At 41.1% G+C, this 118,753-nt stretch overlaps 7 protein-coding genes and 1 pseudogene across 10 annotated transcripts; 4 read left to right on the forward strand and 4 right to left on the reverse strand.

Moving 5' to 3' along the window:
• Positions 1–13,843: 13,843 nt before the first annotated feature.
• On the forward strand, positions 13,844–20,306 carry LOC145455481 (EF-hand domain-containing protein D2-like). The gene is made up of 5 exons (XM_080333459.1): positions 13,844–14,037; positions 15,265–15,390; positions 15,823–15,970; positions 17,203–17,334; positions 18,486–20,306. Exons 1-5 carry the CDS (start codon positions 13,880–13,882, stop codon positions 18,615–18,617), a joined length of 696 nt encoding a protein of 231 aa, XP_080189585.1. The 5' UTR covers positions 13,844–13,879; the 3' UTR covers positions 18,618–20,306.
• Positions 20,307–24,555: 4,249 nt separating this feature from the next.
• Positions 24,556–29,117, reverse strand: LOC145455478 (uncharacterized). The gene has a single exon (XM_080333455.1). It carries the CDS (start codon positions 26,229–26,231, stop codon positions 25,020–25,022), a length of 1,212 nt encoding a protein of 403 aa, XP_080189581.1. The 5' UTR covers positions 26,232–29,117; the 3' UTR covers positions 24,556–25,019.
• Positions 29,118–30,447: 1,330 nt separating this feature from the next.
• On the forward strand, positions 30,448–33,350 carry LOC145455477 (uncharacterized). The gene has a single exon (XM_080333454.1). It carries the CDS (start codon positions 31,665–31,667, stop codon positions 32,928–32,930), a length of 1,266 nt encoding a protein of 421 aa, XP_080189580.1. The 5' UTR covers positions 30,448–31,664; the 3' UTR covers positions 32,931–33,350.
• A 13-nt stretch (positions 33,351–33,363) lies between these two features.
• LOC145455476 (tetratricopeptide repeat protein 14-like) lies at positions 33,364–36,347 on the forward strand. The gene has a single exon (XM_080333453.1). It carries the CDS (start codon positions 33,364–33,366, stop codon positions 35,194–35,196), a length of 1,833 nt encoding a protein of 610 aa, XP_080189579.1. The 3' UTR covers positions 35,197–36,347.
• LOC145455482 (biogenesis of lysosome-related organelles complex 1 subunit 4-like) lies at positions 36,191–37,763 on the reverse strand. Of its 2 annotated transcripts, XM_080333461.1 has the most exons (5): positions 36,929–37,754; positions 36,800–36,865; positions 36,626–36,727; positions 36,437–36,565; positions 36,191–36,361 (listed from the first exon to the last, which is right to left on the reverse strand). In XM_080333461.1, exons 1-5 carry the CDS (start codon positions 36,995–36,997, stop codon positions 36,278–36,280), a joined length of 450 nt encoding a protein of 149 aa, XP_080189587.1. In that variant the 5' UTR covers positions 36,998–37,754; the 3' UTR covers positions 36,191–36,277. The 2 variants fall into 2 exon arrangements, with proteins under 2 accessions (XP_080189587.1, XP_080189586.1); XM_080333460.1 differs by having other exon boundaries at positions 36,626–36,865; positions 36,929–37,763.
• A 1,225-nt stretch (positions 37,764–38,988) lies between these two features.
• On the reverse strand, positions 38,989–43,239 carry LOC145455475 (putative ATP-dependent RNA helicase DDX46). Its single transcript, XM_080333452.1, has one exon. It carries the CDS (start codon positions 42,551–42,553, stop codon positions 39,275–39,277), a length of 3,279 nt encoding a protein of 1,092 aa, XP_080189578.1. The 5' UTR covers positions 42,554–43,239; the 3' UTR covers positions 38,989–39,274.
• Positions 43,240–64,534: 21,295 nt separating this feature from the next.
• Positions 64,535–69,378, reverse strand: LOC145456015 (zinc finger MYM-type protein 1-like; annotated as a pseudogene).
• Positions 69,379–74,000: 4,622 nt separating this feature from the next.
• LOC145455473 (ankyrin and armadillo repeat-containing protein-like) lies at positions 74,001–111,203 on the forward strand. Of its 3 annotated transcripts, none has more exons than XM_080333450.1 (31): positions 74,001–74,752; positions 74,813–74,885; positions 75,988–76,109; positions 79,794–79,917; positions 80,901–81,024; positions 81,358–81,510; positions 82,258–82,374; positions 83,037–83,206; positions 83,651–83,807; positions 86,377–86,519; positions 86,582–86,699; positions 87,350–87,543; positions 88,118–88,225; positions 88,297–88,411; positions 90,259–90,309; positions 91,594–91,795; positions 91,846–92,063; positions 92,567–92,722; positions 92,786–92,908; positions 92,965–93,134; positions 95,281–95,481; positions 96,581–96,754; positions 96,808–96,961; positions 99,757–99,921; positions 100,669–100,778; positions 101,077–101,199; positions 101,259–101,417; positions 101,480–101,597; positions 104,003–104,140; positions 104,200–104,386; positions 109,918–111,203. In XM_080333450.1, the coding sequence occupies exons 1-31, from the start codon at positions 74,667–74,669 to the stop codon at positions 109,940–109,942; spliced, it is 4,278 nt and encodes a 1,425-aa protein (XP_080189576.1). In that variant the 5' UTR covers positions 74,001–74,666; the 3' UTR covers positions 109,943–111,203. The 3 variants fall into 3 exon arrangements, with proteins under 3 accessions (XP_080189576.1, XP_080189575.1, XP_080189577.1); XM_080333449.1 differs by having other exon boundaries at positions 74,002–74,752; positions 96,578–96,754; XM_080333451.1 differs by lacking the exon at positions 90,259–90,309 and having other exon boundaries at positions 74,002–74,752; positions 96,578–96,754.
• The last annotated feature ends 7,550 nt before the right edge of the window (positions 111,204–118,753 follow it).

A 118,753-nucleotide genomic window follows, 5' to 3' on the forward strand; every position in this document is an offset into this window, starting at 1 on the left:
ATCAAATGGCATAAACGTCCACATCTACGCAATGCGAGATGGGGCTCAAGGACCATGATTGCGCACTTCCAAATCCCCAGGATGGAGAGTAACTCTGAAGATATCATGCTTATTCATCGCAAATGCGTGTCAGGAAGCCTGGTATTCTAACCAGATGTCTAAAGATGGAATATACTAGAGCCCGACCAATCCCGTCCAACATCGGTCGGACTCGAATGTCCTGCAGCGATAAAGTGCCTTAAAGTCCCATTGAAAGTCGGATAAATCCGTTGTAGATATGTCTCTGGCAATAACATAATTACAAAAAAGGAAGTCAAATTGATGGATGAACTTTACCAGAATTGCAACAGGACAAGTATTTGAAGATTAAATTTGTAGCAAAGAATAACCTTTGAATTGTAATTTTTGTCTATATTTGGACAAATGTCGAAGATTGAAGTTGGTTTGTGCGGAACATTTTTTTCGATTTGAAAAAAATAATTATAATTTTATACCAAAATGTTCATTAATTCCTGCTACAGGCAAATGACTTTTTTTCAAGTCAATACCCTAGTGGACATGCTCGACGACTGTGGGATAGCCGGTGAGCTGTTGTTCCCCACTATAAGTCCGGCATAATTGACAGAGCAATACGTTTTCTTGTATTCCGCCCTGATAATATGGCAGTTGTTCTTCGAGGATGCGCGCGTGTTAGTTGTGCGTTTTTTATTCCGAAGTGAAGTAGTCGTCGAAATTTGTGGGACTGTGACCAGCACAATGGAACTGATACATGGCAATTTCCAGCTTCCACATGTCTGCCATGTTTAAAACACCAAATCTGTTGGGTAACGATTTGTCTGTCGCACATCCAGGCCACCTTGGGACCTTGGCAATGATATGGAGAATCCGATGTTGCATTTTTTGCAGTGGGTCAATCGTATTTTTGAAGGCAGCACCCCAGCAACAAATTCCTTATTGTAACTTTAATTGTAATGAAGAGTTAAAGAGTATATCAACGGAGCCCGAATCGGCATAGAGTGACTAAGACGGTGGTTATTAACCTTTTTTCCTCCAGCGACCCTTATCAGAAATTTTCATGGTCTGCCACCCCCCTCCCCTCCGCCATATTTAAGGATTATACTAATCTGCACACCACAAATTCGATTGACGACACGTTGAAGTTATATTATTTTTGCTCTGTGGCTGCTACTAGTAAATCAAGTGAAAATGTATAGTATGGACTTATGCTCTGCTCACATTGAATATAGCTCGGTAAACTAGAAGGAACTGCACTAAGTTCACTGCATTCATGGAAACATATTGCTTACATTGTCGGCATATACGGAACGGACGTAGTATATTTTTTCCCTCTGGTCGTTTTTGCGGCATAGCCTATACACCGACTCATGATCATACATACGCACGATCTGTGCATATGCATAGCGCACACCATGAGTGCATGATGTGCTGTGCAATTATGCACCACTACATATGTTTCTATTTGGTCCGACCCGGTCGGAGATTGAACCCCAAACATACCGATCAAGGTGCTGGACGATCCGTCATTACGCTATCTTGACGGAGAAGCGTGTTGGTTTGATAAATATTGTATAAAGTAATTTTGCAACAAGTAGGCTACTTAGGAATATATGTAGAAGTTATACTGTGGAACTATGTATCCTTAGAGAAATACCACACTACCCACTGCTTCGGCATTTTTTCTTCAGTGCCCCTTATTTCCTCTGAGTGTTTTCGCTAAGTTCAGATACCTAATCTCTCACAGGGGGCGCTGGAGCCAAGGTTACGAATCACTGATGTAAAGCTGTAAACTATTATTTATAGGTTTGATAATAAAGCATTCCAGAGAAACAAAGGTGTGGAGTGGAAGTTAACACTTTGACTGGTCCGACCACCAAGCGATCAAAAAGCTCCGATCAAAATCCGCCCCAATCGACACGACGGAGCGCGATTCGATTCTAGGCAGTAGCAGTAGAAAAGGCAGCCGATAACGATCAAGATCGTTCATTTCAGTATATTAACAATTTATCCGATCAATGCACCACGAGAATGCGATCGAACACTGTTACATCGGGCATGCCATTTCAACATCCTCCAATCTTTCATTACGCTGCATTGTGTCTTGTGCATCGCATTCTACATGATACGTTTTAAAGCGGGCGAAGATTTTGCAATGATAGTTATATATTATATCGTGTTCTTCAAGAATGCGCTGATGATTATTTAGTATAGGCTAAGTGGGCGCACGTTGCTTCCGGTGACGACGAAGAAAGGGCGAGACCGAGCATGACCCGATGGGTGGACGCATATCATGTTGTGATATGGATTAGGATTATACAAATACTGATTGAAAGCTGCGGGTACAGGCCTAATCATTTGCTAGAAGAGCTAATGTAACGGAGTTGTCAAATTCAATACACAAAAGTTCAATTCTGCGAATTAATTATCTCATCTTTGAAAACGCCACACGATTGCGATACAACGAAATGATAGAGTCAAAACTACGTGGAATAGTATTCCAAACAAACACACCCACTTTGGCAGGTGTCCAGATGGTGTAGTCAGAAGGGATCACCAACGCGGTGCCCGTGGGCCCCAGGTAGTTTGCGAGGACCAGGTGAGTAGCCCTCGAGCCTGTTCTAAAAATATATCGAATAGCAGCATTTACCAATATTCGTAAGATTATTACCAGTGTGCATTTAAATATATAGATTGATTCATTTAGCTATTCTTGTTTGAATCACACTAACATGTAGGTACAAATGACAATACATGTATATAAACACTTAAAATGAGGATATCAAATATCCTCAATTACCATCAGTAATATAACGACATGTAATAGAATCACAAGATATCGAAAACGTAGTATACGGCTCACTGCCTATATTCAGTTCAGGCGACATGACGGTCTTCTTGAAATGGCGGGGGTTCCGTTATGGTAGCTCGACGTCCAGAACAATGCCAAAGTAGTAAACAACATTATTATTCGGTAGCAGTTAGCCGTGAAGTAGGCTATACTAGCACAGGGCCGGTCAACCCGTGGCCCGCGAGGTAACTTCTGAAATTAGGTATATTATTATCTAAAAATAATTACCCAGCACAGTGGTTCCCAACGTGGGCGATATCGCCCCCAGGGGTCGATTTAGCGGCCTAGGGTGGCGAAAATGGCGAAGAGGGCGATAGGGGGCGAAAATGGACAATGGGGGCGACAAGGGGTGAAAATAGCGAAGGGGCCATAGGGGGAGATGACGCGTTAAAACGGCTATATTGGAGTCAAGTCGTCCAAATGACTTTTTTTTTAGTCAACCCGACTATGGTTAGATTGTATACCGATTTTTTGGTTCGCGAAATCTGGGGGGCGATGATCGGCGTTGAGCTTGAAAAGGGGGCGATGAGGCGAAAAAGGTTGGGAACCGCTGACCCAACAGGTAATTTATTGTGAACTTGTAGGGCCAACCAAAAATTTGATTAGCCTGGCCGTGAAATTTGGGATGTTGATATCTAATATATCAGTTCCGACGCATTAGTGTAGCCATGGGTTACCCACATTTTTGTAGATCTCCGTATGTATGGCCATAAAGACGATAAGGTAATTTTTTTTAGAATTTCACGCGATTTATTGTCACTCGTTTTCTTGCATCAATTATTGGTACCCCCTCTCCAGAGTTGAATCTAACTATATTGCAATTATGAAAGAACGTGCCTTCTAACACGCGACTTCGCGTGTGCGCGCCCAGAAAGACCGTCGGCGATGAAGCCATAAGGCACAAAATGATTGACGCATGTTGGCCGCGAAGCTTTCGATATCGATAAGTCCAGGCGCCGAATAGTCCTGTCCTTACAAACCAAGCGCAGCGATAAAGTAAAAATATTATTGACCTAAAAACGCGTGGCTAGTGGCCCGCACATTGTTTCCTCAATTGCATGGAGACGGACTTTCAGCATTCCCGTGGCCACTTACTGGCCACGGATAATTTCGTGGCCGGCCACAGATATTCCGTGGCCGGCCATGAAAAGTGCTATTCTGTGGCCGGCCATGGTGATTTTCATGGCCGGCCATGAAATTTCAGTATGGCCGGCCATGAAATTTCCATGGCCGGCCATGTCAAACTCATTCTCATGGCCGGCCATGACTAAATTTCATGGCCGGCCATAGCCAAATTTCATGGCCGGCTGCAATATATCAAGTTAGTATCACTGTATGTGACCCAATCGTGGTCGAATGCATGATCAATTATGTTCTATTATGGACGTACAGTAAATAGAACTAGGTGAGAGCGACATTTTAGCTCAGTTTATATGCATTTTCACCCGAAATACCAGAAGAATAGCGATACAATGAAAAGATGGGAAGAAGATCAAACGATCTGAGATCGTCTCTATATATCAATTAGAAACACAAAAAATTATGTAAAGAATGCATTAAAAAGGAGGATATCCGCTAAATGAAACAGGAAATAATGGTATAGAAAGATAGAGGCGATGAAGACATTATCAAAACTGGTAACTGATGGTAAGTGTTAATTTGTATCTTTTTTTTTATAGAAATAGACTAAATATCCGACTGAAACTCGTCACAGCTAATCGTATGCAACTGCATAAAATTGGAAAAAATAATGTATACCAGATATCCGTCAGAAAATCTCTATAAGTTCCCCAAAAGCTGTGAGATTCACATGACATTTTGTGGCCGGCCACAGAACAGATAAGAGCTCGCTGTGGCCGGTGCTTCCCCCGTTCTGATATTGATTTTCAACCGTAAGATGTGGATTGTGCATTGTGCCGTTGCAGTTGCAATTGCAATCGATTGTATAGTTAGTTTTATTTTGTAAATATGCAAACCTACGATTAACAATATGATGATGATAAGGCCCTTCATTTTTCAACCATGTTTATCGTTTATGATGAGTCTGCGGTGCGAATAAGTAATACATATATATTTGATCATGCAGTTTAAGGATGTTTGTAGGGGCAGTTTAAAATCTTTCGTGGATTGCCCTGATGAATTTATGAATAATACAATACCGTACTGGGAATTTGTCTTAATTCACTGCCGATTTTCGATTTACGCTTAAGTAGACTCGACTATATACCTCCTTGAATGCATAATCTGTTCCATCGAGATACTGGATCGGTCAATATGCCGTCATTTTACCTGTTTTCTTGTTTTCAATACTAAATACCGTAATGAAAGTACCCGAACGAAACAATTACGGGATCAAAGAACCAAGAATATGTGGAAAATCTGTTTCAAGTTCCAGAAAAGCTGTGAAATCCACATTACATTCTGTGGCCGGCCACAGAGCAGCTCGCTGTGGCCGGTGCTTCCCCCGATCTGATATGTCTTAGTTGCAAACAATTCCATAGTTTGTTATCTTTCGTATAGCTCAATAGCTGTGAATTGGATAATGCCAGGCTGATACAATCCTTCCTTTCTGTATCAGGTCTATGATGAGTCCGCGATATACGGTTATATACATATTTGATTATCGTACTGCTCTACAATACATACGACGTTCGAGATCCTCAGCATCAATAGAGCTTGCACTCATTTGCACGATGAGAGTTTTGTCGATGAATCTAAGAATATTTCTATGCTGTAGCAGCACATGAACTTGACACACTGCAGATGTGCTGTAGATGTAGAATAAAGGCAACGATGTAGCCTAACCTTCCGGTCATACTGGTAAAATGTGGGGCTTTGTTCCCAGAAATTTGATTTTGGTCACGTTTCCGATCCTATATAATTTGTATGTATAATGTATATTGTATATCCAACTAGGTGCCGTTCTTCCAGGTCGAAGCAAATAATGTACGAATGAGATGCATTTCGCAGTCACTAAAGATGCCGTGTATGCCAGAGGATACTTGATTACTTGGGTGCAAGGATCGTTTTGTATCACATGTCGTTGTTAGATCAAGCTGCTAACCGATGTGGTGGGCATAAGACGTAAATGTGCCTGCTATATAATTAAATTACTGTTATAATAATAGATAACTTCTGATACTTTGCGTCATCTAAAGCAGCATCATCGATCGATGCGACATCAAATGCAGCGCCATCGATCTATGAAAAAATGCCCATGCCAAGCCTGCGAATTGAGCAATAGGCATGATATATTTGTGGTTGATGCAGGGAACAATGTGCAATTCAGCGAACAATCTTGATGACACAGACAAGTCCCAATCGTTCATTATAATTCGACATTTGAATGCAGTGCAAATACTTATCGCCGTGTAAAGTGTATCAGATCTCTCGTGCCCCTGCTGGGTGTTTTCTGTGAAAAGCGTGTACTGGACACATTGCATTCACGCAACTACTTGTATATGAATTGTGAATGATTGTAATCATAGCTTCAATTGCTTCAGATCTTGTGAAATTGGTAACGGAATAAACAAACTTTTTGTAGCAAAATATGACGGTTTCTTTATGTAGAAAACGAAAGAGGGGCAGGGAGTCAGATTATCTACGTTTGCATCACTAATGGGCTTGGGCGATGGAGATACGAAGAAACTGCGAGGCTATCGAGTCTGCACCACGGTTTTATCTTTCCACGCAATCCCATTGTGTTGATCGCCTGGCATGAAATCTGTGTGAACACCAGTTTTAATGTAAAGACGTTCGTCTGACCGAGCAATAAGATGTAGGCTACGCAGTACGCTCATACATTACTCTATCAAATATTTATCTAGATTCTAGAACGTTCAAGGAACGTATGTTTCGGTGTTAGTACAACGCACCGTCCCAGAGTACTTTTTCAATAGTCAGTGGGAATTAAATTCATTTCTACAGCGAACAGAGAAGGTAACACGTGTAAAGCCGTGCAAATTTTGAACCCATCCCTAAACTACTCAATAAAGTGGTAATTTAACTTAAATACGTGCGATAATATAGTGGAAGTCGTCTATACAAACCTTGCCACCAGCAAGTTCGTATTGCAAATGAAGAAGATCTACTTGACTATTCTCAAATTGGATGCAAAGGGCGGATTTTGATCCAACTAGATGTGACAAAATCACGAACTGGCCATGAACCAGTGATGAGCATCGGAGCGGAGTCGGAGTGGATTCGGAGCGGAGTTTTGCCGATTTTGTGACAGTCGGAGCGGAGTCGGAGTTTACTACAGATATTTTTTCGGAGAATTTCGGAGCATTGTAACTTTTGTCACTCCGATATCTTTGGATAGCTCTGCCAAGAATACACTATTGATTATGATTACAAACCAAAGCACAGACAGTTGACACCTTGTAAAGTTGTAATATGACAGGTAACCTGCAAAAATGATTGCCAAGTACTAAAAATCAGCCATCTGCATTGCAATTGGGGACTGGAGAGTAGACAATACTATGAGGCCAATCATATTATCATATTAATTTAGTAAAATACATTACCAAGTGTACCATGCTTGCCACTGTTTCGGATACTTGACGAGATTCGTCGGAGCATAGTTTCCGATAGTCGGAGTATCTCGGAGTCTGGGATTGAGCTGTTCGGAGTCGGAGGGAGTTTTCCTCAGACACTAAAGTTGTCGGAGGGATTCGGAGTCTCGAACAGCACTATCCGCTCATCACTGCCATGAACTCGTGGCCGGCCACGATGAATTCTTATGGCCGGCCATGAAATTCACTGTGGCCGGCCACGAGACAACGCATTTTCATGGCCGGCCACGAAATATTCGTGGCCGGCCACAAAAATATCTGTGGCCAGTAAGTGGCCACGGGAAAGCTGAGACCCCTACTGATTGCATGTGTCCCTTTGGCTGAAAAGGTTGGTCACCCCTAGCAGATATTCAATGGCTGTATTCCCATTACGTATTGCATCTTTTGTAACACAGCTTGTTTCTCTTATACTCAACGCAGCTTAGTAGCCTACCATGTTTCTAACTTTCTGTAATCGTTGCTGCTGTCCGGTTTAATGAAATCTGTCATGTCTGGATGCTGAACAGTTGGAGATTGAAATTGTAACACTGCAAAATGACGCCCACCTCAAAGCCTACCCCGCAGCAGCAAACTTTGGGTGCCTTGTTGACACGGAAGAGTACGGTGGTGTATGCGCATTGCGCAGCAGCTATGAAGGTTGCAACCGTGTTTTATACAACTTATCGTTGTGAATCTGCCTTTTGGGGCATGATCTTCATCAACAACAAACAAATAACACCCTTCACTAATGCGCATCTGGAACACTCACTCGTAGTTGCAGTGTCAAGTTACATATCTGAATACAGGGCATTAGGCTAGGCAGTGGTTCTCAACCGGGGTTCCGCGGACCCCTAGGGGTCCGCGAAGCAATTTCAGGGGGTCCGCGAGACATAAAAATTTGCAATGTGATTGAAAATCTAATATGTATTTTTCTAATGTGGGAAAACATGAGGCAGTTTCGCTCCACAACTACTAAAACCTCATGACTCACATCATCAGAATAATCGTCTGACATATGTCATATCATAGGCCTACTGTGCAAATTCATTTTGATTGCCAAAATGCCAATAACCTACAGATACAAACACATTGCCGTTTAGAAACGTTTTGGGGGGGTTTGTAGAAAAAATAAAAACATGGAGATAGTAAGGTCAATCAGGGTGACTTCGAATTGGCGAAACCTTTTCGCTTTGAAGTTGTCAGTCTCATCCAATTACTGACCACTTACCAGTCGTTTCAAATAAAAATTCCGAAAGTATTTTCGCTATTTTGTCCCAATGAAGGAAGGGATTGAAACGTCGCCACGAAATTAATCTCATCCTGTGTAAATAACCACTATTGCGGAATAACTTCCGGATGAAACGCTAGATAAAAATGAATGTGATAAGTTCATTAAAATGTGTTTCTTCATTTTGCTGCCATAAATGTTGCGAGCACACCAAAAGTGTCGTCGGAAGCGTTACGCGTTCATATTACTATCGAATGTTAACAGTAGCTTTCAATCAAGACCAGATTCAGTAAATTCTGCGCTCTGAAAGATAACTTTTGGATTGACAGAAATCCTAAAGTCGCTTACGCAATATAATTCTGGATCCATAGCAGAGATGAGCATGGATTAGGATTAGGATTTGAAAAAACAGGATTTGTGAAATTTTGTCGGATTTGGATTGGATTAGGATTAGAGTTTTTTTCTGAACGGATTAGGATTTGGATTGGATTCACCGATTTTCTTGGAGATTGATATGTCGTGTGGCGAATGGCGACAGACTTTATTCAAATCAGGTACTTATGGTTACTAAATTATCTTGAATCAAGGGTATCGTTGGTTGTGATAGAAAAATTTCTAATTCCTCCGTTGCATTTATTAGCATTTTTCTCAATTTCCAGTTGGAATCGGATTAGGATTGGACATGGACTTGAATATGAAAAAGGGGAGATAGTGTAGTGGTTACGATAAGCGCCCTGCACGCAGGCGAACCGCGTTCGATTCCCGTCGGAGGTTTATCTGGGCTCCTCTTCCCCTGCCGTTGCTGTTCTTACGGCGACAAAAAAGCCCAGAAAAAGACCCGACGAAAGAAAGCACTCACAAAGAATGGAAAAGAACTAGAAGAAAGGGCCGCGGCTTCAAAGAGATCAACATCGAAAAAGAACTGTGACATCGGGCACTCTAGGCCGAGGTGGATGTTAGAGATCGCTACTGATGCGTGTCGTTCTACACCCTCCTATCTGTTCATGACATCGCATTGTGTCTTATCGCATTGTACATTGTGTGTGACTTGTTCAGATAAAAATATAACCGAACCATGTTATGTTATGTTATGTTATGGATTAGGATTTGGATTTAGATTTGAAGGTTCGGATTTGGATTGGATTAGGACATAGAAATTCCAAATCCGCTCATCTCTGATCCATAGCCACAGCGAAGCGGAATGACGCCGCAAAATAGGTCGTTGCCATTCTATGTTTACATTCGATAATATTACATTAGCCTCCATCTACATGTGTGGAAATATAGTTTCGGCACTCGTTCATATCAAATCTAAGATGCGGATTTTCAAGACACGACCACGCACTTCAGGACAGCTGCAAAATTAGCTTTGACATAATAAAAGTCTCTCGAATTCCTACATAAATAGTACGGTGTTATTTTCAAGAAAGGTCATTTTTTGCTGTTCAACACAAGCCTATACAGTCCATATTTGCACACGACAGATGACGGTTGCACCATAATTGAGCCAAATATGAACTAAAACTGGAGGGGGTCCACGAGGGTCCGTAACGGTCCAAAGGGGTCCGCGAAGACAAAAAGGTTGAGAACCACTGGACTAGTTGATAGCATGCAATGCCAGTCTTCCCACTGACTGATATAGAAACAGATAACATTATGTCCGGTCTAAAGTGTGACATGATTTTAAAATTTGATTTGACTACTGTTGTGTAATTTATACCAACATGGTGCCAAGTAATTCATGATTTCTTACAAAATCTTAGTGGGTAGCTATAGTTGAAATGAGATGTTTTGATTTAAAAGACTCTCTTAGAAGTTTTATCGCACTGAGTCTGGTAGCCTACGGGTAGACGGAGGGAGACAGCAGACTGGAAGTCACGAAATAACATCATGTAACGAAGTCATATCAACGGGTACGCCCGCCCGAAGATGTTTAATTATTATTTACGGGCCCTCCCGTTTTCAAGACACTTCATTCAGCTCTACCGGTAAATCTAATTACGTGAGTAGAGAGGACAATAAATTGATAGCATAATATATATGCAATCGCCGATCTGATTGACCGATTTAATTATAAATTATCGAAAATTTTCGCGCCTCGCACTGGCTCACAATACAGTAGCCTACAGATTCTTTCGTGACAAAAGCGAACAACGTGATGGAGGGGTCGTTTCATCACCCTATGGGAGCCCAAGCCCCCCTTTTTGGGGGCCTGCCGAGGTGCGGTTTCGTTCCTGCCAACGGGTATACGCCCGAAGATGTTTAATTATTATTGAGTGGCCCTACCTCTTCAAACACACCTCACTCAGCTCTACCGGCAAATCCGATTACGTGAGCAGAGAGAAGATAAAAATTGATAACAATACAATTCCCGATCATACTGGCCGATTCAACCATGAATTCTAGAAATTTCGCGCGCTTAGGCGACAAAAGCTGATTCACTAAACAAAGTCCTCACGAATATGATAAATAGCGGTAAACAGGGTATCGCCGAAGTTCGGTCTATAACCCTATGGGAGGCCCAAGACTATGCTTACCATACGTCCCGTTTTAGGAGGGATAGCCCCGCATTTTAACGTCTTGTCCCGGCGTCCCAATCAGTCAGCCAAACGTCCCGCTTTTTAAGGCCATAAGGTACTGCTGAACTAACAAAATTTTCCAAATTTTTTTTATTGCAGAATCCTAAAGTATGAAACTAGTTCTTTTCAAAAATGTATTGCTTTTGTCAGATTTCGAATTAGAAGCATGCCAAAATACGATTTGAAATCAACCATTTTCGTAGAAATGCACCCCCCATACAAGTTCATTTATTTAAACTCACTCAAAATTGTTATAATCCCTCTGAGTCAGGAGTTGCATCGCTTACCCTACGATCGGCTCACGATCACTGTTTATTTGGGCGGGAGGAGGCTGAAAAAGGTGGCTTCGGCCCTAGTTATAACTTACAACACACAACCACACGCTGCTGGACCGGATCGTGACCACCTCTAGTCGATAGACCAGGGGTGGGCAAACTTTTGAGCTTGCGGGCCGCATTCAACATCTGAATCCATTCGCGGGTCGCACCATATAAAATTGGGATTATAAACCAAAACGCAATATTGATATTTGATTATATAGTGAGGACATGAAGATAATATATGTGCTTATTTAAAACAAACCAAACATTGCTCTGATGATATCGTACCTGTGTCAAAACAAAAACAAACAGTGGGGAAATTTCATAGGCTGGCGGACCTCAATAACCAATTTGTCAAAACTATGAGATGAAAGTCGGTTGGCCCGATTTTTAGAACAGGATTGAAATTTAAATCTGTGAGCAGCGATATGTTCATAGATTGACTAATTCCACTTTTGCTCCATTTCCAGGACACAATGCTTACAGCATTATAACCATGTTAGCTTCAAACACGCTTCTACCATGTGTAGATAAAATATAAATACCCATACGCATACAGACAACGAATCTACCTGAGGCACGCCCGAATCGTTTTCTAAGCACATCACCGAAATAATCAAAAAAGAAGTGCATGGCCAATCTGAAATCCCACTCGTCATCCAAATTATGTCAATCTTGTTGTAGCTATCCCGCTCTGATATTATGGAAATACCTTAGATCAGTGTTTCTCAAACTTTTCAAGACACCCCTCCCTCATGATGGTGAAGATTTCACGCCCCCCTATCGTCATATCACAAAACGCAACCTGGATGCTAGCAAATCTAACGGGTAGTTTGATGGCATAGAAGGTTACGTACAAAGGTTAAGTATGAATTGGATGTATATCACGCGAAGCGCGAAACATTTTTTCAGTTGAGTTCAGCTTCGCGCCCCCCTTCAGATGCTTTCACGCCCCAAGGGGGGCGCCCACCAGTTTGAGAACCATTGTGGAATATACTAAGAAAAAGTTGATCGAATCCCTGCATTATTTCGATTTTTAGTTCACATTCTATCAATATTTTTGAAAAATTTCTCCAGATTCTCGCGGGCCGCACAGAACGGTGTTGCGGGCCGCATGCGGCCCGTAGTTTGCCCATCACTGCGATAGACAAAGCTTTGCCAGTGTGACGTCATTCCACAATGAGCTCATATCTCATTTTGAAATCCGCTAGTGGGCGCTAAAGAGCGTCCCGATTTTATGTCTCAAAAATATGGTAACCCAGTAACCCTAGCCAAGACCAAACTTTTTTGGGGGGCCTGACGAAGTTCTGTTACGGCCCTGTTGGTGACCCCTGGTGTAGTGTAATCCTCAGCTGCAACACTAATGGGTTGCGGGTTTAAGTCCGACAGAGATCGACTCCTGAATTCCTACCTAAGTGTTGGAGGTTTATCTAGGTCGGCAGCTTCATCATCATCATCATTGGTTTATTAGCAATTTTATCAGTTCAATACACCACAAAAAAAATGCGATACAATGAATAAAATGAAGAAAATTGGCATGATGTAAATATAAAGTTGCATGCATACGTTATCCATTACAGTTTCGGCCTGAATCGTCGGTTATTAGTTCATCTTTCTGTTCTTTGCATATGCCTTGTATATGTGCCCGACCCGTAGCAATTTACCAGAGATGAGCGGATTTGAAATTTCTATGTCCTAATCCAATCCAAATCCGAACCTTTAAATCCAAATCCAAATCCTAATCCATAACTTTTACATATTCAAGTCCATGTCCGTCCAATCCTAATCCGATTCCAACTGGAAATTCAGAAAAAATACCAATTCATGCAATGGAGAGATTCGAAAATTTTATTTCACAACCAACGATTCACTTGATTCAAGATAACTTAGTGACCTTAGATACATTAATACCTGATCTGAATAAAGTTTGTCGCCATTCGCCACACGACATTTCAATCTCCCAGAAAATAGGTCAATCCAATCCAAATCCTAATCCGTTCTGAAAAAAATGTCTAATCCAAATCCAATCCAAATCCGAGAAAATTTCACAAATCCTGTTTTTTCAAAACCTAATCCTAATCCATGCTCATCTCTGCGTAAATCGTAAATCGACTACCAGTGGTGTAAACATTGTAGGAAAAGCTATGCTTCAATGAAGACATCCGGCGCGCCTCTGCTGTGAAGCACCGAGAATACAGTAACAGCGCGTCTTTTTATATTTCTTCATTACGGAATTGTGGTACAGGCTGTGTTAGTCATGCTCACCCTACACTGTAATTTGAATTATCAGTGTTCTATTAGTTTCACAGGTGAATAGCAGTGAAATATTACAGATGGCTGATAACGAATTAGCAAACATTTTAAACAGAAGAAACAAAATCAATGACGGTGAAGAAGCACCTCCCACAGAAAATGTGAAAATCAAGAGCTACGAAGAAGAGCCGGAATTAGGCGGGGATGCAAGTACAGAGCTTGCCAATAAGCTGAATAGGTACTATGAGTAATTATAGTCGGATCTCATGCTCACAAACATCTTCAATTTTATCAACTATTCACTCACTATGGATCAAGGATCTTAATAGTGTGGGCTAGGCAGTCGACACACATAAATATGCACGGAAAGACCAAACTCTTCATAATTTTATCATGCATTGAAGCTTGTTGGGTCATTCCACTTGCAGTAAAGAAACTGCACGTAGTCCTATGACGTTAAGTCCGAGTCTGCTAGAAAAGGGATTTTCAGTGTAGGCCTACCAGCAATTTCATGAAATATTTGTAGACAAATCATCTGTCACACGGTCATCGTTATATCTTATTGTAGCCCAGAGTGGAATCGGTGGCAACGGCACGCACAACGTCACGCGAGTATTTATATCTGACGTCACAAAGCGATACCAGAGTCCAAATCCATAAGGTGCTTGGGTTTTGAATTGAACGCAAGTAAGCGTGGCATTTTCGCAACAGCGAATATACGGCGTAACCCTAATCCAGCATATACCAGGTCTATTTTGGCACATTGTGTCGTTTAATAAGTAATTCAGTATTGAATCAGAGTGAAAAATATTTCCGTCACGCGGATGAAATTCTCCAATCACACGAGAAATTCGTTTGTCGCGCACAACATGTTGTCGAAAACAACCACCGATTTCAGTCTGGATTGTAGCAAGAGTTCAGACAAAATCTTGAAGTCAATTGTAATTTCCTATTCAGTCATACATTATACCTGAAGGGCTGTAGCATGACTCTTGTTTAATACAATTTTTTAAGATGTAAAATTTAACCTCAAAGTCTCAAGTTATTTTGATTCCAGAGTAATTATTTTCTTTCCTACAGTGGACAAACTATTGGACGTCTTGAGTTAGCGTGCGATGCTTTGAACCTCTTAATGCTCGGTTCTGTCCAGCACACTTAATGCGCTGGAATTCTTGGAAATAAATTTCAAACCTCTATCCTTATACAGGACAACTGATCGTAGTGAAATACAACTCGTCAACAGATGGATCGTGGCTCCAACCACACTCGAAAAATGCCAGGCCATATTGATGTGAAGTCAAAAGTCCTTGAAATTTTCGCCTATAATTCTTGGCTATTGAACTACCATACTGAAATACATGTTATCACGAAATTAAATCTACTGGTGTAGTTATTGATGATGAAAGTGTCACCATGCAAGACGTGTTTGATGTCTCATTAATTGCTGTTGCTCACAACATTTTAGGCAAGCAAATATAAATGACGGCATTGAATCTGGTGAAATTCGGTCGACAAAAGTGTTCAATCCATACACGGAATTTAAAGAGTTCACACGGAAGCAAATCAAAGAATTTGAACAAATTTTTAAGAAGTGAGTAAACTGGAATTCTATATTTAATAGCTATTACCAGGGATATCTAGACTTCTAGATCTCTGGTGATTACGTAAGTGGTGACATTCTTCCAAAATACTCTGCAACGTGAATGGTGTTTAGTACGATGGTGGCGTAGCACCTGTGAATAATATCTGAAATGCAAGCCATTCACATACTTCGCCTGGTGTGTCCATCCAATGTATTTTGTATGCGTTTTGCTATATAATTGAAATATTCATATGCTTAGTTTCAATTCCTGTTTATAGATTACAGAACATCATCCGATAATGGCAGAATAAAACTTTGCAATATGCAAATAAATAAGAGTTCTGGGCCCATGATGTCACTTTGCATTGTTACTTAGCTCAAGGGCTGTTGAAATAATTATGAATGACATGCATTTGTCAACGTTTCTTCAATCTCCGGCAGATATGATACCGGAAAGGATGGATTCATTGATTTGACCGAATTGAAATTGATGATGGAGAAGCTGGGTGCCCCACAGACGCATGTCGGGCTGAAAGCCATGATAAGTGAAGTTGATGAGGACATGGACAAAAAAATGAATTTCCGAGAAGTAAGAAAATATTGTATGTGGAATAGCCGAACTGTTACGATTTTAAAGCATTAAACAAAATCACCCAAAGATGTTAACATGGGATACTTCAAGAGAAACTCTTTATGCTAGTTCAAGAAATATCATTATCAGTTTAGTGGTTCTCTCTGCTTTGCGTTGTCTGATACTTCCATCAAAGGGTGCCTTCTCGAGGGTAATACAAATATTTGAAAACCTTGTTCTGTTAGTAATACACACAGCATGAAGAAAATAAGATACTTAGACTCATCATTCTGCTTGATTTGCCATGTTTGTAAGGCTCTAGTTGCTGAGTAAAGCCAATATTTGCTTCCATGAAACCTGTTTTTACTGCCATTATTGTAGCTTATATTTTATGACAGTGTGTTATTTTTGTTGGTTCAGCTAGATGAGCTATAATGGCTTGATAGGTAAACAAGGAAATCGCAACTGTTGTAGCAGATCAATGGCGTAATTCAATCGAAATGATCTTACCGGCTGTTTGAATTCATCCCTGTCCATGGAACTACTGTAGTTTCAGAAGTTATAGTACTTCAGGAAATGACTAATATGCACTGAGACATTTGCAATACCGGTGCTCTTATGCTGTCTCATTGACTTCGCCCCTTCAATGAACTGGTCGCATTGGTTATGTTGTATATATTCTGTGGACTATTGTCCCTTGAATATGATATTTTCATTTCAATCATCTCCAAAAAATTTCGTTCTGTTGTGAACTGGGATTGACATTTGAAGAGACTCTTTGGGGTACAGAACTTTAATATACATTTTTATAATATATTCATTGCAGAAATAGATTAAAACCCAAAGCTTTTCGAGCTGACACTCTTCAAGGGCAATCGTCAGCAAATAGAGAATTTCAAAAACATGCATCTAGCTACATTGCATACAGCCAATTATGACGTCATAGAAACAAACAACATGAGATACATGATTGCCCTGGAAGAGTGTCAGCTCGAAAAGCTTTGGGTTTTAATATATTTCTGCAATGAATATGTTTTTAAAAAGGGATTGAAATTCTATGATTTCTATTTATATAATTTTGGAATAAGAACTATTTTCCCTTTGGTACTGTCATATCTTTACTCATAATATGCCTACTATGTTTGACCAGTCCTTATCCTATCCTTATAATTGCACGGCTTGAGGTGCCCACATGCACTTGGACATTTTGTTTTTCTTGTGATTCAGTTTTGCCATATTGTTCTGTGCAGTTTCTTTTAATCTTTCGGAAAGCAAGCCGTGGAGAGTTGGAACTGGAAGGGCTCCAAGCGATTGCAGATTTATCTGAAATTGATGTAGGTGAAGCTGGCGTTGGCGGGGCAAAGAATTTCTTCGAAGCCAAGGTATACATGATAGGCTACTGGTGATTCTTAATCTCAGATCGCAATGGCTTCATTGTAAGAACTCCCAAGTCTTTCTTTGTGCTATGGCATTCTTTCCATGGACTTCGGTTTTATAACATGGGCATATTTTGTGCTATCTGAAATGACTCTGTTGTGACAATAATGTATTATCATATTGTTTATTTAGTTAATGGTCTGTTGTCATTTCTTTGTTGGCATTTAGGTAATGTAATCTTAGTCAAAAATATTTGATGTGTGGATGATTGAGAAATGCTGAAAGTATCAATTGTTGACTTCTATGGAATAATTTTGATTGCTCATTTGTGTAATGCAGTGAGCTCGAGTAGTGGATTTTTTTCTGTGTGCGATTTTTCTGTCTTCAAAACTGCTATCTTGTGTTATTGTGGTAGCCAACATTTATTTGCTTGTGTATTGCTCTTTTCCCAAGTAGAACTGGTCTAAGTAGTTGCTGACAGCCATGAGAATTAGCTGTCCAGACGTAAGTACTTGTTGGTCTGATTTATAGAAGCAGTACCGAGTGACACTTGCAGACTTTTCACACTGGTTGGAAGACTTCTGTGATTTTTCACTCAGACAGCAGTGTGGCAAACACCTTTCAACTCATTAATGCCTGATTGTCCCCTATTGATAGTCAAAGATTTCAATCCATCTCAGACTTGGATTGAAGTGAAAGTAAATGAAATGTAAGTGAAAGTAGTTGATGATAATCTGAGTAAACACAGGTCACCAATTTTGGAGCTAAAATATAGTGAAATCATTGACCAGCCATCTTACATTTCACGATCACTACCACAAGACGTACGGGAAGTTGATAGACCTACTTGTATAATGTGCAGTGCCATAACCTGATTGAAAGTGGTTACATACTTGACTTCCAGTGTATTATTTCAGCTATTTGATTACTTTTCAAAGCTTTTTGTTTATACATATGCCAATATATCTAACGTACTTATGCCCAGTCACGGATATTGCTACGTCTGCTTGTGTGTCGCGATAGCTACTACTTTGATCACCTCTGTGGATCAGGATAAAGTGCACAAATATTTCTCATGTGACGAGGTTGCGAATGAGAGGTTTTGAAAACCCACTGACACTTCCGCGTACGCCGTACAGTCGTGAATTTATTGCAGGCGCAAAAACTAAATCAATCCAGCAAGTTTGAGGAGGAGATCAAGGCGGAGCAAGAGGAGCGACGAAAAGAAGCGGAGGTGAAGAAGGCGAGACGACAGGAATTCTTAGCCAAAGCGAATATGTTCAAGTGAATGTCTGTTCAAGATGCAAATAACGGAGACACTATCCAAATCTCCATATTATGCCTACTTTTGTACCAAGTAACATACCGATTACGCCGTGTTTTGGAATAATATATCACAAGTGCGCCATTTAAAGTATTAAAATAACCTGTCCTTGTATATAGAAACCACTATCAATGTTTTCATAGCCTGTGACTTGATTTGAGGTCAAGACTTGTACCATTGCGTCTCTAAACCCAGTATCTGAAACATCTACATCTGTCAATATTATCACAGATTAGTACTGCCTACAATCGTATCATCAAATAAAAGATATACACCCGGAATTTAGAAACGCACGAGATGAGCAAGTCTTTATTTGAACCTTTCGCTATTACAAGTACAATCCACAAACTGGAATAGATCTGCCTGATGGCAGTGTGGTTATGATCCATGCCTAATAATAATACCAACATGTTGTGATTAGGGCTGGGCAAAATCGAGTACCTGGGTGATTCGATTCTGCATCACGCAATATGCTTCGAGTCAAGTAATCGAGAATCACTCGTCATGACGTCATAAAAGAACGTAATATGGCTGTTGTCCATCACATTAAATATACTTTGGTATTTTTTCGACAATACCGATTTCATTGCACTTGGTGACAGGGTTGCAACTAAGTCGCAAAGCTCCGAGTCAATCTCACTCATAGTTTTGATTCGAGTCAAGTCATTTTCAATTCAACACCGAAACAAGTCTGACTCCAAGTGTGAGAGTAGAGGGTCGACTGCGAGTCATGGTAATATGACTTGAGTCTAAGTCATTGTGTTGACTGCTCATTCTCCTCAGTTTCCAGTTAAAGTCTTGTTAAACCTACTTTATTTAAATCTATTTGGTGATATCGAATGGTTTGCAGTTATAATATACCAATTCTCACTTTTGGCAGTTTCTGGTCGCATTTTCAAGTACCAGTACCAACAGACGAAATCCCAACAGTGCGGTTGCTTTACAAGCCTTCGAAATTACAATGCAATGTCGGTCTTGGCCGTCTGAGCCTCGAGTCAAGCGCAATGACTTGAGTCCAAGTTGAGCCAATACACGATTGACTTGAGTCGAGTCAATTCTGTATTTTGTGAAAATGACTCGAGTAATCAGAAAATATTGACTCGAGTCGTTACAACCCTGCTTGGTGACAATGTTGTGGGATGTGAAATGGGCCATTTCCAGTAAAGTTCCCAGCTTTGAACTTTGGTTCGTATGCTACAATATGGTCAATCAAGGTTTCAACACGGAATATTCATATCGAAACTATAATTCTCGATGATAAATAAACTTCCAGTGGCGAGCGGCGTATAATTTCAGTACTCGACTCGAAGCATTCTGCCCAGCCCTAGTTGTGATATTATGTGTTGGCAGTTAATATGATTGTAATCTGTACCTTGCCTTTGCAATACCACTGAGTTCCTTATGAGATATCTATTATAACACTGCTCCTCTGTAGTCCACACAATTATTGTATTACTCATACTTAACACTTATTGTCAACTACTACTTGTCTTCTTTGGTATGGTCTCATTGTAATTTTCACCTTATATGATCAATGATCATTTGTCAATCAGGGTTTGCTCTTGACCAGCAGTGTCCTAATTAATAAGATTTCAGTGTGCCTTTGCTTGCTATGCTAATTTTATATATATACATCTATATCTGGATGCACAATATTTTAATTCATTTGTGTTGTACTGTGCGCGGGTGGCAAGTGCCAAGAATTATCCAAGCTGTCCAATTGGACTCAAACGTTCATCTGAACTGAAAGAGTACCAAGTTCATTTTACAATGTAGGAATATTTAAACCTGAAGGCGACGAATTGTGTGAAACTAGGGTATACTTCATACTTGGTTATAGGCGCCGACTTTTATTTTTCTTACGAGGTGGCGAAGTCTTATGGCGTCATCGTCGCACTAAAACGCACTTTACTACATGCCGCTGGTGTACGACTGTACGTGTAGCGTTTACCCATTCGTGTGACGTTTTAATACCAGCCCTGCACTCATATCAAACCATGCAGTCGAGTTATTAAATTAAATCTTAAAACGGTCATTCGAAAGTGTAACTGCGGCCTGCGCTACCAGTCCGTCAGACGGAATGCATCGATAAACTGTCAAATTAAATCTTAAAACGGTCATTCGAAAGTGTAACTGCGGCCTGCGCTACCAGTCCGTCAGACGGAATGCATCGATAAACTGTCAGAATTTACGTCACTGAGAATCTGGAATTGCATCGATGTTATTCACGCGCAACACGCCGTGTGAGTAACGAAATACACTACGCACTGGTCTGCTAAGTAATACACGACAACTCTCGAATATTTCTAGCATACTATAATGATGATTACAAACGCGAAATCGCGCACCCATCAGTAATTGTCTTCTGCGCAATCGCGTTGACCAACTCGCATCGCGGCAATTATTTGCAGATTAAAAGAGCGATTTGGGCGGCATTGGTGCATTTCCGATTTACGTTCGCGAAGTATTTCGGGAGTACATCGGTCATTTCGTAAATTCTATTTGCATGTCGACGGCCGCCAACACATACTAATTGACGTGTTGACGGCCGCAGGTTAGCCACCCCTGGGCTAGAATTAATTCCACTTCCGGGCGCATGCCGCGATCTTATCAATAGAAATCCACCGTATTAAGTAGCCTTCGTCGCGACAATTGTTTTCTCATTATATCGATGTTGAAGCAGTATTGCTGCATTTCCCGAATAATGTCACTGGCAAAGCATTGATAGAGAACCTAATCTACGCTGAAATGAATTCCAATTTGCAGGCACACGCAAACACACCCTCCAATTTCGCGCTCCGATTACCAAGACTATCACGAAGCTAGTTAGCTCACGAATGGTTTTGTAAACGAATATCGGCGCACGTTTTCAAAAAAGCACTGTCTGTTTGGGCGCCTGATCGAGAGAAGAGATCAAGGGACAAGGGTGGTGCTTCTCAGCACAGGCTAGGCGCTTAGCCAGTCGAAAAATTAGGGGGAATTAGGATTTTTTTTTTCAAATTTACCAATATAGCATCAATTAAATTCGGGTCAAGTACATGTGCATGTGCATTGTGCAAATGGCGATCATCTAATCTCTTCGTATTGACGATTTTAGGCGTATGATAAGCTTGCCAAAGAGTCGGGGGAGTGCTGTCAATTAGCGAGTCCATGATCTCTGGTGAGCAATTAAATACGCGCGCGCATTACGCAGTCTTGGTGACAGTTTTCGCAAATCAAAATGTCCGAACTTGATGGCAGCGAGTTCAAACCTTTGTCGTCTTTCAGAACTCAAGTCATGAGACACATCTTCTGATCGTTACGTTAAAATCTTAGCGGGAATAAATTTCGCACGTTAAAGTCTGTTTGCGGCGATTTGATGATTCAGTTTCGCGATGTCGCTTTTTAATCCATATGACATAAAACAATTATTAGCGTCAACTCGACCGCATTGTCTCCAAACCAGCGAGAGATAAGAGCCAAAGCATGCTATGCCCGAGACGCGATAGTTAGGCCAGCAATGATATCTTTCACACCAGGCCTATTTCAGATACTATTGTGGAAGCCAGCGATGATATCGTACACACCAGGCAGAAGCCGTAAATGCAGATGCGATTGCGAAGGCAAGCGATGATATAGAGTGAACTGGGCCTATTGCAGATGCGATTGTTCCAGCCTGCGGAACCAGGCTTGTTCGAGACGCGATAAATCAGGCTAGCGACGATTGCCACGCGCAAGGGAATGAATGACCTAATTTCGTGACCATCTCAGCGGGAGATCATCGCAGACTCTCCGCAACACGTTTCTCGCAAATCAGCCGCGCGGAACACTGATAACACAATTATTGAATTGCGACTGAATATTAGAGTTAGAATGTTCAATTCAAAATGACTGGGTTTCGCGTTTCAAATAGTCCGTTCACACGCGCGTATTGATATCAAGGACGTCTCCAACGAGATCGCGTCGATTCGCCTGATTTATAATTCGGGCTGGGCAAAATCGAGTACCTGAGTGATTCGATTCTGAATCACGTATTATGCTTCGAGTCGAGTATCACTCATTATGACGTCACAACCGAATATAATATGTCAAAGTTCAAATATCTACATTTTATGCCACCACAAAGAATGTAATATAATGCCTGTTATTAGTGGTGGCATTTGGGGTGGGCGGTCGCCCGGGGCCCCCTTATTTGGTTTTAGCGCTTTTTTCAAGGGTCGTAGCGAATAGACGTGGAAATCCTTGTACCAATCAAGAAGATGATCCCGTTCAGATGCATGAGTGAATAATGAAATCTCCGCATGTTATAGAAGTCCGATATCCTGGCAATTGAATATCGATTCAGATTAGAGTGCTCGAATCATTGTGCCCAGCCCTATTAATAATTACTAGTCACAAATCACTTGGGCGTTTGAGCATTTTGTACGTCGCCGCCTATGTCGGTTATGTTTATATAATTGCCTTTGGCAAAAGATAAAGAGTCGCACATATGAGCATTTTGTACGTCGCCGCCTATGTCGGGTATGTTTATATAATTGCCTTTGGCAAAAGATAAAGAGTCGCACATACATCTAGATGGGTGTAAATAGGATGCAATCAGTCCTTTAATAAGAAGTAAAAGTGAAGGGGGAGAGGAGTGGTATTTTGAAAACAGACAATGGCATGGATTCTAATAGATCAATCGGGCTTGAAGGCGCTCTAAATTAGTCTTACCATAATTTGAAAATCTAGAAAGAGGACACTTTTTCAGAAATTTCACACTTGCAAAACCGGAGAAGAATTCTCAAAAACAGGTGAATTTTTCCCACTTTATAATCGGTTGACTTGAAAAAAAAAATTTTTCGATCATAAAATCTTTTCGATCAGAGCTCAAAATACCGTGTTTCTCTCCACGTTGCCAGGTGGATGACTAAAAAAAAAGGGTCATCTTTTTGCTCAGAGCTAAAATCACCGTTTTTCACTCCGAAACACCCGCTGGACTGCCGGAGCTTCACTTCTGTGCTAATTTCCAGCATATCACTCGCAATTTGCTCTGAATCTGACCTAAATTTTCAAAAAAGAGGACAAAAGAGCGTCCTCCGAGGACACTTTCATAAAAGTCAAAAAAGAGGACAAATCCTCTTGAAAGAGGACGTATGGTAAGCCTACTATAAATATGATGTGGTCTCAACTTGAAGCGTAGTTCGAAAGAAAATTTATGGCGCAATATCTTCAATGTCACACTTGCTTGACGCGACCTTTGTATTGTAGCTCAATTTCTTTATGTGGTAAACATATATGATGCGTTTGCATCCACATGATACAACAGCATGCACTCTCAATGCCACTTGCAACATAAGCATCATCACGATGCTGTCGAGGCTATGTTGTAGGCCTACGTACACTACCGGTACCCTGCTGTGCAAATGCCGTCTGATCTATAATGGGGAATTAATGTAGAATTGTAGATGTATGTATAATTAGTATATTAACAAATGCACAATTCACTATAAGTATATTACGAATGCACAACTCTCAAAAATGATGTAACGAAGGTGTGCAGTGTGCACTGTGCAGGTTGTGCCTCATCACTATGTAAAACAGGCCTGAGCAAAGTGCGGCCCGCGAAAGGTTGCTTGGAATTCAAAACATACAACTTATTAAACCATAGGCTGTATAAACTGAAATGGAAATTAGTTTACTTCCAAGTCAGTTCATTACTATACCGCGATTACGCAGCCTACATACCTCGTATGCGTAATGCAGTTGACTAACATGATGGATATTAGACTCAGCAATCCCATGAAGTTTGTTTGCGAGACGATACTTGCAATTCTGTGCAACATATTGTAAATCTAACGTCTCAATTTGTCAGTGCCAGTACCATAAGTCCACTGCTGGTAATAATACTAACACCACCCCAGAACACAACATAAACGACATCTCATTCCAACGGAAAATATTATAAGGAACATGTGGAGTTATAATTATATACAATAGAATTAGAAATTAGAAAAAAGAATATCTATATTACGAGAAATGATGGTCAAAGATGATTCTTAGACATGGCAGTGCCACAGGTGGCATTTCATCGGCACACAAAGAGGCAGAGTATTTTAACAAGGCAGTGTCATAGAATTTCAAAAGACACTTGGCAATATCAAAGCTAAAGACTAACACCGCTACCAGTTTTCATTTTCAATCACCATATCAAGATAATCACTGATTGTGCTTATGATTAAGCAACTACTATCTAGTTTCAACTTCTATACTAACAGGAATAGGTGGTTTGCAGAGTACTGCATGACACTGTACCGCGGTCTGAAGCAATCTTCGGTACAACAACAGAATTATTTTACATGGAACCATCATATTCATTGTTGTATATCGGCGGAATGCCCAAGGTTACTAACGAAGTATGCAATGAAAATAACGTTGGTTACTTGGTTTCAGGCTTTTTGAATCATTGGTGTGAGTGACTTGTATCGATCGCAAATACCGTTTGGCAGCGAGGGTCATTGCTTTTTGGTCTTCCGAGTGTCCACAAGCGACACGAACTAACTTGTCATTCATATCCGACAAATATTTTCCCTCGGCGATTAAACTACTTGACGACGGCGGTGGTTGCTGTGAAGACCTTTTCGACGCACAATCGTCAGAGAGCAATGCCGAGCTACCAGCAGCATGGCAATCAGTTCCTTCGTACGAGCTGTCGATCAAGTTTGAATAATTCATGACCGATCCGTCTAAGTACCTTGTATAGAAACTCCCATTTTTCCAACCCGATAAGCTATTTCCGCAGAATTGATTTCGGTACATGTAAGGCCGATACAACTCGGCTGACTTGGTTGTGGGACATGATTTTTCACCTGCCCCATGGCAACTGCCGTCCATATTCAATGCTTTTCTCGCTTTTCTCTTGTACGGGCAGTTTTCACGCACAGGGCTTCGGCATTTGAATCTCTTCTTTGAGAATCGAGTGTATGATGGCTCGGCAAAAACTCGATCGTTCGTCTCGACGGTTTTGGTGAATGAGTTTTTGCCAAACCGGAATTTGAATGGAGTGGGGGTTCTAGGTCCGCTTTCATTTATAAAGCGACGAATAAGTGGCGAACGGAAAACGACTCTATCAGGGGTCGTGCCCGTTGTCTTTTCTTCAAATAGAGAATCGGGTCCGGAGAAAATGCAGGTTTCGCCAAGCCGAGAGACTTCAAACGAATGCTCCATTGTCAGTATAGATTGTTGCTTTTTCAATTTTGGGGTTGAGGTAATCGCGTTCGGAAATTTCTGATCAATATCACAGCTAGAGATTTCAATTCCACTGTCCTCGGTTGTGCTGATGCATAACGCTTCGTCCTGTAATCCTCCGCTTTTGCAGGACGATGCATTCGTCATGCGATTTTTGCTGTTGTTTAAAAATCGAGAAGGTGAAAATGGCAAATTTTTGATAGGACCATGATATGAGTTATCTCGCTTCTTCAAGATGTTGGGCTGCGGCTTATTGATTGATGCAAACGCGTTGTCAGAAAGACCAGATGCATTGAGCATGCCATCAGAAAGAAAGCTTTCGCTGCCGACCGTTTGTGAGGCGAAAATGCGAGCTTCCATGACTTCATTCATTTTTTATGAGTTTTTGTGCTCACAATCTTCTGGTAGCAGGTTTACTGGGCAGTTCATGCTAGCATCGCTCAGCAACTTGGTTGATATACTTCAATCGAAAAACAAATCAAACCACTATGGAAAAGTTCAACTAAACAAAGAAAAATATTTCAAGCGGGACACATAGGCATCGACTCACTCCAATTTTGAATAGAAATGCACATGGCAAAGAGATGTATCAGGCAAATGCGTACACTCCACTTGTCTTACACATTGGAATGATAACTTAAGAATTCTATAGTACCATAGCCTATAATTAAGAACTTGATACGGTATACACAAATCACACATGTATATACACAGCAATCAGGACATTAAACAGAGATCGGGACACAATACATGCCAAACCTATGTGGTCAACATTCACAAATTAGCAGGTTTTACAACACGAGACGCAACTTCGTAAATCAGTGTCAGTCCTAAACCACTGTTGCACCGTCATTCTTAAATATAAATATTTCTCTGACCATCAATCTACTCCAAAAAATTGCCAAGGTTTATGGAACAAAAATGCAGAGAAAGAGAAATCAAATGCAGCGCAACAAAACAATGCGCTGTCTATGTTACGTACAGCACGTAACGTTAGCACTTTATCAACTGTTTTGGCAGATCCTTTGTCTGACCATTAAGCAGTTTATATCATAGGTCATGTCAAAAGAGCCAGGTGAAAATGTCACCTTAAATATATTGTAGAAGAGAAACATTGAAAGACTATAGCAGGGGGGTAGAATTGCCCCCTGCCCACTTTTCAAAGTTTAACTGCACTCCTTTTAAAAACCTATGTTATCGTTATGTCGTAGCTATTGCAAATTAGGCGCTTCTTCGTTATACGATCAGAGAGAGTGAGTGCTCCCCATGGTACCGATAAACAATGTTCCCATTGAACATGTTACAATGTGACGTGTTTCACATGATATCAAGCTGTGCTGCCCCTGAACTCGATATTTTTTTCCACGCAGGCGACCTGGGTTCGATTCTTGCCAGTACCCTCTTTCTGAGAGTCGCTGCTTGGAGATCCGGTGATGGGCATGGAGATTTAAGCAAATGAGAAGCAACAAGGATTAGAGTCTGAATGACGATAACCAAAAGACTTATTTTTATATTCAATGAACACACTGTGAAAGTGGTTTTTACTCGTATTTCGCATAGTCATTATGCTGTAAAGATACATTAGCATCGTATTGGAAGTTCGGCCTTGCTCACACGATCGCTAGTCATGTCGGCTGATTAATTAAACTAATTAAATTCAGTGGTTCAATCACACAATTTGCAGTTCAAAGAGACATTTCGGGTGAAAGTTGTAGAGAAGACAGAAGGAAGTATATGTGCAACAATACTGTGACAGATAGAGTGACCTGTGACTCGGACTTGAGCCGCTGGTGAATTCTTTAGAGATTGACCTGCGACTCGGAACCTTCTGACTTGGTCACGACCCTGGTAGATTGGGTAGTGCAGTTGTTCTCAACCTTTTTCTTATATGAAGGTTCAAGTTCAAGTTTATTCATAAAATTTCAACACTTCAAAACATCACAAAACTGCAATACAATGAATGATAGGAAGATGCCGAAACGGCTAGGAGTAGTCTTAAGATCAGACACCCACCTGGGCCTAGGCGAAGTAAAAAGGAGGCAGGCAAACTGAATGAAAGTAAAATAAGATAATATAAAGTGGCAAGTGACAGAAGGCTAAATCGGTATGTCAGGTCGTGGTCGGGTAAATGGTGAGGGCTGACTAGTATTCATTCAGCAGAAATTGCTTGTATTTCGTAGATTGTTGCTCCCAAATTTAAATTATAATCCTGTTCTAAGAATCGGGACCACAGACTTTCATCGCCATAGTTTTGACAAATTGGTGATTGAGGTCGACCAGCCTAATAAATTTCGCCACACTTTCTGACGCATGTACGATATCATCAAATAATGCTTGGTTTGTTTTAAATAAGCATCTCCAGCATGTCATTCAGACTCTAATCCTTGTTGCTTCTCATTTGCTTAAATCTCCATGCCCATCACCGGATCTCCAAGCAGCGACTCTCAGAAAGAGGGTACTGGCAAGAATCGAACCCAGGTCGCCTGCGTGGAAAAAAATATCGAGTTCAGGGGCAGCACAGCTTGATATCATGTGAAACACGTCACATTGTAACATGTTCAATGGGAACATTGTTTATCGGTACCATGGGGAGCACTCACTCTCTCTGATCGTATAACGAAGAAGCGCCGCAAATTATTTCGTATTCCATAATTGAATTATGGTATCTATAATTCAGCTTAACTTCAGCATTGTCATGTCACTTTACAACTTGGAACCGGAACAAGAACAACCAATGCGCTTAAAATAGTTCGACAGCCACGAGCAACATTGCCGCCAATTTAACATATCGATGCTTTAAATTTGATAAACTTTCATGCCTTTCAAGAGCTCGGAGGTACACAACTTCAATAATTGAACACGGTAGTTTCATAATGCTGCTGAAATAAACAAAAATATTTTCGGCTAACACTCGTCAGGGTTAATCGTCAGCAACTATAGCAGAAAATTTGGAAGAACATTGTATATCAAGAATCGTATCACCAAATATGGCATCACCGCCCCTCATCGGCAAGGAATTCCGAATCATCGGGCCGCCGAGATAGAGGCGAACGCACCGATATCATGATACTTACGACACCAAGAGCTATACGAAACTGTAGAATATATCGAGTAACACCTATCAATGTAGAAGACATTAAAGCATATTTCATTCAATTCATTTATAAACGGAGATTTGACGGCTACATTACAAGTACAACGCCCGCGGTTGGCGGTTCCAGTAAAAACCGCCTTTTCTACCGAACTGTTTCCAACTGGATAACCAAATACTCCCGCAATTCCGTTGATCACGTGATCCCGGATTTATTTATCACGGTTGATTCGTTCTTCTGATCTTGGCCGATTCCAATGATAATATCATAGTCACTATAGCAGCTGTGGGTAGCCAGATCTGTAATAATCAACAATAGACAGATTGTATTTTCATCTGATCAAGACGCACACACATTGTACAATGCGATAAGACGCAATGCGATCCGACAGTCGTCGAGCATGTCCGCATTCAAGTCGAAATACAAGCAATTTCTTCTGAATGAATACGAGCCCGTCTTCTGGACTACCGGGGCGGACCACGACCTAACTTCGACCTCGCCCTCCGCCACATGCCACCTCATTTTGTCGCTTGCGTATTATATCTTCTGCATTACTCTTCATTCAGTGTGCATGCCTCACATTTACTTCGCCTAGGCTAAAGTGGGTGCATAGCAATTTACATCGTTGTAAATTGCTATGGTGGGTGTCTGATCTTAAAGGCTACTCCAAGTTGTTTCGACACCTTCCTATCTTTTCATTGTATCTCAGTCTTGTGATGTTTTGAATCGATGAAAATATTAATAAACCTGATTGATTGATTGATGAACAGATATGAGGATAGCGAACGACCAGCTGCGGTCTCGTAAACTGGAATCCACCTCGACCTAGTGCACGATGGCACAGGTGTTTTCGATGATAATCTCTATTCCACGCCTCTTTCTTGCTCGTTTCATTCCTTGTAAGTGCGTTCTTTCGTACGCTCTTTTTCTTGGCCTTCTCGTCGCCGTAAAAACAGCGACGCGGCGTGAGAGGATCGCAAATAAACCTCCGACGCGGAATCCAGCCCGGGCCGCGCGGGTAGCAGGCGCTTATATCGCCACCACTGTGCTACGACATGCTTCTAGCGAGTCATAAAGCGACCTACGATTGATGGAATCGTCCCATCACTTCGATACAGCTTTGTATAGGCATCATCATCATGTATCGGGCAAATCTCAGTATCACATCAAAACCCCACAAAATTGCGATAAAATGAAAAGATATGTTGAGTGACTTTGGATACGACCGGAGTCGGATCGGATTGCTAATCAACCGAACGAACGAGCGAAATTTGTCCCATTTTGGAAAGGACGGATGGGATTCAGATCCTGCGCAGTTCGTAATGACTTTATGATATATCAATTCTCGAAACCGGATCGGATGCGGAGTAGAAACGGAACAATACTTTCTGGCGTACCGGATTCGGATTCTGAAATCGCGAAATCCGCACGTCTCTGTTTCTACTGAAGTGGTCCTGCTCATGAATCATGATCCAGATCCAGTATTCCAGTAGACAAGTGGAGCAGTAGTCGCAACTTCATGAGTTGGTTACTGTTACTGGACCGTTAGTATATAGTATAAAGTTAATATAATTTTGCCTTTTGCATACTGGTCAAGATCACTTAGGGAAATTTAAAAATAATCAAGTTACTCTCTTTAATCTTGAGACAGATTTCTTGTCTGAGCTGCAATCAATTTGCGATGTCGAACGCTTATGTTTTTGAGGAATGCTCTGCGAAAAAAATCCACTTTGAAACTGTTCTGCAGAGCAAAAGATGGCCTACTCCTGCAGTATAGAGTACGGTAGCTGTATAGCAGTACCGGTAAATAGCTGAAAGCTCTTCGCGTGCGTGGAAATTGAAAGGCTGCACAATGCACCGTCTTGTGCGGTCGTTATTATTTCTCAACATTGTCATCTTGCGGACCGATAAAATAAAATCCAACAATCAAACTACGACTGAATAAAATATGCTACTCGAATCAAAGATTGGGAACTGCATTTCATGTAATGAGAAATTTCTGCTGTCCTGTTAATATTTCATATCAAGTTTCTGAGGCATAGTCCTGCCTTGTAATATGGAGTAATTAAGTTAGTGAGGTTTTATGAGAAATAGGCCTAGTAATCAAAGAAGTGTTATATTGTATAGGACTAAGTAGTATTGTTTGTATTTTGTATATTGGCTTGAACACCCAATCGGGGACTAGTGCATACAATATTCTACTCACTGTACACACGGTGTCACATTGGGAATAGCCTTAGCACACCTAATGTGTTGCGCTTAATGTACCGAGATTCTCACCCGGACGAACATTATTGAAACACTGCACACCACTTCATCGGTTAACTAATTTTCAATGCTAGTCTGGCCAAATCTGTGGTTTGCATGCGTTGTATGTGCGCCGTGACCTCAGCGGTTTCAATTTCAGATAATATGATGCTGAAATTGTACCCAAATTTTCCTGTTTCATTTTGCACTTCAGTTAACTAATTTTCAATGCTAGTCCAGCCAAATCCCAGCGGTTTCAATTTCAGACCATATGATGCTGAAATTGCACCCAGATTTCCATGTCTCATTTTGCACTTGCGACGTCAATGTATTCCTACCGGATATCTCTGATTATCTTCCAAATGGAAGCAGTTGGTGGTATGTTCATATGAATGTTTTTCATAGCACTAATACTTGGAATTTTTTTTCATGTTTGGACATCGTTCCAGGTTAAATTAGCACACAAATGAATCAGGTACCAATAATTGTAATTAATAGTAGTGATGAAGAACAACAACAACCGGAAAAGATCAAAGCAGAACTTGAAACTAAGCCAAAAATTATGCATCAATCTGATAAGGATAAAAGGACGAATGAGGTCTTCCAAGAATTTTCTTCTCTCTGCAATACTTTGATCAAGCAGTCGGGGGATAAAGAAGGAGAAGGCGCCAAGATATTGGACCATCTTGAGAAACAGCATGTGGCGCATGCTGCAAAATTTTCGCGTGAATACCGAAAATCTCTTCAGAAATGTGTGAAAAAAATGAAAAACGGCAACAACAAGGTTTATGTTCATGTTCTCGATATTCTCTCGGTGCTTGACGGAAATACTCCACAGACGACGAACAATAGTTTGAAATCATCAAAACTTGAAGCGAAACCACATTCTTCCAGTAAGTTTCAGGAGAAGGAATTTGATGAAGACTGCAAACCATCAAGTAGCGGTCAATGTATTCCTGATGCGTCAAAGTCAAAACGTCCGAAATTAGACTCGAGTGTTAAAGGAGAAAAGAGTTCACCATCTCCTGATGGTTACCCGGTGCTCTCTTCGGTTGTAGCATCTCGGATTAAAAAATTAGAAAAACATCTTGAAACTCTTTCCAAGGAAATCATAAAATTACAGACCACTGAATTAACTCTCGATGACCTGGAAAGTGGAGAATCACCATATATTCAAGAAGCACAGCTTAAAGAACGTTTTGTGAAGGTCTATGCAAAAGTATGTCGGTCGAAGTCGTGTGACCCTGATCTAAGAGGTGAGGTCATGAAAAGCAGGATAAAAGTGACCTCCTCATCATACTCGGTAATAAATAAGAAGATCGAACGCTTCGTTAACAATCCAAAAAATGACCAAGACCTCCCAGATTTTGCGGATATATGTGACTTGGTCAAGAAAGCCTCAACTAAAAATGATCTGGGCCTGTCACCGAGCGATATTAATGCGATATCCAAAAGTATTTTCGAAGAAGTTGGTCGAAATATGCAGAATCTTCGTAAGCAAGACTATTGGTATCACTTGGGTTGCCAGGAAACTGATGACAAATTGAAAGATGACCCAGCAAAGTCCGATTCTGCATTGCATGATACATTAAAAAAGAATCATGAAATCGCAGTTCGAAATCTTGAAAGTGTCATTAATAAATATGCATCAATGACGCCAGACACTCGGGAAGGCGATGCCGAATTGACGGGTTCATCGCCAGATGCTAAGCAGTCGGGTGATGACGACTGAAAATCACGCAAATGGCTTGCATTGCTATGGTGTCACGCTTGCGTCCAATTTTACTGCGCCACGATATTGTCAATTGTTCACTCCCTACTATTGCAAACTGCCCCGAATAAGTCCTTGACAGTGTGCTCCACAACTATCTAAGAGTGCCTTAATGTTGTTCAAGTGAGTAGGCTTATATTAATGTCACTGTCAGCCAGTTGCTGCTACTCATTTCTTTGATAGTGTGACTGTTGTCAGAAAGCTTCTTCGCCCATTTTTTATGATATGTGCAACTGATCACTGTCATGCAAAGCTGCACGAAACTCTCTTTCAGTCTGTGATCTTGGACAACTATGAATAGCCTTTTTAGCCAATTAACGGCATTTTTTGCATTGATTTACACTCAGTGTCTCATTCATTTCTTTTTACAACTATCATGAGGTGTACTTAAAGTATGAATAATACCCGGCTGCACACATCACGCCACAACAATGAGCAAAATTCGGATATCGTCATCAGCCAGACGGCGTCAGAGTTTATAAAAAAGAAGCATGAATGTGTCCGTGGCTTGCATCGACGTAATAGCAGATCATTTGAAGAACACTGGTCGATTACGGAGAACTATAAAAATCTGTATGCACTGTTACCTCCGATGGAGAAATTTATGGAAGTTGATAAGAAAGAGTCGCTGGATTACAATTGGAAAGGGTTTCAACGGGGCGATCTCGTCATAGTAAGAATTACCTCGATCAGAGAAAATGGCTTCACGGCCATTGTTCTAACCTTGGATGGTAAAAAATCCAAAGACGTTGCCCATCATATGATAAATGTCTGGTGTGCCGCGTCGGAGATCCCAAAACGAACAAATCACGAAGACGTTCTTCTACAATTCAGCCCTTCAGATTTGGTAAGATGTGCAATTACGGAAGTCAACGTCAGAGATTCCGAACTAATCGTTTCTCTCCATGAGAAAACAACACAATACAATGTTAGTCTTGGCAAAATCGACGATGATGACCTTCCGCAAACATACCGCAGAGGATTAACAGCGACGGAGCCGTTCGAAGATATTATGAAGAAGAGCGTCGGTTTCATCAATCCTAGCTCTGTAAAATACCTGATGGACAAACTCTATGTTTCAAGTGGACCAGAAATGTCGCTAATGAATGGCCTGAGGTGTATAGACATACCGGAGAGAGAATTTGCCGAAAGTCTACGGAAGCAGCAAAGCAGGAAAGTGGCCGACGCTAGCGTGAAGAAGGGTGTACGACACTTCAAAAATAAGGAATACCAAGTCGCTTTGCAAAATTTCAATTACGCTTTGGACATGGACACGGACAACGTTGATGGGTTGGTGGCAAGGGGGGCGCTTTACGCAAATCGAAATTGCTTCGCGAAAGCTATCAACGACTTCGAGGTGGCGTTGAAAATTAAGACCGATCATCGAAACGCAAAGAAGTATTTGACCGAAGTACTAGTAGAGCGAGCGAAACAGATCGAAGCCCAAGCTAAAGATGTCGAACAGATTAAGGAGGTCAAGCGATGTTACCAAAGAGCTCTGGCTATTGACTCTCACTGTGAAGAAGCACGAAACGCTCTCGGCAAGATAGAAGAGCAACAAAGGCGAGAAGCGGAAGAAACTTCGTCCGCCGCTTCTGGAGACTCGGAAGAGAAAAGGACCACGGCCAGGAAGCTGAAGAACATTCTCGAAAACGACGCCATTCTGAGAAAGCGAAAGATATCGAATTCAAAGTCCAGGCGGAAAAAAATCCGTAAAAGAAGCACGTCGTCGTCTTCTTCATCATCGAGCTCATCATCATCCAGTAGTTCCTCTTCTAGCTCCAGTTCTTCCTCATCCAGCTCGACTTCTTCCTCGTCCAGTGATAGTAACAACAGGAGGAAACGTTCTCGTCGCAAAAAGCAACGCAGCCACAAATCTGAGTCCAAGATTACAAAGGAGTTGTCAAAGTCAATCGATGAAACGAAGTCCGGCACGAGCAAGAATAGAAGTCGAAGCTTGGGAAGCAACAACAGTGCCGGCAGGTCTTCGTCAAACGACAGGAGAAAAGATTTGTCGATGAACTCCTCCAGTAGGCGTAATAGCAGCTTCACGGAACAGCCCGCCAGCGTTCTTATTCGTTCTAACGACAGAAAAGTCAGCCCGCAGCCTACTATAGATAGCCGTCGACGATCATCCAGCGACATCAAGAACATAACTAAGGACAATTTCAAAGATATTTTACAAGAGATATCGAAGTTTGAATCGTCACGGAAAAGCGGGCGGTGATAGCAGCTATTCATTGTCGCTGCTCTTTACACCTGCTTATAAGCCCAATGTTCATGATGGAAGGCATTATGATCCAGTGTTGATTCATGGCTCGGTAGCTCCTGGCAACATCGCCCATACAATTTTCATGATTAGGCTCATTCCATATTCATCGCAATCCTGGTCACACATTACTGATTTTGAAGAGCTTCTTGGAGGTACAGAACCTCAATATACAATTGAATAGTATATTCATATTGAAATGAACCCGAATATTTTCGGCTGACACTCGTCAGGGGTAATCGTCAGCAACTAGTAGAGAATTGGAAAGAACATTGTATATCAACAATCGTATCACAAAATATGACGTAGTCAATAAAAGGAATTCGTGTACCACCCAATAATAGTACATTGGCCACTCTCTCATTCAAAATTTAATGCTGGTGACATCATATTTTGTCATACGATTGTTGATATTATATACAATGTTCTTTCCAATTCTCTACTTGTTGCTGACGATAAGCCATGACGAGTGTCAGCCGAAAATATTCGGGTTCATTCCAATATGAATATACTATTCAATTACTGATTTTAAACATGATTAAGGTCTGTTAAGGTTACCGTACCGTGTTTAGTGAGAGACTTCGTTTGCATGTTTTTTTCCCTCAAGCTGCAGGCGATGAAAATATGTGCACTATTGGTCTTGAAGTTAATTACGTACGTAATTGATCTGAAGTGCATTCTCATGTCATCCGTTGCAGTTGACGCTGAGGCACTCGCTGTTTGCGCATTCACAGTTACAACTCACTATACAAGCTATAATTCTATCCGATCGGGTATAGGGAAATTTTCAATGTGACTAACTTCCCACTGTCGGAGAAAAATTACATCTTTTCTCTCTCTAATGCTTCCTGGCGATTATCAGTTGTCTAATACCAGTTTATTTCCATCCCTAATCTGAGTTTACGAACTCGCTGTGGAACTCAGATGGGATAGCGAGCTTCCGAAGTCAAGCTTTAAAATTTTACCAGAAATTTATTATATTTGAATGTTTGCATAGTGGGTGTAAAGATGTTTGTGTAATGTAAATTCAAGTTGTTATTCATGTTTCGGTTCTTGGTATCAAGTCTTCTGTTTGGAAAACAACATGCGGTAAACTATCTTTTGCAGAAGAGCTCTGTTGCGGCTGTCAAAACAGAATAAGAAAATCAGTGCTGTATTTAAGACATAGGATAGGCTATTATGCTACAAGTGTGCTCACCTTGGCTCCTGGTGAAACAGCTTGTCTCAGTGTTTTCTTGAACAGAGAGAATGCATTTGTCTCGCTCTCTGCCTGGTTTAAGCTTTTGTCGATTGAATCACAATTTTCCTTGATTATGTTCACCACTTTCTGCAGACGATAAAATTGTCATACAGCTGCATTTCTATAACGTCCCATCTATGTCAGTACCTCCAAATCGTCTATTTCCTTGTACAACGATTTCATTTTGATAGCTGCTGCACGAAATTCATTCAAATTCACTTCCGTCATTTCGCTTGATTCATCGCGAATCTGAAAATGTAGGACCGTAAATGTTTTCCATTTTTCCGTACACGTATGTATACCACCAATGCAAATGCACACCATCTCTATCATTCCATGGAATTCGTCCAGCAAAGTCAACGCTTGACTGATGTTTGTATCCACTTCCTGAAAGACAGCATGCCACTGATTGACCAATATCACAAAATTATCAAGTATCATCGTTCTTACATTAGTAAATACTGCAGCAGGATCAGCATCTTTCTCGCCATCTTTGAGCAACTTAGTTAACCTATCCATCTGCAATCAGCATGTCAAGTTTACTCCGGTGCTGCGGTTTTCTCACAGTCATTGCAAATACTTTGGCCCTTGCCGATAAAACAGGGATATTTACATCAATAAGCGCCCTTGCCGATAAAACAGGGATATTTACATCAATAAGTACGTGATCTGAAATAGCTTTACCTCTACATGAATAGGTTAATTACTGTATTGTATGCCAGGGTCGTATAGCAGCAGGACACTATGGATTTGTATACAGGAAAATTCCATTGTAAGTAAGATGTTAGGAAGGGGCTTCTCACTGACAGGTTGGCGGAAGGTAGGACTGAGCAGCAGCAGTGTGTGGTTATCAAATCCTATCTCGTTGTAGTTATGGTCCTTCATAAGGGTTGGTGGCTGGGGTTTACTACTTCAACAAGGTTGATGTATATGGTGTTTCGAGATGAATGGAAAAGAGAAGTTGTCTATAACAAATCGTAGAAAGAATTTTAAAAAATGTTGTAGTCAAGTGCGTGGATCGCAGAAATTGCAGTGCGTATGAATGAAAGTGAGTTTCTTAATATAGATAATAATTCTCAAGCCACCAACCCCAAGCACCATTAATCTTATTTAGCGTACATACGTTCTATAGATCAAGGTGGGTGGCTGTCTGATTGAAAGAGTACTGCCGCAAGTCGTTATGACCCCTTTCTGTCTTTTCATCTTATCGAAATTTTCTGGTTTTTGATAAGATACTAATAAAACGAACGAATGGATTCGCAGACACTGCAGCGGCCGTTGCAGCAACTGGTTAGGTCTCTGCATTGTCGAAATTGGTGTCTCTGAAGGCGGAACGGGGCCGACGGTAATTGTAGAAACGGAAGCGACGAATCCAACGGACAGTGTTTAGTGTTTATGCAGGTTTATCTATAGATAACTAACCTCCATAGGTTAGTTATCTTTAGTTTATCGACCGCTACGCCTGCGCTTTTGCCGCTAGCCATGATTTTGACTACAGGAACGGTTCCAACCCAAGTACTGAACCTAATTAAATTTGCTTCGGAACTACGACTTCAAACAGCACTTGAGTGCAAGTACGGAAATACCTACTTGGGCAATGCAAAAAAAGTAGCAGTACGTCGTCAGTGAAGACGTCTTGGCAAAATTACCATCACGGAAATGTCAGGTAACTTGATTAAATGCCCTCTCCCGTATTTTTTAATTATAGCTTATGCTCACTTGAGAAAAGTAACTTTTTGAGTTTTCTTTCGGCCATATCTTTGTCATTAACTTTCAAACAAAGTGATAGATATAAACTTGGCCAAAATAATGAAAATTCCTATATGCTAAACCAGATTTTCTAAATTTTAAAAATGGATCTCAAAATTTGAAAAATGAACCAAAGCTTATTTGATTCCACCGCGACGATACACCTGAAATTATCGTAATTAGGGCTGTGCAAAATTGAGTACCTGATTCGATTGTGAATGCAGTATTAGGCTTCGAGTCGTGTATTTGAATTTCACTCAATATGATATAATAACATTTTGAATGATATGGACATTGGTCAGCTAAAATATGTACCTTTTATGCGACCAGAACAAAAATAATGCCACTTCTACTCATAACATGATGGTAATTTGGTATTTTTTGAGTGCCCATTTCATTACACTGGACAATTTTGTGGGTTGATCATGACTTCATAGATTTGTCTTTCCAAAATGAAGCGCATAACTTTGTACACCTTTATGCTACGATACGACCGATCGAGGTTTACAGGCACAGCGGAAAACAGTATTTGCAATATAGTTCTCGTTTTTGGAAAGGGTGAAATTTAGTACTCTAAAGAATTATATCTTACTACTTGACTCGTGTCATCGTGCCAAGCCAAGTCGCAACCTGGGGTTCAATAACCACTGACCCCCCAACTTCATCTGACCTGCATTGTAAAGCTATGTGGGCACAATTTGCATAGATCCATAGTAGCAATTGAAATTATTCATCTGGCAGCAGCTGAATTGATAAGCATGTACTCTATAAATTCGGTATGATATTGAGCTGATCAAGAGGTTTTCATGAAAAACAATATCATATCAAGTAACATCAGTAGTATCTTCAACATCTGTGTTGGAGGCAAAGTATGCAACACGATAAATTTTGCGATTGAGATCCCTGACCTTCAGAGATGTTAAAAAATTTATTTTGGTAGCAAAAAGACATGTCCACGGTCAGTTGCAATGACAACGTTTTGACAGTGATCCCAAGCCAATGACCCCAAAAGTATTTACTAACGTAAGCATATTTTCGAGCGTCACATCAAGTTATCTTATATCGATTCTTCGACATCGGCTGATACGAATTTTGTAGTCTGATAAGCTCCTCTTTGATCAACCGTGTGATCTCACTTTTGGCCTTCTGCACTGCAATTTCAGTGGTGGCTTCGATCGCCAAGTACAATTTCCTGTCGTCCTCCTCCGGTTGTTTACCGCTTGCGTAGTACTGCCCGCGAATCGTAATACCCGCTTCACTATACTCGCTTATCTGAAGAAGAGTTTCTTTCGAAGTCACCTTCCACCTGCACGTTTGCGGGAAATCGTTAATTTCAAGTTCTTCTTCATATCGCTTCATGCTGTCAGTCGTATCTTCTTCTTCCGGCTTCTCTTGCGGGACGTAGTTCAATCTTTGATTCAGTTTCTCGGCCAGCTGTTCCGCAATAGTCTTCGCGCTGACTTTGGGCGCTTGAAACGGACCGCCCTTCATAATAGCGCTGGCAGTTTGCTGAGTAACGTCTTGCGCTTCCGCTCCCAGATTTTTTTTCATATTGATCTTGGATGCCAGTCGCCTGGCCATTTCAAGCTTTTGGGTATTGCTGTTAGCCGAAGATTGAGAACCGCCAGAACCGGGCACTGTGAGCGGACCTGAAACATCCTTCACGCGCTTCTTACTGTTGAACATGTTCTCGATTTGTTCGTCGATATCCTTGGTCGGCGAATCGTCGTCGGAATCGTGAAGGCCCATCGCCGCCTTCTGAAACTGTTTCCGTTCGCGGACCATCTGATCTTCCGTTTCGTCGAACTGAAAACCGCGACCGGTGAATCCCTTGTTTTTCGACACCTCCTTGCCTTGCAGTTTCAGATCGACTTTATAAGCGGACCATAGGTTTTCCAGATCTCTCGGAACCGTAGCCCCGCTCAGTTCGAGAGCTCTGATTATATCCCCGGCATACCGGGCTTGGTCCGGCGTCAAAAATGTGAACGCGTATCCCTTGTTGCCGGCTCGCCCGGTCCTGCCACATCTGTGAACGTAATCCTCGTAGTGATTGGGGCAGTCGTAGTTTATTACTAATATCAAATTTCGAACATCCAGCCCTCGAGCAGCGACGGAAGTTGCGATGAGTAATCTAGAAGCTCCGCTCTTGAAATCGTTGATAACCGAATCCCTGTCGTACTGATCGATGCCACCGTGAAGAGCCATACACGGATATGAACTGTCTAAGAGATCTTTCAGCAAAGAGTCAGCGTGCTCCTGCTTGTCCACAAACACAAGCACGGCCCCCTCCTCCTGGTACGTGCCGAGTAGCTCAAGTAACTTGAGGAACTTCTGCTCCCGATTTAGTATCACCACGTTTTGCGTCACGTCGGAACACACAATACTTCTTCCGCCAACTTGCACTTCGATAGGCTTTGACAAAATACGTCTCGCGAGCGCTTCCATGTGTCTCGGGAAAGTAGCGGAAAACACGACTGTCTGTCTGTCCGGCCTGCACGAGTTTATAATGCTCATCACCTGCGGTTCAAAACCCATATCGAACATCCTATCGGCTTCGTCCAGCACCATATATGTACACCTGCGCATGTTGGTGACTCTTCCGTTGTTGGCGGCCAGCATATCGATCATACGCCCGGGAGTGCAAATGATAATCTCCGCCCCACGCTTCAATTCCGCGATCTGTTCCGATATGCCGGTGCCGCCGTAAACACAGACCGCGCATAACTTGAGATTTTTCGTAAATTTCCTGCATTCTTTGGTGATTTGGAGTGCCAGTTCTCTGGTCGGGGTCATGACGACTGCAATAGGTCCTTCACCATCTTCGAGCGGCCTTTGGTCTAAAATATGGCGGAACATAGGCAACAGAAACGCCAACGTTTTTCCACTGCCAGTCTTGGCAATCCCGATTAAATCGTGTCCGCTCATGATTGCAGGAAGAGCTTGAGCTTGAATCGAAGTAGGTTTTTCGAACTTGGCTTTCTTCAACGCATTCAGAACCTTGAACGACACTCCTGCCTGTGCCCACGATTTTATCGGTTTCGGACAGCCTTTACCGCGGACTTTCACGTTTTCCAATTCCGCTCGGTACACTGCCACTTCTTCCTCGGTCATGGCTGCAATTTCGGGCACTTCGACATAGAACTTCTTGTTATAATCTTCGTACGTTATCGTGTCGTGATTGACGACATTGTCCAGCTTTTTGTTTCTTTGCTTGTTTTGATATTTACTGAACGCCGTGTCCAAAGATTCTTCCTCCTCTTCGGAAGAATATTCCATCGCATCCGCGTTGGCCTCCATCAGCTCCCCTTTATTTTTGACTGGAGCAACCGTAGCCTCCCCTTTCGATTTCTTCGCCACCGCTACCACTCTACTAATTTTTGGCCCGCCGCCTGAGTCAGATTTGACATCGTTTTTCTCAAACACCTCTTTATTGTTTCCTGAATCCAAGTTCTGCATAAATGCATCCAGGGGATCAATTTCGTCTTCTTTATCATCTTCCATTTTTTCCGACGTCCCTTCCTCCTTATTATCCTCTAGATCGTCGTCATCGTCATCTTCAAGAGTCCACGTTGTTCTAGGGGCGTCTTCTTCCTCGGGCTCATTTGCATTCTCCTGTCCCGCTTTAGAGAGCGCAAGTTTCTGCTCCGACCGCCACATTTCCACCCGGTCTCTCCTTTTCTTCATTTCTTCCTCCAGCTTTTCCTGACCAAACTCTTCCACAATCAGCGGTTTGTTGGGTTTTTGACTTTCTGCTTCGGTTATCTTTGGTTTCGCGAGTTCTTTTTCACGTGACGAACGACGCAGCGATTTACGATCTCTCGATTTTGATCTTGACCTTCGCCTATCTCGTGAGCGTCTGCGCCTCCTTTCCGGTGTTCGAGATCTCCGTGATTTTTTCTCTCTCGACCGATGTCTTTCTCTTTCGTCAGTGCGTCTCCCTCGCTCTTTCTTTCTGTCTTCTGCTTTCTCGGTGGATTTCACCTCTTCTTTTCCATTAGTGGGTTTTTCCGACTTCTCATTCTTTTCATTGTCATCAGAACTGTTACTCGAACTTGAGCTGTGCCGTTTGCGCCGTGCGCGATCTTTTGACCTGCGTCTTCTGGACCGTTTCTCTTTGCTTCTCGAACGGGACCGGCGGTTATGTCGCCTTCTTGAGTCCGACTCTTTCCGTCGCTTCGAATCTTTTTTGGAGTGTCTGCTACGGGAATGAGATCTTGATCTCTTTCTATCTTTAGTTTTATTCTCTTTACTCAAGCTCTTTTCGGAAGTTTCAGTGTCTCCCTTTTTATCCTCAGTGTTATCCTTGGTGGAACCGTCATCTGCCATAATGTGGCTAATGCACTAATATTTTATGCGTCTCACTCAAGATCTGTCAACAGTTAAAAATGAGTTATATGGGTTATATGTTTTATCTGGCAAACCGAGCATAAAATTCAACGAAATTGGTCACAATTGTTAGCTACTGTCGCACTGATATCAATAAAATCTGTTCAGGACACTGGAGCGTCCTTAGACAACAAGCAATTGCGGCACAGCAATGAAATGTGATATCGAAGTTAGACGGTAATTATCGAGGTTGAAAATTAAAAACATCACAATCCATTCAAGACCTCACCCTAGCCACTTCATCATTAATTATTGGCTACAACTCATTACCATACGTATAAATCATGGGAAGAAGCGTATTGTATTACTTTACCGTACGTACAGTACATGACTTGCTCTGCAGAATATACGATCAACTACAGACATCGATTACCATTATCCATTAAGCACGGCCGGATTGGAATCCCGGTACGTTTAGCGTAATATCTTTGGTGTGCCAAGACGGTTCTCAGCGTCACACCTGTGTGTAATCAGTAGAATCTTTGGTGTGCACGAGACACCGATTCCATATTGGAAGCACGGTATGTTAAATTCAATTCATTGCTAGTAATTTCATCAGTTCAATACACCACAAGACTGCGATACAGCGAAAGATAGGAAGATGTCGAAAGGACTTGGAGTAGTCTTCGAGATCAGACACCCATCCTGCTCTATGCGATATAAAAAACTAAAAAAAGAGGCATGCACACTGAATGAAAAGTATAGAAGATAATATAAAGGACCGGTGATAAAAGAAAAGGTGGCATGTGTCAGAAGGCGAGATCGATATTTCAGGTCGTGGTCCGGTAAAATAGAGGGCTAACTATAGTAATCTCGTATTGATTGTTGTTGATTCATAACGGGAAATCGACATTGATTGCACCGTGCCAATACTCGTACCATCCGCATGGAAACGTGGATAGCTCAACAAAAAACGGAACATCATAAGTACTAACCAATTATACGACATACGTACTCTCTCATCGCAATGATCGCCCACCGGCCCACCCACGGACCCGGACCCATCTAACGAAACTACCGCGAAAACACCATACATAAGACAGATACATTGCACTTGCACTACACCGAGCACCGTGTGCACCGCGTCTACCTTGCGTCTACCTTTCGCATTTACCGATGGTGATCAGGATCCGGATTTTAAAATTGCTCTTTAAGTCGGATTTTAACATAGCCTTCGGCGAAATGTACTCAGATTTCGAGATTTGAGTAGAGACTGTAGTCTCTATAATTTGAGAATCCTCTCATCTCCCAATGACCATGGATTTGGATTTTAAAAAACCGATTTGACAATTTTGTCCGAATTTGCATTACCGATTTTTCTAAACCAAATTTGGATTTGGGGATTTGAGAACCAATGATTTTCAAATTTAAATCTAATTTTCAATGAATTTGAGTCATTTATGCTGCTAAACCAAAATCCTGACAGTATAAAATAAATCTAGAGTTGCGAGGCAGTGTGAAATTAGACTGGTGTGACCCCCCCCCAAGCCTATACGTTTTTTGCGAAGCTACCAATCACCGACATATGATGTACTGTTTAGTTAGTCACCCTATTCTGCCTAAACGCGCGAAGCGCGAAAAAATTATATAATTCATGGTTTTGAATCTGATCGGGAATTGCATATATATTAGGGTTGCCATACGTCCGGAACACCGGACATGTCTGGAATTTCAGTGCTAAAACTAACCACTGGGGAGGAATTTCTAAAATATGTCTAAATGTCCGGAATTTAGAAGGTTTGAAATAGCATCAAAATGTTTTTGTCAATTTTGGGGCAGATTTATGCCACTTGAAATTTTTCTTCGCGCTCCGAGCGATTTAGTGTAACAATCATTGAGTTTAATATGTGAACCAGTGGCGGCTCGTCCTATAGGGCAACTGGGGCATTGCCCCACCTAATATTCTGTTCAATAACAATTCTTTACCATTTATAGACGCACACCAATCCATTTATACCGAAATCACAGCGAAAATCGTATTCTTCTTGTCCTTTCGCTTGTAAATGCCCATATATAGCGAGGTCTCTGCGAAAATCGAATTCTCTTCCGTGTTTCCGCTTTGCGAATGCCTAGCCGGGGCATGCCCCGGTAGCGCTCATAACAAGCTTTCACTGTCTATTCTCTCAAAGCCGCGCACAATAAAGAAACGGTGATTTACTCTCTCCTATTCGTAAAATGGCCGAGCAACCGGGGCAAATAGCCTGGTCGCCCCTAAGGTGTGATGTAACAATCGTATCTATATCTGAACTCGAGTACCGTAATATGCGTTTAGTCGACCTTTGCTGGTATAGGTCGATTTTGATGGTGTTTCACACCATGAAAACTCTTGAAATTTGGTATGTCATGTCGTGATGGTGGTATTTAACACTGCCCCAAGTTTCAGGCTTTCTACTTAAAGTTTAGGGTAGTAATTTCGTTTCCGAAGTTGAGTGTGTGCTGATCCGTCACGTATCGCGAACAGATTTTACTCAAAAGCCGGTATTGGTATCCATTGATTTTGACGATGTTCAATACTGAGATCGGTTATGAAATTTGGCACGGTAAGTCTTAATGTTAGTATCGAACGCTGTACCAAGTTTCAAGTTTGTCACTGAACTGTGTTAGTGGTAATTTCGTTTCCTAATTCGAGTGAGAGCTGACTCGTCATTTATCGCTAACAGAATATACGCAAAGCCGGTATTGGTATCTATTGATTTTAACGATGCTCTTTACCTAGATCCGTCATAAGCTTTTGCACGGTATGTCTTGGTTTTAGTATCGAACGCTGTGCCAAGTCTCAAGGTTGACACTCGGTGATTAGGGCAGTAATTTCGTTATCAAGGTCGAGTATGGTAGAGATGTGCTCCGATCTGACACTTTAGCATACAACGCATTGCGGATTTCACGCAAAAGCCGGTGTATCTGCGGTAACGTTAACTGAGATGATGATATCATTCTCAGTTTGCATTCAAATATTTACTTTGATAGTATATTCTCCAATGTCAATTTCACCGTGAAATTGTGGCCTTCAAGCCATTTGCTCACAACCCCCTGCTGTCAAGCGCGATAGCTATTTCGTTTTCGATGGCGGCTAACAGCTGATCACTTGATCAGCCTATTCATCAGTAAATTTTGCGCAAAATTCGGTGTTGGTCTGTTCGCATTAATTTTGACAGTGTACCATATCGAAAAGGGCCATGAGACCACTGCTCGGTGATGTCATGTAACAGTGTACTAAGTTTAAAGCTTTCATCCACGTATTTATTCGGTAATATATTTTCCAAAGGCGATTTCGCAGCAGACCTATAGACAGTAATAAAGCCATATGTGTCGTGTTACAGTCTCCAGTTTCAAGGCCAAAATCTCCTATGCTGTACCGAGACCGAATTTCCGAGGCTGCTATTCTTAGTTCTTCAGAATGATGTTTTGGATTCAATATGACAGGCCCAATCTATGAGATAACAATTGCGTATCTGTCCGAACTCGTTGACCTTTCCAGTTAGGCTTACGTTATCTCTCGAGTTATAGTCATTTCCAGGTCTAGTGCGAACATGAACCGTGTTGAATCTTTGTTCCGTACGCCGTTTACGCAGTTACCACACTTCAAGTCACAGCTCCCGGCGGACCTCTCGTGGCACATACGTTAAAATCACTGTTGCAAATTCGTGTTACCGTACCATCATTAAGTTACTTGTTTACGTTGGAAAACGCCATTGTGACGCCATCTTAATAAAAAGTAGCTTGCAGCCCTTGCCCCACCACCCGATATTGTCACGAGCCGCCACTGATGTGAACCACCGCCCTCAAAAAACATGCAATCAAAAATTATTAAAAATAACCATCATTTACTGAAATAAGTCTGATTGTAATCGCAATTATGGAAGAACGGAATATTACCGGAGTCGGTTAAAAGGCTATTTAGATGATTTAGTCCAGTGGTTCTTAAAGTATGGGTCGCCACCCAAACATAGGTCGCGAAGGGTATGATTTTGGGTCGCGACGGTACCAGAGCGGTCCTTTAATATGTATGTAATATTATTTGAGGTCATTGCAACAACAAAATATGTTCGCTTTTCGCGCGATTTGCTGTAGTTGGTTTGAGCATATCAGAGGTCACTGAGTTTGGTACCACGGCCAATAAGCGAGACACGCGGAGAAGTCGCCACCACAACATGACTTGATCATGAAAATGTGCCGACCTTTGTATTAAACAAATTGGTTTGAATTCATGATAAGATTTTTTCAACATTGGTTTCTCTGGAAAACACCGTCGGAGACCTGGGACGCTTTAGCGTAGAGTTGTACAACGAGCGGTTGCCGGTTTATGAGGCCAAAACCCGTCCACGCTTGGACACATGAATATATGGCGTTGGGCCAACATACGGCTGGGCAAAGTGCGGTGCCAAAAAGTTCGGTGGCAATAATGACCGTCGCTGGGTGGCCAAACCCTTCGTTATTGATATAATTGGTCGGCACCCAAATGCATTCATTTTGGTGTGTGTTGCTTGGGTCGCGAGATACCACGAAAAGTCAGATTTGGGTCGCGGTCTAAAAAGTATAAGAACCACTGATTTAGTCGCTCTAAACCTGGGGGTCGTTTGCCTTTATTCTGGGGTTCGCGAAGATGTTGAAAATAATCAGCTTCAAAACTAGCCCGTGAGCAAGTCTGGACAAAGGTGCTGACCGTTTTCAGTAATCAGTTTATCAAATTCTGAGCCGAGCTACAAAACATTTTCAAATTAGACAAGGAGTCGCGGCCATGAAAAGTTGGAAACCACCGGATGTGCAAACTGCGGTCGTGGATCTGCATTTAGGCTCATAATTAGTTTTAACCGTGTGACATGACATGACTTTACGATGTATAATTCCGTTCCCTGTATTTTCGAATCATCGTCCTCCACCCGCTCCACCACTAACTATTAGCCTATCATGTGGGCGGAGAAAGGATCAAAATCGTAGTAATACATGGAAGAAGTAATATTATAGACTCATTTCATTCACAAAATTTAACGACCAGATGCATATAAAACCAGATGTATATAGTAAGACCCCGGAATTTGCATCGATTACCCTATGGTGGACTCAAGATCAGCAGTGTTTACTGGAACGGGAGGGGGCTGAAAAAAATGTTGTTTCGATCCTGGTTACAACACACAACCACATAAATGCATCGACCTAACATTATAACGATTCCTGCTCCGGATCGTGACCACCTATGGTCGATAGGCAAAGTTTTGCTAGTGTGAAGTCATAGTAAGACAATGTGTCATACCTCATTTTGAAATCCGCTAGTGGACACTAAAGAGTAGGCATAGTGTGAACGTGAGGTTCACGTTCGCGTTCTGCGTGTGAACCTCTGAAATTTAGAGGTTCACGTTCACAAACGAACGTTGGTAGGATCTGCACTGTGGACCTTATTCATATATTACGATTTTCACTTCATTATAACATCTTTGGTTGAAATTTATTGCATTTCAATTGCGGGCCTATATATGCATGGCGCTGGCAGCATAAAAAAAATCAATACTAAACGAGATGGATATCGTTGTCTGATGTAAAAAATCTAGCAAGTGTACGGTGTCAATCTTGACTTCATATTTTTACTGTATCTTAAAAACCAAGTCCGTGCGATTGGCTGTTGACTAGTGCTGTATAACTTGTTAATGGGGTCATATCGGTAGCAAGTATAAAAACCCGTATTACACTCTGCTCAATATCAACGTAGCAATACTCAGACGCCGAATACATTGTCGGATCTGGCCTACACCGTCAAGGTGTAAGCTTATATTCCGTTGGAAGTCCTCGTCGAAATTGTCGGCAAAGCGACAAAAGATATTGATTTTATGGCATTATTATATCACTTGATTGCTCCAGTTGATACATTTGGCGACGTTTAAAACGTCAATCTATACTTCAGTATACTGTGGCACTATGTGGCCCGATTCGTCGCTAGTTATCATATATGTAGGGTTGGAATTAGCAATATGACGTCACGTGACGTCATGAGGTTCACGTTCACACAAAGGGTCGCGTTCACACGAACCTGAACCTTTCAGAGGTTCACACCATCCCTACTAAAGATTGTCCGGAATTTGACCCGCCAAAATATGGTAACCCTAACATATATTGCTATCGATTTTTTATCCTCTCTCTGCTCACGCAATCATATTAACCGGTAGAGCTGAATGAGGTGTGTTGGAAAAGGTAGGACCCCCTAAATAATAATTAAACATCTTCGAGCGGACCCGTTGGTATATTTACTCCGTTACCTGCTGCTATTTCGTGACCTCCTATATCTGCTATGTCAAAAGATATGGAAATTGCCAAAACCTACTGAACTAGAAGACGCACACGATTTCAAATTGGTATTTCTGTACTGGCAAATAATTTTTCTCTGCGAGTAGTATAGTAGATCGCTCGCGAATCGCCATTGGTTCTTATGGGTGCGGCGGTGATTCGCCTGGAAACTCGAGGTGGCACATCGTACTTTTGGACCCCCCGCTCGGTCGCACATCGTAATGTGTTCTTATGGGCGCGCTCGCACGTCGTACTTTCAGGTATAGGCTGCGTTGGCATGTCGTATTGGAAACTCGTGTTGGCACATCGTACTTTTAGGTATAGGCTGCGTTGGCATGTCGTATTGAAAACTCGTGTTGGCATATCGTACTTTTAGGTATAGACATCTCCCGCACGTCGTACTTTCGCATGTCATACTTTTGCGTATAGGCTGTGGTGGTGATTCGCCATGTGTTCTTATGGGTGCGTCGGCATATCGTACTTTCGGGTATAGGTATCTCTCGACCGGTATTGAATGTGTATCAAGTAAATAGTCACGTGATTGGTACTTGGTTAATGTATATATCCCAAATTATTATGTATGACCGATTCCAGGTAATCCCAACGTTTACGGTGAGTGCGACAATGATATATCGTTATTCTTATGGATGCGGTGATGATTCGTACTTTCGGTATAGACCACGGCGGTATGTTAACGTTCCAGTTATAGTGGTGTTTCGACCCCTCCCGGTGGCACGATAGCGTTACGGAGATAGGGATCGGTCGCATGCTAACGTTGCTGGTATAGACATCTCTCGCGTGGTGTTGAATATGTACGAGTCACCAACAATAACCGCACACACGGAAACGTGGCTTGTTGTGCAAGAGGATTACGCAGCACGTGCGACCTATATTTCGAATGACCCGCGCGCTGAATTGTTGCCCGTGCAGCTGTTTTGTGCTACTATCGTATCGATTATTACACTAATCCAGTCACTGCGAAATAGTTTGCTAAATCCAGGAATCAGTCGCATGGTGTTACTTTAGTAATTAGTTTACCACAGAGCCGTCGCAGACGGTGATTCGTAAACCAACAATTTGACACTTTCTGGTGGTCGCTATATGTTTTGACACTTCGGAACGTGGTTGACTTTAGTTGTATGATAAGAATCATGCGAATATTCAAGCAACGTGTCAATTTGTCAACTTGAAATGAAACTTACTACACAGCTCAAGTTGATTCGTATCTGAATGTGTTAATTCGGCACAACTCTAATTCTTTTGAGAAATCTTTTTAACGTGATCTTTTGATTCGACAATAACCTGAATATTACTGACGCTAACATTCGGCCGCATCGGATTATTCGCACATTCCGCGCTGCTGTTTCACACCTATAGAATCAATACAATCTAGCTTAATGAGAATCGGGAATCGCAAGTATGCACATACAATCGTTGTATTTATTACTGGGAAATCAAACGCTTAACAAAAACACGCAACTAATCATTTGCCAACTCTAAGATTATAAAAAAATTCCAGTATTGTTGATTGAAAATCCTTGAGTCCTTATTATTAAGAATGTTATAGTGCGGTGTCGGAATCCATTCGCGGGATGTACTAAAGGTAAATTCAGATAATCCAGAATGAAATATTTGGACCTTGGTATAGTGTGAATTGAAATATGTTTGACAAACATGACTACCAACTTTGATCCAGTCACATTTCAAGATTATACTTTGAAACAATCCTTGAAACATTACAACTCTATTCGCGATCTGGCTTTCCGTTCACCAAAGATACATTTTAACATCTTACCATACTCAAAAGAATTATTCACAACATTAACCGGTGTGACAAATCTAGTTTTCACTTACTTGATCATATCACTACAACTCGCAAACTTGAATTAATTCATCTGGTTGTATTCATAGGACCGATACTTTTTATCCAACTGTAAAGGTCGTTATACTATTCTGTAAGACAGAGTATTTACTAATCGATGCATATGCGACTTGACCATAAACCTATTATATTTTGAGTATACGAGATTTGAATGTCTGAACAATTACTGAGAAATAATTTATCACAATTGAATCCATATATGACAGCGTAAAAGATATTGGAATGTCAGCAACTCTTTACTGTAATAGTTACAACCACATTAACTAATCTACCCAGGCAACACGTCATGATCATTCCTGAAATCAACACGTACGCGGCAACCGACTTGAGTTAACCACAAAACGGCATCGAGTTTTAAATCCGCTTGCAGCTGACGGATTATTCGAATACATCGATGGAGAATATTATTGAACTCGTCGGTATTGTTACTTCAACAAATTTTCGCTCACACCGACTGCGAAAGTTAATATCGAATGGTAAGACTTGATCACATATTTGTTGATCACAGACATGACAAAAATACATTACCGAGATTTTATAAACTAGTCATATTACTCTACACATCTATCAATATCAAAATGCGAGTCATCCAATTTTTCTACTAAAGTAACATTTCACTTTCGGAATCGGATTCGGTATAGTCATACAAATTGTATTAAATCCAACATCAAAACAAAAGGACTTTTTAGTTCATTGAAATCAAATCATTCGTCTTCGACTTGTGCTTTTTTAGATTGCACGCGACAATTCATTTCGAATGAGTTATAACCAAAGTCAAGATATCTTTGTGTCCACAGATATGGAAGACGAATATAGCTAACACAATCACGAATCGACGTTTCAGAGTATTTCACGGATGTAATAAACTTGTTAGTGTCACCTATCTAAAAGTACGCACGCGTTCGATTTCCATACCGACTGTTGCGATGTTTAGGATTCACTTACAATAACCATGGGTGAGGAATTAACATCAATGTCGTTACTGTCGGAATTCGCAACAGAGAATTGAAACATTACACGGTGTGAAAATATCTCTTTGATATCAAAGCACTATGCCAAGTACACGATTAATGCTCAACTCCGCTCACACTTTCTATAGAACATGCTAAATGTAAAATATCGCGAGGTTGCACTCTAAGACTTTGATCTTTACAAAAGCAAATTGGAATATGTTTGCTAGATGCATTCAATTCAGCTAGAAATGTCTAGTGCACAACAATCATAATATCAAGGAAGTACTTGCTACACTATAATTCACTAAACGTGTTTTGCATTGTTGTTCATTTGTAGTATTGATTGAAATTTGTTTTTGAACCCTCAAATAATAATTCCCGGCATGAAACTAAGCCGCTGAAAGTCGTTACCACCACAAAGAAACAATTTGCACGATGTTTGCCAAATGTGTCCTATAGTTAGGCGTACTGGAATTATTTGTAAAACACACACACGATCAGAGAAATTGAAAATTTTTCCGTTGTCAATCGCTAAAGTAAATACCATCACAATACTTAGTCGCTAAAATACCTTACTTGTATAACCCACTAAACCGATCTCCAAAGAAATTTTACTCACTCGACGGATATGAAACAGCCTCGCTTAATCGGTTTAGATCGTTTTTCTAAATGCAAATCATATCCATCCAACAGAAAATAATTTTCACTTGCTTGGTAATGAAACCGAGGTGTGGGTCTTCATTCATTTTTTTTGTGTCAAATACTTTGCAATAAACACACTGGAGTGATTGAGCTTTACATCATCAGGCTGTCATCTGTAAATCAAGGTTACATCATTCTTGTAACTGTATCGTTTACCTAACCGAGTTGTATGCACAGTTGGATATTTTTGCCATTTAGTGATTGTTGAACATACCACTTCGAAATACTCCGTTGATCTTAATTCCCTTTGTCGTGATAATCGAAGTACATTTGTTTCGAATTCGTGACAATCGACTATGACATGACGAATTTTTGAAAAGTTTACTTAGAAGGTTTGCTGCATATCGCGAAAAATAATATACCACTCATATTGATACTGATTCTCACCGAACTCGATTGTGATCAATGTATGCTTTATGGGTTCTGGATTCATTTCGGTATGGTTAAACATTCAACCTCGATAGATACGAATTGACACCCACTCAACTAATGTCATACCAAGTAGTTATTTACAACAACCAAGACCCAGGAAATTTGTTTTGTCCGTTTCGATTTTTTTTACTAGAGTTACTCATCACTTCGCTTAATACGATCTAGAATTCTAGATTTAAACTCCGTCTATAGTTTTGCTGGATAAGTATTATGTTAGTGTAAAAAATTTTCACTCTCTTGGATTATGGACTCAATGTGTTAGCGGACATTCAATATTTTGTTGTATCAACTAGTTACTTTGTAGGATACGAATGATCATCCCTACAACTCTTACAAAAGTACGAAGTATATTTAGATCACACAAAGTAATCAACTTTAATCGATATCCTCACACTACGAAACTAAATGTTTGGTTATACTCTACAAACTGTCTTTGATGTCACAAGAACTTTTTTTACATGCATGGTCACGCATCTAAATATTCAAATAATCCAACGCACAACTATCCCAGCAAACACAGAATATATTGCAGATATATTTTGTATATGACTCAACTACTTCAAAATATATCTAGTCATATGTATTGTTTATATAAATCCGTCGACACATTTGCACATATATAGGACATCTTCAAAGATACCTGTATGACATTGTCATGATATCTTGCTTGACCCTAGATGAACCCTGACCCTAGGTGACCCCTGACCCTGGTTGGGTACCTGGACCTGCCACATCCTGCACTGCCCTTATCAATGAAGACTGACTGATGATTTTACAAATCATGCATGGCTTTGTTCGTGTATTAAATCAGCACAGAACTGCGCAATCACTTCAGCAAATATTGCTGCCTAAGCATAAGTTCGAAATCGTTGTCAGAATTGTCAGACTCTGTTATGACAGCCTTGCTCCTGTTATCTTCTTTATCGCCACCCTATAACATAAATGAGTAAATTACTACAATTGATTATTATCACTGTAGAACAGAAGTCGTTATGTGTTTGGTTGTGGGTAAAATGGGATGGTGATCTGAGTTACATTAACCAAAAGACCTCAAGCCCTCTTTCAAAAGCGACATGACCTTTACTTTTACACTGAAGATATAATTAACGCAGTTACGCTTTCAAGATGAGAAACCAGAACCTGTTCAAGTTCAATAATGCCTGTCATTATAGAGAAGATTTTCATGCTATTGGCGTCATGAAGATAACACTCTACCCTAGAACAAGTCAAATACCTTACCCCAAACACCCCTGGTCTGCAAACTTAACCCAAGGCGTTTCAGAAAAACTCATTCTTGGCGATGTTAACAAAATCAATAGCCTCTATAACAGTGGTCGGTAACTTTTTTCGGCCGAAGAGCCATATCGGCGCAATGTTTTCCATTGTAACTCCTAAAGAGCCATACATGTCAATCAACTGTTACGTCACAATTGAACATCCGTACGTGATGCATCGGTATCACTAATATATTGGATTCGTATAGTGTTAGCTAGGGTTACCATAGGTCCTCATTCAAGAGTATTTGTCCTCTTTTTTCAGAAGTTTGGTTGAATATATGGCAAAATCGACTCTTACTCTTTATTGGTCAATATATCCCACCGTTCAAGTCACCTACCCCCACATTGAATGTACAGAGTCGGTTCATGTATGAGACTTGAGAACGTGAATTTGTCATCCATGATGCTTGTAATGCCGGCCATGATGTTATCCATGATGTATGTAATGTCACACATCTCGTTTACGCGAATACTTGGTATCTATGAACAATCGTGAAGTTTACTTGATGTGTAATGTCTTGTTATTTTCATGGAAACACAGGGTGTAACATGTTTCATTGGTTTTTTGATTCAGAGTTGATATCCGGATCCGGTTAATACTTTCTCGGGTTTTCGATTTCGGACTGAACGGTGGGATATGTATTGACCAATAAAGAGTGACACAATATAGTAAACATGTGTGAGAAAAATCACAAGTAGCCCGGAACTGTTAGCACGACGAGAACCTAAATTCATCGATTTCCGACCGCCGTTATCCATGTACCAACCAGGTACCAAAGTCGAGGTGGTGTTTTATTCAGACGTATAGACTCTGTGCAAAAACTAAAGTACGAGCCCGGACACATACACACATCATGTCACACAATATTCGTCATTTTGCAAAGCATACATTTCGATATACAAGATTATATTGTTATTTCATGTGGTTAACCGATGATATAGATGTGTTGCTACCGACGCGAGTATACTCTGAAACCGACTGTCGTGTATATTTTCGTCACTGTTCGTTATAATCTATTTCAAACTTTCACCAATACAGCAAATACCAAATTGATGCGTGTGGTTGTCAGATTTCAAAACGAAAATGGTATTTTTACTTAGGCAAACATCGCATCTCCAAACGAAAATGGTTTATTATTCAGGTAAACGGTGGATCACCAAGTGAAAATGGTTTGTTGCTCAGGGAAAAGATAGATTTACAAGTGAAAACGGTATTGTTACTCAGTGGAAAAATATATTTCCAAACAAAAAAGGGTTTGTTACTCAAGGGAAAAAATATATTTCCAAACGAAAAGGGTTTGTTACTAAGCGAAAAAATATATTTCCAAACGAAAATGGTTTTGTTACTCTAGGAAACGATAGACCTCCAAGTGAAAATGTATTGTTACTCTGAATGAACGATAAATCGCCAAAGGACAATGGTATTTTTACTCAGATAACGACTGACCCCAAGTGAAAATGGTAATTTTACTTGGGTAGGTATCGTATGTTCAGTGCCAGTGATGTTGTTAGACGTTGTCGATTGACGTTGGTATCCCGTTAGTGTATTATTATGAGTGTGAAAAGGATTTACACATCTTGTGCAGGGTATCAGAGTGTCGCGACGGTAAAGATATTTTTCGCGGGACGAACCAAGATCGTTGTTTAAATGTTAATGCATGCATTTCGATTACCGAGTTGCTGTACAATAGAGATGGCTCTACATTAGACCAAGCTGTGTGCTTCGATTAAAACCACAAGACCACATGTAAATCTATTCACACAACTCGATGATGTTGATATAGTGTTACTAAAATTATTTATTACCTATTTACACAACATAAAAATAACAATTCATGTCGTAGTAAGTAAGTTTCTTGAACTCGTGCTTGATGAAAACGAATGGTGACAAGTATGCTTTTGTGTTTGAGTGAAAAATAATTATTTAGAGTAGTGACATTTTGTGACCAACGAATGCAAATCGATCATGATATTACAATATACGCTTTCGTCAACATAACGACTTGGTGCAGGAGAAACACTTTCACGTTTTTTCCATAACTGGATTCTCGAGACTTGTTACTTGTACGATGTACCGTTGGTGTGCAAACTATAACGACCATTTTGTATGATAGTGTGTTTTAGTTGTATTGTTGTGAGGACAATCATATAATGACTCAGCACTTTTCGTTAGCAAAGTAAATTATTTTGTGCGTTAGATTTGTGGAAAGCAAGTCGAATACATACTCTTTTGTGGAAGTAACTGTATTACTGTGATATCATCGATAGGCCTCTCTCAAGCAGTCGCCGTGGTTTTGTTTTTGAAAGATGTCGCGATATCGATATAATATTTTCTAAAAGTCAAACTCGACAGATATCATGAACGTGTAGGACTCACGATAAACATTATACTTATACAACTTTGTTACAAGAACTACGATATTTCTGTAAGTACTATATAGTTGTGCGTTGGATTATTTGAATATTTAGATGCGTGACCATTCATGTAAAAAAAGTTCTTGTGACATCAAAAACAGTTTGTAGAGTATAACCAAACATTTAGTTTCGTAGTGTGAGGATATCGATTAAAGTTGATTACTTTGTGTGATCTAAATATACTTCGTACTTTTGTAAGAGTTGTAGGGATGATCATTCGTATCCTACAAAGTAACTAGTTGATACAACAAAATATTGAATGTCCGCTAACACATTGAGTCCATAATCCAAGAGAGTGAAAATTTTTTACACTAACATAATACTTATCCAGCAAAACTATAGACGGAGTTTAAATCTAGATCGTATTAAGCGAAGTGATGAGTAACTCTAGTAAAAAAAATCGAAACGGACAAAACAAATTTCCTGGGTCTTGGTTGTTGTAAATAACTACTTGGTATGACATTAGTTGAGTGGGTGTCAATTCGTATCTATCGAGGTTGAATGTTTAACCATACCGAAATGAATCCAGAACCCATAAAGCATACATTGATCACAATCGAGTTCGGTGAGAATCAGTATCAATATGAGTGGTATATTATTTTTCGCGATATGCAGCAAACCTTCTAAGTAAACTTTTCAAAAATTCGTCATGTCATAGTCGATTGTCACGAATTCGAAACAAATGTACTTCGATTATCACGACAAAGGGAATTAAGATCAACGGAGTATTTCGAAGTGGTATGTTCAACAATCACTAAATGGCAAAAATATCCAACTGTGCATACAACTCGGTTAGGTAAACGATACAGTTACAAGAATGATGTAACCTTGATTTACAGATGACAGCCTGATGATGTAAAGCTCAATCACTCCAGTGTGTTTATTGCAAAGTATTTGACACAAAAAAAATGAATGAAGACCCACACCTCGGTTTCATTACCAAGCAAGTGAAAATTATTTTCTGTTGGATGGATATGATTTGCATTTAGAAAAACGATCTAAACCGATTAAGCGAGGCTGTTTCATATCCGTCGAGTGAGTAAAATTTCTTTGGAGATCGGTTTAGTGGGTTAATTGTTAGGGATTCAATCACATACAAGTAAGGTATTTTAGCGACTAAGTATTGTGATGGTATTTACTTTAGCGATTGACAACGGAAAAATTTTCAATTTCTCTGATCGTGTGTGTGTTTTACAAATAATTCCAGTACGCCTAACTATAGGACACATTTGGCAAACATCGTGCAAATTGTTTCTTTGTGGTGGTAACGACTTTCAGCGGCTTAGTTTCATGCCGGGAATTATTATTTGAGGGTTCAAAAACAAATTTCAATCAATACTACAAATGAACAACAATGCAAAACACGTTTAGTGAATTATAGTGTAGCAAGTACTTCCTTGATATTATGATTGTTGTGCACTAGACATTTCTAGCTGAATTGAATGCATCTAGCAAACATATTCCAATTTGCTTTTGTAAAGATCAAAGTCTTAGAGTGCAACCTCGCGATATTTTACATTTAGCATGTTCTATAGAAAGTGTGAGCGGAGTTGAGCATTAATCGTGTACTTGGCATAGTGCTTTGATATCAAAGAGATATTTTCACACTGTGTAATGTTTCAATTCTCTGTTGCGAATTCCGACAGTAACGACATTGATGTTAATTCCTCACCCATGGTTATTGTAAGTGAATCCTAAACATCGCAACAGTCGGTATGGAAATCGAACGCGTGCGTACTTTTAGATAGGTGACACTAACAAGTTTATTACATCCGTGAAATACTCTGAAACGTCGATTCGTGATTGTGTTAGCTATATTCGTCTTCCATATCTGTGGACACAAAGATATCTTGACTTTGGTTATAACTCATTCGAAATGAATTGTCGCGTGCAATCTAAAAAAGCACAAGTCGAAGACGAATGATTTGATTTCAATGAACTAAAAAGTCCTTTTGTTTTGATGTTGGATTTAATACAATTTGTATGACTATACCGAATCCGATTCCGAAAGTGAAATGTTACTTTAGTAGAAAAATTGGATGACTCGCATTTTGATATTGATAGATGTGTAGAGTAATATGACTAGTTTATAAAATCTCGGTAATGTATTTTTGTCATGTCTGTGATCAACAAATATGTGATCAAGTCTTACCATTCGATATTAACTTTCGCAGTCGGTGTGAGCGAAAATTTGTTGAAGTAACAATACCGACGAGTTCAATAATATTCTCCATCGATGTATTCGAATAATCCGTCAGCTGCAAGCGGATTTAAAACTCGATGCCGTTTTGTGGTTAACTCAAGTCGGTTGCCGCGTACGTGTTGATTTCAGGAATGATCATGACGTGTTGCCTGGGTAGATTAGTTAATGTGGTTGTAACTATTACAGTAAAGAGTTGCTGACATTCCAATATCTTTTACGCTGTCATATATGGATTCAATTGTGATAAATTATTTCTCAGTAATTGTTCAGACATTCAAATCTCGTATACTCAAAATATAATAGGTTTATGGTCAAGTCGCATATGCATCGATTAGTAAATACTCTGTCTTACAGAATAGTATAACGACCTTTACAGTTGGATAAAAAGTATCGGTCCTATGAATACAACCAGATGAATTAATTCAAGTTTGCGAGTTGTAGTGATATGATCAAGTAAGTGAAAACTAGATTTGTCACACCGGTTAATGTTGTGAATAATTCTTTTGAGTATGGTAAGATGTTAAAATGTATCTTTGGTAAACGGAAAGCCAGATCGCGAATAGAGTTGTAATGTTTCAAGGATTGTTTCAAAGTATAATCTTGAAATGTGACTGGATCAAAGTTGGTAGTCATGTTTGTCAAACATATTTCAATTCACACTATACCAAGGTCCAAATATTTCATTCTGGATTATCTGAATTTACCTTTAGAACATCCCGCGAATGGATTCCGACACCGCACTATAACATTCTTAATAATAAGGACTCAAGGATTTTCAATCAACAATACTGGAATTTTTTTATAATCTTAGAGTTGGCAAATGATTAGTTGCGTGTTTTTGTTAAGCGTTTGATTTCCCAGTAATAAATACAACGATTGTATGTGCATACTTGCGATTCCCGATTCTCATTAAGCTAGATTGTATTGATTCTATAGGTGTGAAACAGCAGCGCGGAATGTGCGAATAATCCGATGCGGCCGAATGTTAGCGTCAGTAATATTCAGGTTATTGTCGAATCAAAAGATCACGTTAAAAAGATTTCTCAAAAGAATTAGAGTTGTGCCGAATTAACACATTCAGATACGAATCAACTTGAGCTGTGTAGTAAGTTTCATTTCAAGTTGACAAATTGACACGTTGCTTGAATATTCGCATGATTCTTATCATACAACTAAAGTCAACCACGTTCCGAAGTGTCAAAACATATAGCGACCACCAGAAAGTGTCAAATTGTTGGTTTACGAATCACCGTCTGCGACGGCTCTGTGGTAAACTAATTACTAAAGTAACACCATGCGACTGATTCCTGGATTTAGCAAACTATTTCGCAGTGACTGGATTAGTGTAATAATCGATACGATAGTAGCACAAAACAGCTGCACGGGCAACAATTCAGCGCGCGGGTCATTCGAAATATAGGTCGCACGTGCTGCGTAATCCTCTTGCACAACAAGCCACGTTTCCGTGTGTGCGGTTATTGTTGGTGACTCGTACATATTCAACACCACGCGAGAGATGTCTATACCAGCAACGTTAGCATGCGACCGATCCCTATCTCCGTAACGCTATCGTGCCACCGGGAGGGGTCGAAACACCACTATAACTGGAACGTTAACATACCGCCGTGGTCTATACCGAAAGTACGAATCATCACCGCATCCATAAGAATAACGATATATCATTGTCGCACTCACCGTAAACGTTGGGATTACCTGGAATCGGTCATACATAATAATTTGGGATATATACATTAACCAAGTACCAATCACGTGACTATTTACTTGATACACATTCAATACCGGTCGAGAGATACCTATACCCGAAAGTACGATATGCCGACGCACCCATAAGAACACATGGCGAATCACCACCACAGCCTATACGCAAAAGTATGACATGCGAAAGTACGACGTGCGGGAGATGTCTATACCTAAAAGTACGATATGCCAACACGAGTTTTCAATACGACATGCCAACGCAGCCTATACCTAAAAGTACGATGTGCCAACACGAGTTTCCAATACGACATGCCAACGCAGCCTATACCTGAAAGTACGACGTGCGAGCGCGCCCATAAGAACACATTACGATGTGCGACCGAGCGGGGGGGTCCAAAAGTACGATGTGCCACCTCCAGTTTCCAGGCGAATCACCGCCGCACCCATAAGAACTAATGGCAATTCGCGAGCGATCTACTATACTACTCCTGCGGGATGGCATTTGTCCTGTGGGGTTCAGATCGCTGGGACAGGTACATTCGGAGTCAGCCATTTAGGTAGGGTTACCATACGCCCTCTTTTAAGAGGATTTGTCCTCTTTTTTGACTTTTTTGAAAGTGTCCTCGGAGGACGCCCTCTTGTCCTCTATTTTGAGATTTTGTCCTCTTTTTTGAAAATTTAGGTCAGATTTAGAGCAAATTTCGAGTGATATGCCGTAAATGAGCACAGAAGTGACGCTCCGGCGGGTATTCCGGAGTGCAACACGGTGATTTTAGCTCTGAGCGGATTTTTTTTTGTCATCCACCCAGCAATGCGGAGAGAAAAACGATATTTTGAGATCTGAGCGGAAAGATGACCTTTTTTTTAGTCAACCGATCACAAAGTGAGAAAAATTCACCGGTTTTTGAGAATTCTTCTCAGGTTTTGCAAGTCTCAGATTTCTGAAAAAGTGTCCTCTTTTTAGATTTCCAAAATATGGTAAGCCTACATTTAGGCGTCTATGGACAATTAACCATATATGTATTATCGAAGTTTTCGGCCACCACAAGAGTTTTCCTTTACGGCCAACGTCTGCTCGGTCCTGATCGTTCTGGCACACTTCTCGGAGTCGGATGTTTCATGGCCAGGCCTGTTTATTTTTGAATATTGGGTTTTATTTTTGGAGATCCTCCAAAAATAAGATTTGAATATATCCAAAAATTAGCTTTTTTGGATGATGTTTTTTCAAGTTTTTTAGTGAAATGCACGTGTCAGAGCAGTGTAAATACTGTTGAAACAACCAGGAAACTCACAAACACACACAAAAGCAGCATGTGTGTGAGGGAGAGGGTCTACGAAACGCTAAAAGTACTTCCACCCACTGGAAGGATCAGAGGCGACACGACAAGGATTGAAGAGGCGGCATGATATGAAATCGTGCGAAAGTGGTGCGGGCGGGACCTTGTGACGCAGCTCGAATACCGCCACCTCTACAACAATAACTTCGTCCACACGATGATGGGACTGAATGGCCACCTCCGATGGCAACAGGACTTGATCCAGGAAAAGAAAAGTATGTGCTCCAAGTTTGTGGACACATGTTGGTTGTCAATTAAGAAGATGGCCACTTGGTTGACTAGACACCGTACCAAACTCCTCGAGATTATAAACGATAAAAGTCCGGCCTGTGCACCTTCTCTGCAGTGGTGGATCCAACTAATCGTCCTCGAGCGCATGGCCACAGAGCTGAGCACCACCGTCACATAGATTCAGGAACTTGGCCATCTGATCGTGGAGCAGCAGGAGGAGCTCCATCGCCTGGCCGAACGCCTTCGAGCTCGGTGCCCAGCTGAGGACTGGGACAATGACACCCGCGGCAAGGAAGGTCCTCTGGTCAGAGGGTGCCGTGAGTAGTAGCATAGATCGGTCGTGATGTGCCTGGGGTTCTTATGGGCCCTCTCGCACGGTGCCTCGAAACTCGTGTTGGCACGGTGACCCTTTTGACCCCCCCCCTTCCGCTCACACGGTGCCATTGTGTCTTATGGGCCCTCTCACACGGTAACCCTTTTCGGTATAGGGATCGCTCACACGGTGCCTCGAAAACTCGTGTTGGTGAGTCGTACTTGTGGGTATAGCCATCTCTCGCATCATAGTGTCCTATATGGTGTCGACACAAGCAAATCTCACGCCTCAGTGAAATTGTATCACGTCACAATTTCCAATTGGCTACAGGCAATTTGACGATCATTTTTGACCGGCTTACCGAGCATTAAATTTGGTAAAACGGGTATCAATCGAAAGCTGACTCTCCACTGATTACGAAAATATAAATTTTATTCCGCTCGTGGCCCTGGAACTCCCACAATCAGCCTCGAATTTTTCTTTGTTATGGAGATTGGCATTGGGACGCAACAATGGTGTCTGGCTCTTTTTCTCTCTCGTTTCGCCAGACAGCATTGTTACGTCCTGAGGTACTCTCTCGTTTCGCCAGACAGCATTGTTGCGTCGCAATGCCAATCTCCATAACAATTGTAATTGTAGCATTTTTATTTTGTGTAATTTTAATTGTAATTGTAATTGACAAAAATTTTGCTCAATTACAATTTCAATTACAATAAATTGCTATTGAGACCTGACAAGCACAACATAAAATAATTGACTTATAATGCATTCTCTTTAAATGTCGACAAGGAATTTTGTGGATCCATTCGCGGAAGCCCTTGACTGCGCCCTTGCGGGTGAAGTTTTTTTTTATTTTTACCGCTATGCTGGCCTCTGCTGCCATTGTATACAATTATTAGATCATAGTGTCCTATATGGTGTCGACACAAGCAAATCTCACGGTTCAATGAAATTGTATCACGTCATAATTTCCATTTGGCTACAGGCAATTTGACGGTTATTTTTGACCGGCTTGCCGAGCAATAAATTTGATGAATCGGGTGTCAATCGAAAGCTAACTCTGCACTGATTACGAAAATATAAATTTTGTTCCACTCATGGCCCTGGAACCCCCACAATCAGCCCCAAATTATTCATTGTTGAGTAGATTGGCAGTGTGACGCAACAATGCTGTCTGGAAAAACGAGAGAGAAACTCAAGAGCAAGGATGCGGCCGAGCGGCGAGAGTGGGATCAGCTGACGTCGCGGCAATAGCTATGTGCAATTATAGATAACTAACCTAGCTATACTTAGACGAAAGGATCTCTATAAGTTGAAGGATATTGCAGGAAAATTCGTAGGTCCCAAATACATTCTGTGGACCCAGTTCTACCTTTACAAATCAAGGAAAGGCTGGTAATGTGTGCTCGCATTTAGCGAAGCGCCTATAGAAAGTATCAACAGCGCCACGCATCTCTGGAGCCCTACGCAACAAGCGGGCTAAGGTAATCGATATCATAATAATCTGACATATCCAATGTAGACTACTTAGACGTAGCCTACATATCTCTATCAGCTGAAGGATATTGCGCGAAAATTGGTAGGGACCAAATCAGTGGCGGCTCGTCCTATAGGGCAACTGGGGCATTGCCCCACCTAATATTCTGTTCAATAACAATTCTTTACCATTTATAGACGCACACCAATCCATTTATACCGAAATCACAGCGAAAATCGTATTCTTCTTGTCCTTTCGCTTGTAAATGCCCATATATAGCGAGGTCTCTGCGAAAATCGAATTCTCTTCCGTGTTTCCGCTTTGCGAATGCCTATAGCCGGGGCATGCCCCGGTAGCGCTCATAACAAGCTTTCACTGTCTATTCTCTCAAAGCCGCGCACAATAAAGAAACGGTGATTTACTCTCTCCTATTCGTAAAATGGCCGAGCAACCGGGGCAAATAGCCTGGTCGCCCCTAAGGTGTGATGTAACAATCGTATCTATATCTGAACTCGAGTACCGTAATATGCGTTTAGTCGACCTTTGCTGGTATAGGTCGATTTTGATGGTGTTTCACACCATGAAAACTCTTGAAATTTGGTATGTCATGTCGTGATGGTGGTATTTAACACTGCCCCAAGTTTCAGGCTTTCTACTTAAAGTTTAGGGTAGTAATTTCGTTTCCGAAGTTCAGTGTGTGCTGATCCGTCACGTATCGCAAACAGATTTTACTCAAAAGCCGGTATTGGTATCCATTGATTTTGACGATGTTCAATACTGAGATCGGTTATGAAATTTGGCACGGTAAGTCTTAATGTTAGTATCGAACGCTGTACCAAGTTTCAAGTTTGTCACTGAACTGTGTTAGTGGTAATTTCGTTTCCTAATTCGAGTGAGAGCTGACTCGTCATTTATCGCTAACAGAATATACGCAAAGCCGGTATTGGTATCTATCAGTGACGTGCGGTGAGGTTCGTGGTTGGGGAGGCACGGACCCCCCCCCACACACACACACACAAACACGCACGCACGTGAAATATTCAGTTTTAATCGATTTATTACAGATTACTCAACGAAAAGTATGAAAAGAAACACAAGAAATATTATTCAAGAACCTAATTTCGGTATTACATTGTCTAAAGGATTGGAACGGACACTGTTTGTGGACATTATTTGTAAATAAAGTCCATGCGCCTATCCTTTGCCACAAAAATTTCTGTGACTTTGTTGTAAAAGTCCTCGTTGTTCTCCTTCAGTTTCAAAAGTCTCTCCGCCTCAATTGAGATGAGGGCCAAATAGGAAAGTCGCCCTGAATCGGTCCTATTTCGACTGTATGTCTTGAGTCTTTTTAACGCAGAGAAAGACCTTTCCACTGACGCTGTAGTAGCTGGCACAGTTAGCACCAGTTGGAGCAACTTTGTGGCCTCTGGAACCGTCTGAAGCAGATCTTTCTGGGTTAAAAATCTCAGAAGCTCTCCTGGAGATTTGCACTCATTCCTCACTGTTTGCGAGCTGTACAGTCCGATGAGGTCAGTCTTTAGTCTAACAAAGTCAAAAAACTTTGCATATTTTGACAGGCTCTGTAGTTTGGTGTCATCAAAATGTCGTGACATCTCATTAAATTTTGTACAGTCGACCAAACCGAGGAAAGCTAGCTCCCCAAAATGATCGAACCTAGCTTTCATTTGAACAAGGATGTTATCCAGAATGCTGTAGAACATTCGTTTTCTCTCATCTCTGACCGACTGATTTCTTCCGCTATCGGTTAGTTCAAGTCTACTGCATTTCTGTTCAAATCGCTGGTACATCATGTTAAACTCTCTTCTCATGCGTTCAACAGCTTCGATGGTGTCCTGGATTCGCGCACAACAATAGCCAATGTCCATGACCTTGTTTTGCAACACTCTAAAAAGCGCATCGGTTTCACAAAATACGTCTTCATATGCCATAATTAAAAAGCATGTTGATGCTTTTGTCAGCCAACGATAATATCCAGCGGCCATCATTTGAGTTTCATTATCCCAATTGTCAGGATTTTCAATAATGATGCGAAATACGGCACGCAGATCAGATTGGTACATGCTTGTTAGGGCTGTTCAGAATTGATCGACTTTCAAAATGTTGTGGTTTTCAGTCCGATTCCCATGCCTTATACCATAAAAACATATTCTAGGTACTTTTTTTCGTAATTCATCCCTTGCATTCGTGTGCACATTGAGCTGGAAGAATATCGGCTAAAAATAGGGGATTCCCCTAAAATTTGAGTGTCGCTATTCGGACTAGGCTAGTAAAACGTCATATATAAGCTGGTTTTATGTAGCTATTGCGGTTGGAGTGCTACATAACCTCACTATAGAAAGTATTGTCAGTTCAGGACACCATTTTCATGTCCCACACTGCCTTAGAACTCTTCAAAACTGCCGAAGACAGATAGTCATTTTGTTGGATCACCTATCCTACACTCCTCAACCCTACCCTAGATTGTTCATCAATTGCCGGGATCACCACGAGCAAGAATACAACTGTAAATGTATCATTCACTCACGGCCACATTATAAACATCACATTTTTTAAAGGAAACGAAACAAAAAGGCAAAGAAACAGATCAACTTGGCACCTTACATTGCACTGGGATGCAAAGCTCACTAGGAGTCGTTTCGGAGGGAAATTTGAGGCCTTGGTAGTGCTGGCATAGTCTGCGTATTCCAACGCATTTGAGAAAGGCAAACTTCTTGGCAATCGAACTCAGGAGAGTGCTACAGGAAAAGCACAGGCTGATCTGTCATTTGAACTGCTGGAACTTTGTAGTTTAACAAATAATGTCAGAGCTCTTGTGTTTGAGACAACACCCTCAAACGATGGAAAAAATAAAGGTGCGGTTCTGTTACTTGAAGAATTGATAAACAGGAAAGTTTTATACTTTCTACTTCTGCTTGTCGTCATCATATTTATGAACTAGTCATCCGGGGAGGTCTGGAAGTGAAGTGTGTTTGGATCTGCGACCACAGGCCCTGAAAACACAGATTTTAATACCTTCCAAGAAGTGGAAAGATATTGATCAATTAAGAAGCTCTAAAACACTTCAATTTGATGAATGCAGCTGGTTGGCGATCAAAGCTGATGAAGCTAAGCAAGAAGTAATTCCAATGATGAAGCCATATAATGGAAAGCAGAAAGAAGTCTTGATAAGAAATGACTACAGAGAATGTGCAACAGGCACCTTGGCGATTGTAGCTGCCCAATATATTGATAATCGTTTTCGCAAGCCTGGTGCTACTAATAGCACTGGATGGATGAGTCAAGTGCTGTTCTGTCAAAAATGTTCATGTGGAGAGAGCAAATGGGCGATTCTGAAGAGTTCATTAGAAAGTTGCCCTGTTTTATGTCCCAGCTTGGTTGAAAACTGGTAATGCATGTGACGCACAGTATATTGATCTCAAATTCCTTCGTGGCATGACAGACTTTTCATTGTGCGATTTCACAGTTGCTGATGTGGCATATAAAAAGAGGCGAGTACATCATTGGCATCTTACCGAGGAAACGGTGGTATCAACAATGTTCTCGGCTAAACCAAAGATTCCTGACAAAGTGAAGAAAGCGATGGCTGCTAAATTGCTGCAAATGACAATCCTTCAACAATTTCGCAGAGGTAGGCTATACCTCTGAGTCTAATCTCTGACTCTGTCTCTGAGTCAATGGGTATGGTTGCTTTAACTGAACCGGAATCATGGTTTCTATTCAATGCTATACATGTCGAACATGATTGATTTAGTCTTCCAGTTTCGGAATGGCATACTGATTCGCATTTCGTGACTGCTCAAGAATTTGTGAGTAGCGTTGAAATAGTTAACGGCGCAGCAGAGCGTTTATAATGTGGCTGTGAGTGAATGATACATTTACAGTTGTATTCTTGCACGTGGTGATCCCGGCAATTGATGAACAATCTCGGGTAGGGTTGAGGAGTGTAGGATAGGTGATCCAACAAAATGACTATCAGTCTTAGGCAGTTTTGAGGAGTTCTAAGGCAGTGTGGGACATGAAAATGGTGTCCTGAACTGACAATACTTTCTATTGTGAGGTTATGTAGCACTCCAACCGCAATAGCTACATAAAACCAGCTTATATATGACGTTTTACTAGCCTAGTCCGAATAGCGACACTCAAATTTTAGGGGAATCCCCTATTTTTAGCCGATATTCTTCCAGCTCAATGTGCACACGGATGCAAGGGATGAATTACGAAAAAAAGTACCTAGAATATGTTTTTATGGTATAAGGCATGGGAATCGGACTGAAAACCACGACATTTTGAAAGTCGATCAATTCTGAACAACCCTAATGCTTGTTGTATGTAGCAGGCGGGAATTTGAACTCCATCTTGTGGACGCTGCTCTTGGTAAGCGCCGTTTCACAACTTCATCCAATAAACGGGGGCGCTTCGAGGATTTGCTAAAAAATGACCCTAGTCCCTCAAGTGTTTTAAAAAACGCTCTGCTCTCAGGCATAAATTTTGCTGAATGCTGGAGCACAAGGTTAAGCTTGTGTGCATAGCAATGTGTGAACATGGCCTCTGGTACTTTTTCTTTAATTTTAGCTTGCACTCCATTAAGCTCTGATGCCATCACAGCAGCCCCGTCATATGTCTGAGCTACTAGCTTTTCCAATACACCCAAGACATACGAAGCTACCGCAGAGGCTCGTCTGTAATCACTTACGTCATCAAATCCCAAAAAGGCCTCCTTGACTTCACAGTCTAATCCCCTTTTTTCTACATAGCGGAAAATAACAGAGATCTGTGCTTTATTTGTGACATCCGTTGTCTCGTCTACCTCTACAGCGACAAATTTGGCAGCATTAATCTCACTTTTTATATCATTACGAATTACATCACCGACTGCCTCAATTAAATCGTTCTGCGTTCGATTTGACAAGCCAGAAAACACACTGGATGTCTCCAAATGTCTTGCCAACCTTTCATCTTTCTCGGCAAAAGCATGTAACAGCTCTACATAATTGCCGCGATTAGTAGAGCTTGCCTTCTCATTGTTGCCTCAAAATGCTAGGTCCTGTTTACCTAAGAAGCAGGTTGCATTAATCAGGTCTTTAAAAATATCTCGGTTTTCCGTTACTTTTGCATTGTGGATGCTAATATCGAGTCTCCGCTGTTCGTTCAAAGCCGTATCAATCCTGGAATTTCCGAAATATTTTGCAGAAATCGTGCTTTGAATATGAGTTATCGATCTCTCATGTCTGCTGAGGCTTCGTGGCAAATTTTTCAAGTCACAATATCCCGTGGTAGTCCAGACATTGTTAGAAGTTGAAAACAAAAGGCAGGGAAAGCAGTAAAGACGATTTTTTAAAGCGCAGCCACACAGCCATTCTTTTCGGGTATACCAGTCCGATTGAAAAGTGCGCATTTTCTTCTTTCCCATATTTTGAAGCAAACCTTTTAGTTGCGGCGTTGGTCTTCCGTTGCTGATCACTTCTATTTTTGCGCAAATCTCCAGTTTTGAGAACTCCCGAAGCTTGGATATATAATCCTCTTCCATTTTGGGAGCCCCAAGCGCGCTGTTTAATCACTGCGGTTCTGTATTTGATCAGCAAAACTAAATATGTCACTCACTATTATCACACCTAAATGATTAGACATCAGCCAGCCTGTGACAAATCAGGGTGATATTCATGATTGGGGATAGAGATGTCATTAGAATCGACCTGGTGTAAATAACTATTGCAGTCGAAAACACTATAAACGACCACAAACAACGACAACGCAGGCTATGTAAGTACATCAATCACATATCACAATTTAAGGTTATACAGCTATTGAATTTGAACACAGCATAAAGGCCACAAAAAACGACAATAGGCTATGCTAGTAGCTATCACATACCACAATTTAACGTATCTATGGATGGAAAATACATAACATATATATTTGTCGTCGCTACTATGCAATTCCTACAAGACTGTTGGATTCCGAAATCGATAGAGCGTTTCACTTTGCTGCAATTGTCCGATTGTTAGCAAATAGTGCATGCGCTAGAGTCGTTTGTGCCTCCTCTGGCCATTGTTTCTCTGCGTTGGCATTGTCTGTAATAAAGCCGACTGTCACCTTCTTTGACGATTTTTGGGGGGTTGTGGTGCTCTGACACTGGTAATATTTGGATTTTCGGAATCAGTGCGGCGATAGCATTTGATTGATACCAATTATTATGAATTCCGAGCTATTTATGATGAATTGCATTGTTCCAAGTGAGGCACGACCCGCCCGTGCCTCACCCGTGCCTCACCCGTGCCTCACCTCTCCTTTGGCGCTGTATTTTTGAATAATAATGAGGCAAATTGATTATGTTGGGTGAAAAAATGTTCAGATTTAGTTATTTATGAACATCGACGGAAAATATCAATAATCATCGAGGGTTTTCATAATTTTACTCACTCACTCTAACGACAGGTGAGGCACTGCCTCCCCTGCCTCATTGGACCGCACGTCACTGGTATCTATTGATTTTAACGATGCTCTTTACCTAGATCCGTCATAAGCTTTTGCACGGTATGTCTTGGTTTTAGTATCGAACGCTGTGCCAAGTCTCAAGGTTGACACTCAGTGATTAGGGCAGTAATTTCGTTATCAAGGTCGAGTATGGTAGAGATGTGCTCCGATCTGACACTTTAGCATACAACGCATTGCGGATTTCACGCAAAAGCCGGTGTATCTGCGGTAACGTTAACTGAGATGATGATATCATTCTCAGTTTGCAATCAAATATTTACTTTGATAGTATATTCTCCAATGTCAATTTCACCGTGAAATTGTGGCCTTCAAGCCATTTGCTCACAACCCCCTGCTGTCAAGCGCGATAGCTATTTCGTTTTCGATGGCGGCTAACAGCTGATCACTTGATCAGCCTATTCATCAGTAAATTTTGCGCAAAATTCGGTGTTGGTCTGTTCGCATTAATTTTGACAGTGTACCATATCGAAAAGGGCCATGAGACCACTGCTCGGTGATGTCATGTAACAGTGTACTAAGTTTAAAGCTTTCATCCACGTATTTATTCGGTAATATATTTTCCAAAGGCGATTTCGCAGCAGACCTATAGACAGTTTTAGACAGTAATAAAGCCATATGTGTCGTGTTACAGTCTCCAGTTTCAAGGCCAAAATCTCCTATGCTGTACCGAGACCGAATTTCCGAGGCTGCTATTCTTAGTTCTTCAGAATGATGTTTTGGATTCAATATGACAGGCCCAATCTATGAGATAACAATTGCGTATCTGTCCGAACTCGTTGACCTTTCCAGTTAGGCTTACGTTATCTCTCGAGTTATAGTCATTTCCAGGTCTAGTGCGAACATGAACCGTGTTGAATCTTTGTTCCGTACGCCGTTTACGCAGTTACCACACTTCAAGTCACAGCTCCCGGCGGACCTCTCGTGGCACATACGTTAAAATCACTGTTGCAAATTCGTGTTACCGTACCATCATTAAGTTGCTTGTTTACGTTGGAAAACGCCATTGTGACGTCATCTTAATAAAAAGTAGCTTGCAGCCCTTGCCCCACCACCCGATATTGTCACGAGCCGCCACTGGACTAAATACATTCTGTGGACCCAGTTCTACCTTTACAAATCAAGGAAAGGCTGGTAATGTGTGCTCGCTTTTAGCACAAACTCATTTTAATTGTCGATAGCATTCGGATCCAGACATATTGCTGTTTAAAGATGTTTTGGTCGGGTTTTGGAAAAAAAAACTTCTTGAAAAATTATATTTAACTTCAACATGTGCTGTTAGGTAGAACTGACAATTTTGGTGCCACATATGTTGCGATCATACCCAAAGGTGTCCTTGGAAGCACGCGTCATTATTACATTTGCCACTACCTATTTTGTGGAAATGGATTTTCGGCACTCGGATTTTACCGACACTGTCGCGTATTTCAAGAAATGCCGCTACAGAATTCGCTGTCAAACAATAAAAGTCTTCCCAATTTCTATATTAATAGTTTGCTGTTATTTTCAAGAAAAGTCATTTGGTTGCTGTTATCATTAGCCTACAGTAAATATTTGCACATGACGGGTGACTTTGCATGCTAATTGAGCTAAATTAGAACTAAAACTTGGTTGTATGGGTCCGCTGGAGTCCGCGACGGTACAAAGGGGTCCGCGAAGACAAAAAGGTCAAGAACCATTGCTCATGATACCATTAACTTTGGGCTCTTTTTAACTGTCATATTTCACTCGTTCTTATTTTAACCATGAAAGATCTTGCGACACCGACCTATGCGACTATTGCACAGTACCTGAAACAGTCGAGCATTTTTTGCTGCACTGCAATCGATATGATGTTCATCGGAACTTTTTATTAGACAGGGCGCTCGAGCTCAAAGTCACTGCAACACTCTAAAATCTACTGATCATCGCCGAAATGTTATCCCATGTTGCAGAATTTGTTCTATGTGGTACTCAGGGCCGTATCAGCACTTCGTCAGCCCCCCCCAAAACGTTGGTCTTGGGCCCCCCATAGGGTGATAACCGGACTTCTGGGGGGCAAAGCCCCCCAGACCAGCCTTTGGTTACCCGCTCTTTGCCGCTACTTGTCGTTAATATTGAGTGTCCGTTTCACGGGTCACCTATTCTCGCCTAGACGCGCGAAGCGCGAAAACATTTAAGAATCCATGATTGAATCGGTCGGTATCATCGCGAATTGCATATGTATTGCTATCAATTTTTATCCCCTATCTGCTGACGTAACCAGATTTACCGATAGAGCTGAGTGAGATGTATTTGAAAAGGTACAACCCCTCAATAATAATTCAACATCTTCGGGCGTATATAGCCGTTGGCAGGAACGAAACAACACTTCATCGAAACTTGGGGCTTGGACTCCCATAGGGTGATAAACCGACCCCCCATCATGTTGATCGCTTTGGCCATGAAGTCAGCCGTACTGTATAGTGAGCAAGCGCGAAGCGCAAAACTTTTCGATAATTGATGATAAAATCGGCCAATAACATCGGAAATTGCATATATATTGCTATCAATTTCTTGTCCTCTCTGCTCACTTTATCAGATTTACCGTTAGAGCTGAGTAAGGTGTCTTGGAAACTGTAGGACCCGTAAATAATAATTAAACATCTTCGGGCGGGCGGACCCGTTGGTATGACTTCGTTACATGTTGTTATTTCGTGACCTCCTGTCTGCTACATCAAAAAAGATAGAATCGCCCAAACGTACTAAACTAAAAGAAGCACACGATTTCAAATTGGTATTTCTTCACTGGCGTATAATTTTTCTCTGCGGGATGGAATTCGTCTTCAGAGGTTCAGATTGCCAAGACAGGAACATTCGGCGCCTGTCATTTAGGGGCCTAGGCAATGGACAATTAAACCTATATGTATTTTGTATATATAACGAAGTTTTCGGTCAGCGTAAGGGCAGTCCTTTTCGGCCAAGGTTTTCGCGCGGCCGATCGTTCTGGCACACTTCTTGGAGTCGCATGTAATATGTCCTAAATCGTTATATGTCTTGGTGCGTCATGTCGTGGTATTGGCCAACGCCGATATGTCTATTTCTAAAAATCTGACGCGTTCTTTTCTTGGGGGAATAGTACCAAATAATCAAGATATTTGGCACCTTGAAATCGCGCCGAGCGCGAAAAATTTTTCAAAAGTTGCATACATTTTCAAAAAATACTCTATAATTTATGCTCATTCACGAAATAATTTTGGGCCTTCCCCAATTGGGGGTTTTGGGGTGCGGGAGTTACGGTCCTGGTGGTACTTACTTGTAAATCGGTTCTTGCCCATATTTCGGGATATCGATCGCTCATTCTAGTCCGTGACGCACCTGACCTCACAGGCGAAAAGCGTCACTCAACTTTTCATCAATAATAATAATAATAACCATGAAAGATCGCGAGAAATTGAGATCGCAAATCCTCTCTCCAACTTTCAAGCGTGTGAGAGCGGAATAATGAAATAATAGTATGGTATTACTATGTCAGTTGTCCGATATATGAGATGGTTATATTAATTGCGCATACTCCCATCACATCCATCGAATGTATCGTCTTCGCCTTTGTCTACAACTACAATTCCAATTCTCTACTAGTTGCTGACGATTACCCCTGACGAGTGCCAGCCGAAAATATTCGGGTTCATTTCAATATGAATATACTATTCAACTACATAATATTACCATGGTGTAGTATCGAGTCGGTTTTACCGTGTTAAATGAGAGACGCATAGGCTACTTCACACTGTATATAAGAAATACAGAAGATTGGCATGAAGAACGGGCACGCAACGAAGATGTTGCCAACTAGGCGATTGCAAGACCGAAAATCCTACTCACACATGGCCAAAAAGTCGATCACTCCCGAAGGAAATTCGAGCCGAGAGATAATTTATAGCAGTGTCTACTATTTCGATGATGACTGGGGAAAAGGACATTGTCCAGACGTTTTTCTCACGGCTCAACGAAACACCGGTCCACATTTCTCTACCCTATTGTCAATTTCTATCATAACATAACGTCAACGCTCAAACAGGGAGTACTCGTGTGTTTATCGAATCTCAACTTACGTTTACCAATGAAGAAATACCAATTGTTCCCGCAGATCCATCGGCATACAATAGCGAAGCGTAATTGCGCTGGCGAAAGTATCTTACGCGGAGAAAAGCAAATATATATTCGTATTGATACGAGGCTATTTTGTTAGTTATCGCAAGGGAACTATATATTAATCATTATAAAACTTTCAGGGTGCGTGGTTAGATCGTACTGTATTACTAGAAATTATTCTTTACAGTGCGGCAAAAACTGTACATTAGCATGAGGCCACATAGTGCACTTAACTTGGTTCCACCGTTGGACGTAAATGCATTGCCTCATGGATCTGATGCCCCTGGCAGCATTAGGTACGAGAGGTTCGTATGTTATTAATATGACTCCAATCTAAATGTTTCATTCCTGAAAAGGTCGTCACACAGACCGGCAACAGCCGGATTCACAGCACGTTCAAGCGCAAGCAGGTCCATCCACACCGGAAAGGTACGGTAGGGAACGAGTTTTGAAGATGACAAAATGTGCACCTGTGATGCGACCATAGTCCATAGCAACGACGATAAGGCCTGTTCGTATTCACGTAGAATAGTCATAGTCATTCGTGGAAAGCCTGTCAGAGCGTCTAGAGCAGGGGTTCTCTACCTGGGGGCGCGGGAAGCTCTCAGGGGGGCGTGAGAAATTAACCACGTCTGTATGAATTCTCACTAAAAATGTGCTTCACAATCATTCTGAGAAGACGATTGTTAAAGATGAAACTTATTTCGTATTCAAGAAATCTCGCCAAATTCTAACTCCAGCATTAGCGCTCAACGGAGTATATAGGCTGACTTCAACTTCATTTCAGCAAATTTTTGATATTCTTTGAAAATTTGGAGCAATTCCCACGTGTAAGTTATTCATTACTTCATAGCTTTGCAGTAGCCTAAAGTTCGGTGCGCTGATCGGGGGTCAAGAAATAACAGCATGCAACCAAGTGACTAATAACATTTGGCCCACCCGAAGATGCATTATCATTTATATCTTGCCCTAAATTTTCAAAAGCACTCTCTCAATGAACCCTACCGGTGTATCTGATCACATGCGCTAAGAGAGGATAAATATTTGATAATAATATGTGATACTGCTACTATTAATTACACAATTCATTCGTGAATCTGAAAAATATTCGCGCTCGGCGCGACAATATGCGATCCCAGCATAACATTGCGACTCGCGATTTCGGTACGTACAAAAAAGGCTTTTGTTGAAAGTATAATCGTCCGGACTCCGTAGTTCACCGGCAATGGATATGGACAGATTAACATAGGTATTTCGCGTCCAGTTAGTTCAATACGGTTATGCCCTGTTATGCGGCCTCAGGCTACATAAGTAATCGAAATGGGCCGTGATTAGCAAAAAGGTTGCCTACCTCTGTATTAGATGATGTTCTCTTTTTGACATGACGAAAAGTGTAGGGGGGGTCAGGGGGCGCAATATTTTCGACCATCCCGAAGTGGGGTGCATGTCCAAAAAGGTTGAGAACGGCTGGTCTAGAGTCTAGACTCTTCTATACGATATATAGGAAATTTTATTCGATTCTCGATTCCAGGTGAGTCAGAGTACTTCACTTGACCAAAGAGCAGTATCTCGCTTCGATTCATATCAACAAAAAGAGTTGAAGGAACTGATCGGACAAACGGCGGCCAATTGGCTCTTCTCTAAAGATTTTAGGTGATTATTTGGGTCCGTGGACATATTAGCATGCGACACAATAGCAAGCGACACTTCAGCATGCGACACTTGAGCATAGCGACTTTTGGTCATGGCGACTCGTGGGCATGTAGACACATGAGCACATAGACATATTAACATGAGGACATATTAGCATGGGGACACATGAGTATAGGGACACACGAGCATGGATACACGTGAGCATAGGGACACATCAACAAGGTGACAATTTAGTAAGTGCCACTTGAGCATGGTGACTAATGAGCATGCGATACATGAGCCTTGACGACACATGAGCATGGGTACACAAGAGCATGGACACACATGCGCATATGGACACATGGGCATGGGGACACAAGAGCAAAGGTGCACATGAGCATGGGGTCACGTACGCATGCGACACTTGAGCATGTGACCAGTCTACATGCAGACACTTGAGCATGCGACACGTGGATATGCAGACACTTGCGCATGCGACACTTGAGCATGTGACACTTGCGCATGCGACACTTGAGCATGCGACATTTGAGCATGCGACATTTGAGCATGCGACATTTGAGCATGCGACATTTCAGCATGCGACACTTTAGTATGCGACATTTGAGCATGCGATACTTGAGCATGTGACCATATAGATTTGTGTGAAAAGCTCCAAAAATCGCGGTAAAGCGATAAAGGTAGTCATTGCTCCACATATATTGGAATCGTTTACACGTATCAGACGAACTAAAATAATATATCCTTTTGTGAGACGAAAGCGATTCCGAATTCGAATTTCGACAAGGGGTTTATTATTTTATTTTGCGGGTCTCTTTTGATAGGGAAGTTTTACGTGCCGTGGGTGGGTAGGGGGAACATTAGGGTCCGAAATGGGTTAGGGTCCATGTTGGGGTTAAGGTATCCCAAGATTAGGGTTGGGAGTGATGGATATTAGGGTTGGCTAGGGTTAGGGTTAAGGTATCCCAAGATTAGGGTCGGGGATTATGGGTTTTAGGGCTGGGAGCCGGGAGGAGGATATTCGGGTTGGTGACGGTTAGGGTTAAGGTTAAGGTATCCCAAGATTAGGGTTAGGTTTTGCGTTAGGGATAAGGTATCCCAAGAGCAGGGTTGGGGGTGATGGATATTAGAGTTGGGGTTAAGGTATCCCAAGATTAGGGTGTGGGTGGTGGGTATTAGGGTTGGGAGGGGGATATTAGGGTTGGTTAGGGTCAGGGTTTGCGTTAGGATTAAGGTATCCCAAGGTCAGGGTTGGGGTGATGGGTATTAAAGTTGGGAGCGGGGATATTAGGGTTGGAGGAGGAGAGATATATTATGTTCGGACTGGTATAAATCCATGATTTTGACGCTAGTTAACTACACACTAACATATAAAAAATGCTCAAGTGTCGCATGCTCAAGTGACGCATGTGCAAGTGTCACATGCTCAAATGTCGCATGCGCAAGTGTCTCATGCTCAAATGTCGCATGCTCAAATGTCGCATGCTCAAATGTCGCATGCTCAAGTGTCGCTTTCTATGGTGTCGCATGCTCAAATGTCGCATGCTCAAATGTCGCATGCTCAAATGTCGCATGCGCAAGTGCCGCATGCGCAAGTGTCCGCATGCTCATTTGTCATCATGCTAATATGTAACCATGCTCATACATCACCATGTACAAGTGTCAACATGCTGAAATATCCCAGTGGTTATGTGCCCCCATGCTCACGTGTTACCATGCCCATATGTCACCATGTTGATTAGTCCCAATGCTAATGTGTAACCATGCTCAAGTGTCGCATGCTAATCTGTTTCCATGCCCATGTGTCCCCTTGCTCATGTTTCACCCTGCTGATATGTCCCCATGCGCATGTGTCCCCATGCTCATGTGTCCCTATGCTCATGTGTTACCATGCTAATGTGTCCTCAATCCTCATGCTAGAGTGTCGCATGCTCAATTGTCGTTTTTCATTGTGTCGCATGCTCATATGTCGGGCAACCGATTATTTGATTGAACATTATGCAGTATAGCCTATGCTGCCATTCCAGCCATAGGCTCATATGCGGTCAAAGTATTTAGGGTTTATACTCAAGTATAAGTAGTATAGTAGTTGGAGGAGGAGGGGGATGAGGAGGAGTTTATTTCATTATAACGTCGTAAATTTCTTGTCCATTATGAGTTTAAATATGTCAAAAATTTTCAAGAGGATGCAGTAAATGAAGGTCTGGGATGCATTCAGACGTCGTCAAGAGGTCGCATACTTTATTTAATATATTGAAGATGGCAATTTTCAAGATGATGGATCTTCACGACTAAGCAATATATTCCAATACCAGAAGTGATCAGAGTGTTTAGTGTATATGTACAGAAATAACTTCGTAAAATTCTACTGAATTAAAATTGGAAGTAGCAAGTACCAATATATGTTAAAACTGCTTCAAGTTGATGTTGAAAATGAAGATATGAAAGTGCTTAAGTAGGTCTATCTAGTTTCATAAAGTAGATTTTGTCGATAAATCAAAACTGAGGGAAGTAAGCAATTGTGTGCAAAACACTGTTAAGTATAGATGTGGAAGTATAGTCGAAAAACTTAATCACTTGATTAAGTACAGGGGAAGGTGGGGCGCAATGGATAAGGGGCACAATAGTACATCGTGAATATTTAAAAACTGACAGGAAGAATATACATCGCTTCGGTGATTTAGTAGTGCCATATCAGTCGTAATCCTGATGTGGTTTGATTTCGCCAGGGTGAGAAAATGCCGGGTTGCTAACCAGCGTAAATTTACATCGCTACCTTTCGAACGTGTTTTAGGTGGCTATATATCGTTTGTTGTGCTTGAAATTTGTACACAGCTTGATCAGAGCAGTTATTAGTAGCCCCGTATGCTAGTTTTGGCGCAGGATTGCGATTTCAAGTTTTTCAGGTGGTGCTCTGAAGAAGTGGGTTGGCACATTGGGACAATTTGGCTGGGGCACAATGGTCCCTTTACATCCAAAGGCCGATTTTTGGAAATTCCTAAAAATCAACAGAAGAGTGCATGCGCAGAAGCAAGATCATCACCAACACTACCTTAAAAATAAAACAGAATGTGTCACGCAATAAATGGAGGACATTAAGGTTCTATTACCACTCATTATAATCAATGTGGATCGACGAGCCGGTAGTGATCTTCATGCAAGTTTCATTGCGAATCCAAACTTCGAGATGTGAACTTGAACTGGTATTGGACACCTGCCGACCCATTCTTTACTTCAAAAGTTCTCTGTTCTGATGCAGTCCTAAATATTTTAAGACTGTCCCATTTCCCCCTATCGTTTGTCCCATTGGGGCATAATGGGATAAAAAGGTGCCTTTTTAAGTGGCTTTGCTTTCGCTATTTCTTCGTATTGTCAAAACAAGTAGGTGTAAGAAAAATGCCATCGAATTTCGAAGACAGCACCTTTATTTGCTGCAATGTGGCGGCGGGTGTAATTCGTGCAGTCCAGAGAGAGAAACAATTACATACGCGAAACGCTGCATTGCAAACATTTTAAAATGATAATTGTTAGTCTGCTTTCAATAAAGTGTTTCTATATAATCAACTAATGATATTAGTCTGGTGCTGGGCTGATGAGTCTTTCCATAAACCCTTTTCGTAGCCTATAATATGGGCCTAGCTCAAAAGCAACCGTGTTCATTTCTCCATTAACCACTGCTCTTTCCAGATTCAACAGTCTCCCGCTGAACGGGATGCCTACAGCTCTCAAACTTTCACAAGACTTACATTTAACTGTCCTTATACCGAAGAGGGACGGTGTGCCGACGTTGGAGTATAGGGAACTGCATCAGGTGTGTCGGTATTAGTTAATCGCTACGGTTATGTTTAAATCGCGACCTCATAGTAAATCTTAATGACCTTTCTCGTGATTGAAAATGCAGAAATTGAAAACTATATATGCGTAATGTCAATCGATTTACAAATGGAGAGGGGTGAGTAAATACTTTTCACCTGTGTCCATCGGTAGCCTACGGATACGCCAAGGAAAACCTGATTAAAATATCAAATAATACACCGTTCAAATAACAACCGCCTTTCAAGAGCATACAGTGTAAGTAGGAAGCTACAAACCATATACAAGTGCGGAGCGGATCGACAAATTCTCTAGTCCTACTCCGATCCTGTTTTTTAAAACTCTGGTCCGACTTCTATATTTAGGCCGGATTCTGGAAATGACCGTGATACGGTCCGAAAAACTCCGATAATAATTATCTACTCACAGGATGGTATTGAATATTGATTGAAACAATGCAAACGGGACATTAAAAACTCAAAGATCAAACCCAACCCTTATCTGAAGTAATTATACCAACTTGGACTTAGCATGTGGTTTATTTCAATGAACGTTTCACTTTAACTATTGATTCGAGGGTGGAAGAGGGTAAGGCTGTCATATTATTAATAAAAAGTACTGATACGGCTCCGATCCGAGTCCGGCCATATCAGAAAAAGCACTGATCCGGCTACGGCCATAAATGTGAAAATCCAGCCGGATATACGGCTCCGGTCCATGCTCCGCCCTAATATACATATGTGAATGTGACTCATTTTAACATTCATTAATCTCTGAAGATTGGAGTTGTACCTTCAGGTGTGCCGTCATTAATAGATATTCCGTGCGGCACTGTTGCAGAGCATTATTTTACGGCTCCGCTGATTTAACATTGAAACCTCAATTGATTTGGGTGTGAGAACTAAACTATATATGTATGTACATTGTACCTACATATATAATATACTTAATAGTTCCTAATGACATTTCATTTTATTCTAGATTATACGTGATCTCACCATCGGGATATTTGCTTTCAATCAATTGCCATCTTTCTCTTTTGAACCTAACCACGATTTAACTTCAACTTGTCAAATGCCATTGGCATACAAGAATACCACTTTGGGTAAGTTTATGAAAAATTAATGTGAATACATATACCATCTCCGTATGCTAGATTCTAGGTGGTAGGCTACGTCGAACTATCGCGTAGTTTCGTACGCCTATAGAGCACTGACATAGACATAAAGAAAACTGACACCTTTGCGCTCCTCACCCAAACAATATCTAACTTGCGACATGCACATGATCGCGACATTTATATTTAATACGTCACAGAGGTTCCGTCACGTTACATCACTTATCACAATCCGAGAAAATCTCACCCATTCCTCCCACATCTTCATCCCTTTGTATGTTTTCTAGTATCCTGGTTATACGTCTCTACATGTTTCTTCAGGTCAGCTTTTGATTTCTGTGGATTATCTTATGAAGAGCCTTTGGCACGGGACCACAGTGCCGGAGAAAAAACGTCCGCCGTTGGCGGATAGATGGCGTTCATTCGCATCTGGTGCAGATCACAAGGGCGGATTTGATGAATTTACAAGTGCAGGTTCATAACTGCCATTCAATTGCAGTAATTTTGGGAACGCTTTTAACTGACTATGTTAAATCAGCACGAGTTGTACAGAATTAATGATTTCCCATTCATAGAAATATATAACGTTATTCATAGAAGAAAAAATTCCATATATATAACTACCGATGATCAAGGACTCGATGTAGGGTTACATTTAAAACAAGACGAGTTTTAAAACGCTTTGTTTAAAAGATGTTTTAAACGGCGTTCTTAACAAATTACTTTTTTTTAATTGTTTATATTCGAAAGCTTTATAATGATGTCATAATTGTACAATATTATACTATCAAACAAGTATGTAATGTGAGCCTCAGGTCGACTTGCACTAGATATGGTCGATTGATATGATGTGAAATGGTGGTAACCCACGAAATCGTCGTCTGTTCAACAGTTGGAGATGGGTAACCGATGATGATGACCGCCGACGCAAAAATGCCGCATAGCGATGTAGTCCTGGTCGAAGATATTCTTTGGTCCTCTTAATATAGGGGTTGTGACTTTTTGGTCGAAGGGGCCATATTGAACCATATTTTCAATTGTAATTCTTAAGGAGAGGTGCAACAGCGTTAACCTGCCGTGACTTCACGGTTGCACTTTCGTGACGTCATGAATAAAAATACGATAGAAGACATGTTTGTTTTAAATGCAAACCTACATAAACGGAATCATGGAAGACAATCTAGTTATCAGAGCACTGATTCGAGATTATATTTTTTCCAGGTCAACATTATGTCACGGACGACGCCAGATATGAAAAGATCTACAAGTCGCTAAATGAACTGGATCCTAATGATATGACGGCAAAACGAGAAAATGAATATTTCAGCAAATTCACTGGTAAAGGACAATGGGCTAGAATTCAGGATTGGTCGATATCGTAAACGGTCTACTTTATGGAGTGTTCAAATACGGCATTGAATTGTTATACATAGTTGTTACTGCGCGATACGCGAAATGATAAGGTGATCACTATATGCACATTGCACAGCCGCCGGTCTACATTTTGAGTGGTACAACCGTTGGTAGATCAAACGCGAACTACACACAAATAGCAGTCCAGATGTGCCAGATATAGGTCCTATAACGTTAGACACGATTACTATACAAGAATAGCCACGTCGAAGAGCATATTCGGCCATTCGGCGTTATTACCCAAGACTGTCAAACTGGTTGATCACATTCTACAGAGACAAATCTGATAATAATTAATATCAAACCAGCATTTTGCCATTCCTCTTTTGGTGTTGAAATGCACCTTGCAATTTAGACACCTGTTCAGTCGGTTGACGAATAAAAAACATATTCGACGCCGTGTGAGAACCGAATTTAAGACTGCTAATTTGTAGTACGCAACTTTTTCATACACTTTTGCTCGAAGTAGTACTGCGGGTACTGAAAATCATTACTTTATTTGCGTCATGCATATTTGTATATCAAAATATGTATAATGCCTATACATATCCTCCGTGAATCTTCTAATTCTATACAACACCTTCTAGAATTTATCAGGTGCAATATGAACGTCCACGTCACGTCAATACAAGTTTGCAGCGCATCGAACGTAATTGCATTTGAATCGAAATTTGATATTGAAAGCCAAATTGTCGCTCCCGAGGAAAAGATTGACGATTCTTCCCAACAGAAGTTGCGCAGAAGACTCAGAATGCAGGTACTTATGCTGTGATTTAACAGCAAGACACTGATGAATTTTTAGACCTAAATATACGACTTACACGCGGCGATTACCCGTTTACGCCCGCAATATTCCATTGTGATGCTGCAGCATTTATGGCCAATATCTATATCAGGGATATGTATAGGATTGCATTTAAAACATGAATCATTTTAAAAGAAATATATTTAAAACATGGTCCTTGCTTGTTTATCTCGAAAGTATCGACACAATGATCATATGATATATAATGTTTGAAAAAACATTTTTGAATGCATTTTTTAAAACACTGTTTAAAACATGTCGAAACAAAATGTTCTAAACACCATTTGTTTTCTATTCAAACCTAGATATCCCCGATCTAAATCGTAATTCCCACTTTTCTATACCTTTGCTCATCTGCATTGTTGCGTCGTGATATCCCTGAGTCGATTTGATCAGATGGAATCGGTTGCAATGGGAATGGAAATAGACGATAAAAACAAGAAGAAACTCGAGTTGTTGAAGATAGTCGCTTTTCTCTCTCCGTTGCTGGCAGCCTTGCGAAAGCGAATGATGAGAATACCGGATATTGATTCTATGCTCTCTGTCATATCAAGTGAGTGGCGAAAAAAATCCCGATTATTATAGCAGCAAATTTAATTGCGTAATTAAATTAGATTGATTCGATACGTTGCCGAGATGAAACGTGACTGCACGCATTTGTCTCTTTTGCATCGTAATCCAATTAAGGAATGCTTTTCCGATTACGAGCCTGAGCCGAAGCCTAGGCATGAGACGGGTTACTGACATTAACTTGTGTGCCTTGGAGTCGACTTTTATCAAAATACACCAACCGAAACTCTGTCAACAGAAGGAGTTCGTGTACTACCTAGGAATAGTGCACTAAAACCTCTCTCATTCGAAGTTTAATGCTGGTGACGTCATATTTTGTGATACGATTGTTGATGTACAATGTTCTTTCTTATTCTCTACTAGTTGCTGACGATTACCCGTGACGAATGTCAGCCGAAAATATTCGGGTTCATTTCAATATGAATATACTATTCTATTGTATACTGAGGTTCTGTACCTCCAAGAAGCTCTTCAAGCATTAACGATTGCATCGCACTTTCGCAAACCCATCCCAACATAGAAGAAATGCTACATCAATTTAGCGAATATGTTGAATCAAAACTCATGGTGCGTAATTTGAATTAATCCAGATCCGCAGAACGATCTGTGAACAATTCATAGCAAAGGCGAAGGTGTATATTTCCGCAAATATTAGACCATGACAATCAGGAGATGTGCTATAGGCCGAGTAACGATTAGCAAGACGGGCAGTCGTTACTCCAACAACCGAGCTAATTCATCGTCAATTTCATCAATAAATAAGAGATTATCATTCGATTCGAAATTATCATTTGTGAAATCTGTTGATACCCGACTCGAGGTCTCGTTCTTATGTGAGCGCGAAACGGCAATATCTCTGGCTGTATTGTAACTTGATCACGCTGCTCACTTTTGGTAATTAAGGGCAAGTTATGTCTGTTTCTGCTGGTATCTCAGCTTACCAGTTGTGGTGCTATATTGTAATAGTACAACTGGGTTATGTGAATGAGTTACGGGTCGCAATAAAAAAAGATCGGAACATCGGGCGGGCGTTACATCGAACTGAATCATGAATCATGTCACAACTCACAAGTTATCACGATATATCAGATTCCGACTGCATATATTAACATTCGTGAACCTGGTTATGTTGAGGCCGCTACTAATCTGAATGCGAAATTATAAGATCTCCCGCTGCTGCGTTGATTGCAATATGATCTGCGCGAGCGCGTTGTCGATGTCGTAATAACTAGGGCTGGGCAAAATCGGGTACCTGAGTGATTCGATTCTGAATCACGTAATATGCGTCGAGTCGAGTCGAGTAATCGAGTATTGCTCATTATGGCGTCATAACAGAGTGCAATACGTCAAAGTTCAAATATGTACCTTTTATGCCACCACAAAGGATATAATGCCTGTTATCCATCACATTAAAGATACTTTGGTATTTTTTCGACCATACCGATTTCATTGCACTTGGTGACAATGCTGTGGGATGATCATGGCTTCGGAAATGTGCTATTTCCAGTAACGTTCGTAGCTTTGTACTAAATGTTTCTTATGCTGCGATACGGCCAATCAAGCTTTCAAGGCTTCGACAGTGAAAATTAGTATCGAAACTATAATTATCGGTAAAACTAAAATCGTCTTTTACTACTCGACTCGAATTATTAAAATCAACACTCGATTCAGATTCGAGTACTCGAATCATTGTGCCCAGCCCTAGTCGTAACTCGCTCTCTGTAATTAGAGGCGCGCTTACGAAGAGACGTACTCGGGCTGCTATCGACCGTAGCGTACGACATTGGCGTTATATTTTAATACAACAGGGCTATGTATATGCGTTTAGAGTTGTTAACACGAGCGAGATTATCTGATTCTTGTAGTAGCAGCATTTGTGCATACAATTAGCCCGATAAACCGGGTATAATTCAGAAATCCTTTGTTGACGAAACACCCCCTTTTTTCTCGGCTAGCTACATCCCTGTAGCAAGCTATTTCAATTCGACGATATAGTTGATAGGTTTATATAATATTGGTTGTCATATACGTGTGTATAATATCTATGCTATTGAATAGCATATTCATATTGAAATGAACCCGAATATTTTCGGCTGACACTCGTCAGGGGTAATCGTCAGCAACTAGTAGAGAATTGGAAAGAACATTGTATATCAACAATCGTATCACAAAATATGACGTCACCAGCATGAAATATCGAATGAGAGAGCGTTCAATGTACTAGTTTAGGTGGTACACGAACTCCTTTTGTTGACAACTGGTGACGTCATATTTTGTGATACGATTGTTGATATACAATGTTCTTTCCAATTCTCTACTAGTTGCTGACGATTACCCCTGACGAGTGTCAGCCGAAAATATTCGGGTTCATGTCAATATGAGCATACTATTCAATTGTATATTGAAGTTCTGTACCCCCAAGAAGCTCTTCAAATATCTATGCTATATCCTACGGAGCACTGAACTGAACCAGTGAACAAAGACCGGGTCGACGCATTAGGACATTTATAATTTTCGAGAATTTGCCTGCTTACTACGATTCCATATTGCAGCTGATAGCACATCAACTGAAGATAAGATACCGCCCTTCGCGTTTGGCGACGATAAAGGCCGCCCCTGTCGTACTTTTTCTGGCCCGGGACTAACGCACGCGCATGGCGGAATAAATTTTGATATTGAGAGCGCAGTTGTGGAGGTAATATGTCCTACGCCAATCTTTAGATTGCATGTGGACTCATTGAAGCAATTCTTGTTAAGACACTGACGAAGGAGCAGGATTGTGGCAAAATTTCACAGGACTCTATTGCCAATTTGGTAAAAATTCTGGAAGATGAGCCCAAGCGTCCCGAGTATATCTTACCTACCACGCAACTGGGTGAGCAACACTTATTGTAGTTTGTGGATTATTTGTTACTTTTGATTGTTGCCCACTACCTTATAGTATTTTTGTTGAGCTCAAATATATGATTACCATATATAACGGGGCGCTAAGATTGAAAATCGACATATTTCTTCATATCATGGATACCCTTCAATTTATCGTTCTCCGTGTTTTTCTCATTTAGTAATGAAAAATAAGTCTCAAAAAGGGATTGTGTAAACTAATTTACACCTCCTAGGAATCAATTATCAATGACTAAAATATGTCAGGTAGATCCCCCTTGATGCCAGACCAGCGTTAATATGATATGTTTCTTACAATCTTCGTGCAGACAAAATATGTTTGGAAATATTTTTTAAATTGTTACGCATGACTGATTTTTAAAGCTATTGGACGCTAAGCCTGCTTTTGAACCGTGACCCCATTTGATTGGGGAATAAATTGTCAATTCAACATCGAGAGTTTCTTCTAATCTATCATTAGACACTATAAACAGGTTGTCACGACATCGCTAAGCTGTTTTATGGCCGTATGGTCGTTACTGCCGCATGCAATTTTGGTACGTTCATGCCACGTATTCATTAGTAAATACTAATGCCACGCTACATATCACTTTCTACATCAACCGTCATTATCCATGACAGATGGCAAAGAATTCCATGTGCTCCATGTACCTTTAGCCGTTTTCTACGCGGCATCTCCTCCTCAACCCGCCTGGCTTCACGCAATATACAAAGAACTGGCCACGCTCCGACCCAAGGAGCTGCCTCTGTCGGATCTAGCGGTTACGGAGCAGTTCAGAGAGATTTTTGGGTCAAAAAAAGCTTTCGCGAACAAAGTATGTTAACTAGGGTGGAATTTGAAACAAATGGTGTTTTAAAACACCTTGTTTAAAACATGTTTCAAACAGTGTTTTAAAAAATGACATTTAAAAATTGTTTTTTTTCAAACGTTACATAATTATGCCATACTTGTGGAAATACTTGTGCAAAAAACATACAGTATGAGCCTATGGACGATTTGCCCCCGATATGGTCGACGTACGACAGTTATAGCATGTAGATATATAGATCATTGGTACGGAATGGGTGTTCTGATGATGATGATAGCCGACTGTAAAAATGCTGCATAAGGATGTAGTCCCGATTAAAAATATTTTTGTTCTGCTTATGACATGGCTCAGAACAGAAGCCTTGTTTTATCGAAGGGCCTATAATCGTCTCATATTTTCAATCCTCAATGTCAATCCACTGTGACGTCAAAATTCGGGTTAATGATGTCATGGCTACAGAAAAAAACACGTTTTAAACATGTCTATTTTAGATTGATTTTTGTTTTAAATGCAACCCTAATGGTAATTATGTGTTATTTCGTTCGGATTTGACCGAAATGCAATTGGCGATTTGTTGCAGGGAATGGAAGCGCAGTTGAAGATGAGCGCTTGTCGAGGACTGGTGGCGCCTTTCATGACTCTCATGAGAAAAGTGAACCCAAACACTCTTTTTTCTCCAGACATGTCTGTGAGTGTTGGCTATAGCTGTTGCCTGCAAAGATTACCTGTTTATGGGAAATTTCTATCATCACCATACAGGGTATGACACTCGTACATTATGCGGCTCTCCATAATCGACCCGCTATCCTGGGCTTGCTGCTGAATCAACGACAATCTGTTAATATTCGAAGGAGATCGCCCAAAGTGAAGTCAGGTGAGCTGCAGCGTGTTATGAAATTGATAGAAATAGAATTGGAATTGTCACTTATTTCGAACATATTTTAAACGTACCAGGTGTTGAACGACTTTCAAAAACGAATAGAATTCTAAGTGAGTAATCGGTATTGCGAAGTGCGATGGTTAGGCCGAGCCGATCACCAAATTACGCTTACATTCTTTTCAATATCACGCCATAATGCACGCAGCACATAATGCATAAAAGGAACACGTTTGAACTTTCCACATTATCCGTACTTGTGTGACGTCGTACTAAGTGATACGCGAATACTTGTTTCCGCTCGAAGCCTGACTCGAGCTCGATTCAGAATCGTATCATTCAGGTATTCGATTTTGCCCTGCCTTATTTATGGAACCATAGTGTCATATATAGTGTCGACACAGGCAAATCTCACGCCTCAGTGAAATTTTATCACGTCACAATTTCCATTTGGCTACAGGCAATTTGACGGTCATTTTTGACCGGCTTGCCGAGCATTAAATTTGATAAAACGGGTATCAATCGAAAGCTGACTCTCCACTGATTATGTAAATATAAATTTTATTCCGCTCGTGGCCCTGGAACCCCCACAATCAGCCTCGAATTTTTCATTGTTATGGAGATTGGCATTGGGACGCAACAATGCTGCCTGGCTCTTTCACTCTTGAGCTACTCTCTCGTTTCGCCAGACAGCATTGTTGCGTCACAATGCCAATCTCCATAACAATGAAAAATTCGAGGCTGATTGTGGGAGTTCCAGGGCCACGAGCGGAATAAAATTTATATTTTCGTAATCAGTGCAGAGTCAGCTTTCGATTGCTACCCGTTTTACCAAATTTAATGCTCGGCAAGCCGATCAAAAATGACCGTCAAATTGGCTGTAGCCAAATGGAAATTGTGACGTGATAAAATGTCACTGAGGCGTGAGATTTGCTTGTGTCGACATCATATAGGACACTATGATGGAACCATAAAACATGATGTAGTCGGTCGAAATCGCATGCTATTGCACAATGCACATGTTACCTCTTAGAAACTAGGAATATTACGTACCGACGCGACCACCGAAAGTTAAGCTATTTTCTGCGGTGTATTAGTGTTATCTTTTCTAATTGGAAGTGGTAAATGACTTTGTTGAGACAAGTGGGTAACTGGATATGTTAAAGTAATGGAGAAAGTGAGGGTTAATTTACAAAAAAATATTTATGCAGTGTCATTATAAAATCACAAAGTGATAAGCTTGAAGCGTTTTGAATTATTTGCTAATCACACCAGCCCCCAGACACCTCTTTCTATTAGGACACTAGGACGTATTTCACATATAATGACCAAGATATGTCAGATTATGATTGTCAAACGGCCACTTCGTACAGACAAAAAGTAGAATGAACTGATATGTAGGATTGTAGGTGTCCTTTAGTCTTGCTTAGTGAGAGAAATGTATTCTCTACTGGGCTTTAACCAGTGCATCAAAGTTAGGTTGAATGATTGAAGTTGGGATGCGAAGCAAAGCAAAACTGACAGATGATCAGTAAGAGAGGATCTGTACGAGTACGTAGACCACATACACACGGTATATAAACAAACACGCTTCATATAAACATATTGTCGGTTCAGTTTTATACAGCCTATGGTTTTAGTTTACCTTCTAACATTCATAAGTATGCCTCATGTTCTAAATTCCCGCAACTTGTCGCGGGCCGCTCAGAATCACGCCCAGGCCGCATTTGGCCCGCGGGCCGCAGTTTGCCCAGGTCTGTTATAGGTACCTCTGCAGTGGTAATGAATGCTATTCAGCATTAGACGATCATTGTTTAATCGACTTATTTGATCTGGTTTGCTAGAAAAAAACGTGACCATCAGCATCCAGCAAGGAAACCTGGAAGAGAAAACTGGTATAACATGTGTGCAAAGTGTTCACTGTTCAGTGTTCATGTGTTGAGTGACGATTTTCGGTATTAACGATTCTTCATTTCTTCGCAAAACCGCATTCTTTTACCATGAATTTTGCTCGTAGGTATTACTCAAGTTGATGTAGCAATCACAAAATTTACGCCCATTAGTAGAATCAAAGAAATACATATCGTTATTTGGCATGCGGCCCATTACTCAAATATGCAGATGGAAAGTATCCACGCATATACCATTTATTACGTGCTGGCACATTTGTATTTGACGATTCCCCATGCTCACGTAGAATGACTAAAACTCTACAAAAGAATTCAGTTCCCGACATTTGCGATGGTGATGCAAGTGTGATTGTAACGATTTTCGTCATGCCGTCACAAATCTATTCACAAATCAAATTATTCTCCCAAAATTTGAATAGCCTATTCCATTCTCAAACTGCTGGAGCAGAAGTATAACCGATCGATGCACTGATGCTTTTGGTAATGATACCGGGTCGATTTTTCGTCTTATTATTTCTGATCTGCCGACTTGTAGCACGGCTCACTTTCGTTCTATAGGCTTTTGCAAGACACCACTTAGGATCAGTGCAGAATACCTTATCAATTCGCTACTAATTATTAGAAATCATCTCATTCGCCATATCATCATTCGGAATCGTGTTCGTGTTGCTTTCTGTCCTTGTTCGTCTCATTTACGATAACTAATTGAGAATAATTTTTCATTCTCATTGCACCAACTGATTGATTTTGTTATTTTTATCTACTTTTGAAATTGATCACCAACAACAACTAAACAGTAGTGTTTTAGTGTCGAAATGAAACATTCAAAATTGAATAGTTCGTGGTTTATAGTGTGAACGCGTTCATTCGAATACGGTAACAGTGTATTATTATTCATGTCACACTTCAAAACGAGGAGCATTAACAAAGCTATCAGGAAACCCAAGCAAAGCATTGTGACTTTGTTATTGTGTGCTACACCAACTTACCAAGCATTGTCTGGACCTGCTGTGCCTAATTGTCACAGATTGCTGTGAAGTGTTGGCTTTTGTGTGAAATCGTGATACGGAGGGGTTGGGTCTGGCATGAATTGAAGTGCAATATAACAGTAAGAATGGTTATCGTGTGTATTGTATACCCACTATCATTGCAGCGCGATAGTTGATTTGAACTCATCTTTTCCTATATCTATAGTATTAACACACGTTTACATACAATATCTTTCATCGTATATACATTCCTGTGACGTAACACTGACGACTTTTTAAGGACTTACGCCACTGCATTACGCTGCCAGATCAGGATCAACGGAATGTTGCACGCTTCTCATTGCTTATAAAGCGAGTTTGATTCTCAGTGATGACAACGGATGGTCAGCCATTCACCACGCAGCATACTGCGGGCATGTTTCAGTATTGAGAATTTTGCTACGAAAACAGTGCAACCTCCTGGACTTACCCGCTACTGGAAAGTATGTGATTCTTTCTTTCGTCTCTTTAAATTTGACACTTGTTTCTTTAGCGACAATTCCACGCCGTATCTGGTGGCTGCTACTGGCGGCTCCGTGAAATGTGTTCGGTTTTTGTTGGGATTTGGCGCGAAACATGACGCCGTCGATTCGCTCGGGAACACCGCTGTACACAGAGCGACACTTAACTACCATACAAGAATCCTGGAATATTTCATATCAAGATTGGAATCGGGCGTGAAGTGCTTGCCTGTGTGGGATATTTTAGTAGGTGCGATGCTAATCGGTCAATTGGTCAGGTCATTGATGCTACTTTGATGCAGCGATATACATTACTATCAGAATGAGCGGTAATTCTGCGGCGCGGGTGACCGATAGTAATAATTTATAATAAATATCTACTCCGGTAATTAAGCGGGAACAAACAAACTCATTCTATTATTACATTGGCCCGTATTTTTGAAATTTTAAACGACTTAAAGCTTATTTAACTATTATTTCTCAAATCGCAAAGTCGATAAAGCATGGTACATTTTCAAATACACTGCAAAATATTCTCATGCTGATAAATTATTTTTATTGGCATGCGGTAAGATAAAATGTATCAGGAAATATCAGGCAATATAAAACCTTTGATGGATCCCATTCATATTGGTCCGTTCCTGTGTGAACATTAAATCCTGTATATAGTTTTGAACCGTCGCCACCACGTTGCAAATAACACACTATACCCATCCTACGCACTGCCATAGCCAACTTAACTCATTTTTGGAGATATGCTGCGTTCCGAAAAACTAAACCACCAGGATGCCGCATTGAGATGTTTGGAAATGGTGCTGTACCGGAATCCCGCACATTGGACGTCTTTGCTCAAGTCAGGAGCAGTCAAACCGCTTGTGTCACTTCTGGAAAGTAAAGAGATCGTAGAGGGTAACAAAAATACACAGTGAATACCTTTCCTCGTGTGCATAACACACCAAGTGCGTCTTAAAGGAACTACCCAAGCTTTGGAGGAAGACGGTATTCCGATATGCTCGCTGGCCTGTTCTGTAATTTGTCTGATGTCGGAGAATCTGGAGATCAGGAAGGAGGTTTCTTCTTCCGGAGCCATTTCAAGTAAGGAGTCGTTATTTATGTCACCACTCGAATTTATACTTGAACTGTGTACGCAGGTCTCATCAAGTTGCTGTCGCCGGGAGGGAAATGCGTTTCCCCGCGAGACCGCGAACTGCAGTCCCGGTCTTCCGTAGTCCTTTCCGACCTCGCCCACGTCAACGGAAATCCCTACGTGATATCGAAGGCAGGGGGGATAATGCCGCTTGTGAAATTGCTGGATACCGATGTAAGTCGAGTGAATCTTGTACAATTATGCATTGGAGTATTTGGTTCATTGGTTGTATGAAGTTTTGATCATGTACGCTTATATTCGCATAGGAGTATTTGGTTGTATGAGTTTGATCATGTATACCCCACATTTATGCATATATTCGCATATAGGAGTATTTGGTTGTGCGAAAATTGATCGTGTTCAATTATGGATTTATTTATAAGTGATCCAAGAAATTTCTACTAAATAAATACTAGCCCGCCCTCAAGATCACCTGACCTATCGATCTCGCCTCCCGTGTCGGGCTAGGCAAAACCGAGTACCTGAGTGATTCCATTCTGAATCACGTATTATACTTCGAGTCGAGTCGAGTATCAGAGTATCACTGATTAAGACGTAATAACAGTATATAAAATGTCATGCTTCAAATATTTACCTTTTATGCCACCACAAAGAATATAATGCCTGTTATTCGTCACATTACTTTTACTTTCGTATTATTTCGACTCAGCCGATTTCATTTCACTTTGTGACAATGCTGTGGGAGGATCATGACTTCGGAAATATGTTATTTCCAGTAACGTTCGTAGCTTTGTACAATGATTCGTATGCTGCGATACGGCCTATCAAGGTTTCATGGCTTCCACGGCGGAAAATAGTATCGAAACCATGATTCTCGGCGATAAAATAACTTTCAGTGGCGAGGAGCGTATAATTTCAGTACTCGAAAAAATCGTATTTTGGTACTCGACTCGAATCATTAAAATAATTACTCGATTCAGATTCGAGTACTCGAATCATTATGCCCAGCCCTACTCCCGTGACATGCCAACGCATTTTTTGTCGCTTGCTTTTTATTATACTATCTTTTACTTTCATTCAGTGTGCAATTGTCCATGTCCATGCCCCCTCTTTACATCGCCTAGCAGGGCCGGCCAACCCGTGGCCCGCGGGCCACATGTGGCCCGCGAGAAGGTTTTGAGTGGCCCGCGAAGTAATTTCCGAAATTTTCTGATATCACCAAAATGGATTGCACAGATTGTAAACTTGCAAGGCCAAACAAAAATTTGATTAGTGTCTGGCACTTGAGATGTGATGACTAAAATATCAGTTCCGGCGCTGTGGCAGATCCATCAGCCAGTCACATATTGGTAGAAATTCGTACACTACAATAAAGCAGAATAATTTGCGATGGGTTTATCAAATGTAAAAATTTTGGACAAGCTTCGCGCAACATGTTGTCACTTGATTTCTTGTTTTTGATATTGTTGCCTCTTTGTGAAAATGATTGAACGCCTAATGTATCAGATTGAGTCTAACTATATTCGCGATTACGAGACAAAGTGTCGTTCAATATATGCGACCTTGCGTTTGCGCTCGCAGTAAGACCGTCGACTATGAAAGCTAGGCATAAAATAATCGATGCATTTCCTATATCCATGTGTTGGAGGTTTTTCTAGGCTACTCCTCGCCACCTCATCCGCGTAAGCGGTGTCTTACAAAAAGCCTAGAAGTGGGCCGTGCTGTAAGTCGGCAGTTACGGAATATAAATAAAGAATATCGATCTGGTGTAAATGACCATAGTAGTCGACAAACACCATGGATACCTCAAAACCAACCAATCAATTTACGCATGTTGGTCGCAGCTTTCGATATCGATATGTCCAGGCGCCGCGTAGCCCAGTCCTCGCAAATTTAAACCAGCGAAATACAGCAGGCCCGCAATATAGTCAAGAGACAATATTATTGACCTATGAACTTCAAAAAAATTTCGCGCTTCGCGCGGCTGGTGGCCCGCGCTATAGTTCGTCAATCGGATGTGGCCCTTTGGCTGAAAAGGTTGGCCAACCCTGGCCTAGGCCAAGGTGGGTGTCTGATTCCAAATACTGCTCCAAGTCTTTTCGACATCTTCCTACGTTTTCATTGTATCGCATTTTTGTGGTGTATTGAACTGATAGAAATTGCTAGTAAACCGAACTGATCCACTCAAACAAATGATTAAACCGGAAAGAAACGAAAGATCATGCAACTTAAAACATAAACGCGCAATTGGCACTACATGCAGCTTATTGAGTTGGTGCAGCAGTCTCTGCCAGAATGGCTTCAGTCATACAAATGTCAAAAGCTGTTTGGTTATGACGTTACACTCGTTTTAATCTAGGTGGCCGACGTCGTGGTGAACGCACTTCAGACTCTGCAGTCCGTGTGCCAAGACGGGAAGATGAGCGAGATCCAGGACGAAATCGTGGAATGCGGTGCGGTGCACGACCTGGTGGAATTACTGTACGTGAAAGACGAAGCGGTTCCGACTGCGGCGGCCGGCGCTATCGCGGCCATATGTCGATTCAATAACGAAAATCAGGTAGGCCTACTGTACTGTATTTTTTGGAGTATCCAAGAAGGATTTCCACTGCACTACTTACTCCAGTGACTATGTTTTAATGCTCTGCCCGCCGTTTAGTCATGATGTGGTGTTGCACTTGCGTAGGCTATTCGTTGCGAGGAATACAAAGATTTAACTGCAAACGCTGGCGATGCAATTACTCATTATTTTAAAATGAATATTCGGGTTTCTATGGAGACCAGGTCTAGGGCCTTTTGGGTCAGAATAAGGTTTACAACAGTGCATCAAAAGATATTTGAATTGTATTTTCCATGTAACTATTATATTATGCATTATACCGAGCAGTACACACTCCGGTTTCGCAAAGACGAAAAAAATTCCAAAACATTCTGAGCTCAGTGTTCACTTTTTTGCCTTCCTGGGATATGGTGGCAATGTGGATTGATGGTGACTGGAATGAAAACTCAAAACTGGCGACGGATGCTTATAATGCTGTCTATGAAAATGTTCGACACTTACTGTTTTGAGAGATTATTTTCGTCAAAGTACTTCTTACCTGAAATCTCAACTTTCGTTAGAAATGTGCTGAATAATACAAGCATTTTCCGATTTACTCATTTGCGGGCCGGACTAAATCGTCTGGTGGGCCGGATGCGACCAGCGGGCCGTATTTTTGACACCCCTGTATACGACATGTTTCGTACGTTGAGACACGACCAATCGAGATTTACACCCTTCCACAGTGAAAAAATAGTATCAAAACTATAATTCTCGTTGAGAAACGAACTGTTTTTGGGAGGAGCGTAAAATTTCAGTATGCCTACTCGAAAAAATCATCTCTCTCTAGTCTATTCGAATCATTGGGATCACTGCTCGATTAGTGTCCGAGTACTCGAATCATTTTGACCAGCCCTACAGACCCCTGACCAGATCTGATTCGTGAAACTACTTACTTGAGTACTTTTCAGTCCTTTCCAGTCCTTGAAGTAGTTTTGAATTTTTCATGTCTACTTGTAATTGTGTAGAAACTTGCGGCGTTACTGCTACTTCTACTTCTACTTGAGTAGCAACTTTGAGCGCCTCTCGTGCGTTAATGTAAAATATATACGTTCAGAAGACGTTCATAGAAAATGGAGTTCTTCGGCCGCTGGTACACATGCTAAGAGGCCGAAATTTCAACGCTAAAGTGAAAGCCGCTATTGCAATAGAAGCAATATGCCAATGCAATCTCCAAGCACAGCAGGAGGCTGAAGGAGAACAAGTAGCGGAAGCGCTCTGTACCATGTTTTCGGTAATGTAGTCTCGAATAATACATATCGGCCATATATTCGAATGGTCATTCAGGCTCTCGCCGATTCTGTGAAAGAAAAGGGAGCGTGTGCTCTGTGGGCGCTGGCCGGTGAACACCCGGAGCAGCAGCGGAGGATAGCGCGCCAAATTGGATTCCGGGAAATAAAAGACATGCTTAATTCCAAATCTGAAACATTGCAATTAGTTGGTAAGCTCAGTAGTGAGCTATATACGACTTTCATTCGAGTAGATATCAGGCGTAGAATATAGTATTCTGAAATCACTGCTGGCGATAGTAGGTATTTGCTAGTCTAGTGTATAGTCGTAATTAGAATCATTGTGATGTAATATGATCGTAATCGATATATTAATAACCCTGTACCATATCCGATCGGACGTACAACTTTCCCATGGTTTATCACTATAGGATAGGCGTGACCAACCTGCGTCCGTAGAAGGAAATTTATGCGGCCGTGGACACGTAATTCAATTAGTAAGTGTTGACGGCGGTTGACACGCAAATTGAATTTACGAATTGACTCCCGAATTTTTGTGAGATTTCAATTATTCTTGAGGTTTTCTTTGCGCTGCGCGCGATTCAATGCGACTTATAGGAGCGACCTTTGCATTATGATTCCCCCAGGGGCAAACGACAGAGGAACGTGATGTGCCCCACATATAAATACCAACTCGGAATCGTGTGCTACTCACGACAGAAATCTGTTTCTGGTACCTTTGATCGTTCCCAATATCTCTCCACTATACCGACAATCCTGATGGGAGGTCAAGAAATTACAACATGCAAAAAAGTGACTAATATCAATTGGCCCACCCAAAGATGCATCGTAATTTATAACTTGCCCACCACCCCCTCCATCAACTCTACCGGTGAATCTAATCACATCGGCTTAAAAAAGGATAAATGTTTGATAGTAATGTGTGAATGTGATTCGTTTATCTGAAAAAGAATTCGCGTTTCGAGCGACCATAACTGATCCGATAACATGACAACTCGCTATTTCGGTGCGTATAGTAGGCCGATATGAATGAATATATTAGTTCGGAGTTCACCGGAAATGGACATGGACAGTTTAGCATGGGCAGGCCGTGTTATTTTTGGCATTTCAGGAGCCAGATGCCAAAACTGCCAAAAATAAAAATTTGAAAATGCCAAAAATAACTAATTTTTGGCATATGCCAAAAATAACACGGCCTGCCAATAGTGTATCTCTTTCATGGTGTTGTGTTAACAGGACCGCATTACAAGCGAGAAGAGCGTGTGTGAAGGGCAGGTTTCTTACTCTATAGGTCCAGCCCACCCATTAGGGGAGAAAGCATGGTGTCCTAAATGGTGCGGGCATAGCGAGATTGAACGGCTGACTGCATTTGGTTTACGTCATACTTTCCATTTGTCCAAAGGCAATTTTACGGCCATTTTTGACCGGCTTGCCGAGCGCTAAATTTGATAAAACGGGTAGCAATGGAAAGCTGCCGCTATACTGATTACCAAAATATAAATTGTATTCTACTCATGGATCTGGAACCCCCAAATTCAACCACGATTTTTGCATTGTGATCGAGTTGAACATTGTGACACAACAAACAGTCCGGCTATTTCTGAGCTGCAGTCTCGTTTTGCCACACAGTCTTGTTGCGTTAATGTTCTTAAACAAGCTAACCTTCCCAGGACTCTTCCATGTGAGTTGGTAATATTAAAGCCATCTGATGTGACAAAAGTCCTCCTAAAATATATCGGTAGACTGACGGAGATGGGATGGTCGTGCTACAAAATAGAATGTGTTGAGAGACAACACAGGGAACTCCTATAAAAGTATCGGGAAGAAAATTCTTTCCGCGATGAGATCGATGGCACTAGCGCAGTGATCACTTTTCATGATGCTTGGAAGCCGGTTCTGCCGAAATTTTGAAGCTCTGAAAACCTTTTGTGGAGGACTGGCAACATTCTTTCCCTCAACGGCTACTGTTGATGCCGATATTTCCCAGATTCGTTGGGTGAAAAATTAATTCAGGAGAAACTTTGCTGACCTGAGTTTGGAGCACTGTTACAGTGCAAACAATTTAAGTCTATTCAAAAACTGTAACAATCAGGTGTCGAGCGTGTTTGTTAGGCTTCTCATTCTTTCTGCTTATTGGCACCGATTCCTAATGGATACTGCACATTTTGTGGTTTCGTTTGATATTATTAACCTATGTAATCGCGAGGTTTTTTCTTCTTATTATTGTTTGTTGGTACTGATTACAAGTGGATCCTGCACATTTGTTGGTCTCTATTGATAAACTGACCCAAATAAAGCGTTTTTATGACTAATTCGAGTCTGAAAATATCTATTTAGAGGTCGATGCCAAAACTGCCAAAAATAAAAATTGAAAAATGCCAAAAATAAGCTATTTTTGGCAGTTTTGGCATATGCCAAAAATAACACGGCCTGAGCATGGGTATTTGGCGTCCAGGTAGTTCATAAGGAATATACCCTGGAATGCGGCCGTGAATAGGAAAAAGGTTGGCCACCCCTGCTTTAGTACAATGAGAAATGTGATGTATTGTAGCCAAAATACGTACTCAACCTGGTGGGAATAAGTAACATCCTGTCTGCTAGGCCTACATCAAATAAAAGTAATCTCAGGACTTTTTGACCTAAGTATCCCGCCGGCCATCCGACAGTCGACGAGCATGTCCACATTCAAGTCGAAATACAAGCAATTACTACTAAATGAATACTAGTCCATCCTCAAGATTACCGGACTTTTTTCTATACTATCTTCTTTACTTTTCATTCAGTGTAGCCTACACTGTGCATGCCTCCTCTTTACATCCCCTATAGGTCAGGTGGGTGTCTGATTCCTATCTTTTTATTGTATCGCATTTGTGGTGTATTGAACTGATAAAATTGCTAATAAACCAATGATGATGATGATGATGATGATTCTTGCACCTTATACTACTATGTGTACATTGTACAATTTTACATTCGTATTTTGCAGGATGTCGCTCTGTGGGCGCGATTGCGCACATGAGCAGTTCCGGACAGAAGGAGCTGGTTGAATATGATGATATGGTGCCCAATCTTATAAGACTTCTCAGGTTGGAAACAACGGTTAGACCGGTAGTCATGGCAGTCATTGGGGCTCTCAGTGACATGTGCATAGGTTGGTATATAAATGTAGTTGCATAAGAGGTTGCCGTACAATGCAAAATAGACGAATAGATCCAACTGTATCGGATGGGCTGCGCCAACGCGACTATTCACAGGCGCTATCCCGCTACTGGGCGACGCGGGAACTTTTGGCTGCTCCCTTTCGGGCCTGGCCCGGTTCGTTCCTCCTTAGACAACCTGGTCTTCCGCCGCTTCCAACGGAAGACCATATTGACGCCGAACTTAGCGCGGACACCCGATCAGCATAGAGCGGAATGACACAGCGCTCCCAACCTCAATCCGTTCGCTACTCCTGGCTTCCTATCGTAACTGGATTACAGACGCGCGCCACAACGCCCAGCCGCTTACTCGCTGCGAAAACTACGTAGTTATTCTCTCGTTTTAGGTCTCTCCTATTGCGAGAGAGTTGGTTTGGATTTGGATTCGAATACTCGGATTTAACCTCTGGCCCCCCCAAAATGCAATGGGCCCTGATCATGTTCCATTATAATGAGCGTACAGTATAGATGCTAATATACCCTTCCCACTATCTGATTTAGCGAACTTTAACACGAGTTATCATCACCATGAACAAGTAAATTCATGGCGAACACACTACTATACTCTACTGCTCGGACATAAATATTATTGCCACAAGTCGATGCGCTACTTTTTGTTTGGAAGTTTGGAAGTCATGTAACATAATTTAAACAACCGATATCGATATACAATTGATGTGTTCATTTCCTAACACTTTCAGGCATCGCTCTTCTAAACAACCGATACGTCCAGGAAATGATTGCAGAGTGTGGGACTCTCGACTTACTATTGCAACGGGTCTGGCAATGTACACACGACCAAAGTCTGCAGGTAGGCTTCGCACTTAAATTGACCCACGACCATGCGCGTAGCTTGGATGAAAATAGGAGGGATGAAAATTTCGGGAGGGTCGAATTTTTTTATCAATATAATGACGTCAGTCAGTTATGACTTATGACGCAGTGAAAAACATACTGCGGCGTAGTGCCAAAGTCTAAAATTCATTATTTATTATATGTCACATATGTGTTTTTGGAGGGGAGAGGCAAGGCTACGCCAAGACGCATATTTATCAGTCGATTTCTCAGTCGTACTACTATTTACGGTCACCTGTTATGTTTATCGACAGGTTGAGTTGCTTCATTGCTTAGCATGTACGGTTGTTGGATGCCCGAAAAACGAGGAGATTTTGAATCGGCACGATTCGTTCGGATATGAATTGGTACTCGAGTTGATGAATTCCAGCGACCAGGTTAGTAAATTTGAGTTGGACACTCCGTGTTGATAAAGACTGACCAAGTATGCTTTAAGTTTGTTAAGCAAAAAGCCATCCAGACGCTTACAGTATTCTCGTACAATCGGCCACCGCAACAACGTAAAATTCTTTTGCTCGGCGGCGTTCGAATTCAGTTTTTGGAATACTTACTTTCCTTCCCTGACGATCAGATCAGAGCAAATGCCGCGTTTCAGGTTTTGGCGCATATCGTTGAGGCTGTTCTAAATCCGTGGCTAACACTAAAACGCATTTTCAGATGGTAATATTATGCAAAGTGATAACAGACGCGAACGTTGAAGACGTTTCTGCAAGAGGAATTCTTATTCTAACAGAGTTATTGGGCAGCGAAGATGACCAGGTGTTGATTGTCACTGGTAAGTAAATGGAGAAAGGAGTTATAGCGCGACTAGTCAGTCTCGAGCTTCCGTTGCGATCATTTCAATTAAACTCGATTCTATTTACTTCATCACAATTGTGCCATAAATATAGCTGAATCAATGTCTTGCCTTATTATTAGTTGATGCCTTTCAAATAGACATGATGGCGGCGGGGCTAGTCTCATCTCAATGTAACTTTGAACAAAAACTATGCCTACAATATATATTTACGTTGAGTTTGTCAAAGGTGACTATTACATTAACAGAGTTTTCTTAGCTTAGCGCTTAGCTGCCGATTCCAATCCTGGCCATACTTCTTTGCGGTCTTCTTATATCTAGGGTTACCATACGTCCTCCTTTAGGAAGATTTGTCCTCCTTCATGTTTTTGAAAATGTCGACGAGGACGCCTAAATGTCCTCCTTTTTGACAGTTCGTACTCCTTTACAGGTAAAATTGGTAAAAATGTCATCCTTTTCCGATTCCAAAATATGGTAACCCTACTTAAATCTCAAAATGTTAGAAGCGGCAATGAACGATCAAACAAAGATATAATTATATTCTCCACGCTAGCTGCACAGTAATAGGGTTCTATACCAATACCGAGAAAACCATTACCTAGAATGGACATTACCGAGAGTGCCATTACCGAGAATGGACATTACCGAGAATGGACATTACCGAGAATGGACACCACCGAGAATGGACATTACCAAGAATGGTCATTACCGAGAATGGACACCACCGAGAATGGACATTACCGAGAATGGCCAATGTCAAGAATATAGCTTACCGGAACTGACGTTGCCGAGAAATTTATACCTGAGCATCGATACCGAATGAGGCAACGCCGTGATGCACTCACACGACCTGTGCATATGCATAACATGCCTGCATTGCATATATTGCATTCTCGGTAATGTCCATTCTCGGTGATGTCCATTCTCGGTAATGTCCATTCTCTGTGGTGTCCATTCTCGGAAATGTCCATTCTCGGTGGTGTCCATTCTCGGTAATGGTTTTATCGGTATTGTCCGGACACCCAGTAATAGGCCTACATTAACTACGCAATGACTATAGGGGATTATTTGATGTGGCAATAGGTTTTCAGTAATATAGGCAGTGCAGTCGCATGGGCAGTGCAGTGACGGTTCTGGCTGTTACGTCAGCGGCAAGGGGCGGCAAAATGAGGCTGCACGGTGCACACAGCACGGAGAGATGGCTAATCACGAGCTATTCTGTTACGATACAGACTGGTTCGAGTCCGACCGAGGTCACCTCTAGAATTCCTACCTAATTGTTGGAGGCTTATCTAGGCTCATCCTCGCTATCTCATCCGTGTGAGCAGTGTCTTATAAAGAGCCTAGAAGTGGACCGTGCTACAAGTCGGCAGCTATGGAATAATAATTAAGAAAATTGGCCTGATGAAAATATGACCATAAAACAACAAACAAACAAACGAGTCCAGACTGGAATCGGTGATTGTTCTCGACAATATGTTGCCCGTAACAGAGTTTGATGCTTACAGTGGTTAGCTAAACCACACTTAATTGATTCGACACCATATTTATGCTCGTGTCTGAAACTTCATCTTACCATTGGTGTTCAATTGCGAACTGTGAGAAGTTTTTCACAGCTCAAAATGATGAGGTCGTATTTACGTGAACTACTACTATGAATGATGATCGGCTATCAGCTCTACGCTCAATAACTTGATTTTGAAGATATTGTCGCTTAGTTCGCTTCGGTGAAAGCCCGAAAAGTCCAATTTTGAGGAGGCTATTGATATTTTATTTGCCTAATACATTTGTTCTCCATTTTTTGTCTTTCATTTTTATCTCAAGGAATATAGAACTTCTGAGACGCATCACATTATTTTTAAGAAAAGATTTCAAAATTTGCTGAAGTCTACTTCGAGCGGCATTTTCAACGAAAGCCAGTACCGGTAGCATATGCTCCTACGTATGGTTACCATATGCCCTCTTTTTCAATAAATTGAAAGTGTCCTCGAAGGACGCCTGAATGTCCTCTTTTCTGGGAATTGTCCACTCTTTGTAGAAAAGTATTAAAATGCGATCAAAATCTCGACTCCGACGCAGCGAACGTCAGAGTTGGCCAGACAAAGCTTTCAGAATTTTTGAAAAGTGTCCTCTTTTTGCGGATCTCAAAGTATGGTAACCCGACTCCTAAGCCACTGAGGCAGTGGCATAGTCAAACAGAAAGGGTACACTTGTCCACCCGGTCTACCAAAACTTTGTATTGCGGACATCATTATGTCGATTCTATCGATTACGTCACAATTACTTCTATATCACTTCATTGTTCCTTCGGATTTTCATCCGAATATCCCACCCTGCGGATGTCCCTGACCCCGTATGACTAATTAACGGTATTTTCATTTCAGCTCAATGCATCGCCGGCTTATCCCACACGCGAGCTGGTATAGCAGACGGGTTTGTTACAATCGGGGCAGTTGGTAGGCTCCTGAGCCTCATCACGTCGCGAAACGGCTCGGTCAGAGTTGCTGCGTGTCAGGCCTTAGGCAAGCGCGTTGTGTCGGGTCGAAATATTGCTTCGCTCGGCAATTCCTCATTTCTACAGGATATCTGACGTTCAACCGAGTCGCGAGTCGCGAGCTGATTTCTGCCTGCAGAGCCGTTGAAGGCTTGTACGACGCGCTGGTGCGGAATCTTGGTGAAGATGGCAAAATTAGCGACGAATTCGCAGCCGAGTATAAAAGGCAGTGCGCTGTCGGATTGCCAATCGCCAAGGAATGGCCCCGAAATAGGTACGTTATGTACGGTATATATATGGACGCACTTTGGATTCAACAAACCGATTCAAGAAATGAATGTTTATCGGAGAAATGCAGCGAGATTAACTTTTGGTTGCTACAATAGTGCAGTGAAGGACGTGACAGTCGTGACATTTTCATTAGTTCACTGACTATAGTCACATTCGATAGTGACATGCATAATGCATATTGCATAATCGTAGGCCTCTGAGTCAACTATAGATTGAAAATCGAAAACTATTCAATCTAGCTAGATCCTGCTTCTCGACTGGAAAGTAATAAGTAGGGCGATTTTTTTTTGACCTAAAAAACGGAAGATTTTGACCTAAAAAATCTAAATTTTGACTTTTTTTGACCTAAAAAAACTGAAATTTGACCAAATTTTGACCTCACGTATGCAAATTAGGTGTTTTCCCACATAATGTTAAAATTGGACTACTTATCTTCATTTCTGGTTGGAACTGTCTGTCCTTACAAATTAGATTGGCCTGAAAGAACGTTTTTGGCTCAAAAACGGACAAATTTTTACATGAAAAAAATAGCATTTTAACGAAATCTGGCCCTATGAAGAATTGCAGTAGTTACATTACGTATTATGGTGGAATAATTAAAATTTGTTGTAGTACAACGAAAGATACTTTCCTACATTCACGGGCAGAAAGTATTTGTTTTGTGGTATTCATGGTGTTTGTCGACTACTGTGGTCATTTACACCAGGCCGATATTCTTCATTATTTTCCGTAACTGCCAACATATAGCACGGCCCACCTCTAGGCTTTTTTGTAAGACACCGCTTACGCGGATGAGGTGGCGAGGAGGAGCCTAGGTAAACCTCCAACACTTAGCTATCCGAATTATGAAGTCGACCTTGGTCGGAATCGAACCCACACCCATTGGTGTTGCAGCCGCGGATTATACCACTGTGCTATGTCGGGTGGAAAGTGTCTGTTCTTACTAAGTAGCTTGCCAAGACTGGAGAAAGAACGTTCAACAGCAGCAGTTGTTAGCTGACAACACTGAAGTTGTGTGCACACTGCTTGCTGGTGCTGCACCGTGTTGCTTCATTCTGACAATGTTGTCTATATCACAATTTTTCAGCTTGCGCTTCTGGATGTAAGAACCATGCAATGCCCAAGCAGTCTTGCTTCAGTTAGGATATTGCGGTACGTTGACCATAAAACCATGTCACTATTTGTTTCATTTGACCGTTTATGATTCACAATGAGCAGACGATGGGCCGTTTACAACGGTAGGCCTATAAAGTAGGCTACAAGCTGTAAATTATCAAATGATAAGTTCACAGACAGCGCAAAATCTACGATACAAACGAAATGTAGAGGTAAAAAAATGTTTGATTTTGTAAACAATTTTGACAAATTTTGACCTAACGCTACAATTTTGACCTAATTTTGACTTTTTTTGACATGTCAAAAAAAAATCGCCCTAGTAATAAGTACTAGCCCAAGTATTAGGCGAATGTACGCCATATGTTACCGCGCTGTTACAGTGTTACCCTGATGACCGTGTAACGTCAAGTTGCGGCGCTCTCTAGGCCATAAATGGCGTTCAGTAGACTGCTACCATAGTGTCCTATATGGTGTCGACACAAGCAAATCGCACGGTTCAATGAAATTGTATCACGTCACAGTTTCCATTTGGCTACAGGCAATTTGACGGTGATTTTTGACCGGCTTGCCGAGCATTAAATTTGATGAATCGGGTATCAATCGAAAGCTGACTCTGCATTGATTACGAAAATATAAATTTTATTCCGCTCGCGGCCCTGGAACCCCCACAATCAGCCCCCAATTATTCATTGTCGAGTAGATTGGCAGTGTGACGCAACAAAGCTGTCTGGCGAAACGTGAGACTAGCTCAAGAGCAAGGATGCGGCCGAGCGGCGAGAGTGGGATCAGCTGACGTGACGGCAATAGCGATGTGCAAACGCGCCACAGAGAAACGCTGCGCCGTTGATACTTTTTCTATGCGTTTCGGTACAACCGAGCACACACCAGCCTTTCCTTGACTTGTAAGGGTAGAACTGGGTCCACAGAATGTATTAGGGCCCTACCAATTTTCGCGCAATATCCTTCAGCTGATAAAGATATGTAGGCTACGTCTAAGTAGTCTACATTGGATATGTCAGATTATTATGATATCGATTGCCTTAGCCCGCTTGTTGCGTAGGGCTGTTGATACTTTTTCTATGCGCTTCGCTAAAAGCGAGCACAAACCAGCCTTTCCTTGACTTGTAATGGTAGAACTGGGTCCACAGAATGTATTTTCGGTCCCTACCAATTTTCGTGCAATCCTTCAGCTGTTAGAGATATTTCTAGTAAGAAAAATATACTTTCAAGTAATAAGATTCACTCAAGACAGCAAATTTAGATAATGTAAATATATCATATTGTAGATATTATTGCTACCGATGAGAGTTAGTCGAAAAGCTTTTAGCGAATAAATTAACAATATGAAGTTATTGTTTCGCGTCATATTGTAGTAATACAACTACAGTGTTGAGTTTTTACTCTAGTCCCCATAAGCACCACGTCGATGACCTTGCCAAATTCCGAGAAGGCGAAAAAGTGCAAACTCTGTTGGGCCGAATGGACAATGGAAATTCAGTTATTCACAGATGCGAAAAAAATACTGCAAATCCGTTTTACGTAAGTTACATTAGGAATATATATACAGGCTACAGGATGAATATAATTCAAATATCTGCGATACCACTGTATTACTTTTGACGCAAAAGGTCCCCGGCATTCAAAAACGCTATTTGGTGATTGAAAAATGCTAAACCAAATTCCAACGTCAACGTTTATAGTGATATCAGATATATTCCAGTGAAAAACAAAGGTATGAATTTGGTGGTAACATTTTGGAATCATTTGGCAGGTATGGCCCGCAAGCTTTCTAGTAACGGATTGAATCGCGACAGCGATACCAGTTTAATTCGACACTCCTGCTGTTAAACTTTATTCAACAATCAACATTTTACCTGCTGCATTCGCGGACCAAGTCCTACCCATACGGATCAAATAAAAGCTTGTAATGTATGCTCATGGTCAATGATCCTTGCTCACACTTAACCATAAAAGCGACTATAGAAAGTATCGACACCCGCCATCAACAGCGCGACGTGTCTCTGGAGTTCTACGCAACAAGCGGGCTAAGGCAATCGATATCATAATAATCTGACATATCCAATGTAGACTACTTAGACGTAGCCTACATATCTTTATCAGCTGAAGGATATTGCGCGAAAATTGGTAGGGCCCTAATACATTCTGTGGACCCAGTTCTACCCTTACAAGTCAAGGAAAGGCTGGTGTGTGCTCGGTTGTACCGAAACGCATAGAAAAAGTATCAACAGCGCAGCGTTTCTCTGTGGCGCGTTTGCACATCGCTATTGCCGTCACGTCAGCTGATCCCACTCTCGCCGCTCGGCCGCATCCTTGCTCTTGAGCTAGTCTCACGTTTCGCCAGACAGCTCTGTTGCGTCACACTGCCAATCTACTCGACAATGAATAATTGGGGGCTGATTGTGGGGGTTCCAGGGCCGCGAGCGGAATAAAATTTATATTTTCGTAATCAATGCAGAGTCAGCTTTCGATTGATACCCGATTCATCAAATTTAATGCTCGGCAAGCCGGTCAAAAATCACCGTCAAATTGCCTGTAGCCAAATGGAAACTGTGACGTGATACAATTTCATTGAACCGTGCGATTTGCTTGTGTCGACACCATATAGGACACTATGCTGCTACTATCGAATGTAAATTACATTCGATACTACTCCCAGTGGCTACCACTATAGACTAGGCTCCGAACCTGGGTATACAAGTTTTGCCAGACATACCTAGACATTTACTTGGGTAGATGCGGCATACCTAGAATTCGGTTTGGTATGTATCGGCATAAACCTCGATTGTGTTATTTAGATCAAATCGCAATGTATTTACGCTAACGAAATTACACGCTCATGCTTATGTGAGCGAGGTAACCCGTTGCGCGCGACCCATTAGCGAGAAGCGTTTTGCCAATTAGCGAGATTCATCTGTGCAAAATGTAACGCGACGTGATTTCCAGCCGAGATGATCGCGAAATTATGTCATTGATTGCCGTGCGCTCGGCAATCGTCGCTTGCCTGATTTATCGCGTCTCCAACGAGCCTAGTTTCACTGGCTTGAAGAATCACATCATCAGTAGGCCCTGTGCGCACAATACCATCGCTAGCCTGCACTATCGCATCTGCATTGGCGCGCACGATATAATCACTTGCCTTCACAATCACATCTGCAACAGGCCTGGTACGAAAGATATCGTCGCTGGCCAATTATCGCGTTTCGGGCCTAGCATGCGTTGTCTCCTCTCTCTCGATGGCTTGGAGACGATGCCGTTAGGTGCAGGCTGATTAGCGATTGTGATTAAAGTTAGCGAATGTGATTAAAGAGTGACATCGCCAAACTGAATGACATCGAATGTCCGCAGACATGTGCGATTGTTCGTTCATCGGTGCATGCGTAATTGGATTCGGCTAGTACTTAAACATAACCATCAGAAGATGTGTGTCAAGGCTTGAGTTGTAAAAGACCAGAAAGGTTTGAACAACCTGAAATCGGTGCCAATATAGAGCAGATTCCACAGCAACTCGGACATTTTGATTTTCGCAAATCGTCGCCGAGGTTACGTAATACGCGTTGATAAGCGGCGTATTTAATTGCTCCCGAGCGATCGGGGACTCGCCAATAGGGATGGTGTGAACCTCTGAAAGGTTCAGGTTCGTGTGAACGCGAACCTTTTTGAAAGGTTCTGTGTGAACACGAACGTGAACCTCGTGACGTCATGTGACGTCATATTGCTAATTCCAACCCTATCTTCCAATGAAGTGATAGCCTATATTAATGTACAGTTGTACAGTGTACAACAATGCTGTCTGGCGAAACGATAGAATTACTCTCTCGTTTCGCCAGACAGCATCGTTGCGTCCCAATGCCAATCTCCATAACAATGAAAAATTCGAGGCTGATTGTGGGAGTTCCAGGGCCACGAGCGGAATAAGATTTATATTTTCGTCATCAGTGCAGAGTCAGCTTTCGATTGATACCCGTTTCACCAAATTTAATGCTCAGCAAGCTGGTCAAAAATGACCGTCAAATTGCCTGTAGCCAAATGGAAATTGTGACGTGATACAATTTCACTGAGGCGTGAGATTTGCTTGTGTCGACACCATATAGGACACTATGCTGCTACTATCGAATGTAAATTATATTCGATGCTGCTATCACTCGCTATTAGATAACATAGTAATAATGTTTAACGGCTGGGCTATATAGTGTAGCGCTGTAGTCTACAGTTCACATGATCTCGTGCCCTCATCTGAGCGTCTACCCAACCGTTCCATCTCGCTGGCCGAGTGAACACCAATGCCTGGCCTGTTCCATCTTCCACTGTTCATGTTCACTCATTGATGTTTATATTAGTTTACATTTTACAACGTGGTCTTGGATTTTAATATTGCAGGAACAATGAATTACAAACGAAATGATACGGGAAGACCACGACGAATGACACCCATGTCTCATTCGCCCGCGTTCAAGGATATATTGCGGAAAGTTGGCATTCGTTGAATTGTAAGCTTCTGGATCGGTATTGCACTTATTGTGACACGAATATTTCCTATTTGGGCGCGTGCGAGTCTTTCACATTCTTTTGCATATTCCATAAGCCTATATTCTACGCTCGTGTTCTTCAGTTTTTGTATCCGTTATCACTAACTTTTTTACTCAACTGGAAAATACCCTGCCTCATAATATTTGAGAAAGGCGCGATAAACTTCATTAATGATGCGGTATCAACCCTACAGGGAATACATCCCTTCAAATTTACTGGCTTTATCGTATTTCTTTTCGGCACTACATTATAAGTAAGTTATACGTATGTGCAGAAGTGATCAAAGTACTACTCCAGTAGAAGTAGAAGTAGTCAGCTATAGGCATACACGTAGAAGTGATAATTTCGCATACATAGCAAAACATCTTCAATGGAATTAGAAATTGAAAGGTCTGAACAGTAGGACTACTCGAGTAAGTCGTTTCAAATAGTAGATTTGATCGAGGTCGGCCCTACTTTCAGCAGGTAATCAGAGGTGGTTTTTCTCGCAATTGAAAGATATGTACCTTCCCGACTAATAACTAATGATAATGCCAATAGGAACAATTTTTGAAAATACATTCAGTTACCGTGATATGGCACCTATTCGACGCGATTCGTGTGACAATTTCTCTTATAAAAGTGATACTTTCTAGTTTTCAAAATGAAAAGGGAGAAAAATAAGTTTGGTTTTGCCTAAACAGCTGTTCAGTTCAAGTAGAAGTGAAGTACTATAAAACATAACCTTGAGTAGTAGCGCAAGTATAGGCAATATTTACTGGAATATACTCTGAAAAAAGAGAAATACTTCTTCGTTACTGATGAAGACCATCGCTGCATACGTATGCGACGATGTGGTTTGGTATCCTCGCTCGAATCTTAATTCCGGTGGTAATCACTAATCACCCCTAGATTGAATTTGAATAAAACTATCGCATGCGAGCCGGCACTATTTCTTTTAAAGCACTAATTCATCGCGCTTATGAAATCTTTTTTGCGGTTTTTTTATCTTTTATGATCACTTTGTTGTAAGATTTTTAGTATGTCATGCTCATTCTCATGTACTAATTCCTCATGTCCGCATTTATTGGTTTGATTATTGTTAATTGTCTCTCGCGTTGTAAGTATTGAATAAATTATCAAATGCGTTTTGTTAATTTTGTTTCTGCGTGACTTCTATAATCATTTAGGAAACAGAGGTTTAGTAAAACAGATTGAAACACAGAAAATGTTGACATCGCTTTTCTTGCTGTGTGATATTTAGATGTTCTAAAAGTTAGCAAATGTAAAAATATTCAAATATATCGGTTGTATATTTTCGTTCGATCGATGCATACACAATGCGATTCAGAGAACATGACAGGGCCAAGGACCAGACTTAGACAACTAGATAGTCCTCGTTGTCCAATTGGGATATTGGTTCACAACGTGGGGGATATCCCCAGTGAGTGAAATTAAGAAGCAGGGTGGAAAAAATAACAAAGGGGCGCAAATGTTCGAATGTTCAGCCGGATATATTTAATCAAACGGCAACCGGTGGATACCGGCACAAATGCACGGGAAACGGCCTGTTTTTTTTCTTCTGGAGCTGCCGCGAAAGTTAGGAATCACTGCATTAGACTAATTAAAGCGAAATGCCGGTCATATAATATTTATAATAAATTTTGCCAAATGTTTCTATGCTCTGATTTTGATTTCTAATTTTCAATTTATGGTTTTCTTGAAATATTACAGTGTACTTACCTGTCCATTGTCCGGGTTTGCAACTTGTAACCAAGCAAGTCGCAACGCTCCGAGTCACAAGTCAATCTTAGTTTTATAGTTTTGATTCGAGTCAAGTCGAAAATCATTTTCAATTCACCACCGAGTCCAAGTCAGCGAGCAGAGGGTCGAGAGAGAGAGAGTCTTTATTTTCATCGAACCAAAATACATAACAAACGGCAGTGATGGTGGTACAGAAAATATGCGTGCACAGTATTCGGCATGAGATAGGAATGATCGATAAGACCGTGAAGGTCATCTAGTCTGATCACACCAGCATCAAACAGGTACACTTGACTCTGAACAGTCTGGCTGTAAAAATATGGTATTATGATTCGAGTCCTAATCGAAGTCATCGTGTTGACTGGTGAGTTTCCAGCTATTCGCATTTTATAACTCTGTTTGGTGATATCGAATGGTTTGCATTTATATACTGATTTTCCCCACTTTTAGCAGTTTCTGGTCGCATTTTCAAGTACCAGTACCAATAGAGGAAATCCCAATAGTCTGGTTATTAGGCTAATTTACTATTCTTTGAAATTAGAATGAAATGCCGGTCTTGGCCGTCCGAGTCTCGAGTCATATGACTTATGGCTCGAGTCATGCGCAATGACTCGAGTCCAATTTGAGTCAATACACTGATCGACTCAAGTCGAGTCATTTCCGTATTTTGAGAAAAGGACTCGAGTCAAGTCGAGTCATCACAAAATCGTGACTCGAGTCGGACTCGAGTTGAGTCATAAGGCTGGGCAAAATCGAGTACCTGAGTGATTTGATTCTGAATCACGTATTACGCTTCGAGCGAGTCAAGTATTCGAGTATCATTTATTATGACGTCACATCAGAATGCACTGTGTCAACGTTCAAATATGTACCTTTTATGCCACCACAAGGAACATATAATGTCTGTTTTCCGTCACATTAAAGATAGTTTTGTATTTTTTCGACGATACAGATTTCATTGCACTTCTTGGCAATGTTGTAGGATGATCATGACTTCGGAAATGTATTATTTCCAGTAACGTTCGTATAGCTTATTGTACTATGTCTTGCATGCTGCGGCACGGCCAATTAAGGTTTCAAGTCTTCCTTGGTGGTAAATAGTATCAGAACTATAATCCTCGTTAGTGAATTAACTTTCAGTTGCGAGGAGCGTATAATTTCAATACTCGAAAAAATCGTCTTTACTACTCGACCCGAATCATTAAAATTAATACTCGATTCAGATTCGACTACTCGAATCATTGTGCCCAGCCCTAGTCATGACTCATGACTCGAGTCATTACAACCGTGATCTCCACATTTTCCACTGCCTGCTTCGTACCCCCAACCTAGTACTGATTCGATTAATCACTTCATATCGAGTATGATTCCGTATTCGTATCGTATCGTCATCCTACCATTCTATTGTCATAGGCTATGATCCTTTGTAGATAACTAACCTACGGTAGGTTAGTTATCTATGGATCCTACGACCCCTACGACCAAGGGTCGGCAACCTACGGCCCGCGGGCCGGATCCGGCCCGCCAAGCGAAATCGTCCGGCCCGCAACATAATAATTAGTTATCAGTATCACAAGAATACGGCCCGCCGTTTCATCATGAGTTTCAATCTGCAGTGCAGCACTGCATGAAAAGAATGCGGCATTGCTACGATATAATAGTAGCCTGCATCGTATCAGTCTATTGTTACGCCATAAAACGAATGTGGTTGAAGTAGGAGATTGAGATAGACTAGACTGCCATCAGTGTTTATCAATCGGGTGTATCTCACAACCGAAGGTGCTTCATACTTTTTTAAAGGGTTTACCACTCTAACGGGGTGTGACAATAAAGGTGTCCTTCCTTTGTTTCAAAAACGCTTGGAACATCTCAGACGCAATGAAAGAATCTCAAACTGTTCAATTATAGATAACTAGCCTCCGTATGTTAGTTAGCCTATCTATAGTTTAATTCTCCAGAAGCCATTTTGTGCCAAGGCAACCAACCTGAATAGTGTTTTGGCCACAATGGTGAAAACTGTTAATATGATTTTTGTCTCATTAAAGGGGCACTGCGCTCTAAAAATGATGTGGTCTCAAATTGAAGGTAAAAACGAACAAAAATTTTTGGCCGCAGCCATTTCCTTCAGAACGCCACCGTAATGGAGCTGCAATTTATTAAAATTTCTACAAGACCAGCTGCCGCGGCTGCTTAACCCGTTACATGGCACGATGTCTTCATCGTCGCACTTGCTCGACGTGATAAGGCAGTCACGCAGAGAACGAAAGTTAGACACATTTCCTTCATAACATCGGCTGACAACTATCTAAAATTCGTTCTCTGCGTGACTGCCTAATCGCGTCGAGTAAGTGCGACGGTGAAGATACCGTGCCATGTAACGGGTTAAGCAGCCGCGGCAGCTGGTCTTGTAGAAATTTCAATAAATTGCAGCTCCATTACGGTGGCGTTCTGAAGGAAATGGCTGCGGCCAAAAATTTTTGTTCGTTTTTATCTTCAATTTGAGACCACATCATTTTTAGAGCGCAGTGCCCCTTTAAATGAATCAGTTACACCAGGTATTACTAGAAGCAGAGAATCAATATGGCGAAGTCCTGTAGGCCTATATCTGTCATGTCGAGCAGCTATGCTTACACGAGTGTATGAATTGAGAAATGAAATAGCAACTTTCCTCGAAAACACAAATATCGCCGACTCATAATCTTGTAATCAAAAAAGGGTATCTCATCTTGCATTCCTGGTACATTTAGCGTCACACCTGAACAAATTGAATTTGCAACTTCAGGGGGAAAACAACTAAATACGTGAGATGTTGAGGCGCATTCAAAGCAAATCTGTGACTCTGGAAATGTCAACAGTACAAAGAAAATTATGCTCACTTTCCTATACTGGAGGGGAGAAAACCTAGTACCAACACTACATTTGCAATTGTGATACGAATTTTAACTACTGAATATTCACCCGCTTTTCCGACATTCCTTCTCTACAAAATGAATTCTGACTATTCAGTACTCCGTTTAATGTGGACGCCAATTCCATTGCCTGAAAATTTCAAATGGGCCTTTCTGAAATGCGATGCAGTTGAATTGAATGACAAATTTCATACAAAGAGCATATTGCTGCATGACTTTGACAAAGAGTACGTTCTTGAAATTGGTCTTTATCCCAGCTTGACCAACAATGCAAAAGAAATTGCATCGATTTCTGGAAGCACGTACGCATGTCAACAATAGTTTTGAACAATTAAATTCACGAAGAGCAAGCTAAGATCACGTTTTTCGGACGTCCATTTTGAATAGGGTCTGATTCTTGTTTCATCTGACTTGTTACCAGAAGTTGAAAACCATTCACAAAGCAAGCTGCGTCACATTTATTCTGTGTTGTTGAAGTGTAAATACATGTTTCTTCTGATTGGTATGATTGAGATTACAGCAATGTAGGATAATATATACCGAAGTGAGCGTAAAATATAGTACTAAGAAAAATTCCGGCCCGCCAAAAAGTTGCACACCCGAAATTTGACCCGCGACTAGCAAAAGGTTGCCGACCCCTGCCTACGACCATAATCTGAAAGTGCTGCCGCCTGCCGATGGTCTGAACTATGAGTAATGCCATCAGCAAGTGGGCGATAGATACCGAAAGAAAAGTTATAACATAGTGTCCTATATGGTGTCGACACAAGCAAATCTCACGGTTCAATGAAATTGTATCACGTCACAATTTCCATTTGGCTACAGGCAATTTGACGGTTATTTTTGACCGGCTTGCTAAGCAATAAATTTGATGAATCGGGTATCAATCGAAAGCTAACTTTGCACTGATTACGAAAATATAAATTTTATTCCACTCATGGCCCTGGAACCCCCACAATCAGCCCCAAATTATTCATTGTTGAGTAGATTAGCAGTGTGACGCAACAATGCTGTCTGGCGAAACGAGAGAGAAACTCAAGAGGAAGGATGCGGCCGAGCGGCGAGAGTGGGATCAGCTGACGTCGCGGCAATAGCTATGTGCATTGTGCAATTATAGATAACTAACCTAGCTATACTTAGACGGAAGGATCTCTATAAGTTGAAGGATATTGCAGGAAAATTCGTAGGTCTCAAATACATTCTGTGGACCCAGTTCTACCTTTAGAAATCAAGGAAAGGCTGGTAATGTGTGCTCGCTTTCAGCGAAGCGCCAATAGAAAGTATCAACAGCGCCACGCATCTCTGGAGCCCTACGCAACTAGCGGGCTAACGTAATCGATATCATAATAATCTGACATATCCAATGTAGACTACTTAGACGTAGCCTACATATCTCTATCAGCTGAAGGATATTGCGCGAAAATTGGTAGGGACCAAATACATTCTGTGGACCCAGTTCTACCCTTGAAAGTCAAGGAAAGGCTGGTAAGGCGTGCTCGCTTGTACCGAAGCAAATAGAAAAAGTATCAACAGCGCAGCGTTTCTCTGCGACGCGATTGCACGTAGCTGTTGCCGCGACGTCAGCTGATCCCACTCTCGCCGCTCGGCCGCATCCTTGCTCTTGAGTTTCTCTCTCGTTTCGCCAGACAGCATTGTTGCGTCACACTGCCAATCTACTCAACAATGAATAATTTGGGGCTGATTGTGGGGGTTCCAGGGCCATGAGTGGAATAAAATTTATATTTTCGTAATCAGTGCAGAGTCAGCTTTCGATTGATACCCGGTTCATCAAATTTATTGCCCGGCAAGCCGGTCAAAGATAACCGTCAAATTGCCTGTAGCCAAATGGAAATTGTGACGTGATACAATTTCATTGAACCGTGAGATTTGCTTGTGTCGACACCATATAGGACACTATGGTTATAATCAAGAGTAAACAAATTAAGCTTTCCAATACAAGCCCGAGATGTGACTGAAGATTAGAGAAGGTAAAAGGCTTTGGTCAATAATGGCTGCCTTGTGGCCCTGAGGGCATATAGTTGTGCGTTTGCGTTTATGCCGAATGATCGATGTCACACCGCGAATCATAACAATTTACGTCGTAGCTGCGCAGTGTATTGCAATGATGTAAATTTCTATACTCGGACTAGCTAATATCTCGTAGAGTTGTAGACTATATCTATTTAACAGCCGAAGGCTGTCTTCTCAGTTCTCAGTTGATGGGTAGATCTTCCATGCAGGTGTTGAGTTTATACCTTGAGTTTATTGATAAGCCTTGTAAACGAGCCGAATTCCCCAGAAGAGCTTGTGAATTTGGTAGTGATAGTATATGCGCTGTTTTCGAGTATTATTGCTTTGTGGCTGTGGGTGGTTAACATATAGTTACCTAGATAAGGCACGGGAAAAATGTCGTCTTAGCTTGAGCGATATCATGTCCCAGGAATGCAGTATTATTCTGAAAGAAATGAAGATACGATTGTTGATATCATAGGCTACAATGTTGTTTCCAATTCTCTAGTACTTGCTGACGATAACCGATACCCCTGATGAGTGTCGGGTTTATTTCAATATGAATATACTATTCAATTGTATATCGAAGTTCTGTACCTCCAAGAAGCTCCTAAAAGAAATCAGTGGATATGAAGAAACGAGGCTTAGCTAGACTGGACTTCGACTCCTATTTTTTCATTGTATTGAAATCATGAGTTGTTCTGATCTGAACTGATGAAATTATTAATAAACTGATACTAAGATCAGATTCCCTCGAATACTCATGTAGGCTATATATATCTACATTGAAGACTCAGATATGCCGTGTGCTTAGCTCATATCTTTAACATCCTATCAATAAAGTGGTAGGCTATATAATCATTAATCATGAAGCCTTAACGGATTTTCAACCCTTGGCCTTTTCTTACCTTTGATTGTTATCTGTATTCATCTCAATTCTTGTAGTTCTCATGATTTGTGATCCCAACCACGATAGTTTTTCACTTGAAGAAAGCTCGAGCAATTCTTGAATAATGCATTAGGCATGTTCTTCCGCAACTCCTCATGCTCATTAATTAAATATGCAACTCATTGAATCATATCGGTACAGCATATCGATAGTCATGACTATTGGATTATAGTAATCCCTGGTTAGGTTTCACTCATAATTACAGTTCCAGAAGTTGAAAATGAAGCTAATCTATACACTACTATAATAGTTCCATGGGAATCGAAAAAAAATCATGAGCCAAAAGAGTAATATCAAGTATAGGCTGCCGATAATTGTTCCATTTATAGCTGTATGCCTTCAGTGAGGTTGACTTTATGAGAAAAATAATAGTGCTTCTATGTTAGGTAAATATAGTATATATGATATTCTTGTTTTTTTTGTACTCAAGTAGAATAGGAATATTGACGAATGATATTCTAGTGTCCAATTATTATGAATTAGAACTATGCTGCTAGAGTGTTGCGATATTTGTATTTCTACAATTAGTGGTGCTTGTCGTAACCTCAATTGTCTGCTGTCATTTCTCAAAATGAATTCATTTTGACTAGAAATTGCTCAGATTATTCAACAGGTTTGTTTGTTGGTGAATTACACGTGATTTTAGATTTAAAAACAGGTTACCTGTACACCATTTCGGAGTGAGAGTATCTAAGATTGCTCACAATTGCTTCACCCTTAACTTCGAACAAATTCAATCATGTTGTCCTTGTGTCAGTATGCAGTTTATGCTGCCATAGCCTACGCCGTGAAGTGAAATGTGCTAAAAATCACTTTAAGGCTGTTTTAACAAACTACAACCTTCAGCATCTCCATGATTTGTGCAGTGCATGAATGTAATAAATTTCTCAAGAATTTTTCTCGCATTTTATTGATTATATTTCGTTTATATTATTATTTATTATGAAGTTGTGGACATATATATAAACAAGCCACTCGCAGTGCCTAACTTGAGAATTACGCTAAGCAATAACTTAATATACAGGTGTTGTCGATTTATTTTTTAAAAGCTTTCCAACGCAAACGTCTGATACAA

The sequence above is a fragment of the Botryllus schlosseri genome, chromosome 14 (assembly GCF_051294905.1).
Source record: "Botryllus schlosseri isolate E-star chromosome 14, Bs_hap1, whole genome shotgun sequence".
NCBI classification, from domain to species: Eukaryota; Metazoa; Chordata; class Ascidiacea; order Stolidobranchia; family Styelidae; genus Botryllus; species Botryllus schlosseri.

Bases quoted from the DNA above. Each gene is read 5' to 3' on its own strand.
- LOC145455478 (XM_080333455.1), bottom strand. From the start codon at position 26,231: ATGAATGAAGTCATGGAAGCTCGCATTTTCGCCTCACAAACGGTCGGC.
- LOC145455482 (XM_080333460.1), bottom strand. From the start codon at position 36,997: ATGGATAGGTTAACTAAGTTGCTCAAAGATGGCGAGAAAGATGCTGAT. The intron at 36,566-36,625 runs GTACTGACATAG...TATCGTCTGCAG, and splicing joins AGGAAATAGACGATTTGGAG to AAAGTGGTGAACATAATCAA. The intron at 36,362-36,436 runs GTGAGCACACTT...CTGTTTTGACAG, and splicing joins CTGTTTCACCAGGAGCCAAG to CCGCAACAGAGCTCTTCTGC.
- LOC145455475 (XM_080333452.1), bottom strand. From the start codon at position 42,553: ATGGCAGATGACGGTTCCACCAAGGATAACACTGAGGATAAAAAGGGA.
- LOC145455473 (XM_080333449.1), top strand. From the start codon at position 74,667: ATGAGGCCACATAGTGCACTTAACTTGGTTCCACCGTTGGACGTAAAT. The intron at 86,700-87,349 runs GTGAGCAACACT...TATCCATGACAG, and splicing joins CTTACCTACCACGCAACTGG to ATGGCAAAGAATTCCATGTG. The intron at 101,598-104,002 runs GTAAGTAAATGG...TTTTCATTTCAG, and splicing joins CCAGGTGTTGATTGTCACTG to CTCAATGCATCGCCGGCTTA.
- LOC145455477 (XM_080333454.1), top strand. From the start codon at position 31,665: ATGAATCAGGTACCAATAATTGTAATTAATAGTAGTGATGAAGAACAA.
- LOC145455476 (XM_080333453.1), top strand. From the start codon at position 33,364: ATGAATAATACCCGGCTGCACACATCACGCCACAACAATGAGCAAAAT.
- LOC145455481 (XM_080333459.1), top strand. From the start codon at position 13,880: ATGGCTGATAACGAATTAGCAAACATTTTAAACAGAAGAAACAAAATC. The intron at 15,391-15,822 runs GTGAGTAAACTG...AATCTCCGGCAG, and splicing joins TTTGAACAAATTTTTAAGAA to ATATGATACCGGAAAGGATG. The intron at 15,971-17,202 runs GTAAGAAAATAT...TGTTCTGTGCAG, and splicing joins AAAAAATGAATTTCCGAGAA to TTTCTTTTAATCTTTCGGAA.